The sequence below is a fragment of the Dryas octopetala genome, chromosome 8 (genome assembly GCF_963921425.1).
Source record: "Dryas octopetala chromosome 8, drDryOcto1.1, whole genome shotgun sequence".
Taxonomy (NCBI): domain Eukaryota; kingdom Viridiplantae; phylum Streptophyta; class Magnoliopsida; order Rosales; family Rosaceae; genus Dryas; species Dryas octopetala.
The window spans coordinates 10,127,865-10,267,424 of NC_141373.1; the positions used below are offsets into that span (position 1 = coordinate 10,127,865).

Here is a 139,560-nt window from a genome sequence, read left to right on the forward strand (position 1 = left end):
TGGCAATGGGTGGAGAGGCCCAAGACTTATAAGTGCATATGTTAAGCTTTAGTTTTCCGATGTAGGACATTGCTCCACATTACTCTCAACATAAACTTGGTGTTGCATGTGCAACAACTGTTGAGTTGTGTTTACACTAAATAGCTATTGGTTTAGTGGTATTTCTCTCCACAATATTGATTGAAGAGGCCCCAATTTCAAATATCTCTTCTCATAAATAAAAAAAAAAAAAAATTTAGTGAAAGAATCGAAGCTCAAAAGTGATTGTTTGGACGTGAGAGGTATAAAATGCATCAATGAATCTTTCTTCTAATGTTTCAAATCAGTTCAAATAACTTGTTAAATTCATAGGTTTTATTTACAAATGGCCCAAAAACATTTTAAAAACTTTAATTTTGTTTTCAAACCATGGGTCAAAGAATTTCCCCAAATTTCAATATCAAACTCTAAAAAAACTTTGAAGTTTGAACCCCAATTACCTCCATTATATGAACATGAAAACTAAAATTGAAATATATATATATATATATATCTTTTTTTTTTTTTTAGGAAAATGGCCATCTGCCTATTAAGCATTATTACTCATCCAAACAGTTACATCATGATGTAAAGCCGGTAGTGGCCAAATCGAACTCTCCTTGAGCCAAACAAAACATGTTCATGACACTCTAAACCATAACATGCTAGCTTATGAGCCACGTTATTAGATACCCGATGTGGAAAACAAAGAGAATGAGAGAAAATGGCACATTAAGGTTTGAATCTCAACCACCTAAGCGCCATAGAAACACTTTCCCTCACGGAGAACCTCTCTCACCGCCTCGGAAGAGTTGCTTTCAACCTGTAAGTGCAAAAAATGGCAAAGCGATGATTGCATGAAGTTCAGTAGCTGTAGCTTCGATGCAACACAGAAAAAGCAGCTGCAGCCATGAACTCCCCACTAGCATTGCGAACTACAGCCCCAGGACCACGCATTCTTCGATTCGAGCTACATGCCCCGTCCACACTAAGTTTATAGAAACCCGCATCAGGTGGCCGCAATTGAAAATAGATTAAGAATCTCAAAAAAATGTTCTTTTAAAACCCCAAAGTCAGTTTTAAACAGAAACAAACAAATCAAAATTGGGTTTGTCAATGGATAATATGGGGAACACAAATGGATGAAAATAATCTCATTTGACGTTTGGACCACAAGTGCTAACATAATGAAACTATGATGATAAGGTCTAATTCAAGGTAGGTGATCAAATTCAATGGTAGAAAGAGAGAGACAAAAAACTAACACAAAGATATACGTGATTCAAGCAATCTTAAGCCAAGAAGATGGTGTATCAAGTACCCCAAAACTATAGGGTTGAAGAAAATATTGGACATTTTATTAGCTTATAGATTTATTCTAGAGAAGAGAACAAGAGCAACAAAATAAATGTTTTACTTTTCCATCATAATTGGGCACTTGTGGAATCATCAACAGGATGATAGTATCTGTTGAAAAACCACATGGAATCTGCTTTTACTGCATATCCATCTTGATTCCGGTGCCAACTATAGTAAGCATGGGTTCGGTTCTTGATGTCGAAAGTAGCATGACCAAAACTGGCCTCTCTATAAGCTGAGTAAGCTGGCTGTGGCTCTGTCATACTGCAACACAAAGGCAAAAATTCAAAGCTTTAAGTATGCAATGCTAACAAATTGGAAGGCATTGAATCAGAAAACACCAAATCTATCATGCACACGGATATACTTACTTGGTTGCTAAGCCTTCAAGATTTCCTCCATCACCAATGGTAATGTACACCGGCGCAGATTGATCTTTCACAGGAATGCAAATACCATTTACGATGTTGTATGCAACATTGGATACTCGTTCCTATGGTATATACAAATCACTTATCAAATAACATCAGGAAAAGGAAAAAAAACATCTGTTGAAATTCTAAATATTTGTTGTGAACATAGAAACTAGTTTATTAGAGACAATGTCCACTTATATGCAGGTAGCACCACACCAAATAATTGGGAAACAGATAAATTTAGAACATATATATCGAGCACTCACAGATCGTTCGTAGGCATGGACATGACCAGCATATACCACGTCGACTTTGTACTTCACAAACCATGGCTCATACATCACTCTCATGGTTTCTCCTTCCATATAGTGATAGTTGTAGCTATTATACCATGGGGAATGCATTAAAACAATCAACCATGGTGTCTCACTCCTGTTAACTTTTGGGAACTCCTCCTCGAGCCATTTGTATTGAGGAGTGTATTTACCTTAAGAAAAGGAAATTATATGTTAAATGAAATAGTTTGAACACTCAATTTAACATAGACATTGTACATATGATCTCTCTACCAAGTTGGAAATTGATTGGACATTACATGGACATAAAAAAATATATGATGATTTGCACAGATGAATAAACTTTGATTTACAGTACGCTTATGTCAAATGTCATGAAAACAAGAGCTAACTCTTTCAACTTGATGGGCATTCCAACCGTCAAACCACCCAAGAAAAACAGTATAAAAGGGAGCCAAAGGAGCTCATATAACAAATGCAAGGAGTATCCAATTATGCCTTTTGCCTATTTATTTCACGATGACCAATTTAATAAATTTACAAATGCCATATTTATGCATTAGACATTCAGCAAAGAACATTTTTGAAACTGCTAGAATTTTCATATATTCAGCATATGTGCACAACCCTTGTGCGATATGTTAACATAGTAAGCAAAAAACACGTATATCCTTACCATATGCTGAATAAGAAGACAAGACTATGATGTATGCTGAAGCTCTCTTGATTGAGTACCAAAAGGGGGCAGTACTCCCTGATGCTTTATATGGGACAGGATATCGGTGAGTGTATGGCTTAAAAGGTTTGGTCTCACCCTGCAACAAAAGTACCATTCTTCTTTTAGAAAATACTTCATCCAATGACCCTTTGGACTTGAAAACGCATATACAAAATGAGCGGAAAATTCCGGGTTAAATTTTATAGTATGGATGAGTTAAACTGTAGATAAACTATCAACATTGGCACCATGGTTGAGGATGATGCTAAACTCCATGATTGTTAGCCATTATACAGAATGACATACTTGTATCGCTTTCCCACAATACAGGCCTTGCTTGTTCTCTTTGGATTAATTCTTATAGGTGGCGTTCAGAATAAACTTGTTACCTACCAGATGTAGTGTTGTCTTACAAGAAAACATACCAAAGGACAATTTCATCATTTGTAGGATCTAGTTAATACTCGAAAACGATAACAAGGTAATGCAATACAAGTTTCTAGCCATGAATTACGTTGTTTGTTGATTAAAAGTTCAAACCTTGAGAAATTGCATCAACAATGCACATAACAAATACCAAGGGAGCTAACATTCACCTCAGGAAACAGTTATTAGCAAGCTATATATAGAGGAATTTTTTTTTCATAGTCTCGCATGTTATGTTGTCAAACTGTCAACCTCGCCCATGATCATTTAGACTCTTGTTGAATGTGTGGTCTAGATTGATAGTCAGACAATGTAACTTGCCAGATAGTAATAGTAAATAAAACAAATTATAAAAAAAATGATCTATCTAGGATGAGAAATGACAAATGAGAGTATAAGATTACTTTCCAAAGCAAGCTAATGTTTTATGAGATGCTTACAATTTCAGGGGCAAAATCAAGTTCATGATTCCCTGCAGTCCATATCCAAGGTTGATAAGCAGTACTTCTCTCGGTGAATCTTCCCCATGTATCCCACCTGACGTTATCATGATTTGGGTAGTTATCTGCATAAGAGAGGTCCCCAACGAACAATACTGTTTTTCCTTTCTGTGGGTTTAATTCGTAGTGAGTAAGTGTCTTGTTTGAATCATAGCTCTGACCCAGATCCCCTGCAAATAATACCAATGGCAAATGATATTTAGATTTAAACAAATATACTACAATTGAACAATTTACATTGCACAAACACAGACAATTGCTTCTTATTCATTATGCAGTTCGCAAGTTAAAGCCAAAGGCAAACTGTTTCAAGTGATAGACTTGAACACTAAAGGGACAAGTTTCTTTAATTTTGAACTAAAAGTTAGCCATCATTTGTATGGCTAGATGTTACAATTGCTACAATTGTATCTTTGTAGATGAAGTGGAAGAGGCTCAAGGCAGCAGACCTTGTACCCAAATCAACAGCATGAAAATATGAATACATTTGAATCGCAATGCCAAAGTTAACCAAGTCTAACTAGCTACAACACTTTCCAATGTATCCTGTTTTGGTATGAAATACATACCTATGAGACCAAATGTGTAAGGGACGTCTGGCCCAACTTCAGGAGGAGTTACAAACCAGAACTTCCGCTCAGTGTGGCCAATTCCAACCACATAGAAATATTTGGTATTAAACTGCACAAGAATATGAATGATTAGATCATAATATAACTTCAAAAACCTGGTATCTGTCATACAGATTCCATAACCTTTCCATTTTAAGATAAAAAAAAAAAATGAGGAAAAACACAAAAGCATATCAAATTTACCTCCAAATTTCTGATGGTGCAGTGGTGAATGTAACCAGAAGTGTAATTGTAGAATTTATAAGTGTTAAATTTGCCCTCGGCCTTCTTTTTCTTGCTGTTTGCGCTCCAGTAAAGCACTTTACTTGAACCTGGTTCATCCACAGTGACCCATGACACAATAACTGCCTTTCCCAGAAGGTCTCCTTGTGTTATATGAACCTTAAATCAAGAACACACACATATCATACAATTGAACAAAAAAAAAAAAAAAATTAGTAAATTACACCCATTAACCAATTCCATCAAGAAGAAAATCGAAACCATGAAGTAAGCCGAAAATTTTCAAAAACAAAATTACATAGACATATAAAGGTTCAATTATATAAGAGTCTTGTAGGGTTCACAATAAAAAGGAATGTATAAATTAGTGAAATAGAGATACATTAACAAAGCTGTTTCCAGTGGAGGTCATATAACTGAGCTACCATTGACTAAAAGCATCTTAATTCTACTGAGCGAGAGAGAGAGAGAGAGAGAGAGATCATACTTGTTGAGGTGCATTATAGCCATGAGGGACTTGAAAGACATCACTGTCAAGAGGCATATCCACAGTTTTCTCAACCTTCCTCACAAAAGAGCTTGTTTTACCTCCATTACACACCACTGCCAAGTTCAAAACCAAACCCACTGCTACAACAATAGCTACCATTGAAGAAGTAGAAGCAGAACCCAGAACACCCATCTGGAAATTATGCAGAGCACCCTCAAATCCCACCAATCCACAAACACCCTTTTGAGCTCAGACCCTCATCTCCATTCAATATACATTAAGTAATTGATTGAAAATTTCAAATAAGGAAATGTATGATTGGACAGAAAATGTGGGGAATATTCAGAGCTGTATACGAATATAAAGACTATAAATGTCAAGTAGTTAAGAGTTGAATACTAAAAAGGATTGGCTGGCATGAAGTTTCCTTAATAGTTGCTATCACTATCAGGCTATCCCTTTCTGTTCATTGAGTTGTGAAATGGGCAAAAGAATGGTGGCAAATTGTTGACTTCAGAATCACGAGAAAGTTGAGTATGGAAAGTGCATTGTTTGCAGAAGATAAGAGAGAGAGAGAGAGAGAGAGAGAGAGGAAAAACAAAGGAGGAAGGAACTGAGGAAGTGCATTGTTTGACTTGTTCTTTATGAACTATGATTATGAAGCACGGCAATCAATGAGCCAGCCAAGTTGGTTTTCCTTCTGTAAATCATTAATATAATGTTGAAACCTTGAAGGTATCATTTGGTGAACCAAATATAATAATATTAAAACTTTGAGAAAGTCATAGGTCTTTATAAAAATAAAAATAAAAATAAAAATGTCACAGGTTCAAGTGTTCAACAATCAACAATACAAAATCACAAATAAATGTAATATTCCAATTAGGTCCGGGTTGGTTCGCAAAATGTGTTGCCATACGGCCCATACGGCCATACCCATGCTCATTTTAAGATAACAAAATGAATAATTCTTATTACTGTATTTTAAAACGTTGGGAATTTTTAATCATGAATACTATTCTCATATTTGGTTTGTGCGACAATATAAATCAATTTTTTTCTAATAATAACCTCATTTATTATGTTTAAAGTAATATTTTTAATTTATAATTTAAATAATGTGGTAATAAGCATCCATAATAAATACTTTTTCCAAGGGATGGAAATAGCAAACCCAATGGGACCAAGAGTTTCAAATTCTCCCTTTCCCTTTCATAGTATTAACACATTCTCATGAGTGTGCATACCAAATATGAAAATGAAATCTCATACATATCTATAAGCCTCAAATCTAGAGCCAACTGAGTTCATTATTAGTTTAGTGATATTTTTTTTCAATCTTAAAAGAGTATTAGGGGGTGTTCTTAATTCAGATTTTAATGAATTTTAAAAGTCTAACAAAATCTAAGTGTTCTCAATTAAGATTTTAATGGATTTCATAAAATTGAGGTGTCCCCAACTCAGATTTTAATGAATTTTTTAGAAAATTCAAGTATCCTAAAAAATAGATGGATTTCATTAAGTGGTGGATTTTAATGGATTTGGATGAAGTATAATAAATTTTTTACACATAAAAAATTCTATAAGAATTATATCTATTTTTCTTGAATTTTGATAGATTCTATGAATTTTAAAATCCATTAAAATTTGAATTTGGGACATCCTAAATTTGAAAATCTCTTACTTAAAATAATGTATAATATTGACATGTATTCTAACGAATCATTTGCTGAAGAAATTTGATAAGAGCTATTTTGGTGGCTCTTTCACACTATGCCTAGGAGCATCTCCAAAGCTCCATGTTAGTTCACTGGTGAAGTACTATTTGAGTTTGGCAAAAAATAGTTAGGCGTAAAAAAAAGTTGACATTTTCCATTGGAGATACTTTATTCATCGGAGATATAAAGTTTTAGCATCACTTTATTCAACAATATCTTTTCCTTTATAGTTAATTATAAAAAAGTCCACTTTTAAAATTCTTTGTTAAAAAAAACTCACTTAAAAAGTTAAATGATAAATAAGTTCATGTTATGTTTTTTTTCATGATTTTTTTTAAACTAAATAAATTGTCACAATAACAATGATTGCTACTATCAAACAATAATAATTAATAGTGTATTTTTATAATTTAAATAATTACTGTTCTGTAACAATAATTGCTACTGTCAAACAGTAGAAATTAATAATGTGTTTTTACAATTTAAATAATTACTGTCCTATAATAATTATTATTATTACTGTTGTAGTGTATTTTGACAAATTAAATAATTGATGTCTCACAATTACAATGATTTGTCACCCAAACAATAACAATTAATAATTAATTCACACTGCCCAATCAACTTCTTTTTTACATAATCTCTCTATCTTCCTCTGCGAAAACATTACCCAATTAAGCAATTCCAAAAGTAAATTTTCTGATAAAGTGATGCATAAACACCAAAAGAGAGAAAATGAGGTGTGTGTCTGTGTGATAGAGAGAGAAAGAGGAATAGAATTGATATTATTGATTAGTACCTTTTTTTTTTTTTTGTCAAAATATTATTGATTAGTACCTCACCATTTGCTTTGTAATTAATAAATATTATTATTAGATCTGGATTTTTTAATAAATAACTGTTTCTTTTATACTTGTAATTTAATTACAAAAGCATGTGCCAAAGCATGTGCCTCATGTATGCTATCCTCACACAGTCACACTTGAGATCAGATATATGAGATAGAAAACTACTTTATTCTCAAACTTTGATGCTATTCTTTATTCATCGTTGGTTGAGTCACATCAGTTGACCTTTAAAGCGAATTACTTTATCGCGTGATATTAGTTTGCAATGACTTTTTTTTTGGTAAATAGTTTGCTATGAGTCTATGACTAACTTTAAGATTTAATTTAAACTTTCTTTTTTGTCTGAGATTTAATTTAGGTGACCAAATTCAATCGTGGAAAGAAATACAATACAAAGAATTTACTTAATTCAACCTTTTTAAAGTCCGCTTGTAATTTTTTTTTTACAATGTTAGAGAAGTCTTGAGTTTAAATTTTTCTCCCTCATATTAAAAAAAAAAGGTGTTGATTTTTTTATATCTAAACTCTAATTTGTTATTGTTTGTTGGTTGGCCAAAAAAAAAAACTCTAATTTGTTATAATTTGTTCCAATTTAATATCTAAACGTTTTGTTCTTTTTTTGCTGTCAATTTCGACAGGGTAGGTAAAAGTGTGGCGCATGCTCTAGCAAAGCATGCACTCTCTTCTTTGGTTTTCAATTGTTGGCTTCACTCTGATCATGGGCCATTTTGGCTATCAAAACTTTTGTATGCAGACTTATAAAGGGTGTCTTCAACTCAGATTTTAAAGGAGTTTAATAAATTTTAAAATTCATAGAATCCATCAAAATATAAAAAAATTAGGTAGAATTCTCATGGAATTTGTTATGTGTAAAAAATGCATTCAAATCCATCCAAATCTATCCAAATCCATTAAAATCTTTCATTTAATAAAATTCATGACTTTTTGAGGACATTTGGATTTCATTGGAATCCATTAAAATCTAAGTTAAGGACACCTAAATTTCATTGGAATCCATTAAAATCTAGTTGGTAATTCATGAATAAATGTCAAGTGCTTTTTCAAAAAAAAAATAAAAAATTGTTTTGTACATCGTGCATGACCACATTCTCATAGGTAATTAAGCTTATTCATAGGACAATGCACATGACCAGAGTTATGTTAATTTAACAACAAAATTAAGATTTAGTACTTGCTAGATACAAAAAACATTAGTTTTTTTTTTAGCCATTACAAAAACATAATTTAGATACTCAATTGGAGCTTAGACAAAAAAAGATACTCAATTGGGCAAATTAGAGTTTGTATAAATAGAAGTCAAAGTTCAAGTATCAAGTAGGTAATTCAAGAATTTTTCATTATGGGGGAAAAATGAAGAAGCTATTAAATATTTGTTTTGAGAAAAAAAGGTAACTCTTAAATATTAATTCACAAAACTTTCAAGTCGAAGAAGAAAACCCATTATTACAAGTTGTTGAAGCATTGTGTCAAACACATTGCTCCAATTTTTGAAGGAACAAAACCAATTCAAAGGGGCAAGCATCTAAAAGTTCAAGAGAAGAAACTAAAATTCTTGGGTCAATCGACTCCTTTTTCCCTAGAGTAGATCCGCTAATTCTAAAAATAAGAGCAACCAAATGTTTTTTTTTTTTTCATTCCTTACTCATGATTGATCACTTGTCGAATCATCAACAGGATGATAGTGTCTGTTGAAAAACCACATAGAATCTGCTTTCATTGCAACTCCATCATCATTACGATGCCAACTATAGTAAGCATGGGTTCTGTTCTTGATGTCAAAAATGGCATGACCAAAACTAGCCTCTCTAAAAGCTGAGTAATCTGGCTGTGGATCCATCATACTGCACCAAAAAAATGAAGTTAAGTATTAAACTCAAAAGTCAATACTAATTGACAACGAGTGAAGAGGCACATGGTCTTGTCACGCAAGCCTTTACATTCACGACGTGGGATATACTCTCAAATGTTAAACTATACCAAAGTGATATACTTACTTAGTTGCTAAGCCTTCAATGTTTCCTCCATCACCAATGGTAATGTATACAGGTGCAGATAGATCTTTCACAGGACTGCACTTACCATTTACAAGGTTATATGCAACATTGGATACACGTTCCTGTGATACAGACAAACCACTTATCAAAAAGGAAGATATATACTGCTTTGTTTTGATATAGATGACTGCATTTCTGCAGAATGCTTTTCAAAATCGAAGTGTTCGATAAATGGGATCAATCTGTTGAATTTCAAATTGTATGCAGATAGCAGCACACCAAAAATTAAAAATTAAAAATTGGGGAACTAGTAAATTTAGAATATGTTGAGAACTTACAGATCGTTCGTAGGCATGGACATGACCAGCAAATACCACGTCGACTTTGTGCTGCACAAACCAGGGCTCGAACATCACTCTCATGCTTTCACCTTCCATATAGTGATAGTTGTAGCTATTGTACCATGGGGAATGCAATAAAACAATCAGCCATGGTGTCTCAGTCCTGTTAACTTTTGGTAGCTCCTGCTGGAGCCATACATACTGAGGAGTGTATTTACCTTGAGAAAAAGGAAAAGAGAAGTTAAATGCAACTGCTGAAGCACTCAATTTACCAAAGACATGTTGTGCAGATGATCTCACTACCAAGTTAGAACGGATTTGCAGGTTACATGGACATAAAAATTTTGTACATTGTAATTTTAGAGTAAAAGTCTTGTTTAAAAAACAGTGATTATAAAAATCTCACCAGGATATCATTGCAAATTCAGTCATATGATGTCATTTGCAGAGATGAATGAACTTTGATTTACAGTACACTAATGTCAAATGCCATGAAAACAAGAGCTAACTATTTCAACTTGATGGGGCATTCCAACACTCAAACCATCCAAGAAAAACAGTATCATAAGCAAAACATGCAGTATCTTAAAAAATGCAAGGAGTATCCAGTTATGTGATAGCCCATTTATTTCACAATGACAATTTTAATGACTTTACAGATGCCATATTTATGCATGAGAGATTCAGAAAAGAATTTTTTTTAAACTGCTAGTTTTTTCTTATCTTCTGTAGCATATGTGCACATGCCGTGTGAGACAGTCATGTTAATATAGTAAGCAAACAATATACATATCCGTACCATAGGCTGAATATGAAGACAAGACTATGATGTGCGCCGAAGCTCTCTTAACTGAGTACCAAAAGGGGGAAGTACTCCCTGATGCTTTATGTGGGACATTATACCGGTGACGGAAAGGTTTAAAAGGTTTGGTTTCACCCTGCAACAAGAGCACCAATCTTCTTTTAGAAAAAATGCTTCATCCAATTACTTTTTGGGACTTGGAAAATGCATATACAAATAATAAGCAGCAAATTCTGGGCTAAATTTCATAACATGGAAGAGTATAACTGTAAATAAGGTAGTAACATTGGCAGTTTGGCACCATGGTTTAGGAACATTCTATATTGCTATATTCCAAGTTTATTAGTGGTATTTGTTTAGCTTTCTGTTACACCCAAAACCCAAATTACGGTGTAAACACTTTCCCATGATACTTATACCCTTCTGGTTCTCTTCGGTTTCCAAAGAATAGAATCATACAGAATGATGATACACATAACAAATACCAATAGAAGTAGAATTCAGCTCAAGAGAGAACAGTTATTAACAAATGATCTTATCTAGCACAAGAAATGTCACTGTATAAGATTACTTCCCAGAGCAACATAATGTTTTATGAGAGGCTTACAATTTCTGGGGCATAATCAATCTCATGATTCCCTGCAGTCCATATCCAAGGTTGATAAGCAGCACTTCTCTCAATGAATCTTCCCCATGTATCCCACTTTCTATTATCATGATTTGGGTGGTCATCTGCATAAGAGAGGTCCCCAACAAACAACACTGTTTGCCCTTTCAGTGGGTTTAATTGGTAATGAGTGAGTGTCTTATTTGAATCAAAGGTCTGACCCAAATCCCCTGCAAATGACATACCAATTGTAAGTGATACTTAGATTTAAACAAATACATTACAGTGGAACAATTGCATCAGAGCCTCATTGCAACATATCTTGTAACCAAATCAAGGAGAAAAACTTGCATGACGGGCATATATGCCCTATGTCTCTCTCATCACGTGTTAGGACACTTGGAATAGGGCATATATGCCCATCCCACCAAAACTTTTCTCAAAACCAACAGCATGAAAATATGAAATTATATTTGAATCGCAGTGACACATGTTAAACCAAGTCTAATTAGCCACATCACTTTCCAATTTTGGTACACAATACTTACCCATGAGACCAAATGTGTAAGGGGCGTCTGGCCCAACTTCAGGAGGAGTTACAAACCAGAACTGCCTCTTAGTATGGTCAATTCCAACCTCATAGTAATATTTGGTATTGTACTGCCCAAGAACACATGATTATATCAGAATATAATTTACAAACACTTAAAGACTGAAAATTCCGAAAAGCCATACAGGTTCAACAAAATGAAACAAAACACAAAACCATATTCAAAATTTTTACCTTCAAATTTCTGAGGGTGCAGTGATGAATGTACCCAGAAGTGTAATCGTGGTATTTATAGGTTTTAGCTCTGCCATGAGCCGTCTTTTTCTCGCTATTTTCGCTCCAGTAAATCACTGCACTGGAACCTGGTTCATCCTGAGTGACCCATGACACCATCACTGCCTTTCCCAGTTGGTCTCCTTGTGTTATATGAACCTTAAATCAAGACCACACACATATCATACAACTAAACAAAATTAAAAATTGGAAATTGCACAAGAAAAGCAAAATTACAAAGCAAGCCATAAACTTTAAAAAGCATGATCACATAAAAACATAAAGGTAAATAAAGGGTCTTGTATGGTTGCCTAATAAAAAAGAATGCACAAATTAATTTAAAAAGTTCATATCATATAGCATTATAGAGAGAGATTATACTTGTTGAGGTGCATTATAGCCAGGAGGGACTTGAAAGACATCACTTTCATGGGGCATATCCACAGTATTCACAGCTTTCCTCACAAAAATGCTTGTTTTGCCTCCATTACACACCAATGCCAAGTTCAAAACCAAACCCAACACTACAACAATGGCTACCCTTGAAGAAGTAGAGACAGAAGCTAAACCCAACACACCCATCTTGGTCATGTATTATTCAGAGCAACCTCAAACCCTACTAATTAACCCACACACATCCCATTGAGCTCAGCACTCTCGTCTCTTTTATATAGGAAATTCTACATGAACCACACGGGGAATATTCAGAGCTCTATGGGAATATACAGTTTTGTATGCTCTATGGGAATCCGTAACAGTTATCTTTCAGGAGTTGTACTTGAGTTGTGTTTCTTGGGGACATAGTGTTGGTCTAACATTAATTGGAGTCCTGCATGAACTGTATTTTAGTAATGTTAAAAATAAAAAATAAAAATCTGCCGCAAGGCTTTATTAAACTTTAGCACTAATGGATCAAAGCTTCAAATTCATATGGTTGAAGGGCTGTCATATGCAAATAAAAAATAGTTGAAAAAGAGAAAAAAAATAGGGTACTGATCCGCTAAAACACGACAAGTCACATATTATTAAAACCAACTATGAAATGGATTCGTGGCACTCTTTGAGTGTGAATTCAATTACATAAATTATTGAATTTATATTATTAAAACAAACAAAAACAAAATTAGTAGAGAATCCAAATTCATCAAGTATATGATCATTTGATCACAAAATAGGATGTTGATAATTAGAATTATAGAGAACGATTGCTTCTTAGGCGTGTTTTTTTGTGTGCATGGACAAAAATAACAATTATGATGACGTTACTAATTTGGTTTTCACTGCTCATTTTAATTTTTAGGTATGATGATATTGAGAGTTTTTAACTTTTTTTTTTCTTGGCCCATTTAGCCAAATAAAAAAAAGTCACTCTACCCCCAATAGCCAATTGGTTGAACCAAAAGCCTTATATTTATTTAAGGGGAAATGTCACTCCTTGGTCCTCTTAAGGGTTGCTTTTTTTTTTTTAGTAATGATGAATGTAAAGCGTCTCTGGACTCATGAATGTGACATTTGGAGATTGGACCAGAGCATTTACCCATGGAATTGACTACCCCAAATGGCTGAACTAGAGAGCCACTAGCCTCTGCATAATTTAAACTAGAGTCTTTTTCGTGTAAATTTTGGATGTTTATTGTTTAGAAAAAGAAAGTTCATGATGCTTTAAAGTTAAAAACAAATCAATCACAGTGCTATTTCATATCTAACTCAAGTGAGTTTGGATACATTCACACCCAAAAATTAGTTTTGATATTTAGCAATTTAATCTAAACTATAATGAAATAGAAATTCAATTCTAACTCTAAGGTTGGGATGAAGGGTATACCCTAAGTCCGATTCTTCCTTTGATTCTCTTTTTGTTTCTTGAAAAAAAGAAAAAAAAACTTTCATACTTTATTCACTAAGGAAAACTAAACATTGTCAAAAGAAAATCCATAAGCGACCATATAATTCTACCACAACAAAAAATCCCCACTTCCAAAAAACAAAACCCTTACTCCGGCAGCTCCTAAAGACCACCTTTATCCGAGTGACCAAGCAAGATCATCTAGCCCTAACACTAGCTCATCATCTACATTCGACAAGGCGGCCGCCTCTAGAGAGCCTGTCTCCGCCACCACTGGGTAAAGGCCAGCACCATGAGCAAACTGGGACACCAACCTGAATGCCAAGCAGTTCAGTAGCCAATATGGAAAGACTTCCCGGGACTTGTTTAGCCAGTGCACCCAATATAACCTGAATGCCAGTTATAACTCACATATTATAGCACCCACAACTCGAAGACTTGTAGACACAAATATTAGATGGGATAGTTGTTGAAATCCTTAATTGTAAAACCCTACATTAACATCTCATCCAAACAATAAAATTTCAAATACATAGATTTATTAAGATAATCAAGTATGTAATTCAACTTTAAGCCTACAACCATGAAGAACATGAAGTATGAAGTACATAAACGAACCTAGGGTTTTTGTAAGAAAATATTGAATCTTATTAAGATATATACATCTAGTCCGAAGTGTTCTCCTAAGGGACAAATTTTGAGCAACTGTGAGGGACAATGGATAATCACCGTTGGATTGAATGTGTAGTCTCTTAAATAGATAACTCATTACCTTATTGTATTTGATCCAACCGCTAAATGCAATAAGTGCTCACAATTGTTCAAAATTTGACCTCAGGAAAACAAGACTGTACATCTAGGTATTTATTCTAGAAAACAAGAGAAACCAAAGATTTTTTTTTTTTTTTCCTTTATCTCTCCATGATCATGATTGAGCACTTGTGGAATCATCAACAGGATGATAGTGTCTGTTGAAAAACCACATAGAATCGGCTTCCACTGCAACTCCATTATCGTTACGGTGCCAACAATAGTAAGCATGGGTTCTATTCTTGATGTCAAAAATGGCATGACCAAAACTGGCCTCTCTAAAAGCTGAGTAAGCTGGCTGTGGCTCTGTCATACTGCACCACAAAAAAATCAAATGACAACAGCTGAAAAAACTCAAGATCTTATAAATTGTGATGCAAGACTTTACATTTTTTGAAGTGGAATATACTCTTAACAAAAGAGGAAAAACCAAAGATTACATATGCAATGCAAACTAATGCTAAAGTAGTATACTTACTCAGTTGCTAGGCCTTCAATATTTCCTCCATCACCAATGGTAATGTACACAGGTGCAGATTGATCTTTCGCAGCAGTGCACTTACCATTTACAAGGTTATATGCAACATTGGATACACGTTCCTGTGATACATACAAATCACTTATCAAAAAGGTAGATAAATACAGTTTTGTTCTATACAGATATCAGCATTTCTGCAAAATGCTTTTCCATCAAAAGGGTTACTGTATTGTATCAAAAATTAAGATGTTAGAGACTTAGGCCTCGTTTGGTGCATAGGATATGATTGGATAGGATAAATAGCTAAATTCATGTGTATTCAAGGAAGAAGTTTCTAACTTGAAGAATTAAGATGAACTAATCATAAAGGGAGACTTATCCCTTCCAATCCCCCCAAAAATGGTGGGATTAAATAATCCATGTTCTTCCCATTTTCTTCTCGGTCATCTTCTTCCTTCAAGTTAGAAGATACCCTCCACGTTCTTCCTTGAATACACATGAATTTAGCTATTTATCATATTCAATCATATTCTATGCACCAAACGAGGCCTTAGAAGAAAATAGAGAGAGGCCTTAGAGGAAAATAGAGACTAATTTGTTAGTGGTAATGTCTAGTTCTATGGATATAGAAGTTGACCAAATAATTGGGAAACTAGTGAATTTAGACTATATCGAGCACAGTGGCCAAAAAAATAAAAGACTATCGAGCACTTACAGATCGTTCATAGGCATGGACATGACCGGCAAATACCACATCGACTTTGTGCTGCACAAACCAGGGTTCGAACATCACTCTCATGCTTTCTCCTTCCATATAGTGATAGTTGTAGCTATTGTACCATGGGGAATGCACTAAAACAATCAGCCATGGTGTTTCAGTCCTATTAACTTTTGGCAGCTCCTGCTCAAGCCATCTGTACTGAGGAGTGTATTTACCTTGAGAAAAAGGAAACGAGATGTTAAATGCAATTGTTGGAGCACTCAATTTACCAAAGACATGTTGTACGGAGGATAATTTTCACCACCAAATTGGAATGGACATAAGAAATTTATACTCAGTGTGCATGATGAATTGGGACTAAAACTTTCTTGTTTAAAATACACTCATTATAAAAAACCTCACTAGGTCATTGCAAATTTGAGCAATCAGTATTAATGTTTTAAAAAATAATTTATATGATGTCATTTGCAGAGAGGAATGAACTTTCATTTACTGTACACTAATGTCAAATGCCATGAAACAAGAGCTATGTTAACTTGACGGGGCATTCCAACACTCAAACCACCCAAGAAAAACAGTATAATAAGCAAAACTGGTCCTAATTTAAAAAATGCAAGAAGTATCCAGTTATGCCATGGTCGGTTGAATTCAAAATGGCAATTTCGATGAATGTACAGATGCCATATTTATGCATTAGAGGTTCAGAAAGATTGTTTTTTTTTTTTCAACTGCTAGATTTTTCATATCTTTTGTGACAGTCATGTTAATGTAGTAAGCAAACAATATACACATACCAAAAGCTGAATATGAAGACAAGACTATGATGTGCGCTGAAGCTCTCTTGATTGAGTACCAAAAGGGGGCAGTACTCCCTGATGCTTTATATGGGACATTATACCGGTGACGGAAAGGCTTAAAAGGTTTGGTTTCACCCTGCAACAAGAGTACCGCACTTATATTAGAAAAGTACTTCATCCAATGACCTTTTGGGACTTGGAAAATGCATATACAAAATAAGCAGAAAATTCTGGGATAAATTTCATAACATCAAAGAGTAGAACTAATGAAGTAACAACAATGGCACTATGATTGAGGACTATATATGCTACATTTATATATTCCAAGTTTTTTAGCTATCATACAGAGTGGTATTTGTTTAGCTTTCCCATGATTCATACCCTTCAAATAACAAATACCAATAGAAGTAGAATTCAGCTCAAGAGACAACAGTTATTAACAAATGGTCTTATCTAGCCAAGACATGCCAGATTGTATAGGATTACTTCCCAGAGCAACATAATGTTTTATGAGAGGCTTACAATTTCTGGGGCATAATCAATCTCATGATTCCCTGCAGTCCATATCCAAGGTTGATAAGCAGCACTTCTCTCAATGAATCTTCCCCATGTATCCCACTTTCTATTATCATGATTTGGGTGGTCATCTGCATAAGAGAGGTCCCCAACAAACAACACTGTTTGCCCTTTCAGTGGGTTTAATTGGTAATGAGTGAGTGTCTTATTTGAATCAAAGGTCTGACCCAGATCCCCTGCAAAGGATATACCCAATGATAAGTGATATTTAGATTTAAACAAATATACTACTATTGTCCTTTTGGAACAATTTACATTGCACCAACACAGACAATTGCATCCGGGCCTCATTGCAAATAACCTTGTAATCAAATCAATTAGGAGAAAAACTTGCATGGGACGGACGCATACACCCTCTTGTCAATGTGCTAAGACAAGTGAAATAGGGCGTATACGCCTGTCCTAGCAAAGTTTTTCTCCAAACCAACAGCATGAAAACATGAAATTACATTTGAATCACAATGCCAAAAGTAAACCAATTCTAAGTAAATGTATCCTGTTTTGGTACAAAATACTTACCCATGAGACCAAATGTGTAAGGAGCATCTGGCCCAACTTCAGGAGGAGTGACAAACCAGAACTGTCTCTTAGAGTGAGCAAGTCCAACCTCATAGTAATATTTGGTATTGTACTGACCAAGAATACACATGATTAGATTAGAATATAATTTACAAATGGCCAAAGTAAATTGAAACACAATTTTATTCCTTTGAGGATAGTTTTTTAAAGGTTGCAATTTGAGGACACATACTTAATTCCTTGTGACATGCACGATTTTAGAGTATTTTAGATAGTAACAATGAATCTAAACCACCCAAAAGTCTAACTTCATCTATGCACTTCACTTGCTATTTTCGTTGAAGAAAATTGACAAAATTAAGAATGTATTCTTGAATTGCAACCATTAAGAAATTAAAAGAACAAAATTGGCACAAGTGAAACTACATATACAAAAGTGAAACTTGGCCCAAACTACATGGACCGAAAATATAATTTGGCCATTTAAGCAAATACCTAGACTGCATTCATTATTTAAATCAGAAAATTGCTAAAAACCAAAACAAATTCAACAAAATGAGGCAAAACACGAAAGCGTATTCAGATTTTTACATTCAAATTTCTGATGGTGCAGTGGTGAATGTAACCCGAAGAGTAATCGTGGAATTTATAGGTTTTAGCTTTGCCATGAGACTTCTTTTTCTTGGAATTTTCACTCCAGTAATGCACTGTGCTGGAACCTGGTTCATCGGGAGTGACCCATGACACAATCACTGCCTTTCCCAGTTGGTCTCCTTGTGTAATATGAACCTTAAATAAAAAAAATAAAAACCCACATATCATACAATTAAACAAAATTAAAAATTGATTATTACACCTATTAATCTAATCCATGATCAAGAAGAAAAGCACAATTATGAAGCCATAAATTTTCAAAAACAAGACTACATAAATAAGAATGCATAAATTAATGAAAAATGTATATCATAACAAGAATAAAGAATAAATTAAAGAAGAATAAATCTAGTCCTACAACATTTATCAACCACATACTTGTTGAGGTGCATTATAACCAGGAGGGAGTTGAAAGACATCACTTTCATGGGGCATATCATCACTATTCACAACTCTCCTCACGAAAGTGCTTGTTTTACCTCCATTACACACCAATGCTAGGTTCAAAACCAAACCCAATACTACAGCAATAGCTGAAGCTAAACTCAGCACACCCATTTTGGCCATGTATTATCTAGATCACACTCAAACCCTGCTAAACCCACACACATCCCATTGAGCTCACTACACTCATTTCTTTTTTATATGCATGAAAAAAAGAAATTAATTAACACAAAGAAAATCTACATGAAATGCGGGGAATATTCAGAGCTCTATAGGAATATACATGTTTAATTGGTAAAAGATTAGATTTTCATGGATTTTCTGTAACAGTTAGCTTTCGGAGAATTCTAATTCAGTTGTGAGAAAATTGCGTTGGTATAAAGTTAAGAGTTTCGAGTCAAACTTCGGTTATGTGCCGAATGATGTGTTGTAATGCTAGGTGTACCTTTCGACCAAAAAAAAAATTGTAGGTGTATCACAATTTTTTTTTTTTTTTTAGTACATGGGAGGGTAAGGTTCGAACCCAGGTGTACAGGGGAAGTTATTGTCCTCGACCAACTAGGCCAATCCCATTTCACAGGTGTACCACATTTTGATATTACCTTTGTAATAGAATTGGAACATCTCACCAATACAAGTAGATATTATCTCTACTAGAAAAGTAGTATACAAAGTGATACTTAAGATATGATACATCTAATATTATTGATTTAGTGATGCTAAAAGAATCATTAAATTTTAGCACTAATGGATCAACCTTCAAATTCATATGCTCGAATGCATGTGGAGCTACCATATGAAAATATAAAGCAGTTTAAAGACCATGGAATTAGCTGCATCTCATTATATATATATGAGTCCATTAATTATAAGGTATTAACAAAGCAAAATATTAATCAAAACCACTTAATCTATTTTTATTAACTTGCGGACACTATCTACCAGTCCCCCAATATATAACATGCGGACACCTTCCAAAAAAAATACATAACAACCAAACCAGCTACACAAACAGCCCAAAACTGATCTTCTTCTTTTTTTTGCCAAATCGATCTCTTTCTTCAACTTTACCAAATCGACAATTGTTCATCTTCACTCACAAGCATCGTTCTGCAATTGCAAGCCTGCAACTCCAAAAAAACTGCAGTTTCAGTTTACTTTGCAGTTTCAGAAACTGCAGTTTCACTTGCAGTTTCAGAAAATGCAGTTTCACTTGCAGTTTCAGAAAATGCAGTTTCACTTACACTACAACTGCAAGCTTACAACTCAAATAAACTGCAGTTTCAGTTCATTTGCAGTTTCTGAAACTGCAGTTGCAACTCAAATAAACTACAGTTTCAGTTCATTTGCAGTTTCTGAAACTGCAGTTGCAACTCAAATAAACTGCAGTTTCTGAAACTGCAACTCCAATAAACTGCAGTTTCAACTCTAATAAATTGCAGTTTCTGCAGTTTCTGCTCACTTACAGTTCCAGAAAACTGCAGTTTCAGTTTCAGTTCACAAACTGCAGTTTCTGCAGTTTCAGTTCACAAACTGCAGAAAGTTCACTGTAAAACAGCAGTTTTTTATGCAGTTCCAGAAACTGCAGAAAACTGCAGTTTCAGAAACTGAACTAAACAAAAAAATCAAGAACCTAAACATAAATCGGCGAAAGGGGTCGTGCAACTCGCTGATCAGGAAGTCTGAGCTCTCGATCTTGCGACGTCGTCCAGATCGAGCTCTCTTCTCTCTCTCTTCGCGACTTCTCAGACTTCTCTTTCTCTCGGATTGGAAAACCAGCTAGCTTATAACCACAGCCGTATGGAAAACCAGCTACCTTAAACTTTGCGCTCAATCATCTTCGTCGGAGATCAATGAAGAAGATGGATGAGTTTGGGTGTGGCTGTGGCTGTGGTTGAGTTTGGATGTGAGTGTGGGTGTGTGAATGCAAGTCTGTGTGAGCTATAGTCTGAATAGAGTGTACATGCGGGTACAATAATGATACCAACTCAAAGTGACCTGATTGTTAATAAAATTAACCTAATTGTTATATATTAACAATAATGGTATTAGAAGTTAAAAACCATAGCAAAGATGTAGTAATGAGTAATTATTTCTATATATATTGGCAATTGGCAATTAACATGATCTAATATTTAATGACTTGATAAAGCTATTTCAGTAAACATTTTTGGCCATTTTTTTTTTTTCACACAAAGTTAACCTACGTACGTTTTCTTGTCATCAATTTTCTGCATAAATGGTCTTTCCTCTCTTTTGTAATATTTTTGGCCGCATAGTTCCTTTTCTCTCATTTGATTTGGGGTTCTTAATTTCTTTTGAATCATTTCCAAGATTGACCCACATTTTTTAGCGATGCTCATAGCAACACTCCTTTAGCACTCATCGAGGCTGCGTGCACCCCTTAGTGGTTTTGCCCAACTCAGGCTCCCCAACACTGATAAGAACTTGATTTTCTCAAACATCTCACTATTTTTTAACTTAATAAATTAGTATATTATAAAAAATAAAAACTATTAATAAGAGAATATAGATTTCAAATAAACCCAATAAGGCTATAATACATATATAACTTTTATCTTTTTTGGATGAAGGGTTAGTTCCTTATTTATCCACTTTTATAGATTATCTTGTTAACCAAAACATGATGCTAATAAAATATGTATCACGTTGTTATGAATTTCACATATTATCATCATGCTAAGTGTTTGTGGATAAATCCACATGGATTCAATGGCCAATCACAGACCAACACGTGGCACACTAGGTCCCATTTTTACTCTGACTTTTCAATGGTCAACTTGATCAGACCCAGCCATCTATGTCATCATCTCAGCTTAGCAATGCCAACGACATGTACATATGAGATCGGCTCTTACCTTCGGGTTACCCGTGTCCGATCCGAACTAACATTGGGATCCACCAGAAATTCGAGAGATCATCTTTTTCGGATACCATCAGTTCGGCTCGGATTTGGAGATCATCTTTCTCCAGTCACATCTCAACCATTAAACATTCTATTAGAACCTGGAACATCACTTCCAAAATCTTCAACTCGGATCGGCTCGGCCAGACGAGATCATGATTGTACAGCTCGGATCGGCTCGGCCAGAAAAGATGACGATTGTACAACTCACCTTGGCTCGGCTCGGCTCGATTCGGGCCAAATCATCATTTTGTTGATCAAACTAGACAAGATGATCATTGTACATGAGACACTTACAAAGTCATATATTCAGCTCGGCTCGGATGTTCTAATACACCGCCTCAAAGATCATACGTGACATCTTGACCAGTCAACGGTTGACATGGTCAGCCACCCCAATCGTCTTATCACTTTGGCTTGGTCAATCAATCATGATTGGACTTGCTCTAACAATCTTATCATCACCGAATCATCTCGACCATTGGTTCGGCTCGGCCCGGCTCAATGACCAGTCATGATTGGACTCGCTTTGACAATCTTGTCACCACTGGATCATCTCGACCATTGGTTCGGCTCGGCCCGGCCCGGCCCAATGACCGGTCATGATTGGACTTGCTCTGACAATCTTGTCACCACTGGATCATCTCGACCATTGGTTCGGCTCGGCCCGGCCCAATGACCGGTCATGATCAGACTTGCTTTAACAATCTTGTCATCACCGAATCATCTCGACCATTGGTTCGGCTCGGCCCAGCTCAATGACCAGTCATGATTGGACTCGCTTTGACAGTCTTGTCACCACTGGATCATCTCAACCATTGGTTCGGCTCGGCCCGGCCCGGCCCAGTGACCGATCATGATCAGACTTGCTTTGACAATCTTGTCATCACCGAATCATCTCGACCATTTGGTTCGGCTCGGCCTAGGAACTGCCTCCTGTCGATCCGAACCAATCAACACTTGCTCTACACTTGGAGAAATCCATCATGAAGTGGACACCAGGTTCGGCTCGGCCTTTGGTGATCATCCTCTCAAATTCTAGTCACAGCCAACTACGACTTGAAGAGATCACTACTAACCGATCACACATGGGTTTCTTGTCTACACATGAGAACATGTGTTCGGATCGACTCGGCTTCCCACCGCCATTCTAAAGAAGATCACGTTGGGACGAACCGCCATACTCAAGTGCACCTGACAGGACTCTCTGACAGATGAGACTTCCTAGCTCACAGTCATGATTATTGGGGCATCCCAGTTTATCTTCCATCCTTGCATTCAATGCAGCATTGAATGTAAAGATGGTGAGTAGCTGTGCATGCCACTATTTATGACCAAACGTGTGGCCTCTTCTCAACCATTCACCCTCATGCAGGTAACTTACCCATCACCATTTTCTTTGCCTATATAAGCTGCCTTATGTGCACAAAAAGGGGGATCTAATACACAACTTCACTCACCAAAAAGCCTATCAGAATATCTCATACTTGCTGAGAATAAACCTAGGAGATCTTACCTTGTTCTCCCTCATTCTCCCAAGTTCATCACATGTTCTTCCTTGTTCTTACACAAACACCTCCAAATACACATCATTGACTTCATCATCGGAGCGTATTTGGCTGGTACCACACCGGTCCATCTCCTTTGATTTTGTGTTCGTGCAGGAAGATCTCGGTTCAACCTCCACTTCATCATCCAGCAGGGCTTCAGATCAGCCAGATCATCCATTCTAAGTTGTTGCATCTTTCTTACGGAAATTTGCATCAACACTAAGAATATATAAACACGTATTTTGTGATACTTAAAAAACTAAACAGTTATTTTGATATTTGGAAGAGAATTTTGCGCAAATACCACTTAAATTATTGGACAGTTGCGATTTGCCACCCAATAGAAAAAATTTTACAATGTCACACCCAAATTATTCCAAGAGTTTTGGGGTAGTTTTTTTTTGTTTTTTCTGTCCCCACTTGTATTGTTATGGGCCTTTGTTTATTTTCTATGGCTTATTCGCGTCAATGCCCCCTGGAAGTAACTTCGATTTTCAATTTGCCCCCTGAAACTTCATTCCTCCCATTTTGCCCCTCAAACTTTACAAAATACCATATTCCGTTAAGTCTGTCTATGAATCCGTCAAAAAAGCATACGTGGCGCTTATGTGGAAGGGGCAAAAAATTGCCACGTCAACTTATTTGACGAAGCTTGTAACGGACATGACGAAATATGATATTTTGTAAAGTTCGGGGGGTAAAGTGGGAGGAATGAAGTTTCAAGGGGCAAATTGAAAATCGAAGTTACTTTTAGGGGGCATTGGCGTGAATAAGCCATTTTCTATTGCTTGTTTGTGTTTTGTACTTTAATCCTTTTGTTTGGGTTGGGTTACTCTAGAGTCTAGGCCAGTAGGCCACACTTATTTTATGCATCTTCAAGGCTTTTTTTTTTTTTTTTTTTCAAATATTATGAATACAGTATCTCATAGATTTGAGGTTTTATTAGCACTCTCAACATGTCATCATGCACTACTCCTTTATTTTTAAGTTACCCCTTAATTAAACTTTATCATTTCAAAGGTTTGAAAGGCAAAATGTTTTATTATCCTCTACTAGTTTTTTCTAAACCGTTCATAAGATTTAATGGTTAAGATTGTGCCACTCAACCCTTCCCTTCAATCGCATTCCTTCCCTAGCCATGCTATATGTGTCATGGCTGCATATCCGTACGTCACCCACCATGGTTGCCGTAGTCCATCGAAGAAAAATTACCTAATGTATCTGGAGCACCTCCATTGAAGTCAAATGAAGCCCACCTCAAAGTCTCTTCAGTGCAAGAGATTAAAAATGAAAAGCAATATAAAAAATTAAAAATTAAAAAAGAAGTTTGTCATAATTTGACAATGGTGATTTCGCCCCTCAATGTCACAAATAATATGGGCCTAAACACAACTCCATTCGATTTTATTATCTGTTGACACCACGACAAAGTGAGGTGCCACCATGATGTTAAATATCACACATCAACAATATACAGTTGGATTGTACAGTGTATAAGTTTTGAGAAATTCTCCCCCTACAAAATGATTTTAAAGGTGAGGCAGGTCCATGAGACTTTAACATGGGATTAGAACCCATGGTGTGTAACCCGTTTGCTGGGTTGTGCTGTTGTGTGACAATTGGTTTAGCCAGGCGTTGAAGGGGGTGTAACATATTCTACATCACCAGAGTTGGACAATGTATAAGTCTAGCTTGGTCTAACAACTTTTAGGATACTAAGATTATGCAAGCCACAGTGATGGAAGGGTAGGGGGAGGGGTTTTTTTTTTTTTTTTAGTTGGTGACACGTTCAATCTTAACCATCAAATCTTTTCAACCGTCTAAATTAAAAATTTTGTATAATCTAGTGCCAAAGAAACTAATAGAAGATCCAATTCCGGAACAAAATTATATAAGAAAACAACAATTATAAGGGTTTTAGCAAATAATGGTTTAAAAACAAAAAAACAATTGAAGGATAAATTGAGATATTATATTGAAAAAATCAAATTACAAGAATAAAATTTGAAAGAGGAGACATTATGAAAGTGGCAATATAGCCTCCCTTTAAATTTAGGGTGTTTTTTTTGGCCATGTACACTCATTCTAGTGTGCATATTATGTGTCACATAGATACAAAAAAAAGTTTCATTTTTCAATCAAATAATTAGTTTGGACTACACTTCATCCTTTAATTTTTTAACCGACATCTCTACAAGCCAACAAAATTGATTTTGTTGTTGAGTGTGCTATTTGCACACCCCTAAATTTTTTTTTGCACACCATTTTTCTCTTTTTTTCTCCTACGCACCTCACACACTCATCTCAAATTCAAAACCTCTCAAAACACACCTAATCCATTACCAAAATACCCTTATTTCATTACACACCCACACACCCCATCTTTCTCCTTCCATTTCTCTCTTTCTCTGTCAACACACACCCGCGCAGCACCACCACCGCGTGCACCACCACCACCATGCGCAGCACCACCCTCCCTGCATGCGCACCATTCTTCTCTCATTCTCTCTCTCCTCATCTCTCTCTCCTCCCTGCTGCACCACCCTCCCCGCGCCCACCACCATGCCAAGCTCGCACAGCCAAGAAGCCCCAACACCCGACCACGCCGCTGACGCAAATGAGCTCGCACCCGACAGTTAAGCCCTAACACACGACCACGCCGCAGTGCCAGCCAAAAGGATGAGCTTCGCAGGCCGTTCGGCAGTCATCCGTCGAAACCGGCGAGTTCGTTCGGCAGCCATCCGTCAAAAATTTGAGTTTCCTTCGGCAGCCACCCACCGAACATTCGCTGCAACTCGATCTCCTCAGTCCGGTGGCGTTCGCTAGCGAACCAGGTGACGAGACACCCACCAAACACTTTCTCTCTCTTCCCTCTTCCTCTCCACACCTGTCAACCACCCAGAAAACCAGCCACGGCGCCGAAACCAAAAGCACCACGCCGACATTGATTCCGTTTTCGGCGGAGTTGGGAGACCGAACCACCCTCCTCTTTCTTAAGATCGAGGCTGGTGTGTGTGGGTTTTTTTGGTCGGGGTGAGGGAGGGAAATGGGCTGGTTTTTTTTTTTTGATGGGGGTGTGCAAAGAGAGAAAATGGAATTGGACTTTGGGTGAGAGAATGAGAGAAAAGTCTTTTCTCTTTGATTTTTTTTATTTCTTTTAGAAAGAGTGTAAAAAAAAATTTAGAGTTGTGCAAATAGTAGCCCTCTAAATTTATGACATATTGTTTTGTTCTAAAAGTTCAAAATGATTGCCATTTCAACTTAGCAATCTCAGCTATTTGGATTCCCTATGTCCTATCACCTATGATAGCAAATTACTAATACGATGACAAAATCAATATCCCAATTCCAAGAGAATCATTATCAGAACCTACCTAACCTTTCCTTCAAAACTAAATCCAAATGTAGCATACATACCAACTAGAAATTTTTCTGCTTTATTAAATAAATGTCTTCCGTAAATGTATTGATCACATTATTAAATTGGTAGCTTCCACGCCAAAAACCTGTTAGTTTGCAAGCGTCAGCGATATACGATTGTTTGCCATACTTGATAGCCTACCCCAACTCAAATGAAACAAAGCAACTTAACTGTTTATGACCTCATAACTCATAAAGTACACTGAAAATGTGAAAATATGATATGTGTTACCTTACAAATCGAATCAATTACCATTCTAATTTTCATTAATTGTTTAAACACGTATGTAGAAATGATTGTGAGTAGTTGATATAAGTCACACTCTATGAATGATTATCAATTATATTGAGTTATGCTATTTGCATATTTTTCTTCTACACACCTCCTATTTTCTCTTAAAATTTTAAATTTCTCTTTAACACACCCTTCCAATTACCCTAATACCCCTATTTTATACATTTCACAAAATTTATCACCACAACACACCCTTTCACCCACCACACCCCCATCAACTCAGACAAAAAAAAAAAAAAAAACACAGCTGCTCCCCCTCCCTCACCCTCACCCGACCACCTCCCTCCCTCCCTCCCTCCCTCCCTCCCTCCCTCCTTCCCGCAGCACTGACCACCTCCATTTCTCTCTCCTCCTCGTAGCACCAACCACCTCCCTTTCTCTCTCTTCTTCGGCAGCACCACCCTCCCTCTCTCTCCTCCCCTCCGAACACCATTAAAAAAAAAATTGCAATTCGGCAGGTTCGGCGGACCAGTGCCGAACTGGGCTGTTTTGTTCGGCACTCATCTGCCGAACAATCCTGTTATATTCGGCGGAGTGCCGAACGAAACAGCCCAGTTTGGCACTGGTCCGCCGAACCTGCCGAACTGCATTTTTTTTTTAATGGTGGATGTTCGGTGGTTGTCTGCCATGGCTGGTTGTCTGCGAGCGGAGGTGTAGCAGCATGTGGGAGGACAGCGGGCTCATGGAGGTGCGCGCAGGCGGAGCTGGGTGCTGCGCGCAGCATGCAGTTGCGAAGACAAGGTGCGCGCAGGCGGTTGCGAAGACGAGGTGCGCACAGGCTAGTAGATTGGGTTGGCAGTTGCTGGTGGTCTCTACTCGCAGGGAGGTGGCCAGCGATGGCAGGCGTGGCCAAGGTTGGCGGCGGAGTGACCCCATCAATGACGGTGAAGAAGAAAAAAGAAGAAAAAAAGAAAAAGAAAAAATGGAGATAAGGATGGGGATGGGAATGGGGTGTGTACGGAGGGGAGATGGGAATTGGGTGTGTGGGTGAGGGGAGGGCCAAAGTGGTCTTTTTTTTTGAGTTTTTTTTTTTTAAAAAAAGTGTACAAAAAAAAAAAGTGTGCAAATAGCAGCCCTTATTATATTTCACCTTGAATCCCACATTAACACAAGACAGCCTATCTGTTTATGATTCTATAATTGAGAAACTGCAATAAGATATAATATAACTTAGGTAAACATAATAATTATAAAAAAAAAACAATCTATATGGAATTCTAAATTCTAATGTTCACCGACTGTTTACACGTGTAAATGATTATGAGTCGTTGATTCGTTGATATACACACGAGTCAGTTATAAGCGTATGTCAGTTTCTTGTGGGCCCCACACATATTAAGCACGCGTGAATAATTGTCGAAAATAAAACTCTTTTCGTTACAGAAATCTCCGCAATCTTATTATTTTCTTGTTATTTTCACCGACTAGACGACAAACAAAGCACGGCCCGGCCCAATCCTCAGTCATAATCCAGAACCAACAAGCAACAGCATCAACAAACCAACTACCATTCAACTCCAAACACTCCACACCTGCCACGTGCCTTCTCCCCATTGGTCCTCTCATTACCCACTCCTGTAAGCAAAGCCGCCCAAACTATCCCCTACCTCCCACCCTTAAAACTCGCGTCCTCCAACCCAATCCCAACCGTCTATAATACCCATCGACTGTGGGACCGATATATCAACATTACAGATATCTTCATTATCTAAACCCGACCGCAGGGGATTATACACTTCCGAGGTCCTCGGCGACTTTAAAAGTTGAAGCTCTGCAACCTCAGAGAGCTACCAATCGGTCTCTGCGAAAATGGATCATCGCATTCTTCTTCTCTCTCTTCTCTTCTCGTCCTCTCTCCTGTTCCTATCGCGCGCGGAATCGGACGGCGGAGATCCGTTGATCAGGCAAGTGGTGGACGGCGGCGATGAAGGCCACGTCGACCATCATCATCCGCTCGGCGCTGAGCACCACTTCTCGCTCTTCAAGCGCCAGTTCGGGAAGTCGTACGCGAGCCAGGAGGAGCACGACTACCGGTTCGCGGTCTTCAAGGCGAACATGCGCCGAGCCGAGCGCCACCAGCGGCTCGACCCGTCGGCTCAGCACGGCGTGACCCGGTTCTCCGATTTGACCCCGGCCGAGTTCAAGAGGAGCTTTTTGGGACTCAGAGGGTTGAAGCTGCCGAAAGACGCGAACACGGCGCCGATTCTGCCAACCGAGAATCTGCCTGAGGATTTTGATTGGAGGGACAGTGGAGCTGTCACGGAAGTCAAAAATCAGGTCTTTTATTTGTTTATTTTGTAATTATTGCATATTTTTTAGGTTATTTATTTTGATCGGATTTATTTATTTATTGGGTTGTTTGGTTTTTGGGAAATCAGGGTTCTTGCGGGTCGTGCTGGAGTTTCAGTACCACAGGAGCTTTGGAAGGTGCACACTTCCTTGCGACTGGGGAGCTTGTGAGCCTCAGCGAGCAGCAGCTTGTGGATTGTGATCACGAGGTTTGACTTTTGACTTTTATATTTTTGGGAAAAAAAAAAATTATTCTGGGTTTTTGCTATATGAAGAAAATTTGCATTTGTCTAATTGTCTGTATTGGGGATTTTTGATGGCTGATTGTTTGTTTTTATTTAGAAAATAAATAATAACTCCTTTTTACCCTTTTATTTGGTTAAAGGAATTAGTATGTATTATTGAGTAAAATAATTCTTACAATTGCTTTGTTCAAATTATCCATGATTGTGGTCTCCATGTGAGACCCACATGCACCTTCCTCTTTCTTGTCGTATGTTGACTCTGTAAAACCTTTAATTTTTGCTAGCATATAGAGAGAGTGCGTGTTTACATGGTCCCAAGTCTTATCAAGTTGCAGGGAATATTTGGCCTGTACATTAACTTTGTCCTCTGCTGTATGTTATATATGCTCTGGTTATTGGTGGATTATTGTTGTGTGTTCAAGGGTGATACGCTAGTGAAAATTTAACTGTGGTTCTTGGTTGTAAATGACAAATAAAATTGAATGTTGTTTTAATACTAAAGATTAAGAGATGTAGCAATAAGTTCCATTTGGATGTTAAAAAGTTTAATGGGTATATATTTGCTTGTTGTGTTGAGGTACAGTATTTAATGCATGGATGGATTAAATCGGGAGCTATGACCTTCCCAAGATTTCTTAAATCCCAGTAGGTTTATACATGTTATGAAGTTGGCCCCCTCAAAAGCTTATTATGTTAGTTTTAAACTTGTTTATAATATCCCACTTAACTATTATGATAAGCGGATTCCCGCTTTGGTGTCCACACAATAGTACTTTTAATAGAGTTGTTGGCCTTTAAAACTCTAAAAAGCTATCTCTAATGGATTTTATTCTATGTATTGCATTGTTTGTTTTTAACTTTTGCATACTATTCTATATGTATAGCTCTTGTGTTCCCATTGGAATTGGTTGGAATTGAACTCTTGCTTGTAGAATGCATTGGTTGAGTTTTGTAGATATGACTCTTAGAAAAGGGCAGTTCCTTCACATGCTGTTTCTTACTCATTCTTTCTGAATTTTTGCAGTGTGATCCAGAGGAGCCAGCTTCATGTGATTCTGGATGCAATGGTGGGCTCATGAATAGTGCCTTTGAGTACACACTCAAAGCTGGTGGACTTATGAAGGAAGCAGATTATCCATACACTGGCACTGATCGTGCAGCCTGCAAATTCGACAAGACCAAAATTGCAGCAAAGGTTTCCAATTTCAGTGTTGTCTCCCTTGATGAAGATCAAATTGCCGCAAATCTTGTGAAAAATGGCCCTCTGGCAGGTAAAGTACTTTTTACTTTGTAAAAAAGCATGATATGATAATGGAATAAGTTCCAATTGTGGATAATGACTAAAAACTATTACATTGTTCGAATGCAGTGGCTATTAATGCAGTGTTCATGCAAACATATGTGGGTGGAGTGTCATGCCCCTACATCTGCTCAAAGAGATTGGATCATGGGGTGCTATTGGTGGGTTATGGATCGGCTGGCTATGCTCCGGTCAGAATGAAGGACAAGCCATATTGGATCATAAAGAACTCATGGGGAGAGAACTGGGGAGAGAAGGGATTCTACAAGATATGCAGGGGCCGAAATATCTGTGGGGTGGACTCCATGGTCTCAACTGTTGCTGCAGCTTCAGTTAAGACCACCTCACAGTAGGGATCAACCCTAATTTATAATTTCTGTTGTGTGCATGTATATACAAGGTGTATGGCATTTATTGGGCAACTCCATTGTCCATTGTCAACTCTTAAAAACTCTCGAAACACAGAATACTCATGTATTTATTCTCTGGGGTTTGCCCGAACAGCTTAAATGTCACTTTTATGTGGTTTTAATAGTCTTATCTTAAAGCATTTGAGATATGTTTATTTAGTTTACTCAATCCAATTTGTCCCTATAGAATAGCTAAAGGTAATTAAATTAAGGTAAAGGATCCATTCCAGGTTTGATTTTTAGTAGTGTACCTTAAATTGGCTAGTCAAATGTGAACGTAATGAGGCCAGAATTTTTTGCATGGTGGCATGGTTCTTATGGTTTGATCATAATGCTGTTGGGGATGGGGGGCAACAAGGGTCTACTACAGCACGTGTGGAGGCTGCGATGGATTATAATTTATGTGGAATGTAGAGATAATAAAGCTGGAGTTTGTAATGTTGTGTTGATGGGTCTACTAGGTTGGCTGATACGAAGAATGGAATTGGTGCGGTGGTGTGTAACCATCTGGGGATTTTATGGCCGCGTTGGTGTGTCCGAACTCCCGTATGAGGCTCAATTGGAGGTAAAGAGTCTATGACATTGTAGCAACATATCCATTGAAAAGAATTACTACTTTAGAAACGACACAAGTAGCTGCTCTTAAGCAAAAGCGTTTTTAAAGCATTTAAAAAAAAAAAAAACAAGACACAAGTCCTCTCTCTAGTTTACTTATTCTACAATGGATACTTGGAAGAGAACTCGACAGCCACATATGAATACCCTTGGGGTCAGCCCAAATGGTGAGAAAATGTAGAATAATTGGGATAATAAATTAGGATATGATAGGTTCATGCTTTAATTCCTTCTAATGTAAGTATGTAACCAATATATAGTAATTTATGTACGGTATTATTTCAAGATCCCCTCACTACACACCTTTTCATCTTTTTTATTTTTATAATTTCTCATTTCACACCCTAATATTTTCTACAAAATCTACCCATTCTGTCGACCAGCTGCCAAACTCACCATCCTCGTTAGGGGTGCAACTCGGGCAGGGTTGGGCAGGTTGAAAGGTCAGCCCAAGCTCAACCCATGCATTATTTTTTGGATTCAGGTTTAAGCAGCTTTATTCCTTGTCACCAGCACCTCCTCCTCTTTCTCTCTCTTCCTTCTCCCTCTTTTTTTTTTCTCTTCCTTCCCTCTTTCCTTTTCTCTCTCTTCGCACCTTCCTTGCTTGACAGAAGGGGGTTGCCGACCTCCAGATCAGAAGTGAGTAACCTCTGACAGGATGGGTGCGAAGATAGAGGGGGAATGCAAGAGAGAGAGAGAGAGGCACTCGCCATTCGCCAACTGCTCGACATGGAGGGAGGGTTGGGATTGGATGGTGACTTTCTTTTCCTTTTGTTGTCCTCTTAGGTCTTTTTGTATTAGTGTAAATTTGTTATTTCACAAATTGATTAAATGGGGCGTGTAGTGAGAGAGAATATGAGGACCATGAGGCTCAGTCAACACAAATTGATTACATGGGTATTGACAAAGAGAGTTTTTCATAATATAAATAGATATAAATAGAAAGATGAAAAAATATTTTGATTATTACACAAGGCCACACAACCGCCACTACATACTAATATGCTGGCCTAAAAACTGCTTATTCCTTCCCATAATAAATAAACAAACATGCTGAAGGAGTGATGCTCAATTTGAAAACCAAACGATAATATTCCCCCTACAAGGTGCATCAGAATTGACCTTGTTGTACTGTCTAAATGAAAGAATCAACTTGAGTTCATACCTATTCACACTCAACTCAATGTGACTTAAACACTGCCCCCCTATGACTCAACTTAGGGCATCACTCTTCTTCATCATCAAGCAATGTGAATGAGTACGGATAGAACTTGTAACCATCTCCCTCATAAAACTTGTTTTGGAATTCCACCCAGTGAAGTCGCAGAGCATGAAGGAAAGCACTGAGAGTTTCCATCAGTAGTAAGACACCGACAGTGGCGCAAATGAAGACGATGATGCCCACTATGAGTATAACCACATTGTTGAACCTGTGAGAGGTACAAAAAACAATTTGTTTCATTTTTTTCATTTGTAGATACCCACTGAATCTGACAATTCAAATCCTCGGTCTTTTTTTTTTTTTTTTTTTTTTTTCTGAAAGGAAACGAACTTCATTAAATTCAAATCCTCAGTGATAACTTCTTAGGTGTAGGTCATAATCCAGATGAGCAACATGAACCAAATGCATTTGATGCCCATTGGCCTATTCATCTACATCCCAAGAGTCAACAAAGAATTTGAATTCCAGGCCAACTCTAATTGACTATTTTCTATTTGTTGAAGAGAAACAGAAATTTATTAACAGAACTTTATTGGCTATTAAGCAAAAGCAGCATAAGAAAATGAGTCAACATACCCCCAAGCCAATATCAGAACCTTGTCATAGAACACACTGGACAACTCTGAATGAGCAAGACTGAACAAAGTTCATAAAAAGACAGATGCACAATATTAGCATTAATTGTATAGATGGATATAAAAACAAAAAACAAAAAATTTATAGATACAATCAATTAACAATGTTCTATTCTGTTTTACCCAAATGCTCTATATAGAAACCAAGTCAGATTGACCAATTAATATAATGAGATATCTTGCCAGCGTCAAGTCATTAACTAAGAGGGAAAAGAATGTCCCAGTTAACAGCCATAGCCATAGGCATTGAAAAGGCTTCCATTGTGTTCACTTTCTTAAAAACAATGGCATGCATGAATTCAATGATTTGGCAGTACGTTAAAATTGGATTGTGCAAACATAGATGCAAATTTTTTCATTTTCATTTACCACCAATGCATTTTTTTTTTTTTTCACACCAAAATCAATCAGTATAAGCACACATAATATACACATGCAGGAATGAGCTATAACATGTGCAGTCACATACAACTACATATCTATACACATGCATGCATGTGGGAAGATCGCTGAACTGATTGGCCTTGACATCAAAAAGTTTACCAAAAGAACGAAGATTGATATAGTTCAAGTTCCCAGACTACCTTAGGGCCCATAGACGAAGGTATGAAGCTGTATTTGAGACCGCACCAAGTACAAATTCTATTGTGTGTATGAGTTGATGTACGAAAACTTCACTAAACTCAAACTCCTCATGATCATGGGCATCATGGTTTGAATTCACATGCAAGCTCTCCTCTGTGCTCTCAAGTCGAGTGTAGGATTCGCCTCGGTGCCTCTGAAACAACAAAACCATCAGAAGCAGTAGAATAATATAAACAAGGAAGAACCAGTAATGATCAAAATGACTGGGGGGCTTAGTGAAAGGATGTTTACAAACATACCTCTTCGTGTTGTTTCTTCAAAAGAAAAGGCTTCGGAAGCAGCATCCATGGTACAGCAACAAGAGCCAATAATAATAGCACGATCTGGTAGAAGAACAAATGAAATATGAAGTATACTCACACGTTTCTTACAAGACAAAAACATATTAAAATAAGAAAAAGACTGATATAGGGGATACCTGAACCGTTTTCTGACCACTGAAAAGCTGATTTTCACCAAGATCATCAGTAGGACTTAGGAACATGTATATCATCACATGGTATAGATCAACTTTTGAACCAGTCCACCACTTCATAACAATGAGAACGGACAGGTAGCCAAATAGACTGTTTAAAAATATCAGCTGGGGTAGAAACTGGAACCTAGATCAATGCAGCATATGAATGAATACAAGCTAACAAACAGGGTGAAAACCAAGTTATAGAAGCAACTGATGATACAACTACAGATGGAAGTATTCACAGTAAATAAGTGAATTATTCACATTTTACAAAGTGAATATATTTGTTGCCTTGGTGGACAAAATGAAGGCTCCTTTACAAAAAAAAAAAAAAAACACACAAGGAATAGCACAACTTACCAAACGTTCACACTATTTCGAAAGAACTTGGCATTGAAATAACTTAATATAATTCCAAGGTTCATTTGGACCACCCCAAGAAGAATTGACATTTTCATCTTCAATGAGTTTAGGAATGGAAGCTCACTGCGGGATCCATGCCATACAGGATCCAGACCAAATGGGTAAGTGGGACGAACCTTAATCAAGCCAATTGTAGTAGCCTCGCTGCAAACAAAGAATTTCAATTGACTATTACAAACAATTCAAAATGAGGATACAGCAGAGAAATGTATACATATCCAAAGTTTTAGTGCATACCTGCACTCAAGATCGCGGCATGCATATGCTGAGCGACCAAACAGTTCAAAGGGGACAGAGAAGAACTCATTATAGATCAAACCTGTGTAGATTGAGAAAATTGCCATCATCAAAATAACATAACGACCACCAAAGGCCATCTCCATGATATCTCCAAGCTTCTGTAAAACCAGAATTACATTTAATTAGATTCTAACATGAAGACAAAAATGAAAAAAATCTTGCTTCCTACAAATAACCAACATGTGATAGGAAAAATGCTAAGAACCTACATACAACTGGAATTAAATTCCTCATGTCTTCTGGATGTCAAGTAACAAAGTGAAAAGTGGAAGGTAATCTCAGCAAATGAAATCATAGGTAATTACACAGAGGAAACATACTCACAAAGAAGAAAAACCACAGAAATTGCAGGGTTGAGGGAAATGACACTTCCTGAAAATACATATCAATCCCTAATCCCTGACAATTTAATTTATTTATAAGTGCTTATGCAGACAAATTAAACTTCATAATCCATTAATGAATATTTTTTCGGAATTACAGGTCCCTAGTCAACCCTCAAATATGGAATTTTTTACTACTCAGAAAGTACAACTATGATTTTTCCCGAAACTGTGCCAACCACCACATAAATTTCCGCATCAGCTTCAGACCCCAAAAAAAAGCATCAATCACTCTTGAAGACTTGAACAATATCTGAGATGGAGGAACCCAAGTCCTCACAACCACAACCCATAGCATCTGACTGGGTCCTCATAAACGGAGACATACGCCAGTGACTTTATACGCCAACGGAGTGCTCTGGTGGTGGGAGAGAGGTCAATGGAGTTTGATCCTAGAGGAGGTCCTCTGCCTTGCAGTGGAAGGTCCAAAGATCAGGATCAGAACACTAATGGAAGACGGAGATGAATCTGCTGCGTGGGGAGCAGAGTTATAAAAGATAACAAATGGATAACCACTCATTTCAAGTTTTGACCAGTCTTTTGGTCCACCCCGCATTTAGTCAGATGCACAAACAAATCTCTTTTTCAGAATTGTGATTGGATGGGTCATGGCACATCTACCTCAGCTTGAACACATAGGTGCCCATCAGCTACTGAACCGTCTTATATTTGGTCATTTGTTTTAGATTTACCTTCGGTGGGAGAATCTGCTAGCAAGCAGGAAATGGGATTGATGAGCATCACCGAGCACAGCACTGGAAGTGCTTGGAGCCCTCCATAAAATAACAGCACTGGAAGTGTTCCGGCAGAAATACCCAACAAGGCTTCGATCTGGCCATAACTAGTCCCCTACACGTTCCTAATGTAATGCAACGGGCTCTCAAATTTGGCAGTGCAAGCCTGATCCAAGTGGACCTGAAACTGGCCACCACCCTCAATCTTGAAGTTCGTCACGCGCTTGGGAATCAGGCCCATCGGGGTCCAACAAGCCTCAACGCTGAGGTTTCCAATCTCAAGCAGTGCTGGAGAGACTTCAATTACTTCTCCAGGCTGACGAGCGCTTTACCAATCTCAACCAATGTGGGAGATGTGACTCCAGCAAGTTTTTTCATTTTTTATTTTTATTGATCAGAATGGCAGTGTTGTAATTTCTAGGAACTTAATGTTTTTAGTCATTTTTTGTCTGTTAAATTTTCAATAGGGACTGCTAATTTTAATTCATCCAGTTGTTCACTTTTTTGAACGATAAAAAGTAAAGACCTATTATTAAATGCCTCTTCTGAAAAGCATGTGCATTAGCCAATATCAGATGTTCAAATGTTGACAAGCCAAAGCTTTTTTAACCAAGAATACTGCCTTAATCTTCCCATCACTACAGGTACAAGACACATTTTATCAGTCCTACAACTTAACAATCATAAGACCCTGAACAGGATGGGGGGAGATGGGAGAGGGGAAAAGAGAGGCGGAGAGAGAGAGAGAGAGAGGCAATGTGATATCTTCCTACATTTTTTTCATTATTACTTTTTTTTTTTTTTTGGTTCAAGTTTTTTAACCCCATTCATTACACTTATTTCGCACAAGCTATATCCAACAGGTTTAGACTCAGTAACAATCAGAAAAGCATTGAAGAGCATTAAAAGATAGAATACAGTGACACAGTACTGCCAGCAATATTATCAATATCAATTATGTAACAGAAACATAAAACAGCAGAAAATTGCTAAACATTCCACCTAACCTAAGAGGCTAAAAATGCAAAATTATGCACATAAGAGAAATTCCAATACTAGTAACATACTTGGGACAATAAGCAACATGCAGTCAGTGCCATAATGACTATATTATTATTGAGCATTTAACATATCAACGTATTAAGTGATTACACTACACATTAATATTACCTGACTAGAAAGTTTCTTCTCCCTGACTATGAAATATAATGTGGCAAGTAACAAACAGATTCCATGTCCCCAATCACCAAACATGACAGCAAAAAGAAATGGAAATGTCACGATAGTATATACAGCAGGATTTGCTTCTTGATACTTAGCCACCCTGCAAGTACATTGAACCAAAACATTTTAAGATCATCTACATTTCTATCAGAAAAGGTAAAATAGCATCATAATTTGTGATTTCAAATTCTAAGATTCACATGAAAGCAATATAGTGGTTGCTTTCAAATTACAGTCACTAATGGCTCATTGATTTCAAAAATGGTCCTTCATTAATGCCATTAGATGGAACATTAAAAATTTAAGCAGGAGAAGATTGAGGGACATAATAATCTTTTGATTTTTACCCTATATTACCTGGTAAAAGTGCAAAACAAGTTATTATCTTTCTCACATGATAGAGTTAAATAAGTAATAGAGATGACAGAGTAAAACAATGACAATACAAATCAACTACTTAAAGTGGATACACTTTCAGTATAGCCCACACCTCACTAGGGAAATTCCAAAAATGACAATGGTTAATGAAATATTGAATTAAATATCAGCCATATAGTCTATCATGCATAAGTCCTGGATATAAAGAATAAAGTGGCTGTATCAAGAAGAGGACCACTAATTGTTTGATATGGTTTATTTATATATACTACACACAGTGGCAGATCCAGGAATTTTTCCTCATGGATGTGATATGAAGAAGCTCTCAAATAAACTTCAGCCCCCATGCGTACTGCACTGCCGCTTGCCCCTTAGGAAACTTTCTTGCCTCTTTGTGGCATTTTACCAAAAAAATTGCCCCCAAATCTTAAGGAATAAAACCAAGAATTAAAGGAGCAAACACTAAAATCAATGGGAACAAAATTATCTTTGCAGGGTCAACTGACCCTCTTCTCCCCTTAATAGAACTTCCACTTACTACAACAGCACTTATGAGAAAAGGCAGAGGGCCACAGTTCCATGTAAAACGTGCGTGCATATTCTTTTAATTATTGTATCTTTTCCAATTATTAATAAAGGAGCACAGAGGAGCATGATACTGGAGTGGAACTCACCCATATGCATCAACAATTTCTTGAAAAGAAGAAGTGAATTTGTTTGTGCGGAAATAGGTGGGTGGCGCCTCCTTTGTATGCAAAACCTGGAAAATAGCTCCAACTTGTGAGTTGGAGTCAAACGCTGCCCGCTGCAATGCATCCTGGATCTGCAAAGTGAACAAAGAAACTCAATAACATATTTGACTCCTATGTATAGTTCAAACCTTTTAAATCAAACTGGGCCCCAAAAGGAACTCATTGCAATCTAAAGAAAATTTTGAATGTAAAGGATACCTGTTTTGATGCAAAAATAGGACTCCACCCCTCAGCCACAAGACATTTTTTTGTTACATCAAGGCTAAGCATGTTAAGAGTGTGGTATATGGATTTTTCCTTCCTCACCTTCACAAGTACAAAGAAATATTGTCAAATAACTCGACATTTTGCAATATTCGCAAACACCATATATTTGAGTTAATCTTAGTCATATATCTTCATACAGATAATGAATACACTTCATTGAGTAAAATAATTACAAACCCACCAAAAGGTTCCACTGGTCATAATGTTCCCCAATAGTCTGTAACAAACTTCCGCGGTGCAAAAGTCCAACATCTACAGTAGTCTTTAGCTCTGAAAGTTTTCCTGATACCTAAATTTGAAATATATGATCATATCAAATGAAAGTTACAAGGAAAATTCTAAGACATGACATGTAGTATGAATGGACACAAATGCCGATTTCTACCACAAAGCCAAAGTGCCAAATGAGGCAACAACGCAAAATAATGGGAGGATAATTAAACATTACAACTGCTGATATTCAACCCTCAATCAACCAATCTAAATATTAAAAGAAACTGAATGTTCAGCTGCTTGCACTTGAAAGAAAACACTTAATATCAGAGCCATATATGCATTTTGAAGAACAATGGCAACCGGAAACAGTAAACTTAATATTTTTTGGTAAGATGTAAAACAAGCTAATGATACCAAAAATGTCTCATCGACTATAAATTTTTAGCGGGGGTGCAATCAAAGGAAGACTACCAACTTCTTCTCTTGGCATGTTTGTTTCCTAGGATTCTAGGACTATTTTCCTGCCAGATAATCACAAAACAAGTTCTCTTATCATTCAAAAAGGATGTCATCTGGCCAAAAAACAAAAAACAGGCCTTCTCAGAAACTCCTGTTTCTAGTTCAAGAGTATACATATTGCCAAATCCAATACTCTAAACAATCAATCTAAAAGTAATGAACTTGACACCTATATTAACTATCTTCCTATTTCAATACTTTACTAAAAGTAACAAGAAACTATTGGTAAAACAAGCCAAGACAAAGCCAGATAGACAACCAAGTCAAATATTTATCAGTTCTTGTTCTAGATTACAAGCTCAATCATTTTTGTGTAGTTTTTGAAATAAAAAAGAAAGAAGACAGAAATGGATGTTTTAATGCAATACTTTCTGGAATATATATATATATACATTTCCCTTCTTTTGGTGTCAAAATACATTCTGGAATATACGTGGCCCTGCTCAACTGCAAAAGGCTAACTTGAATTTCTATTTAAGCATGACATCACAGAAACTAACAAACTAACTATATTAAGGATTTAATAATTAGTTTAAAGTATAAATGATATTACATTAGCAGTACTTCATGCTGGGGAAAAAGAAAAAAAAAAAGCACATGGAAAACAAGAAAAACACTATGAACCAAAGAAGCTGCAGCATGACCAAGGTTTTTCTGATTTTTTTTTTGTCCTTTTATGGAAAGGGAATGGGGATAAATGTAAGAGAAGAAAAAGAACAACTATCTTCCCATGAAAAATAATCCAAGCAGAATCATAGTACATACCTCAGTAATCGCTTGAGCTTGTCTAACTAGGTCCTCAGTAAAAGGGTAACGGTTGGCTCCAAAAGCATCACATATTTTGAGAATTTTGTTCTTTGCTCTTTCTCCAGAGTAGAATACCACAAAAACATTTTTCTCAATCTGCAGATCATCATTCATTCAGAGACAAAGTATGCAGTAACAAAGAAAAATCAAATGGTCAAACAGTGCCATAATATGATAAATTAAACACCTTTCCAGTATTAATAAATAAGGGATTTCATCTAAATAATGATTTTTATTAAGATGCCAATGACACAAGTATATATTTACTTTTAGGTATAGGAAAGGATAAATTAATTAGAACTAAAGAAATAAGAACCCTAGGTATCCTGGCCCCAATTTATCCATTTTTGGAAGAAAACTACACATCTGAACAATCATGACTACTAACAGTGTGTCCTATATTGGCCCTCAGCTGCTCAAATCACTTTACAATAAATATGATAGATTTTTGTTAAGATTTGGCCAAATGATGTATATCTTAAGACATCATCAATATTAGGCAGTTTACACGTCCATATCATGTCAATAGTAAGTATTTAGAGTAGCCATAATTCTGAATCTTTTTAATTTCTCATTTCCATTCTTTAGCTAGAACATCCTCTAGCCTAGAGCCGTGAAGTCTGCAACTGTAACTGAAGTTATCCCCTAATTCTGAACCAAAACAGAGGTTATCTAAAACAACATAGCTTGGTGTTTTTTCTTCTACTATCTCAATGAGCGGAAACCAGTATAATTTGAAACTATAAAAGTCAAATAAAAAACAGGAAACAGATACGAAAGTATAGCAATCAAGAATTGGTCTCAATCAATTCAAGGAGAAAATCATGTGTGCATTGCGTATAATATATGTGGATGAATTTGCATATATATCTACATAACTCTTTGGACTGTTAAGTTGGAAAGAAATATAAGAATTTTTTTTATGACAGGGTGAAAGAGATGGAGCTTCTTTGGGACATAACTAGACACCTAGCCTTGCCATGGACTTCTTTGTTCAAACATTTTAGGGAAGTTCCCTTTAGTGTAATTCATTGTGATTGGGTGGGAATTTTGAGTTGATTGTGCAGTAACTTCTGTTAAACCTTCTTCCTTTCTGTTTTCTAAATACATACACGTATTATAGAAAGAGTACAAGGTACCACAAGAACAATAAAAGTTTTGTATCATCTTTCCAAGAACATAATAGTGCAGGAATAGATGTGTCAATACCTTCTCTCCTGAAACAGGATCGGTGACAGGATCCTGAACCACAGCCTGCCTTAGAAAAACATTACCCCTAGTAGCTCGAAATAGAATCCTCTCAAATGCCAAAGACTTTTCCCTAGGAACAAGACCAGTGAGAAACCCCAACTTAACTTGCTTTGATGGATCACTTGATGATTCCTTCACAACAGCCAAACAAAAAGAACTGAACTCAGCAAAAGTGGAAGACTGTGATTAATCCTACTACAATAAAACAAAAATTAAAATATGTACTTGCTCCAGTAATAAAGGCGTGTCCAGGGATTCATCACCAATATGGCGGGATTCACTCTGCTGCAACACGGCACTGCTTTGAGCTGTGTGAAAAAACTCACCAGCCTGAAAGGAAGATAACTTTTCAGTTGCATGAGAGCTTAATGAAATAAGATAAACATCCAATTAGAGGCACAAGATCAAATGGAAGCAGACTCTATAATTCTACTTCGGCAGATCAAATAGATAATTGCTTATTTATTAATGATCAAAAGAAAACCTCTTATATGAATCCAAGATTGAGAACTCTCTGGGTCAATTCGTTTAGTTTATACATCACATAAGGGAAGTAAACATTATTTTTTTACCTATTTTTCTAATTCATCTCATCTAACTATATCACCTGCATTATTACATGTATTATCTGACGATCCGTCAATCAGTGGTGCTTGCATGGGCCTCGCTATGCAAACCTTATAATTATTATAAGTTGCTCAAAAAAGTGTTGATTAATATTTCTTAGTAACTTGAAATATATATTAATTTGGTTTTGTTTGGGCTCAGGGTTATACTGTCCTATTCTTGGTTACTTTTGTTGGTCTGTTAACCTTACAAATGACATGTGGATCACTACAGGCCAGAAAATCAAACACTAGAACATAAGGGGCTTTGTTGTGTAAAATTGTTTATAGCTTGGATTTCATCTTTCAGGAGTTCTTTTGACAGACTGGAATACGAGGAGTGGGGGCAGCAAAATCCCTAGGGACTGCTACATTCTATTTTCCCTAACCTCCATAAAATCTTCTTCTCTTCAATCCATATCTTACTCCTCTATTACTTGACTTTCATTTATATTACACCTCTTCTCCATCTCACTCATTCACTCTTTCTTAGACAGTTTTCTCCTTGTGGCTGTGCAGAGGGGTGATGAATTCCTAACCAAATCATTTGGCTCAACATCTCTAATCTGTGAAACTGCTCTTAATTTTTTATAACCTTTGCTCTATTTGTCTTTACTTCTTCCCCCCCCTCCCCCCCTCCTTTCCCTTTTAGCAACATAATTGTAATTATTATGAGATTATGGTGGATTCTCATTACATTCTGTGTGCTGTCATCTACCCCTGATTTTACCTTCTTTTCTAGAACCCTTTTTTTTCCTTTCTTTCCCCCATTAGCAACCTAGATTTTAATGTTTACAAATTTATGTCAGATTCTCATTATTTTCTGTATTCTGTTGTTTCACTTATCTAAGGTTGTTTGGAAGGTCACTCCTGCTATTAAAATTGAGTTTCCATTTTCAAGTCCTTGCTTTTTAACATATTCTTTTTATTTATTTGGGAAAAATCGAACACATTTCTCTATCCAATTCCTGTTCACTAGACAGACCTTGTTAATTAAGAGAATATTTCGGCAGTTAATGATTTAATTAGAGTAAGGGTGCTAGTTTAATAGATGCTACATGTGCAAGGGGTCAAGCAAAAATGTAGGCCATCTCTTTTTGAAATGCTCTCTGGCTTGGGAACTTTGGAGTTTTCTCCTGTCTTTGTATGGGGGTGTATTGGTTGCTTCCTGATACAGTTTGCAGCCTGCTTTCGAGGTGGCATAGCAGGTTTGTGAGAAGGTCAAATACAGCTCTTAGGCAGTTGCATTTTGTTTCTTATTTGATCCTTATGGTTGTAGATAAAAATTAGAGCATTTTGATGGTAAAAAACTTTCTACAGTGGAGATCTCAATTTGTGTTGAACGGATGAAATTAACTCCCCCGACCTCTTTTGATCTTCACGCACAGTTACTGTTTTCTTGCATTTTCAGTATTTCACAAACAGCTTTTCTACATGGTCAGCACCCTCTTGGCACCTTTTTAATGGAACTTCTATACTTATCAAAATAATTTATCCCAACAAGTTATAATCCTCAAGAAACCAAGGAGTTGAATTATCATACAAGAGACTTTTCATAGCTTGAACTGCATATTCATTTCTCTGTGTAGAAAGAAATCCTCATCATACTATTCTTTATCCTTTCCCTTATAACAAATTTTGCCTTTCCATGGGAAAAATTAACACTACTTATGAACTTATAGCATATCATCAGAAGGTAGGGTATGATCAGATATCCTAATAACGCATAATTGCATAGTAATAGAGTTGCAATGATTTTTTTGGGCCAAACAAACAAACAGGGGTGTTACCTTTTGCAGAACAAGCTTATATTCTAAGAGTTCACTGTATGATCGCTGCAACTTTTCGCCATTCGCATTTATTTCAATCAGCTCTGCCTCGAGTTCACCAAGTTTTACCTAGCATACACACAAAAGTAGTGTTAAACATGCAATATTAAGCATATTTAGCTAGGGACCAACATCTTATTATACCTCTAGGTCATCCACATTGACGTCAACTTGTCTTATAGACTTTGTAGGAGGCAATCCAGCCTTTAACATTTGCTCCTTGAAGAACCGTAATTTGCGTGCCATCTCTCCACATCTTTTGATCTTCATATGAAAATGAATTAATGAATTTACAAACCAAACTCATTTGGAAACCTAATTTCTAGGTGGTTAAACAATTAGGAAGAGAATGGATTACAAATTTCAGAATTCTTGCAAACAGGATATCAAGAACATATTGCAAGACTCATCTTAGTTTGGCAACAACCTAGAACAGTTCACAAGCAAAACTAGCTAAGTTACCAAGAAATGTTAAAGCAAAGAAAGAAACAGACAATATGCCATTTACAGGTATATAAGAGAAAAGGATTACCAACAACAATACCAATTCAATTAGAACGAGCATAGTGGAAAGAGATTTATAAGTTTATATGCATGTACACATGCAAGTGTCTCTCGATTTTCACGCACCAGGGGGGTGAAGGAACAGTAATGAAAGCACTTGAACTCCATGTTTCAAGTAATGAAATCAACTTTTCTAGATCTATAGGTTACTTGCAGGACTAAAACTACCAACAACTGACTGAGCCAAGTACTTCCCTTTGTTAATACATTGTCCAATTCTGTCAGTTAAAGTCTGGTCTTTCCCTAACTCAATATTGTAGAAAATATTTGTGGATATTTCAACCATAAACTTCTAAAGAATGCAATGGATCATAATGTAATTTCTCAATTCTCCCGCAAAGAAGACACAATAGAAAGTTCAATCTCTTGAATATCTAACATCCTACAGAAGGAAGTAACGGTAATACAATTTACACACGTCATTAGGACCGACCAAATATTTATTTTCGTTGACAATCAAAAGATTGCTTTTTTCTATTTAATATTAAAATTAATCATAAAGTACACGTCTAAAAATGTGTCGAACATTTGAAATGCTCTAAGACAATGTGAACTATTGGAAAAAGAAATTAGAAGTTTAGACTTTTCCCCTTTTTCCTGTAAAGACTTACAACTCAATTTTAATGAGAAGTATCATATCCAAGACATAAATAAAATGGTGAAGGCATCCACAACGTGAAAATAAATAGTAAGATAAGGAACATAAACACACCTGAGTAGCATAAGTCCTCTGAAACGGGCTTTTCTCTGAATTGAGCTGGAAGAAATGAGACATCAAAATATTAGTTGCCAGAAAAAGAAAAAAAAACTATAAACTAAAAAAATAAATCCTGAGAACAATGTTATTAGATTGACCAACAACAAAGCTAGCAGAGTACTTCATGATATGTGCAACACCTAGGACGTCAAATCGATGAATTTTAAAGTTAGTTCTTCAAAATTTTGTATTTATTAACCAAGCAAGAAAGTATTCAAGCCTCTATTGATTGTAAAATAGGTGAAACCATTATACAACCCTCATTAATTTTTTTATCCATTTACCCCTAAATCTTCTCATCATCTTCTTCTTCCTCCTCCTAAACCAGGGCTTTCTAAGCTACACCTTCAACTCAGTTCTTTAGACTTAACTAGATCTTTGTACATTCCGGCATATAAATTGGGGAACAACTTGTTTCTTCTTCCATACATATACTTTGCCTGTAGCTGAGATGAAAGAGATCTAAATTATTCTCAACTCACCACCACAATCAGAGTCATCTTACACCAACACAATCCATACCTCTTACTGATCAAAGCCCTTAATAGAGAGCACCTCATTCACCACCCACCCATACAATACACTACCACTCCTTGGTGAGCAGAACAATGCCACAAGCCCACCGCTTTTGGTTTGTTGTGTTTATTGTTCAATCATGACAGTCCCTAGTTTGTTATTGCTCTAGTAATTGTCCGGATTGTTCATATCTCTTGCTTGTTAGCTTTATGTCTTCTGTTAGCATGCAATTAGCAGCTTTGCAACTATCTTTTAGTGAACAAAATATCCATTTTATGGGGAAAAAAGAAAATTGCCAAGAGACCCACAATCTCAGATTGCCATGATTGTACATTCGGTGCTCATAAAGCTGAATACTTTAATAATCAATTTTATATTTTCTGAGCGCTATAATATAACTAGCGGTGAATTAATCGATTAAACTCTTCAATTTACACAAATCCAAATTGGGTCCCCTAAAAGCTGAAGAATCAAACACCATTCACTGATCAAAGCTAGAACAATTGAATAGCGTATATAAAAACGCAGACGAAACCCTAAAGCTACCACAAATCAAATCCAATTGCGAACTTTCGTCGCAGACAGTGTCAAGCTAGGGTTTTTTCTCTCCGCACCCAAACCAATCCAGAAGAAGAAGAACAACAAAAAAGCATAATTGAAACAGAAAAATGAGAATCAGAGAAACGAGTGTGTGTGTGTGTGTGTGTGTGTGAGGACATACGTCTTTAAACTGAAGGAGACCGAGGTCGCCGAGATAAGAGACGGTGAGGTGAGCAGACTCGATGGGGATGATGATCTGGACCAGCTGCATAGGCTCCGACCGGAACAGATCCATCGGCGGACAGCATCCTCCCATTCTCTCTCTCTCTCTCTCTCTCTCTCTCTCTCTCTCTGAGTCTGTCTATGTCTTTGTGTGACACACAGTGAAAAACACTCACACAGCAAACAGATGAAAGGACCAATCAATCAGTGATTCACTGTGTTTGGTTTGCAGTGACCGCCACAAGCTTCCACGTCCCCCACTCTCTCTCTCTCAATTTTATGTTGTAGGAAATTTCTTCAACTTTGGATTTTCCTTTTTTGCTTTTTTTTTTTTTTTTTATCGGCTTTGTAACTCATTAACAATTTAACACACATAGTTTTTGTAAGTATTCGTGATTATTATGTTTTTCTCTTGGAGTTTGTGATTATTATTATTATTTTATTTTTAATTTTAAGTTTGTATTTTAGTGCGTAAATGAACCAATTAATTCTGACAGTCCATCCAATTGGGGCAGAGGTACGGTGTGGGATCACGCCACGCAATCCTGATTCAAACCTGTTATAATATTACCAAATAGCACCCCAAGCTTCAATATTATACCAAAGCATGTTTGTTAGGCATAATATCACATGGGGCTCAAGTAAAATTCCCTAATCTCAAATTCAAATTCAGTCTCTTAACTTTTATTGATAAGCTGCCGAGCCCAACCAAAAAATAAGGATAATTTAATTCAAGACAAATCAAACTATCTACAAGACTACGATCCTGGATAGCGGGTCCAAATTCAAGACAAGACCTAAATTTACAAGAATGGGAAATGGTAAGAAGTATTAGTGAGACTCATCTTTATTAAAAATGATACACTAAATAAAACATAGAAATAGTCTAATTGACACTATTCTTACACATTGACACTATTCTTACGACACTATTCTTACACGGATATGACATCAGAAAATATAACACAAAATAGAAAGAAGATGTATTCGGACATTGAGATTTGAGACAAACCCTCCGCTCCATTTTGTGATGCGACATCAACATCCTTTCTACAAGGAAATTCTTCTGACCTTAGAAGATATATAGCTCAAATAGAGTTTAGAATATTATATTTGGTTAGCTCTTCACGGGATTACACCCCTGCGTGGAAGATATTATGGCAAAGTATATTTTGAACTTTTCAAGAAATAATGGTTGGATGGTTGTATTGGAAACTTAATACAAACTGAAAAGTTATGAGTTTGTTCTACTACTTACAATTTTATGACATACCAACTTACCGAAAAACCACTAAAAAATAACTAACCAAAAAAAAAAATAATAATTTACACGCTCTGTAGTCACCTGCAAAAACAACTCTGTAGAAAACAAAACCCATGTAGCAGTAGAGTACCATGTTGAGTTGCCTTGAGGTCTCACTTAGTTGTGCCAATTAAAAAACCAATGTCAAAGTGTCAACCAATTCATTCATTCATTCCTTATTGTGGCCTTCCTCCCATCTCATCATACTCTTTTAACACTGTCTCCATGAATTGCCACAAATCCCTCGCTTGCAAGTGTAGTCATTGCATTCCTCAGCTGAAATACCCATAAAAGCATAATCATCAATGTGATCATTCTGTGTATGTGAGAGAGAGAGAGAGAGAGAGAGAGAGAGAGAGAGAGAGAGAGAGGGAGAGCAATATACTTACATCATTGAGGTGGATTTCAGTGCCAGAGCTCTGATTCTTCAGCTCCTCCAGCAACTACATGACACATTAATTAAGAACATTATGATGTTAGTTGTAGGCAGATTTAAATTTATTGCTTGTACATCTTGTAAATAAGCACACACCTCTAGCAAGCGCATTGACGGTCCCCCGAGTTGCATCTTGTCCATAATTATGTTGCGAGCTGCTGATACTAGACTATCCCTTCTCATTCTTTCACTTGCCGAAATTCCAGTAGTAATAAGATCCATGTCGATCGTTCCTTGAATACAAAAGTCAAACATTACATCAAACTGTGTTTGTCTTCATGGAAAGTAGAATCAAGAAAAAGCAAGTACATGTGCTGCGTAAAGCTATACCAGTGGAGTGATCCGTTGCTGATTGTTGCATTGCAACTTCCAAAAGCCGAAATGCCTCCACTACATCATGCTTTTCAACCTGCATATCAGGGCGTAAGTTTATTGATTTTACTCGTGATGAATCTATTGCAAGCTGTTAAGGCACAAGACAATCTTTGCTAACCCATTCTGAGAAACGAATCCGAGCCAGAGCTTCACTAAGACGTATCAAACTCTCAATCTGCCTAGGTGTTGCTGTTATCACCTGTTAAGATTATCAGATAAATGATAATGATATATAGACACCCCAATAAAAAATATATATAGAACCCACAAATTGACTGATTTTAGAATTAAGAAATTTGCTAAGAATCTTTAAGGTCAAAAGCAAATAAAAATAGCCACATTCAATGTATTTTGCAAATAAAGCGAATAATCATTTTGTGCAAAAAAAAAAAAAGAAAGAGGAAAAGAAGAAAAGAAGAAAAGAAAAGAAATTGCAAATGAAATTGGAAAAAGAATCATCACTTGATGGGAAAAACGATATATCAAGTGACAATATTGTTGCAAAGATTTAAGGTGGCAACATTCTTTATCAATTCTATTAAACAAGTATACATGAAGATAAAACCGTTTACCTTTTTGCTACTGCCTGGAAAATTTCCTCTCCTCCTCAATTCAACATAACCTCGAGTCAACTCTTCGGCAGCTTCATCAGATAATTGTGGGTGAATATGCTTTCGGGCATATCCCACATATGCAGTCAATGTAGGAAGGTCTAAGACATCCTGCTCTATGCTCTGCAAGTGGAGACAAGGAATTTTAAGATGAATGAGAGAGAGAGAGAGAGAGAGAGAGAGAATGAGAGATTCTGAGAGAGAGATCCCATATTCAGCAGACCTCAGGATCCTGGAAGTGCAAGGAAACAATATGCCTTGCAAGACGCCTGTCTGTCTGCTCATCAGCCTTGTCGAGGAGTAAGTAGATCAGGTCGAACCTGAGAAAAATTTAACAACCAGAGAGCAGCTCAAATCATTGGTAAAGCCTGTATTTGATGTTGTCAATGACATCATACTTTTCAGGTGCTGTTGGCTTTCAACAACCACATTTCAACAAAAATGAACCTTCACAGACCATGTGACATTCTTTACACCAATAACTCATCAAATCCATCGTAATTTTAGTTTAGGACCTTTTAAAGTTTTAAAAGTATTTGAAACCTGGTGGCAAGGCATAAATATCTTCTTACCTGGATAATAAGGTAGGAGGAAGGTGTATGTTGTCAATTACAGACAAGCGAGGGTTATAGCGTGAACCACTTGGATTTGCACAAGCCAAGACTGAAGTCCTAGCATTAAGGGAAGCAATGATTCCTGCCTTTGCTATTGAAACAGTTTGCTGTTCCATCACCTGGGAGAATAAGCATAATTAGAAACAAAGCCATCCATGGATAATGAGTTGCACATCAAGGAGTACTATAATGTAGTTTCTGAGCATGTACAAAGTAGTATACATAATGCCACTAAGCTATTCTAGTGGAGTCTCTTATAAGCCAAAAAAAACAATAAGAAAATAGAATTTAATAAGCATGTGAAATAAATACACATTTTTCCCATAAATTTGATAACAAGTAACAATATAACCAACCTCATGTAACATGCTCCTTGCACTTTCAGACATTTTGTCAAATTCATCAATGCAACAGATGCCTCTATCACTCAAAACTAAGGCTCCACTCTCTAAGACCTGAAAAGTCAAAGTATTTCCACTCAACTTCATATACTTCTATGAAATACCCGAACAGGAAAAAAAAAAACAAAAATAAAGTCATACAGTTTCCCCTGTTTCAGGATCTTTCGCAACATAAGCAGTCAAGCCAACAGCAGAACTCCCTCTTCCACTAGTGTATATGCCACGGGGGGATAGCTTGTGTATGTACTGGAGCAACTGGGACTTACTGGTTCCAGGATCGCCAACAAGAAGAATATTAATATCACCACGGAACCTAGCACCAGATGGCAACTTCAAAGCATTCCCACCAAAAAGCTGCATTTGGAGCAATTAACATTAGCATCAATTCAACAAATGACAAAAGACTAACTAAGTCGATTAAATGAGTCAATAAAGTAATCAAGGAATGCGTAATTGAAACATTTAAAGCACCTGGCAAAGGAGGCCTTTTTTGACATCATCTAACTCCCAGATGTTTGGTGCCAAAGACCTGGTTAATCGATCATATATATCAGGTTGTTTTGCCAGCTCTTTCAATTGCTCCACCTGCCATTCAAGCAATGATAAGATCAATGCAGATAGTAGAAATAAAGCCTGAAGCAAGTAAAGAAGATAGTATAAATTGATATACCTTTTTTTCATCAAAAAGAATCTCTTCTGAGTTTCCATCTAAGGAATTCTCAACTACCATTTGTTCCTCTGCCAGCATTCTTGACTTGTCAGATTTTTTTATATGCAGACAATCAATGTAAGTCTGTAATCAAAAGAAAAAAGATCATTAAATCCAGACCACCTCGCTGACAAAGAGCTTGAACTTTAACAGAGAAAAAGATGGAAACATGCCTTGAATAATGATTTTACAGTTCTCTGCGTTGGTCCAACTCTAACGGTCATAGCCCTGTATATCCCAGTAACCTATTGGAAAGGATCTCATTAAACTGATAAACAGGAAAGATCTGTATCTTTCTTAGGGTCGCACAAGCATTACCATATGGTCTTACCTCAATTCTGTCACCTGGTTTTCCAGCATCAACCAGTTTATCATGCATCAGCAAGCTCACTGTATGTGGTGTCCCTCCTTCGGGGATCTCATCAGGCGTCTCCTGGAGTCTCACAATCTGTTTATCGGTAAACCTGATTCAGAAAGTAGGACCTATTAAAAATAATTTCATTGCAAAACTCTATTTCAAAACTGTAAATGTCACTTTGTCAACTCATTTATTAGCTGAATCAGCTTATTTGATAGAAGTTTTGTTCCTCAATATCTTTCCTTTCAGTTGTTTTTACAGAATATAGTCATATTTCCTAAACCTTCTGTAATTTCACCTTTTTCAATCTCTGGGGATCTTCTTTCTGTTTTCAATTTTGCCTAAACCATTGATGCATTTGAGACAATAAGATTTTTAGTTTTATAGATTATGAAGTCCTGTATAGATCTGGACTTTCAGATGTTATCATGAAAGATTGACACTAAATTTGATAAAAATTGTAAGTGACACTAATTTTTTTCTAAGCAGGAGCAAAGTTCAAACCTTGTTACTCATAATTGTGGCTGAAGTGGGCCTATATTCAAATCAAAAGCCTTTATCCTAAACGTCTGTTGGGTAAGATCAAGTTACTTATTAAACACCTCTAGAAAAGATAGGATATAATCTACTTTCTCTTTATGTGCTAACAATACTTCTAGCAAGCAACAATAAAAGCAAAGACCAAGTGAAGAAAGCATGTAGAATCATTCCTCCTCTGAGTAAAAAACTCAAATTTATGAAACACCTACTACAAATTAAAGATGTCAGTAAAAAAAAAAAAAAAAAGTTCTTTGAAAAAAAAAAAAAAGGATATAAATGCAACATTTCATATCCATATGGTGACCATATAACAACCAGAACATCATAAAAAGTTCACTCATATATTCAGGCTATGAATTACCTGCATCGGTTGTGAACAAGTTGCATAGAATTCCTGGCTTGACACTCTTCCTTCAGGCATCTTGTAGGTTCAGTTATTCGCCCTGATAGCATTCAGCATTCAACACTCAACGAACAATATAGAAATTTGTCTAAAACTAAACTAAACCAATAAACATAAGAACCCAACAAGGTTACCTTTCTCTACTGGAAGAGGGTCGGAGTAGTAACCACACACAAGACATCTAAATATTGCTTCCCTTATTTCAGGTATTATCGAACTAGACCGAATAATCATTCCCTTCAGTGAAACCATCCTCTCAATGTCTAACAAAAGATACACTCAAATCAGTCCATATCTTCATATATACATCTCATTGATCAACAACAAACACAGAAAAAAAAAAAAAAAAACACCCAAAAGGAAAGGAAGGAAAATGGGATTGAAATATAATTAGGTGTAGAAAACTAACCACATGGGTTGAGATTTCTCATTGATGTTGATGTTTTGAGATTGAAAATCCGAGTCTGAATGTGCTTTTCGAATAAGGGGTTTATGACAGGCAGCATTTCCATCAAAACAATGTCGAAAATAGCAAGAACCTCAAGTGGGTACCTGACCATCTTGGCATACAAATCCGAATCGTAATCAAAGACATTGCGTGCATCAACATCAAGTGAATCTCCTTCGACTTCAATAACTCTCTTGATGGCCTCAATGTACTTCCCTTCAGTATAATACTCACTCTCCGTATTCCTATCCGATTCTTCCCGAAAATTCTTCAAGAACCTAACAATGGCCACCTTAACATCGTTCACACTAATATTCGTGCCCCACACAAATGTGGGGCGGTCCTCGTCCATGTCGTACGCGTCTCCGCCTTCGGAAGAAGCCGGGACATCGGAGGTCGAAGACGGGGTAGGGGCAGCTCCATTGCGGCCGTTCGAACGGCCACGATTGCTCGATGGAGTCGGAGTTGTTTCCGAGGTGGCGAACCGGGAGTGGTGGGCCGGCGGGGTTGCAAATGCGGTCGGTGTAGCTGATCGCTGCCGCCTGCTGCGGCGAGCAGCGTCCGCCGGGGACGAGAACGTGTTGCCGATTGGGCTCGAAAATGAGTCATCGGGAGAAGAAGGTCCTGCAAAATTTAGATTTTCATTAATACATACATACAAATTGAAATCAAGGGTTTCTGGGTAGAGAGAGAGAAAGGGGCTTACCGTTGTTGAAGTTGGCTGGAGAAGAATCGGAAGCCATGGCTGGAGAGAGGTGGAGAGGTTGTGGGGTTTGGAGAGTTTGGGCGGCACAAAGTGTTTGCCCTCTTTGCTGGGTTGAGTTTTGGCGGGAGGAGGTTGTGATTTTCCCGCCAGAAGTTTTGTTGGCTAACTTGGCTTGGATGGTCTTTTCTTGTTTTTGGGCTCGGGGTATGGGCTTGGATGGGTTTGGAGCCCATGAACTGTTGGATCAAGAACAGATGACTGGGAACTTTGAATGGGCCTTTATTATGGCATCTAACTAATCACCTTACGTCTTGAACCAGGCCCAACTACAACAAAAGAAAACACTCAAACATGAAGATATAGGAAAATCAGTAGTGCTAGACATCCCCCATTTATATACCATAATTTCATAGCACCTTATGTGGCAACTTACATGGCATTCATGCATTGGACACTAAAAAATAAAAACAAAAATCCAAAAAGAAAAAGAAAAAGAAAAACTTTGTCCAGTAAAATAATGACACGTAAGATAGTATAAAAATATGGTATAAAAATATGGTAAATATAGCATTATTCATAGAAAAATAGTACCTTCTGAAAAGTTGTTTTCGAATATGTGCAAATGTGAAAATATTTCCGAAACTAGCACTTTAGGCCTACAAAAAGTTTTTTTTTTTTGGCCAAGAGGCCTATAAAAAGTTTAAATTACCTCACATCGTATATAATGTGGCAAAAAATGTGTCTATAAATGTTGATAATGGGATGATTGTCGATAGTATTGATTGACAAGCATACCAACAATACGTTTATTGCAACAATATGGTCAAGAAATTATCTATTACAGCAATGTGGTCGATAAATGGTTTACAATTGTTGATAGTGATCGATGAGTATACCAACAATTTATTTGTTACAGCAAGGGTCGAATTTCGCCCAATATAATTCCATGCAATTCGATTTTCTTATTTTTACACTAAGACCAACATGATCCATTTCTTACAAACCATCTCTTTCACTAACTCAAGTCGCAAAAAGGCTCATGTTGAAAAATAGAAATTGAGATTGACCCACATGAGATGTGTTGCAAATTCAAATGTTTGAGCAAGAGAGAGAGAACACAAATAGGTTTAGGACTTGAGAATCATGAAAAAAAAAAAAAAAAAAAAGGGATGTCTTATGAGATTTTGATTTAAGAAACATGCAAAAGTGAAAGGAGGAATAGACATTAATATAGTTGAATATTATTTCGTATTCATTAGTCCCAAAGGAAAGCAAAACCTCAACGAAATGAGACGATGACAAAAAGAAGATGATTAGAGAGAAAATAGAGACTAGGGGCCGAGAACGAGAGAAAAAAGTTCAAGTAAGGGCATTGCTTATCAAAATGTACTATTTTCCTCTAAAAACAAATAAAAAAATGTACTGTATATTTTTGTAAATTTTGCAGAAAAAAAACAAGATAATTATAATAACATCCAATGTATATTGTTAAAACTGGAGGAGTTAGTTCGGATGTGTAGCTGTAAATCTAGGCACCTGAGTCTGAATTTTCAGTTCGACGTAGCCTTGAAGCCAGGCAAAAATAGAGGTAAAATATCTTGTGAATCTCCTAGGTCTGGCGTGGATTGTCTGCTTTTGACTGGCCCAAAGAATTAGTCTAATGTACGAAATCTAGCCCATGACATTCTCGGTTACTAAAAAAAAAAAAAAATCTTTAACCACACCCACATTATATAAAAAGTAAAAATAAAAACTACGGCCACATGTTTATTGGAAAAAAAAAACTTACATGTTGGTTTACAGGTGTATACATTATTTCTTTCATAATAAAATATTACATAACTAATATGAAAAGAGATATTTTGATTGTGTTACGTATAAGTTTTTCTATGAATATTGTGTGTAGTTAGATGTTGTTAGCACTTAACTTTTGTCAAGTAAAATCAAAGTAATAGTGACTCATATTCATATGCAATAAAGTTTTCAACATAAAACTGTCGGCCGGGTTACCATTTCTAATCTTTCTCATGCCGATGGGGCCATATGTTATTTGTTGTTGCACATGCATTTTGTCAAGCCATTAATTGCTAGAGCTTTTTGTCCCGGACTCATTGTTCTCACTGACTTCACAGTGTAACTCTATGAGTTGGCATTGTCGCCTAGCAAATACTTCACTAGTTGATGCCTGCATTGGGCCAATACACTTCGGCAGCTAACAATGTACAATGAACAATGCATGATCGATGCAAACTTCACTTTGACTGTCACAATATTTGGTGTATATATATCTGGAATCTTCGATTGAGGTTATACCTTATTAATTTTAGCCATAGTATTGTTTGTGGGATTTATTATACATTGTATTTTAATGATGGAGACTATTTATTTTCTAAGTCTATTTTCAAAAATGATTCTTATAAAAAATTAGATAAAATAAAAAACTTTGTAATCATTTGATTAAATAGTCTTTATCAAAATTACTATGTTTATTTATTTATTCGATTAAAATTATGTATTTTAATAATTTATAATTTATTTAACTTTTTACACTGATAATCTTTGATTAAAGATTTAGAAAATAAATGACTCTAATTATTGAAATACAAATATACAACACAAAATGGGTCTCACAAATTATATTTTATTATGGCGAAAACGAGGTATACCCAAGGTGTTCGATTTTTGGGGGTTTCGAAATTTTAACACAAAACTAACAAAATTTCGCCGAAAATTTCGAAATTTCGGCAAAACTTTCAGCTCGAGGAGGCGGAAACCATAGGAGAGGGGAGGAAGAGGCGAGTTGCCCTCGTCGCCAGCCATCGCCGGAGGCAGCAGATCAAAGAGAGATCAGAGGGTGATTGGGCTGGGAAGAGAGAGAAGAAAGAGAAAAGATCTTAGAGAGAGAAGAGATGAGAGAGAGGAAGAAGGAAAGAGGAAGAGGGAGGAAATAGAGGAGATGCGCAGGGTCTGGTGTGTCTCATGTTTGCAGTGGCGTCTAGGACTAGGAAAGAGGAGATGAGAAGAAAGAGGAAGTTACGGGAAGAAAGAAAAGAGAAAGGAAGGAAAGAAAAGAAAAAAAAAAAAAAAGGAAAAAAAAAGTTTATTGTTAATTGGGATTTGGGGCCTTTGGGCAATTGGAAAGAAAAAAAAAAGTTTGAGATTTCGTTTAGTTGTTTTTAAACCCTAAACCCTAATACATTTATATATAAAAATAATTAAAAATACTTTAAAGGGCCTAAACCCTAATATCTTAGTGTGTAGATTATAAAGAATAAAGAGTATTAGAGTATATATAGTATATATAATTTAGTGTATAATTTATAAAATATGAATATATTAATTTCATTTATTCATTGTACTAATTTTATTTAACAGTATTTGCCTCCAGCGCGCATTATATTCATCACATATTATATGAAACCTATCAAATAATTTAGTTTCTTTAATATTTTTTTTATCAATGTAGTAGATAATATATTAAATAAACATATGATAAAGTTTCATTCAAAATTTCCGTATTTTGATAGCAATTTCTGTCGTTTTCGTACAATTTTTGTCAAAATTTTAAAATCTTCAAAATTTTTGCCGAAATTTTCATTAAAATTTCTATCAAAATTTGTTCGAAACCTGGAATTTTATTCCTTGCTGTACCTCATTTGAAAGGCCGTCTGTACCTATATATAATGTCTAGTGCCAATTAAGTATCTACTTACATATATATATATGACTCGTGCCTCAATTGGATGTAGAGAGGCACTGCTCTCTGATATATAGGACTCTTCTATTTATGGACCACAAGATTGGAATTAATATTGGGATTGAGTTAAGAAGCTTGTGCACCTTAATTAATTAGTATTCGATAAAGCCCATTGGAGTTGAAGTAGCTAGCTGCCTAGCTCTAGCTAGCCAGTAGCTTACTGCTGTACATGGCCAACTGTCTAGCTAGGGTGCAGTTCAATGTATATACATATGTGTATATATAGGCCATGTTTGAAGTTTGAACTCATGAGTGGTACTTGGTACAGTAGTGGGTTGTACATATAAAGTAGGCTTGTAGGTTAAAAGAGGCAGGCAGGCTGCAGGCTGCAGGCAATAAGATCAGTCTCCTTCAACTAGCTGAAGCCACGCACGCACTAGTACTTGTTAATTGGCAGTTAGGTGGGAGACCTTTCTGCTGCAATATGCCACTTACTGTTTATAGCTAGTGCAAACATCTGACACCCCCGAATTGACCCCAACAAATATCATTATAGCTAGCTAGATATTAATTAATTAAATTAACAGATTAAAAACAGCTTCAATTAGAAGAAATTAATTAATTATATATAAAGCAAGAACTCCTGCAAGGTGATCATATATATAATCAAAGAAAATATCTAGAGTAAGGATGGGTTACTCAGTACTAGTGATGAACAAATAATATTGAGTGATTTAGAGTTGACTACTTGGCCTAACATATACTTGTTATATTTGATAAAAAATATATATTTACATACTCTTATACCATAAATAAATTTGAGCAATTAATCCATGCAAAATTAATTGACAATATGGTATGTAGAGATGTCCAATGCTTTATAAATTACTATGAAAAACATAATTTTTTAATATGAAACAATATTCTATATTCTCATAATTAAGGATCACCAATACATCCGCACTACACTATCGGCATCGTAGAAAATTCGGAAATTGAATTGCTAAAAGCATTATATATGGAAATTCTTGTATGGTAAGAAACTAAGGATGAATCGATATTTCTGGTCTAGCTGCTAAGAGAATATAAAGATATATATATATAGATTGAAATGATTATTTGCTCACCATATAGTGGGAATTCTAATTGATAGATAAGGCCATGTCAATTAAACCAAATATGAAACCAAGCCTTTTCATGAAGATATATCGACCGATCGAATCAGCTGGATGAAGCTAGGTTAGTCATGATAATTAAAGTAATGCGAGTTTTCCGGGTGCAAGGACGAATATATATATTTGTTAAAGCAGCAGCTGGCCAGCTGCAGAGACTGAGTACGAACTGGATCGAGTACTCACAGTGATCGATGTATCTTCATCAGTAGATCATATATCTATCTATCCACAGTAGTACCTAGCTAGCTCCTTGAGAAAATTTGTAACTGTTGTAGCTGTGGCCTGTGGGCTGTGGGAGGTTATAGCTGTAATAAAGCTAGCATTCTTGTCCTCAGCTATGGCCTTAGCTAGTGTTGGGTTCGGTGCATTCCTCCTTAATTAGTAAAGGTGATTAATTAACACATGGGGTTGATCACTTGGCAATGAATCAAGGTCCACTTTCTACCTTCAGGGAGCGTATTTAATTGGTTTGTACAATTAAATCTCCCAAATGTTGAGTGTCCTCACATGTGAGGAGGCATCATACTCTAATTTCTTTTTAAAAAAAGAAATGATGAAAAATTCAAATATCATTTCAATTGAGAATCACTTAAAGGATTGAGATCGAGCAAGAGATTGACATCCTAATGGATACAAGGACTTGAGTTTAAATTAACTCGATCTTAAGATACTATTTGTAAACGTCGGTAGAATTTGCCAAGCACGCATGTACGCATATAGTGTGCTCTTGTCAACACTCCTTTGTCATATTGGCTTAATTAATTGTTATTTCTTCTAGGTGATCGAGGGGATTTATTCCCAACACATGATCGTCTCTTTTTTTCTAATAAATTAGAAAGATAGAGCAAAATTACGGGTTCTTTAATGTTAAAAAAAAAAAAAGAGTATGAAATAAGTTTGTAAATTCAAATAGTTTACATTCGAACCTCATGAAAACCTATGAAGAAATGGGTTGTGGAGATTTTCCCGTTCTCGGAAAAAAAAAAAAAATAAAGTTGGTGAACATAGGTAATTAAATTTGTTAATTGGGTATTATTTTTTACCCTCTTATATCAAAATAATTATTTTTCTACAATTTTTCTGCACTTGATGATGAAGGGTCAAATGTTAAATGAATTTATTTCATTTTTTGTTTCCTATCATTATATATAGTCAGGTTAAAAGTTAAGTACTATAAACAAACCGAGGATCGGGATCCATAATTAAGTCTCATGATAGAGCTACCCAATTTGTTTCACAAGTGTACAAATACACACTTCCAAAAACAATCATGCTTACTTTGTTATAACTTATCATCAATGTTATCTCGAAAGAACTTCACCTCTCTCTCTCTCTCTCTCTCTCTCTCTCTCTCTCTCTCTCTCTGTGTACTCATATATTGCTTTTATTATTTTGGTGCTGTTTACTTCAAAACTAGAATTGAAGGCGGCGTTAAGTTAAAATGGCCTGTAATTATACTTAATATAAACTCTCTGATGCTAAATTCTGAACAACAAGAATTCTGCTAGCTACTTAATTGTTACTTTATAGCACTAACTACCTAGTTAATATATATAATTAGAGCTAGGCGTCAGAAAAAGCACCCTAGATAGATACCGTACAATTAAGTAGCTAGCTAAAAGAACAACTCAATCTCTCAAACCCCAAAACTCAAACAACACCCCCACCTCTCTCAGATATCACCCAGCTGCAACTTACAGCAGCTAATTAAGAAGAACCTCTAATTTCTGCAAAAATTGAAGAACAAGTATAGAGTCCAGGATGAATGAGATGAAAATGAAGAAGCTAGCAAGCTAGTTTGTAAAGGGTAGCTAGCTAGTTTGAAAGATGGTGAGGGAAGCAGGAAGAGGAGGGTTGATGACAGGGCCAAGGTGCCAAGACTGTGGGAACCAAGCCAAGAAGGAGTGTATGTACATGAGATGCAGAAATTGCTGCAACAGCAAAGGGTTTCACTGCCAAACCCATGTCAAGAGTACTTGGATCCCTGTGTACAAGAGAAGAAGGCGCCACCAGATCATGACCATGACCAGTCAATATCATCACCCTACCATCACAATCCCAACACAGTTCATCATCAATCCCTTTATTTCATCAGGTACAGTACTGTACTGTTGTTAATTATAAGTTTCCACACAATTACCAAAACATCATACATGTTCGATCAGTGTATGTGCACTTAGATAGAGAGAGAGAGAGAGGATTGAAACTTTTTCAGACACAGCAAAAGATCATTAAGTATTTGCTGTTGGATGTGATCTATCCATACTAACCCTAACACACATCCTAGTACTGTAGCTAAGATTGTAAATCTGGACATAATGAGGACTCTAGCTAACAATATAACAAATATATATTATTATTGTACAGGGTTTAATCTGCGAATCTGAATTATTGATTAAGTTAATGTGTGGTTCAGATTTCATAAATCTGACCATAGAACATTACCCATTATATAGATATATAATTGCTTGTGACTGTATTATATGATAAATTCATTTTGTCATAGTAATCAACTTATGTACATATTTAGGGTTAGAAGAGGTAAATTTTCCAGCAGAAGTGAATTCCACGGCTACATTTCGCGGCGTTCGGGTTCGTTCCGGGGAAGATCATATGGTGGATGAGCACGCCTACCAGACAAGTGTGATCATAGGAGGGCATGTATTCAAGGGCATTCTCTATGATCAAGGCCCTGATGATCAAAGCTCATCTTCTCATCATCAACATCATCTAATGAAGCAAACTAATCACAATTCTATTAACGCTGATGCTGATGCTGCTGCCATAGCCAATAGTGGTACTGTGAAAACTACTACTGCTTCCACTTCAACTGCTGCACCAGTAGTACCACCACACCCTCCTAATTCGTCAGACCCCTTTAATGCTTTCAGGCCTGGTACGCAATTTTTCATTTAATTAATCCTTTATGAAATCATAAAGGAATTCTCAACAAATAGCTTTCCATATATATATATTCATCACCATTTTCTGTATAATTAATAAATATATTCAACCAAATATTGGAATGTAATTAAATTAATGAAAGAGAGTACTACACTCATGTTCATCATCATCAATTATATCCCTTTCTCTTTACTGAGTTGTATATATGTAACACTATGGTTTCTGTTCTTGTACGTTTAAAGCACACATGATCAAAGTATAGCGACAAAGATGTATATAAAAATATAAAAGAAAACAAGATCAAGAGGATGCATTAATTTACTTCTGCTTTGTTCAAATTCCAATGTCTAGATTATGTGCATGATAATATATTCTCTGTGTGAAATGTTGAATGTATGTACAGGTGGGTTTTGCCATTTGTCTTGTTGTGTGGTTAATTCTCATGTTCAAGATTAATTAGTTTTAGTTATGAGTTAATTATAGTTGTTTATGAACTTCGAAACCACTTTTTTCCAACATTTCCGTTTCTTTGCCTGCTTGAAGTAATGTCTGGACAAATTACAAAGACTGCAAGCTTGTTTCTTTATCGTAGTCCCAAGTACTATGCATGTGCCTATATATATCTAAATATATAATTTTCTAATTAAACATATATGTAAAAGAAAATACACACACACAGACACAATCATAGAGAGGGAGCATGCATGACACATATAATATTGAGCAATTGCGGCTCATCAAAGGCTGCTTTAATTTGAATACAAACATTCAGAAAAAGTGATGAGACACGTTTTGCCCTTGTTATATTTGCACATTACCACAATGATAATATTGGTCTATTGTATTTTTTGTGCATATTACTGCATTAGTACTATGCTTTTTGTATATGTTTTCATTTCTCTATAAAGTGGTAGTAGCATACATAATCAATGATTTAAAGCCGCCTTTATATGTATAAGAATTCTACTTTAACATGGAATGTGATATCCAGAGCATTTGTGTTCGAACGCACTCTCATATTCTGTATTGACTCCGCATATATATACATGCATTCTACAACAAAAAAATGCCTATTTATATACAAGGTAATGTGTTTTTATTACATATGTCATGTTATGGAAAATTTATTGGGTGTAACCGATATACTGCCACGTGGTGTAACCAATCTAAAATGTAAGGGTATTGTTGGACGGCATGTTTATATTAGTAGAGTATAGTATTAATAACATCCACCCATATTAAAATACATAATTGATTATATCACTTAGCAGTGTATCGTTTATACATAATAATTTTTCCATGTATGTTATTTAGTCAAATAAGATTAATCCAATAGTTTATTTATGGCTAAATTAACAGTTTAACAACACAAGTATAAAAAAATATTTTTTAAATATTGTATGTATATTTTTTCATTGAGCTTGGAGGCCAGGGGAATCATCACCCTATAGACCTAGAACAATAAAGCTAGCCCCATAAGGTGGTTATTTTATTATTAACACAGACAAATAAAAGATTAGTGTTGGGCATCTTATTGTGAATATATTGAAGCTTTAATAAGAAAGCACTAAACAAACCCCATGCCTAATCTTTTCTGCTAAAAAGACATCCACAGACACTAACTATAGGAAAAGAAGGATACCTCAATCACACTACCACTGGAATATATCCCTAGTACTTGAAAAGATATAATAAAAAGTCATTTTAATTATTCAAGTGGCCGGTTCTATTCATAGTGTAGGAATCCATATATATACAGTGGATTCTGGTATATAAGGAGTTTCTAGATGACTTACCAATTGTAGTCGATCATATGAAATTGAAAAGTTAGACAAAAGGCTTCAATAGGAAGACATGTTAGCATTTAATACTATTTCTAGCTTTTGAGTAATTAATTAAAGTGGGATGATGTTTTTTTTTTTTTCTAGGTTTAAAAAGAAAAAGTGGGATGATGATTTTTTTGAAGGTTAATTAACAAACCTTGTGGATCCAGAAGCATAAGATATATACATTGAAATGCATCATGAACCATGCAGGCACACCAAATTAAGCCACTGCTAAAAGAAGATTATTATAATTCCTAAAATCCCATATAGAGTAGTCTTTACTCTTTTAACTTTTATATAGAGTAGTCATGACTGCCAACCAACAGATGGCAAGAAATTAAAGGAGGAAAAAATGAATGCATACCACATCCAATTGGGTTTTCTGGTTGATTTACAATATATTCAAATTTTTGTCATCAAACTTTTAGGTTATAATTTTGAAAAATAATTAATTGGTAATAAAATCCAACCCCCCCCCCCCCCCCCATAGCTCTATGTAGCTTTTCATGTTTGCTGCATATATATAGATATATATTTTTTCAATCATATAGGATCAACTGTCACTATCACGTACTGCTGTGTGACCAAAATCAGCACATCATGCCTCTGATTAATTATTAAATTAATTTAGCCATGCCATGCATGATTTGCATATAGATGTAAAAAGACTTCATTTTTTTTCATGTAATTAATTATTTTGTCTTGCTTATATAATTGATTTGTCATTCAAACACTAATCTTATTATAGAAAGAATATATGCTTTAATTTGTGCTTCAATTAGACAATGTTTGACCTTGTAATTAAACAATTACAATAAGTAATTCCTTGCTAAATTAATTAAGTTGACAAACATCAATCAATTAATATATATATATATATAACCATAAGCAGTCCCTTAATTTGCTACAAATACAACTGACTGACACTTACATGCATGGCAGTCCCTTATATAAACACAAGATACAAATGGTCTTCTTCTTATCTTCACACAATAAGTTATATATTAAACTCCTGATGTCCCTTAAAATGTTCATAAACACTATGAAATTAACTAATTAGGACAATGCATGCAACCCAATCTTTTTACCAACTTTTTCTCTCCAACCTATATGGCAAACTACAATGATGTGTGGTGAAGTTTTGTTGTTTTGTTAATTTCTTAAATGTGATGATGCGGTGTGACCTTATCAGATGCCATGTAGGTTGAGAAAAAAAAAGTTTAAAACATTACCATTATCCAATTAGGTTCAACTTTGATTCTGGGATTTTAGTTAATACTTGTAGTTAAGTTGCATGAATATATATATATATATATAATGTTAAAATTTTATAAAACTTTGTATTTGTATGGGAAGAGCTTGAAGAGATAATCAATGGATTTCAAATGATGAATCATTTGATCAAACTAATGTCTTGCACTTAATGTCTTAATGGTCTTGTAACTGATGTCAGCTCATTAACCCAAATCCATTCTTTCAAGTTTGGAATCTGCTAATTCTTTCAACCAAAATGTCCTCCTCATGACTCTGCAAGCCAAATTTCATATCTAAGATTACTTTAGTGTATGAGTTGGGATCATAATTAGCTAGCAAACTGCCTATTTGATCTCCGTGTTATGAAAAATTATTGTATATGACAGTTACATCATTTGACTTGTTACATGGTGTTACCATAGAATAATTTCTCCGTATTATGAGAAAATAGTTATAGCTCCAGCTCCGACAATAATACTGATTGAAAAATAGAAAAATAAATTAAAACCAATCCAAACAATTTGATCTTCAAACACATTGGTCTAGCTAGAAAAACGTAAAGTAGCATGAACTTCGCCTGAACATGTATCATACAATGCAATTCTGTTTTTGGTAATTTCACTTGATTAGTAATTGAGCAAATGAGCAATGATATGACATGACCTGGACCATGGGATTGTATTAACTATTAAGTGGGATAGGATACTAACTATTTGCTGGTATTGCCATATACATGCATGTTTGCCCTAGCACATTACCATGGATCTGTGTATGGTGAATCACAAATTAACAGTACTTTTTGTTTCCATTAATTTGTGATAACTGACCTCTAGAGCCTACCTCCTCAAGCCCAGTGATGAAAATCCTCCTTGCTACTCATTCTTCTGACCCTTTTGTGTCTATCAAGTTGTTCATCAGAGCATGTCATGAGCATGAAAACAGTGATACGGCTAATGTAGTAGTGCTGAATAAGCTGAATTTAAAAATACAGCAGTAGTGGTTTTGATAGTTGTAGAGTGATGCAAACCTTTGGCAGTGATATTTGGATATGAAATATTGATGTTGTAAGTAGAGAATAATGTCTTAAAGGACACAGTACATACCCCAAATTTCCAAAACCAGAGCTAATAGCACACAAGTAGCAGTGATGCATCAATCTAATCAAAGAAACTTCAAACTCCAAAAAGAAAATTTTCAACAGCACTACAAATTCCACCATCAAGGTAACAATCGCCTCAAGATCTTTTAACCATAAAGCAAATAGTATTACTCCAGTCCACTATTGAATTCATTACTACAAGGGAAGATCAAATTCAAGGCCCAAAAGCAAGCATGACAAATGTCAAGTCACCAACTATCAAAATGATCAAATGAACAGCAGCAAATGCACAATAAACCAAATTCAGAAATGGTCAATTGGGTTTCACTTTAACCCTCCAAATTTTCATTTTGCATCCCCAATTAACCCTTCCACCCTCTCAAATGGGAAAAAACACTTCCCCCAGCCAAACCAATATGATAAAAGACAAAACGAAAGAGCACATAGAATTGTACCATACATATAGTCATCAACAACTTCAATTAGATCTTTATAGACAATGAAAGATAATTGGTCAGAGGCTCAGAGGCTCAGAGTAAGCAACCACTACATATACAATATAGGCAACCAGGTCATCAACTACATCAATAAGATCTTTATAGACAATGAAAGATAATTGGTCAGAGACTCAGAATTAAGCAACCCACAAACCAAACCCCAAATTCCCCAATTAACATCAAACTACTACTTCACCCAACCACACAGCAATTTTACATCTAAACCCAATTGTGAAAGATACCCAAATCTTCAAAGATCCAATCTTTCCTGGAAATTCACAGCAAAAGCCCTCTAGTATATGTGCTTCAAGCCCAGGCCATGCTTCCCACGAACGCAGCCAGGCCTCACAAGCAAGTAAGGCGATCGCTTGGAAGTGTGCATCTTCGGAAACGTCCTCTTCCCCAATTTCCTCAGCCTCTGCCTTCCAAACTTGTCGCTCACAGACCACGGCACGAGCTCGTCATCTAAACCATACACATCATCACCCTCACCCTCATCGTTATCCTCATCATCATCATCATCATCATCATCATCATCATCATCATCATCATCGCCATGCCCAATACCGTAATCAAGAAGGGGTTTGAGACCTACATCACGAAAACGAACAAGAAGGTGATGATGGGTTTCGATTGGATCAGTCAAAGACGAAGCAGGCCCATCAAACCCATAAGACACATTTCCTTCTTGATCATCTTCTTGTTCTTGTTCCTCTTGTTCTTGATCAGAGTCGAAGTGGTGGTGCTTCTCTGAGTCGGCATCAGAGGCATCGATGAATTCCCAGTGTGACAGACCCAGACCCAGAACTCCTTCTTCTTCTTCTTCTTGTTCTGCTTCTATTTCCAAGAATTCAAACTCTTCTGCGTCCATGGAATTTGGCTTCGACATATTTCCCAATTCTCTTCTGTTTTTTTCTGTTTTTTCTTGAAAATGAAATTATTGGGGGTTCAGTTTTATAACAGGCTCTGCGTTTGGGAATCTGAGATGCAGTGTTGAGGAAGGATGATGCGTCCGCGCCTGCAAGTAAACTCGCCCCATTGGTGCACGTGAATCTACCAATGGGTTTCTTCCACGTGTCACATGTCAGTTTTTGAAGGATTTTTGGCCTGGATTACCAAACATGTGATTATTTATTTAAGTTTTTTTTATTTTTTATCATAAATAGTCCTTCAATTTTAAGTTTTTAACCAAAATATCAATTTAATTTTTAAAGTATATTTTCACTTAATGTAGTCCTTCATATTTATCACCACACGTCAATGTTGTCATTTCATGCAATTCTATTTGAATTGACGTAAAAAATAATCACGTGAGCTGTACGAAACCTTTTTTCAAAGATAAAAGGGTATGTTAAGATTCGGGTTAGAGATATTTTTTTTCTTTTATCTTTTTAAATTTTTTTAATATTTAGTAAGGATAAACTTAGAATTAAAAAATGACAATAAATTTGTTGGGTCTTTTTAGGTTGTTATGCGACTTGTGAAGACCATTTTGCCCCTTAAAAAAAAGGTCATGTGCAGTGCACATGACAAATTTTGACAAAAATTCAAATAAAATATAATGAAAGAACAACATTGATATACAGTAGTAAAGATAGAGGACTATATTGAATGAAAATGCACTTTTAAGACCAAATTGATATTTGGTGAATGTTGAGGGACCATTTGTGATTAAAAATAACATATTTATTTTTTTTTTGTTTTGTGAATGTTGAGGGACCATTTATCTATCAAGCCCACTTGCTAAGCTCATATTGATGAACCTAAAATTGTTCAAAAAAAAAAAAAAAAAAAGAAGAAAAAAGTTAAATTGGGCATATACTATTTTTGTATTAGGAATAATATATACCATCTAATTTTGTTAAACCTTTCATGACCATATGTCATTATATGATTCATAAGATACTGGGAAAAAGAAAAATGTGCTTATTGGTTGAATTTTCATTAAAAAAAAAAAAAGATTCTTAGGCACTGCAACCTGGTATTCTGACCATTATGTATGTAATAGATCATTACCTGGCATGGTATTCACATCTAAACTTCCATACTCTCAAAATTGCTCTTATCTTAATTTTGAGAACTGAGAGGTTTGTGCCTGCTAGAGTGCTAGCAATGCCTTGTGGCCCCAAACTCCAAGGCCATTTTCAAATTGTGAGCATGCACTACTACGGGTTGCCCTCAAGTACTTGGACAATTTGCTCTGCTCTTGATTGAATGCCGTTCAGATACTCCGTAAGAACGCGCTGCTGGTAGGAACCACCCTCCTGGTAAAGAGAAAGCAACCAAAAAGAAAAAACATCAGCATCAGGGAAATAGAAGGAATTCAAACGACGATCAACGGGGTTCCAAACACCAAGGTTGTTTCTCACTGTTCGTATCAGAGTCCGCTCAACCCTTTTCTTAACAACAGCATAGAGTTCCTGTGGTGAAATTTCCCCTTTGCCAATTGTCAATCCATTGATCAACAGCTTGTTCCATTCTTCCTCAGGAGCTGCAACAAATGCAATGTCTATCAGCGAGGCAGATCCACAAGACATGAATCAAAACAAAATGAGTTTAATTAACTGTTGAAAAATTTAATGCAGAGGTCAACCAACCTCCCCAAGCACATTTTTAGCTATTGTAGAACCTATAAAATGCATCTTACAGGAGACACAACATAAAGTAGCCAATCTTAACAAAATGATCAGTATATGATCAAATTGCAAAGGGAAAGTCATGCACATATCTATTTTGTAATTAACACATGACTCTTCCTAAAAGATTCAAATCAAGCAATCCCAATCAACAGCTCCATGAATCATATAAGCAAAAGCTAACAACCAATGTATGAATAATTGACAACAAAAGTCCAGCACAAATACTAAAACAACTTCGACCTAAAAAATAAAATACTAAGATAACAACTCTTACAGCATAAGTACCCTCAAAGGTGTAAGATGCTTAGGGAAACCAAAATTTGAGTGCCCTCAATGGCCCTAAAACACTCTTTCCAGCCTTTAATTTAAGCGAAGCTAAGGAAAATTGTTAACTTCTTCAATCAAAAGTTCGACTAAGAGTCATTACCTTTAATTTTTTTTTAAGAAAAAAAAAAAAGCTGTTTTAGATTTTTGCAGAAGCATTTTCGCATTTTGAGATCAACTTGCAAAATGCCTTTCATCATTTTTCCCATTTTATGTGCATCATGGCATAACCATAATTACCATGGGAAATCCACTAGGGGTGGCATGAAGGGGTTGATGTGATTCAAACTTAGGATCAAACTTTTCAGAGTAAGCTCCTGGTCATTGAACAAATCTCTTGGGGTTACAAGATGCCTTTATCTAAGGCACCTAAACAGAAACCCGATTTGTTTCTCTTCCACACGATCCAACCAATCATTTCTTTCAAGTTTCAACTTTACAACCCTACATCCAGGATATTCCATCAACATACTAAACAGCAATCACAAAAAAATTGCACAACCCCACCAAACAGGAAATACTCCTAAAAACAGCAGCTAGATAAACTAGAATCTCCAAGGGAGCACCATTGATATGCTCAAATTCATAAAGATGAAAAAAATGACTGGCACAGAAAACATATGTGGTATACCCTGAAGCTTAAAAGTTAAAACAAATTCTCTTTCTCAAGAACCAGTAAGCTTATGCAATGCAAGATAATTTAGTAGTGATATTTTATTTTATGAATAATTTAGTAGTGATATTTTATTTTATGAATTTGATGGCAGACACCTTTTATTATGGTTTCAAGAAACTCCTCGGCCTTCAGAATTTCATCCCCTGCAAATAAAACTCAGTTATTAGAAAACCTAACTTCCAAGTCAAAACAAGCACTATAATATAACAATGAAATTTATTTAAGAGAAAAAAAGATTTGGTTTGATCTTAGAGTTCAGAAAGAAAAAAATATAAAAATGAATTTTGACATCAAATCCTTTTTTGGATAAAAGAATACTAGTCCAAGTATATATTCTTATAATACAAGATGTCTCACGACCGCATCCACATAGTCAGCTAGTGTCTGCTTCGGACTTAACCCAAGTCTCACGATTTTTGTAAAAGAAAAAATGTTTGAAAATTAGAGATACTAAACCCACATATATGGCTCTTCAACTTAATCAGGCGATGTAGAACTAGTATATAGCAATTGTGGTCACCTTAACTAATCTTGACTATTCCTGTCAAGGGCTATTGGCTCTTACAATCAACCCCATTCGGCCAGACATCTTTGTCTGGGGGCCAGCCCAGATGCTTTCAACTGGTCTAAGCTCTGATATTATTTTGTCACGACTAAAAGATACATATGTCCGTCAGCACAACACCTCAAAGGAACTAGTTATGAATGAGGCTCCCTGTAATTGTTTAAATAGTTTAGATTGAACCAGTACACAAGATATGTGAGAGGCAACACATGCTCACCCACCCCCACTAAAAGAACTGGGATATCACAATCTCCTCCACTCATCCTTGCCATCCTTGTCAGGACCCATAATCAAATCCATGATATCCTCATCATGGTTCAAACTTGTTATGTTGTAGTGCCTTCAAGCCCTCATGGTAATAATGGGATAGCTTTGATGCCATTTGTCACAACCTAGAGATGCACCTATTGTATCAGCGCCGTACCCCAAAAGGAGTAGTCCCTAATCAGGCTCATGCAATCGTTTAAACAGCATAGATCGAACCAGTACACAATCAATGTAGGACTCAGCATATGCTCATACAACACGCACTAAATGAGGGAGTATATCACATGGTGAATAGAGGACCCTGGTTCTTTGAAATGTCACCAACAATAGCATCAGTTGAATACATTAGTTTTCCAAGCACACACAATCACACCGAGATTTGTTACGAGGTTCGGCAAAATTCCTGCCTACGTCCCCGGGAGAGATCTCCGTTCTTCACTATGAGAATAATAAGTATTAAGATTACAATTGGACTAAATCACATAACCCAATTCCCAAATCCCTTGTACACCCTTTCACAAAGTGTTTCCCAAAACCCTAGATCTCTCACCCAAGATTAATTACCTAATCTTGATCTCACCAATTCTAGATTGTGTGCCTCCCAAGAATCCTAAGGACTTGCTCACTCTAATCTGATTCTCTCTCATTTTTCTAAGCCCCTAAGGTCCTATTTATAACCATAGGCCTTATATTACAATCCTAGATAAAGTAGGAAGAAAGTTAACTTTGAGTAGGAAATAAGTTTCCTTTATACACAAGGAAAACCTCAAAACTTGCCCAAAATGAAGTCCAAAACGCACCAGGAATTAATAACCTTCCAACACCTATTTGGACTCCTAACTTCATCCTAGAATACCATAGAAATCCCCCATGAACCAGGAAATCTTCAAATGCGAGCCAAATTAACAACAATCTCCACCTTGGCGAGCATATCATGCAAATTACCTTGCACCAAATACCATTGGCCTTGACCTTGTACCAACTACACATAACCCGAATCAAGAAACTATGGTCCACCCTTGATTCGCATGGCCAATACCTATGTGCAGCTGCATCGTGTAACCAATTACCGGTTAGCACCGAAGAGGGGCCTCGATTCACCCCCTCCTCCAGTAGGATCTCCTTTCTCACCATCGTTTGAACCTTGGAAACATGTCACAACCGTCTCTGCTGTACCCGCAAACGAGACCTTCCTCAAGCGCTTGATTTCTTGTGCATTTCGTTTCCAACCAACCATCGAGGTTTGAGTTCCTATCAAACGATATAAACCACCACACTTCTCTCCCTTCATTAGGACCATGCTTCCATGAGTAATTTTCATGACTCCACTTGCTATCAAAACCAGGTAGCCCTTGGAATCCAACCTACTCAAGGATATCAAATTCCTTTGTAGCTTTGGGACATAAGCGACTCCACCCAAAGTATGTTCCACCCCATTGAACATCTTGATCTTCACCGTTCCAACCCCCATGACGTCAACTTTGGACCCGTCAGGCAAAGAGAAAGATCCTCCCTTTGATTCTTGAAACTTTTCAAAATATTCTTTCCTAGAGCATATATGGTGAGTAGAACCCGAATCCAATATCCAATCACCATGAGAAGAAGTGTTACCTATAGAGACTGTGAGAAGTTCTCCAGATTCATTATAGTCTGCTACCGCTGTAGAGCCATGACCATCCTTCTTATTCCAAGTCGGACAGTCCTTCTTTATGTGTCCCCACTCTTTGCACTTGTAGCACTGCCAGCCCTTACCACTACCCTTTGATCTAGCCTTGCTATTATCACTAGAACCCTTGGTAGTTTGCCTTCCTCTTTGACCATGAGCAACAAACAAGGAATCTTTATCCTCAACTTTCTTTCTCCTTTCACTAGACAAGAGAGTTGACTCGACCTCCTCCATCTTCAGTGTATCCTTACCATACAAGAAGATATCCACTATGTTGTCATATGTATCAGGAAGTGAGGTTAGAAGTAAGAGGGCTCGATCTTCTTCCTCAATCTTTACCCCAACTCTTTCGAGTTGATTTAGCAGTCCTTTGAACACGTTCATATGATCCATGAGATTTGCACCCGCTTCCATTTTCAGCTTATATATGTCCCGCTTCAGATTCAACTTTGTGGCCATAGACTTCTGAGCTAAATAAAGCTTTTCTAGTTTCTTCCACAATTCCGGGGCAGAATCTTCATCTATATTGTTGATAATATTATCAGCAATATAAAGCCGAATTGTGCTCACACACCTGCACTCCAAGTCTTCCCAGTCATCATCTGTCATCTTTGCCGGTTTTCCTACTTCCTTTCCCTTCAAGGCGCGTGCCAAGCCTTGCGAAACTAGGACATCCTTCACTCTCTTTTGCCATAGAGTAAAGTTACCTCTTCCATCAAATTGCTCCACCTTAAAGGATGAAACACCACTACTTCCCGCTGCCATGACAAACTACCCTCGATCGATAAACACGGAACCACGATCGATGAACACGAAACCTGGCTCTGATACCACCGGTGTTGATGTAGTTTGAGAATTAAATCCTAATTCCCACCGTCACGGCGTACAAGCAATAATTCGATGAAAGATAAATAACAAACACAGCCAAGAAAACAGAAAATAATAAACCAACAAGCACACACAATCACACCGAGATTTGTTACGAGGTTCGGCAAAATTCCTGCCTACGTCCCCGGGAGAGATCTCCGTTCTTCACTATGAGAATAATAAGTATTAAGATTACAATTGGACTAAATCACATAACCCAATCCCCAAATCCCTTGTACACCCTTTCACAAAGTGTTTCCCAAAACCCTAGATCTCTCACCCAAGATTAATTACCTAATCTTGATCTCACCAATTCTAGATTGTGTGCCTCCCAAGAATCCTAAGGACTTGCTCACTCTAATCTGATTCTCTCACGTTTTTCTAAGCCCCTAAGGTCCTATTTATAACCATAGGTCTTATATTACAATCCTAGATAAAGTAGGAAGAAAGTTAACTTTGAGTAGGAAATAAGTTTCCTTTATACACAAGGAAAACCTCAAAACTTGCCCAAAATGAAGTCCAAAACGCACCAGGAATTAATAACCTTCCAACACCTATTTGGACTCCTAACTTCATCCTAGAATACCATGGAAATCCCCCATGAACCAGGAAATCTTCAAATGCGAGCCAAATTAACAACAATCTCCACCTTGGCGAGCATATCATGCAAATTACCTTGCACCAAATACCATTGGCCTTGACCTTGTACCAACTACACATAACCCGAATCAAGAAACTATGGTCCACCCTTGATTCGCACGGCCAATACCTATGTGCAGCTGCATCGTGTAACCAATTACAGGTTAGCACCGAAGAGGGGCCTCGATTCACCCCCTCCTCCAGTAGGATCTCTTTTCTCACCATCGTTTGAACCTTGGAAACATGTCACAACCGTCTCTGCTGTACCCGCAAACGAGACCTTCCTCAAGCGCTTGATTTCTTGTGCATTTCGTTTCCAACCAACCATCGAGGTTTGAGTTCCTATCAAACGATATAAACCACCACACTTCTCTCCCTTCATTAGGACCATGCTTCCATGAGTAATTTTCATGACTCCACCTGCTATCAAAACCAGGTAGCCCTTGGAATCCAACCTACTCAAGGATATCAAATTCCTTTGTAGCTTTGGGACATAAGCGATTCCACCCAAAGTATGCTTCACCCCATTGAACATCTTGATCTTCACCGTTCTAACCCCTATGACGTCAACTTTGGACCCGTCAGGCAAAGAGAAAGATCCTCCCTTTGATTCTTGAAACTTTTCAAAATATTCTTTCCTAGAGCATATATGGTGAGTAGAACCCGAATCCAATATCCAATCACCATGAGAAGAAGTGTTACCTATAGAGACTGTGAGAAGTTCTCCAGATTCATTATAGTCTGCTACCGCTGTAGAGCCATGACCATCCTTCTTATTCCAAGTCGGACAGTCCTTCTTTATGTGTCCCCACTCTTTGCACTTGTAGCACTGCCAGCCCTTACCACTACCCTTTGATCTAGCCTTGCTATCACTAGAACCCTTGGTAGTTTGCCTTCCTCTTTGACCATGAGCAACAAACAAGGAATCTTTATCCTCAACTTTCTTTCTCCTTTCACTAGACAAGAGAGTTGACTCGACCTCCTCCATCTTCAGTGTATCCTTACCATACAAGAAGATATCCACTATGTTGTCATATGTATCAGGAAGTGAGGTTAGAAGTAAGAGGGCTCGATCTTCTTCCTCAATCTTTACCCCAACTCTTTCGAGTTGATTTAGCAGTCCTTTGAACACGTTCATATGATCCATGAGATTTGCACCCGCTTCCATCTTCAGCTTATATATGTCCCGCTTCAGATTCAACTTTGTGGCCATAGACTTCTGAGCTAAATAAAGCTTTTCTAGTTTCTTCCACAATTCCGGGGCAGAATCTTCATCTATATTGTTGATAATATTATCAGCAATATAAAGCCGAATTGTGCTCACACACCTGCACTCCAAGTCTTCCCAGTCATCATCTGTCATCTTTGCCGGTTTTCCTTCTTCCTTTCCCTTCAAAGTGCGTGCCACGCCTTGCGAAACTAGGACATCCTTCACTCTCTTTTGCCATAGAGTAAAGTTACCTCTTCCATCAAATTGCTCCACCTTAAAAGATGAAACACCACTACTTCCCGCTACCATGACAAACTACCCTCGATCGATAAACACGGAACCACGATCGATGAACACGAAACCTGGCTCTGATACCACTTGTTGATGTAGTTTGAGAATTAAATCCTAATTCCCACCGTCACGGCGTACAAGCAATAATTCGATGAAAGATAAATAACAAACACAGCCAAGAAAACAGAAAATAATAAACCAACAAGCACACACAATCACACCGAGATTTGTTACGAGGTTCGGCAAAATTCCTGCCTACGTCCCCGGGAGAGATCTCCGTTCTTTACTATGAGAATAATAAGTATTAAGATTACAATTGGACTAAATCACATAACCCAATCCCCAAATCCCTTGTACACCCTTTCACAAAGTGTTTCCCAAAACCCTAGATCTCTCACCCAAGATTAATTACCTAATCTTGATCTCACCAATTCTAGATTGTGTGCCTCCCAAGAATCCTAAGGACTTGCTCACTCTAATCTGATTCTCTCACGTTTTTCTAAGCCCCTAAGGTCCTATTTATAACCATAGGTCTTATATTACAATCCTAGATAAAGTAGGAAGAAAGTTAACTTTGAGTAGGAAATAAGTTTCCTTTATACACAAGGAAAACCTCAAAACTTGCCCAAAATGAAGTCCAAAACGCACCAGGAATTAATAACCTTCCAACACCTATTTGGACTCCTAACTTCATCCTAGAATACCATGGAAATCCCCCATGAACCAGGAAATCTTCAAATGCGAGCCAAATTAACAACAAATCAATGTAGGACTCAGCATATGCTCATACAACACGCACTAAATGAGGGAGTATATCACATGGTGAATAGAGGACCCTGGTTCTTTGAAATGTCACCAACAATAGCATCAGTTGAATACATTAGTTTTCCAACATGGGTATAACTAAGCTTATCTCCACGCCCTTCTCTGAGGTTCCACTCCCTCTCTTCTCCCCTTTGTGTGTTTGAACTTTGAAATATATACACATAAAACAATCATTGTTACTAAAACTATCATAGCCTTTCATCCAGTCAAAATATCCCCCTAGGTGCTTATAACCCATTATATCATATTATTTGTTTTTAGTCAAACTCAAAGAAAAAAAAAATCATGTGTAAACACGTAGTGGGCACTGCAATTACCTTTCTTTGCATAACTACGTTTGGATAGAACTCTGGAGGCATAGAGTTGCAAAACCTTTTGTAACATAGCCTCAAAACCTGGCTTATCCCCATCTCCTTTTGCCTGAAAATAACTAATAAATACATTATTAATTGCATCATATATCAAGATCTCGAGGACTCAAAAATAATAGCATCTAAGAAATCTTGCAAATAGGTTTAACTTAAATTCAGAAGTCTTGTATTGATGTTTACAAATTAGCATGCCTAAACCATCAAATAGAAGAGATTGTTCATGACAACAATAATACAGGAATGGAACTACAAATATTTGTGTATATTATCATAATTTCATGTTCTAGTAGTATTACTTTGAACTTAAAGCACTATCGAGCTTTGTGCACATATCGTAACACAGACTCTAGTAGCATCACTTTGAACATAAAAGGGAAGAAGAAATAGAAAGAGATACTGAAGATCAGTTCTTATACAACAAAAGAGATGCAAGAAAAACTCACAATGCAAATTTTTACAGGCTCCAATGGCAAGGGCAATGTTGAAAACATATTAGTACATGAATTTTACTAGTACAAGTATCTTATGGTTTCAAGAAAAGAATGTTCAGGTAGGTAGCAATACAAGTATACAAACTTACTTGTCTTAGTTGCGCATTAACTTCTGCGAGAAAACCTTCATCTAGTTGCCCTTCTTGCTCCCTTCGAAATATTTCCTAATGATAAAAAAGGAGAAAGATTGAATAAACAATATAATGCAACAATTCTCAATTTTTCATTATCAATTTGTTATGGGTGGAGAGGCTCTGAATTTAATGTATTAAAATAAGGCTTAGAATACATGGGATTTTTTATATTCGCAGCGAGCCCCCTCACGTGTGGTCGGGTTGAGCCAAATATATGGATAACTATATTGGGTGATGTGGAGCACACAGGGCCAACTTGGGCCTGGCACATGGATGAATTGTCAGTTTCAATACCATGTTAAAGTTGGACCATATTACCCAAAAGTCCAAAACAAATTGGCTACAGGTGAAGAGTGCTAGGGTTTTATATATTGAAATGCAAGGCTTAGAAATCAAATGTGAGATTTTATATTCTCAGATTAATGAAACTTGATTCACAAACTAAATCAATGGCTCACCAAAACCAATTTAAGAAAAGCACAAGATGAATTTAAAGAAGCAGAAATGCTTAACGCCAAAGACTACTTTATTTCTCTCAACTACATGATATTAGATTCCATCTTTTTGCATAGACAGAAGTGTTAACATCTATAAAAGCATTGTCAAACCAAACCCGTAATGCAGGAGAAAGACCTATAATTAAAGGCCAGGAAAAAAAAAAAGGTTTTAATTATTTGTGAGAGGGTGGCTGAAGCCAAAAATGAAAGGAGAGGTTGATAAAGAACTTTACTCCAAGGGGAGTGCACAAAAGTATGTAATTAAAATTCTCTTCGAACCCAATTGCATACATTCAACAATGCAGTAAACTCAAACAAGAAAGAAAAATAAAAAGGGCTCACTTTCTCCATTAACTGAAGAGCCTCAGGATCTGTAGGAGGCCATCGAATTTCTTCTACTTCATCAACTACAGGTTTCAGAATTCCCTTGAGGACATCAGTAGATGAATCTATCTTTTGCTGCAGGAAAAAGAAGAAAAAAGAAAGAAAACAAATAAAAACTTATATTGTATATGAAACACTCAGAAATATCATTTAACAATCCACGGGAGAGAGAGAGAGAGAGAGAGAGAGAGAGAGAGAGAGGTACATTGGTCTTATGAACAAGGCGGTCCACTATGCTCATTACAGACATAGCCAATTCCTCATAATCTTTCTGAAAGAATGCAAAAGATTAAGCCTTCTTACACAAAGCTTGAACTGGAAATAGGCTAACACATAATTAGAATTAACCAAGTTGAAAACCATGCTTTATCATCCTCTGATTTGCAGGTATCAGTTCTTGCTGCAAGCCGTATCCAAAAGCTCTCGTTAAAAGCCAAGACATTTTCAACAACAAGCTTCTGAAGCTGCTCAAAAAGCATAACCAGCAATGAGAATTCCATTGATAATTTACATGCAGAAATCAATGAAGGTGCATTTGAGCCTCAAGTAAAAACCATTGATTATCAACCTATATAACCCAAAACCCTCCCTTACTCCATGCACTCCATAAGATTGACCAGTTTTATGTCATGATGCATAAAACTGGAAACTCTGTGCAAAGAATTTCAAAGGATATTTCAAAATATTTTAGTATTCATGGGGTTAACTTTTTGGTAGGCACTTCCAAAAACAACTAAAAGAATTGCCCTTGTGACCATATCTCATGAATCTTCAAAAATTCAAACTACAAAAAGTGCTCTTACAACTGCTAGGATGCTATTTGTCTTTAAAATAACACTATTAATTAGTCTTTCAAAATTTCAATAAAGCAATATTCTAACAACTTATATATTTTCCTTAAGATAACAATGCTAATTTATAGTCTCACTACCACAAAAATAGGAGAATGGCGAGTAAAGAAATCCATATTTAGTTTAATAATTAGCTAAAAAATAAATATTAGATTGAAGCAAAGTGAAAAGTACATATGTACTTACTTCAAATGGATTTGCATCCCTCAGTTTGTCTATCAGCCTATCCACTTCTACAGTCTTTTTGAATGCTTCCTCAGCATCTTGATTGACTGCACAGATCAAAGTTCTCCTGTATTATTAGATTGAAACAAGCAATTTTACTATTGACAGCTCCATCAACCAGATTCAAGAATAGTGGAACCATAAAAACGAAACAGAACATTTCAGCTTAAGGATGCACCAAAAAAAAAAAAAAAATAACAATGACTATAGCAATTGACTTTCCAACAGCAAACCAGCAATGTACGACATAACATTTAAAAAATATATATATACCCAAACAACTAGAAAGTAGAGTCATTTCTAACTAACCAAATGACAATTCTTGTTTTCCTTTTTTAAGAAAAGAACCAATTATTTTTTCTGGTTGATACAAAAGAACCAATTTTTATGACTATAGTAATCAACTATTAACTAACCGAATGATAATTCTAGGATTTTTTTTTTCTTAAAAAAAGAAGAAGACTTCGGACCAACATTGACCAACAGTAGAAGAGTAGGAAGGTGAGAAATTATCTGTAAGCTCCTTCCTTGAAGACTGCCATTACCACCTAGCTAGTGAGCCCCTCAACCAATGTCACTATTTTGTTTAGTGAATTCATTCTTAAGATCTTTTTCCCATCAATTGTTGTCTTCCTTATATTTGCCATATAGCTAATGTCTTGTCCCAAATGCGGCACATTGAGAAAATAAAATATCCCTTGGATAGTATATGAGATCTTAGGCACCATTCTCTTACAAGTCGGTTTTACATTCGTATCAAAACATGTTTCCTATAGACTAAATTAAGAAAATAGTGGTAAGTGATGGGTAAGTGAAAGTTGTTAGAATATAAAACAATTGTTGACCCACATCCTAAAAGCTTAAACTTTTGAGATTTAGTGGTTGCCTAACATGGTATTAGAATGTGGGTTTGTAGGATGTCCAGTGTTTAAAACCTCCAATCTATATTAACCACTTCTTAGTTAGTGTGCAAGGTGTTCGGTGAGGCTGCACCTATACGTTTCAGCTACCTCAAAGAGAGGAAAGGGCTACCATTAGGCTATCGAGCCAGAATTGACAAAGTTGGCCGAGGACATCAAGCACCAAAGTGTGATGGGTTGTTATCTTCCAAATGTCCCACATTGAAAATATAGAATATTTTAGGATAGTATATGAGTTATTGGCCACCCAAGCCAGTTTTGCAAGGATAAATTCTACCGATGGCCACCATGACACATAATTTGTCAAGTCAAATATTATTTTGAGTAATAATATGATCAAATATGTATGGAATGATGAAAAAATAACAAATACCTCCTCTTCCAACCCATCAAATTAGTAGAACCGAGCGGCTTGGGCTTCCACCTTCCGGAAAACATAACATCCCATTTCTTGAGCAATGAAATTCTTAACCCAAAGCAATAACATACCTATTCAAAATACCAGGAAAGAAAGAAAAAACCCACAAACTGTCATCAATTTAATTGAAAATCTATCCAAAAAAACACCAACTATAAATCAAAAGCCTTCAACATTTTGCTCCCGTTTGTTTTCTGCTCTACATTTTCTCAAAGCTTCATTTGCATGCATACATACATACATACATGTCCAGTTGATGATTATGAACCCCAAAAAAAAAAACCAAAGAACAATTGGTAAAAGAAGTACCTGGTGGCGGCGAGAAGGTGAAGAGGAGCACGGAGGAGGTTGTACGGACAGAGGCGTGGTGGGCATGAATAAGAAGGAGGAGGAGGCCATTGGAGGGAAGAAGGTTGTACGGACAGTGGCGGGAGAGAGAGGCCGCTTATGACCGTTCAAGTTTTCTACAAGATTTTTCTAATTTTCGTAAATTTTATTTATTTTTGGTACATATTATTCTAATTTTCCTTCTTTTATCGCCTGGAGGGGGATGGATAACGTCTGGTGGATGAGAGAGGCTTTGGGCCTAGACCACAAAAGAATTCTTATGGGCCCTCAAAAAGTCCAGTTTTGCAATAGGGCCATATAAAACCATGAACTTCCTTGAATCGTTTCCATCTATGTCCAAAAAGTATCCAGGGTTGCCATATACACACCCTTATTTGTCTCACCTCACACTTTTTTCTCACTACACACTTATCTTACTTTAATTTTTAAATAATTTTTCTCTACACACTCTCACATTTATGAAAATATTCGCACTTTTTTTTTTAAAAAAAAAGAGAATTTTTAAATAAAAAAAATGAAACCCCATCCCACAAGCCTTATCCCAGCAAGGGTTGGCCTCCACCCATCATGCCGCCGTCCACATCACCGGAGGCGGCTGGACCCACACCGCCGACACATCTCCTGCCATTATCTCTATTTCCCTCTTCTCTTTCTCTATTCCCTTCCTCTCTCCCTCTCTCCCTCTCTCTCTCTTTGCAGTTCGCACCACCCCTATCAGACATAAAAGGAGGCTAATGACCTTGCCTGTCTCCAGATTGGTGGTCACTTACTTCCGATCTAGAGAGGCCTCATTTTCCATTGGGCAGAGGGAGTGCGAAGAGAAATTAAGGAGTAAGGAGGAAGGAAAGAGAGAGAAAGAGAAAGAGAAAGAGAAGAGGGAAAAAGAAAGAGAAAGAGAAAGGGAAAGGGAAAGAGAAAGAGGGAAAGAGAGAGACGGAGGAGGAGAAGCGTCGGTCGTCGACGGTGTGGGGTCTGGCCGCCGGTGATGAGATCAGTGGTCGGGTGGCAGAGGCTTGGTTTCAAGCTTTTCTTCATTTTTTTTAGGGAAAAATTTTCAAACAGGACACCTACTTTTGGATCAATCTTAGTTTAGGACACCACTTTGGGTTTGTCTTAGTGTAGGACACATATTTACAATTTGTATTTTTGTGGAACAAACCGTCACCTCCGTCAAGAATTCCGTTAAAAATAGACATGTGCCACGCACATGACCTATTTTCAAGGGACAAAATGGACAATTCACCATAATATATTAAAATAATTAAAAATAAAACTAAAACAAAAAAGAAAGAAGAACAAGATGGCAGCGCACCCCTTCTCCACCCAGCCCCAACTCACCTCCGGTGGCCATACTTGGCGGCAGTGACCCCACCATCCCCCCTCTCTATCTCACTCTCTCTCTCCCTCCATTTCTCTATTCCTCTCTTTGTCTCTTTTTCTCTGCAGATCGCACCCTCCTTTTTCTCTCTCTATTTCTCTGCACATCGCCCCAACCACCTCTAGCGGTGGCCTTACCCACCGGCGACGACTCACCCTCCCCCCTCTCTCTCTTTCTCTCTTCATCTCTCCCTGTATTTCTCTCTTCCTCTCTTCCTCTCTCTGTCTCTTTTTCTCTCTCTATTTCTCTGTCTCTCTCAAGGTTTTCTAAGAGATTGATGAAATTTCAATGTATATAAATTTATTTATGAAATTTCCAAGAATTATAATTAGATCTGAACCTCAATTTGCTTTCCACGCATCCCAAATGGAGCAATCTTTATCTCTTCGAAATCTACAGAAACTATCAAGATTGATTCCTCTTAATCATACTCAGCACCCCTTGTCTGATACGGAAATGCCATATTCTAGCCAAAAGAAAAACATTGAAGTCTTCAGGCATTGACATTTGACGCTCTCTAGGTAAGTAAAAAATATTCACAAATTAAAAGAAAATTTTGAGACTTTGAGTCTACATCTTTGAGCAAACATGGATAGGAATGATAGAGAGAGGATTAGATAAAGAGAATAGCAAGTGGACTTTGCTCTTTTCTTTCTTTAGACTTGCAGTAAGGGTGAAGGTGTGAAGGATGCGCAATTGCGCATCGAGTAGCAGAGGGATAGAGAGAGAGACAGAGGGATAAAGAGAGAGAATTAAAGAGAGAGGAAGAGAGAAATAGAGGGAGAGATGGGGAGAGAGAGAGAGAGAGAGAAGAGAGGGTGGGTCGTCGCCGGCAGTAAAGCCACCGCCGGAGGTGGTTGGGGCTGAGTGAAAACGGGGGGGGGGGGGGTGAGATCTGCATCTCCCTCTTCAATCCTTTTTTTTTTCTGTGTTTTTTGTGTTTATAGTTTTAAACTTTTTTAATATATTTTTAGTTTTAATCTTGTTTATTTTTAATTATTTTAATATATTATGGTGAATTGTCCATTTTGTCCCTTGAAAATAGGTCATGTGCGTGGCACATGTCTATTTTTAACGGAATTCTTGACGGAGGTGACGGTTTGTCCCACAAAAATACAAATTGTAAATATGTGTCCTACACTAAGACAAACCCAAAGTGGTGTCCTAAACTAAGATTGACCCCAAATAGGTGTCCTGTTTGAAAATTTTTCCCTTTTTTTTATGTCCTTCTTGGTCATTTCACATTAGGTGACTTTTGTAATTTCACAAATTAATTGGAAGGGTGTGTAATGAGAGGAAAAATGATATGCATATAACAGTCCTTTAAATATAATATGAGAAGCTGTGTGGTTAGCCCAAGTTGTGAAGGTGGCTAGGTTTAAAGTTCGATTCCTTCGAACGTAACAAGAAAATATAATCTGACGGCAATTTTTTTAAAAACTGTAAGCCATAGCACATTTATTGGTAAGACGCTAAGACGCTCATTTTTTTTATAATAAAAACAAAACACAAAAAACTTTAAGTATGACACTCTTAACTTTTTAAATAAAAAAATAGTGTGTTTAGTTGGTTAAAATTCTATCTTTTGTAAAGGCTCTTTTTTTTAACAAAAATGGTTATGTAAGTTACAATTCTACAGTTGTTGGGTAGTCAATTGGAAAGGCCGTTAAATTGCCCACTCTACACCCAAGTTCAATCACCTTTCCTCCCAAATAAAAAAAAAAAGAAGTTACAAGTCCCTTTCTAAATAGGGATCTACTTTTTAATAAAGAAATGGACAATATTGTTGGGACAGCTAATAATTCTGTAATTTCATATTTTAGGGTATTATTTAAATATCAACATTGCAAAAATCAGCCAAATCAAATATTGTTTAGCCAGTGTAAAATTGTCAACATCATTTCAATTTTATTTGACGAATTGTATTTGTTTACACAATTTAGATAACCAAGTAATTATCAAGTTAGCTTATTTTTTACAAGGACGACCTTTGAAAAGAGACCTAAAAAGTGAACAATTCTGATCATTGAATTCCTCGTTCTATGATGAGCGGATGATTATTTATATATGAAAAATGATAAGGAGACCATCTCTTTATTCCATCTAGTGTATCATCTTTCTAATAGAAGTGGGCCCCTAGCACTACCATTTATATATATAAAAGCTTCAGGTGTGAGATCCCACATTTAGGCTTATTTGTGGGATCTCTTATGGGGCCCACTTCACATTTTATTTTGATAATCAGAACCGTTTACATTTTTTGGTCTCCATTAAAGGATCGTGCTTACAAAAAATTAGGTTAATCGGAAACTATTTGACCGTTGATTAAATGATCACCATTTCAAATGTTTATTGAAAATATTTTGTTTGTCTATTTATTTCATCAAAATTTGATAGCTTAATAGTTTCTGATTTGCTTTATTTTTTGTAAGAATGATATGTGAATATAGATTTAAAAGATAGACGGTTCGAATCGTTGAAATACTAAACAGGTAAATGATTTTTAAAAAATTAGACAAATTGAAAACCATTAAGTTATCTAATTTTGATTAAATAATAGACAAATAAAATATTTTCGACAAACACTTGAAATGATGACCATTTAATCAAACAGGTAAATAATTTTCAATTTAGCTAATTTTTTGGAATGATCATTCAATGAAGACTTAAATATATACGATTCTGATCATCAAAATATAATATAGAGTGAGCTCCACAATTGATCAATTAAATAAGTGTTATTTAAAAAATCCTTCGGTCCTATATATATATATATATATATATATCTTAGTTAAACATTCACCAAGTATTATACAGAGCACACTACTGGAAATTATACCTTTTTTTTTACTAAAAAATTATGTGTTGTATACTTGTATGGATGACAAACAGACAGAGAGTAGCGTAGTGAAGATGGTGACAAATGACAATACACACACTACTCATCTCCTTGATTATGTTCCAAAATACCATCCCATGTGATGTGAGAGGGATTGGGACTTTACAACCAGAATAATAATTAATCATTAATCATTAAGATTTAAGACTCTGTCTCTTATCTCCTAGCTTACACCTTTTTGATGCCCACACAACTTGCAAGCATATCTTTGTTGATAAAGAGGATACAAGTTGCAAATCTTTTTGGTTCTTTTGTTAATGATCCAGTCAAGATGGTCCATATCCCAAGCATGAAAAAGTGTCCTTTTGTCCTCTAGTACTTTCTTTAATATGAATGAGCAGTCTTCTACGAAATTCTTGCTTTCCCATTATGCTATAATGTATGATGCAAAGGGCTACCAACTATGTTTTGTATCCTTCATTGTTTATAAAGAGCTTCTATTCGAAGTCATATATAATATATCCATAATTTAATGGTGAAAATTCATACGTATACCAAAACCCTCAAAACATCGAGGAGTCAAAGTGAATGCATCACATATAATGTCCGTATATAACAAAAGTCATTTTTCATATCCCTCAATTCCTAAAATTTTGGTTGAGACTTAACAACTAATTAGGATGAAGTCAGTTGTCCTTTGATGTGCAGAACGCAAGGCAAAGATGATGACCATAATTGTAGATGTACATGTCAATTGTCATCTTTACTACTCCACCTAAACGAAGAATTTCTAATTATTTTAATTTGTCTCCAACTTGTATGGCATAAGATAATAAGATACACATCACATTATTACATTAGAAAAATGAATATAAAACTTAATGTAAGGATGTGTATGCCTATATAAAACGGGATGGTGTACCTCTTTTTTTTTTTTGGTGAAAAGGATGGTGTACTGGTCGAACAATGTGAACAGTTTTTCTCTTGTACACATACGACATACTGGTTATGGTCATAACTCATAGCATAACTTAAGCATGACCCTGACATGCATGGTTATTTCACTTGATAAACAGTCATAGCTTTGAATCCATTACCGAACAGCGACTTTGAATTGCACACTTTATCATAATTGGCTATCTAATAAGGTGTTTACATGTTTACATGAAAAAGAGTTTGATTTCCGTGTTCCTTTGGAGAAAATTTTAAGCGAAGATGTTCACGTTATGTATGTATGATATTATTAAATGATAAAATAATTCAGTTAAAAGATGATATATTTCTTAATAAAAAAATTAACATCAAATTTGAAGAAATATCATCTTTTAACTAAGTCCTTATGCCTATTGTTATGTATGTATGATATTATTAAATGATAAAATAATTCAGTTAAAAGATGATATATTTCTTAATAAAAAAATTAACATCAAATTTGAAGAAATATCATCTTTTAACTAAGTCCTTATGCCTATTGTTACATAGTAAAAACAATCTCATGTAAGTTTTTTCATCTTTTGTATGACCCAAGTGAATAAAAATTGATATCTTTGTGAAATTCCCTTTTGCGCTTTTTTCCTTGGTGTAATTATTGGGAAGATTGCTGCTGGTGTGGGTACTGATATTGACATAATGCGGCTGATACAAGCTTTTATGAAATGAAAATGATTGAATGCTACTTGGCAAATTGTGTATATCCAATATAATATAATATTGCTTATGTACTATGCTTTCTTTCCCTATGAGCATATATAAACGTAAACAAGAGAAAAAAAAAAAAAAAACATGTAACATACAAATACATATTTAGGATTTACCTTAAGAAGGTTAAGATTGTCCTCGCAACATTTACAATGAAGTTCAACCAGCAATCCAACATGACAAAAGATGCTTGTGAGTTGCAACTTACAATAAACTACATGGAGATAGGTGGAGCTTACACTCTTCCTAATTGGCATTAGGTGATATTCGGTGCCTATAAATTTGGACTACTGCAATGAAAGCAAAAGTTTTTAAACTGTTAAAAGACTAAAAATTTACTAGCAAAAAAGAAAGTCAAAATTGCATGTTAAAATCATCTGGGATCTGAGACATCTGATCATAGTAGTACCATGCAGCAATAAAGGTTGCTCATATCATATCAATGGCCTGATTAAATGCATATCAATAAATAAAAATAAAAATGGGATAGCTTAGACAAAAAAAAAGATAATTGATAGGTAAATGCTAAGAACACAGTGGAGATTTTATTGTGGATTTTATGGGTGTACAACTCCATCCTGAATATAAAAAGGCAAATAAATACAGATAGAAAAATATGTCATATATAGTAAGGAAAATATGGGTTAACAATGTATATCCGGGCAGCTGGGTTCGTTTTCAATATAACCATTACACATATTGTGTGACATATAATCACATTTAATAATGGAATCTATTCTCTAATAGTGACAAAGTACAATAGTTAAAAAATAATGAAACTACCATACAGTAATTGGTTGACAGAAATTTCCTATCTAACTAGCTGGTGGGTAACCGGTGAAAGCAAACCTCTAATTGATATTACTGTATGATCTGGTCTCCCATGAGCTAACAACCTAACACTGCTCCATCAACATCACCTCTTTCTTTTATTATATATATTATTCCTTGCAGAGAAGACTGGGATCAACCCCTCTGCCTCTCTCTCATTCTCCTTATATGGTATTCTAATTGTAGAGAAGGTTAGGATCAATGTTTGTCATGCCTCCATCTCCAACTCCAAATATTCTCAGAATGATATGATATTGATCAAAAAAAACTTTGGGATAGAATATTAGCCTGCAGGAATTAAAAGCCTGGTTGCTGCCTCCTCTTTACTGAAAGCAAGAGAGAAATTAATATATATATATATATATATATATATATATACTACTAGACTGGAGAGAGAGAGAGAGACAGAGAGTCCAGACCTTTCTCAAAGACAGACACACAGTAAAAGCACCCTCCCAGAAAAGCTGTCCTCTCTCTCTCTCTCTGGTCCCTAAATCTTAATGTGCAAAAGCCCATACTAGTTTTGTCTTCATATCCCGATCTCCAGCTCCCATAACTTTGCACCCATCAAGTCTTCCAGGACTTAAAAGAAAGCACAGAGCTGCCTGCAGAGTGCAACCAGCTTGCTGAGAGAGAATGAAGATCCGGTGTGACTTTTGTGACAAAGAAGAGGCCTCTGTTTTCTGCTCTGCTGATGAAGCTGCTCTTTGTGATGACTGTGATCGCCGTGTGCACCATGCAAACAAGCTTGCCAGCAAACACAAGCGCTTCTTTCTTCTCCAACCAGCCCTCAAAGACTCCCCTCTATGTGATATCTGTCAGGTACTGCATGCTCAGTCCTCTGTTTTGCTTGATTTCAATTACTTTCTGCAATCTCCCATCTTGGTAATTTGTTCCATAACAACAAGAATGAAAGAACAAAGTCGTTGTTGTTTGTTATAAAATGAAATCTTGGAGGACAAAAAGTGGTATATTTAATAATACCTATTTCCGCAAATCTTCTTTTATCATATATCTAACATGTTATATTGTATGATTTTCAATCTGAAGTCTGAACCACACATAAACATGATTTCCCTTGGCCACCGTTACAGTATCATGTTATGTTATGCGTTAGACTATCTGACAAAGAAAAAAAAATCCTAAAAGACTAGCTTATAGAGGTATATCATATATGGGACACATCCTTATATATTTGATAATAGAATATTACCCAAAATGTTAGAATTTGATAAGGGAATATTACACATTTCAGTAATATTATCTTATTAAATATCTAATATGTTATGTTATCAAATTATTAATTTATATCATATAGTCAATCAAACATGATTTCACTTGATCAATAATACATAAAACAATAAAATAACATAATATGTCGGACTGTCTTATAAAAGAAAATTTCCTAATAGACTAGCTGAGGTACATGGGACACTCCATTAGTTCCTTGAATCCTAATTTTTGGTGGGTTTTGCAGGAAAGGCGTGGATTCCTCTTCTGCCAAGAAGACAGAGCAATTCTTTGCAAAGAATGTGACCTTTCAATTCACATATCCAATGAACACACCCAGAAACACAACAGGTTTCTTCTCACAGGTGTTAAGCTTTCTGCTGCTTCTACTTTACATCCAACCTCTTCATCATGCTCCACCTTCTCTGAAGTGACCATTAACACTGACACAAGACCCTCCAAGGCATCATCAAAGAGACCTATTATCTCAAATTGCACTCCTTCAAAGGAACAAACTTTGTCATCCTCATCATACAAAGCACAAGAGAAGTGTATCGGTGACAATGACAATGTTTCAGTTTCAACAAGCAGCATTTCAGAGTACTTGATGGAGACTCTGCCTGGGTGGTGTGTAGAGGACCTTCTCGATGCTTCATTTGCTTCCAATGGTTTCTTTGAGGTTGGCAGTACACCAAATTACATGTAGAGAGATCAGAAAGGACAGTTTAGTGTTGCATATTTGGCATTTTTCAAGACCAATTTTGCTGATGTTACTTCTGGGATTTGATGCATACTTCTAGTTATTTGCTGCCTAAAGTGAAGAAGAGATCTTGAAAGCAATGCAAGTTCTTTGAAGCAATGATGAAGGTCTCTCTCAAGAAATCCAGACACTTCAATTAGAAGTTTACTTCTTTTTCTAAATTTGTATACCAAACTTATGCAAGTCCTTGTTTTTTATTTTTGTTTTTTTTGCTAGGATGCAAGTCCTTGTTTGCTTTTTGCTAGGATGCAAGTCCTTGTTTTAGAGGTGTTCTTTCTTTTTTGTTATGGGTGTATGAATATATATATATATATATATATATAAATGATCACTCGCTCACCATAAAGCGGGGAATTCCCCACTCACCTAACCACCCAGTAACGAATTTCAATGATCGGAACCGTCCATAATTTAGGCATCATTCAAAGATCACATTTGTAAAAAATCAGCCAAATCAAAAACTGTTTGGCCAGTGTATTACTGTCAACATCATTTCAACTTTATCTGACGAACTGTATTTGTCTGCAAAGTTTGGAGGACCAAATAATTATCGATTTGGCTTATTTTTTACAGGGACGACCCTTAAGGATGAACCTAAAAAATAGACGATCCCGATCATTGAATTCTCCGCTCTATGGTAAGTGGGTGGTTAGGTGAGCGGAGAATATATATATATATATATATATACAGACTCATTCTATTGAGGTATACCTTAACTTATTTATGTTGAAGTATACCCTATTGGGGCCCACACGAGTTGTTTTGTGTTGATCCGAACCATTCATTTTTTACATCTTCATTTATAGATCATCATCGCAAAAAATTAACCAAATCAGAAATCATTTATCTATCTAACTTTGATCAAATAAATGGACAAACCAAATATTTTCGATAAAACCATCCATTTGTTTTATCAAGTCAGATAAGCAAATGATTTCCGATTTGGCTAATTTTTTGCAAAGATGATCTATCAATGAAGATGTAAAAAATAAATGGTTCGAATCGATACAAAACGACTCGTGTGGGCCCCAATAAGGTCATATCTCAACATAAATAAGTTGATGTATACCTCAATATAAAGAGCCTGTATATATATATATATATATATATATTCTTACTTTAACAAGTTTATGCAAGTCCTTGTGAAATACAATATAATCCATAATTATTATAGGATGAGTGAGTCCTCAAATAATAATATAATAAATTACTCCTAAGGGTAAAAATGTAAGGTTCTTAATTAAAAACGAACCTAAAAAATTAGAGTTTAGTACTTCTAACATTTTTTATTTAGAAAAAAACCTTATGACTTTTTTTTTCAAAATAAAGTCCTTATTTTTCTATATAAAGTTCTTTGTTTATTGCCTTGTCAAAGAAATATGTCATTATTTTTTTATTTTTTGAAGGTATAGCCGTATAGGGTATGGGTTCACCTCATATTTTCCTAAAGTATAAAATGAGGTTTGTGAAGGCTGCATGTTAAGTTTTAAGTTAAAACCTAATATAAAGTCGACAAAACATAGCTTGAGAAAAAATAAAAATGCACTGCTGAACACTCAAAAATAACTGTAAGAACTCTGCATCTGGTATGTGTAAAAAAATTGAAACTAATGAACCAATATTATATAATATGTAATTGTTACTATATTATTGAATTTTAGTTAGAATTTTAAAAGTCATAAAGCTTAGTCAATAAATTATTAAATTAAAAGATCTAAATAAAAGTTTCTTAAAAAATTAAGCAAAGGACATTTTATATGCTGCGCACTGAGATATGAGCGATAAAGTTAGTTTTTCAACTTTTTTGGTTTTACCTTTTTAAAAATATATGGGATAATAGTTAATTTTATTTAAAAGTCAAACAACATTCATGTCACTTTTACTCTTAACCATTGAAAGTTATTTAATCTAAGGGTTATAAACTTTGTCAAAAGTTGCGTATATAAAGTGCAACCATATATCCTGACCCATATATAAATTTGTAATTGGCCTACAGTTTTGATGCAATATTTCAGCCTTCATTTGGAACTTAGATGACACCAATTATTGCTACAAAGAAAAAAAAAATGAGTGAGAAAGTAGATAAAATTCCTTATATTTTTTTCGGTAAGACATAAATTTTCTTCAAACAGCATTCAGAATTGTCACATTTGGACAAAATTCATTCCTCAACTGTGGCGGAAAAAGTTCATCTGCAGCTGATTCAAATCTTCTTTTGGTAAGTTTTAACTTCCACATAAAATAGGTACCACTCCATACTCCATAGATGCTATTGCTTTCACTAAGTCCAGGAACAAAGAAAATATACAGAGAAGTAATGAATTCACATTGCACAAGCGGAAGAAGAATGTTGCTTAAGCATACATTGTTTCTATACACGGCACAGAAACATTATATAGCACCAATCACAACATTTTGCTGCATACTGAAAAAAACAAAGCAACATCCTGCATCTCAAACTCCCAAATGTGCCAATTTCTTTTTCCCATCTTTGTACTTTCTTATTTGTACAGCCCCCAGGGGAGAGATCAAGACAAAATATCGATATACCTTTTAGACAGTTACATACAGGCAAACTAATTAAAGAATCGCACCCGCTATTTCACAGAAAATGGAAAAACCAGTGAATGATGATAAATCCCTGCAAAATAAAAGGTAAAAGAGAAAATGAAAACACCCATGTTAAAATATGACTGATTGATTACCCATCCAAAACTACAAATGTTATTGTGTCACCCTCTTAAAGGACTCACAGCCAATATGATATGATGGTTTTTCATGAAACAAAAAGAAAAGGAAAATTGCATAACCTTCATTGGAGGGCATAAATAGTGTCACGAGGTAAATGCAAAAAGCCTATCTGCAATCTTTGTGCGACAAATTGGGCACTCAGAACAAGCAAGTGAACAAGATTTACACACTGCGAAAGGTACACCATAGTTACTACTAGAAATGATAAGTACAAAGGGTTGAAAACTAACTCACAGGGAACTTGAAAATGACTTACAACAAAAATGCCGACAAGGCAGAAGAATTGCTGCAGTAGGTGATTCAAAACATACTTTGCACAGATGGGAATTGGCATCTCCATTTCCCAGGTGTTTGAGTTCTTTATCCTTCATCTCTTGCATTCGGGCCTGTGAACATAAAAGTACGCTCTATATCATAAAATACAATCAAACCCTTTAATTATAACATTTGTAGGATTACAGAAAAATACTCCTCCAGAGTTTCAAGCACACAACATCAAGATGATTTATTTATTTTTCTTCACTAGTATAACACTGCTTAATCACTGCTTAATCTATACAACATATAGCACACACCCAGGCACTGCCAGAATTCATGGCAAATCACTTCTTAATCCATACAACATATGGTGAGAAAAAAACCATTTTGATTGAGCTAAACTTTTTAAGTGGGCACAATTTCCATGCAAGGATGTTTCTGGTCCAACCTAATGACTGAAGAATAAGTTACCACCCTTATAAATTTATGTAGAAATTGCCCTTTATTTTTCATATCCTCAAAGCCATTGAAACATGTCTGAATGATTTTCCTCCTCTGGTATAAACAAACTAAACAAACCTTGAAACAGAATTGTCCAATCCAAATTATAAAATGAAAGCCGAACAGGCCTAGCACACTAAAGTTAAAAGCTAATGCAGATTATTGTGTTACCTTAAGGCGTAGAACAAGAGGTTCTTCCGTAGGAATTCCATCATCAGCTGGTTTCGAAACATCTAACACTTGTCTCTCTTTGGAAACAGTATTACTCCCATTCACGTTTGTTTTTAAACCATTATTATTTTCCGTCGCATCATTGTGCCTTTCTTCTGTGTTTGTCTCAGGGCTAGCCCCACCCTCTTTCTTTAATTTTGCAACCAGTACCCACATGTTTGCTAAATCATTTTCCAGAGCCTCCTCCCTTTTCTTTGCATCTTCAACCTTTTTCCTATATTCCTCTTCTACAAATTCCTTTTCAGCCAGGGCAGCCTCAAGAACTGCCTCTCGCTGTTTCCTGGCCTGGAGTTCCATCTTTAAATCATCTGGATCAAGATTCCATGACTCAAAGTCATCAGACAGACCACCAGATATTTCATTGGCACGACCAGAGAGCCTCCCTTTCCTCCCAGGTCCTCGCCCGTCACTGTACTTGCGGTTAACGCCATTAACAGGTTGCATAACAGAACTTCTAGAATTGGCTAGCTGCTCCCGAGCAGCCAACAACTCTTTTTCTTGTTTTGCACTCTGCAATGAAAGCTTTGTCACTTCACCAGCCAAATTCTTCAACTCAACAGCAGCAGCAGATGCCAGTTCCTTTGCATAAGAAGCTTCTTCCGCAAGTTTCTGATTCTGCACACGTAACCCACTGTTCTCCTCTGAAAACTGGACATGCTCCAGCTTAAGTTTTTCATTCTCAATCTCCTACGAGAAGAAACAAAAGCATCAATCAGTTAGAAGTATAGCATGAAAACTGAAGCAACTTCATGCATTAGTACAAGAACATCTTCAAGCACAATACCAGGGAAAGTATGACTATACAAAATTAGGGATTTTACCATTCTGACAAAAGAAATTTCCACTGTTAAATAATGATTAATGACAGCAACTATTTTTTAGTATTTTTGGTTGGAGGACAGAGCAACTATTACTTCTACATGAAAGCCCACATGAACCAAGAATAATAAACTAAAACAAAAGGAGTGCAACTCAATAGTATGGCAAAATACTCATAGACTAAGGCAACATCTAGAAACTACTAATCCATTAAGCTCTACAGATTGACAAGCTAGAAAGTTCCAATAATCACCTGAAACTGAATTTTCTTTTTCAACTCATCAAGATATTCTTCAGGTACACAGTTCTCAGAAGACAATGATGATTTTTCACCAGATACCAAAGTCATACGCCGTTCTAACTGATTCACTTTTTCTTGCAATTCCATGTTCTCTGCACACTGAAAATAACCAAAGGTATAAATATATATTATATACAATATAAAAAGAGGAAATAAAAGTCTACACAGAAATAAGGAATAAAGCTTCAAATGAAAGAAAAAATTAAAGAATATAATTAAAAGGACATATATGTTCACCTAAGGGACTTAATTTGAGGGATAAGTGAGGGCTAATGTATCTAAGGGCTAGATTTACTTCAATATTTATTAATTTCAACCGTTGTGTTAAATCCAAGGGCTGAATGTACTGTCCCTCAAATTAAGTCCCTTAGGTGAGCACTTCTGACTAAAAGGAGACTAGCATTCTAACCTTATTTTGCAGTTGCTCCTGGAGAATACGATTGTCTGCCGATTTGATCTGCATGAAATTTATACTCAAGCGAATGAAATTCTAATACCATTATAATGTACAAGGAAAAATGTTATAACACAAAATCCAATAGAATAATAAAAGCAGTGAGCAAAATTAAGAAATGAACAGTGCCCATTTAGTGTCCAAACACTGATAACTGCCAAGTACCCGGAAAAGAAAAAAAAAAACATTGATATAGTAATACACGCACTCACTTCCAACTCAAATGCCTTCTCATTGCACTGGGTCATCAGTCTCTTAACTGTCTGTTGCAGAAAATTTGAGCAATGGAAACAAAATTTTAGCTATCTGTGAACAACACTAGAACAAAAAATGGAGAACTACTTATGAATAATGAAGATGATGAGAATGAAAAACTACCTGCTGCATCTCAACCAAAGATGCATTAGCAATTGAAGCCTCGCCACTTTCATTAATGCGTTGTTCTAACACCCTCATTTGTCTTCTCTTTTCATGGATATCACGTTCCAAGTTCTCAATCTGTAAGCACGCATAATAATCAGGTTCTGTTAAAGAAAAATAAGCATACTTCTGCAACTGTTCAAATGAAGCTGCCAACTATAAAAATATTTAGGATGTTGAATGCTAAATTGTTACACACAGAAAAGGATTGCATTTCCAATTACATTAACATATCAATAAGAATGTAAAAAGGGTCCAACTCATCTGCTATCAAACAGCGTGTGGCTACTGCATGGAAATCATGAATCAGACAGGGTTGTAATCCTGGTAGTACCCATCCAACAAAACTGACTAAAGTCTAATGAACATGACCCAGTTGACAGCCAAACACCATGATAACATGGATCAGAAATTGACAAGAAGTACATGAACAAATTCAAAACTTCCCAATATAAGTTAATATTATATCAAATAGGCTCTCTCTCTCTCTCTCTCTCTCTCTCTCTCTCTCTCTCTCTCTCTCTCTCTCTCTCTCTCTCTCTCTCTCTCTCTCTCTCTTTCTCTCACAGAAATGCAAGCCACTGGCTACCTTTTTTTTTCCCCTTTTACCAAGTTTTATCAACATTCTGAAGACAATAATTAGCAATTCTAAAAATAATGATGCAGAAACAGGATTTAAGGAGCAAATGGACTTTATACTTGAGCTTTCGAGCTTTCAGGGTCATTTACAGACTGCTCCACCAATCGCTTCAAGGTGCTGGTGCCGAGTGCAATCTCTCCAGCAAGCATCTTAACTTGCTCAACAAGCAGGTCTATATGATCTGACATTGTCATCCCTCCCTAAAGTACATTACAATAAGCCATCATTCTTACATCATAATAACAAATTATCAATATTTAAACAAAATATAAATATTTCTGCCAACCAACGAATCCATACAAATATATATATATATAGTTATATATATGACCACTCACCCAAAGGCAATTACTAATTACCAAAAGTTTGTTAATAAAGCATAATAGTATGTTAATAGGTGACATTCCTTTTTGTCTGAGTTATTGGGTGGCATTCAAGACAAATAGTATATACACAAAACTTCATGCCCCATCCTGCATAAGGGCCCCTTCTGACTTCCTGATTTGATAATTTTGTTGATAAACATAACATATGAGAGTTCCTGATCTGACAATTGAATGAGGAAGTTGCAAACAAAATAGATATATAAGGAAGAACTAACAAAAATCTGGATAATATAGAAGAAATCTTCTCATTAAATCCAATGTATAATTGTAACCTCCTACAAGTACATGCTTGCATGTCTACAATCTGCATCATGTATAATCCCATATATGTGAGTTTTGATGCACACACGTGTTGGAAAGAAATAAGCAAGTTTCACTTCACTCTTCCTCATGCCTCTCAGAAAATTTCTGCGAAATTAGTTTAGTCAGAGAACTAAACTTCTTCCTTGTATTGATTTCAAAAGCCTATATACCTTAGCTTAGAAGAACTTAATGTATTTGAGATAAATCAACAAAAGTATTGAAGCTTTATATGCTGAATTGGCAACAGCACAAAGGTAAACAAAAAATGGCAGAACTTACTGTTGGCAGTCTGGAACCACTGATAAGTTCACCCGCTTGAGTTGATTCTGTAATTGCACAGCTAGCTGGTGAGAGCTCTTCATTCCACCTGCTGGAAGATCTTTTGTGTCTAAAATCGTAAGCCACATCTGATGTAACAACAGAGGCAGAAGACGGCGACTCCTGGTGCTCACTTTCTGGAAGCACAGATCCCTCTCGCACTACTTCCATTTTCTGACAGAGAAGCAACAAAAGGTAAGCATTTTACCATGGTTTTCACACCAGAAAACAAGAAGTATGAACAAGTGTTGATGACAATAAACCTTTTAAGAGATAAATAGACTAGAAAGATCTAGTCACAGAGAGAAAAAAAAAAAAAAAGGCAACATTAACATTAAATGATAAGTGTTAGGAAACGACATCCTTTTCTTCTTTGCTAATACTAAGTAACCAAACAGTGACATGAACAGACATCCTTGTCTAGTTGTCTGTGTTGCTTACAAAACATAAATAACTTCTCAAACCTTCCCCATGAGGTTTCTCCTTGTAACTAATTTGTCTCATTTGGAATAAGTATTATCAACATTAGAAGCACAAACAACTAAGTTAAAGAAAAGGAAAAAAAAAGCAACAGCACAGAGCATGCTTTCATCTACAACTTGATTCAGTAAGGAACTCACATCATCCTCACCAACAGAATAACTTCGTTGGTGGCTGGGAATATCACCCAAACATCCAGGAATTGTATTTTTTGAAGAAACAAGAATGAGCTTCGTCAGCCTCTGGATTCTACTCATAAGAGCAGCCTTCGCTTCCTCTTCTTCCTCCAGTCTTGATTGCATTTTAACTTGACCTTCTTCCAACTATTTGGCAAACAGCAAAGATAATATGTAAATCTTGGTCATAAACTCATACGAAGCCACTGCCAACACCAAACAAAACTGATAACATTTGAAAAGCAAAACCTTCTGCTTTAAGCTGATAATCTCCTCATGACTGATGCCAACAAGCATCCCATTCCTTAGCTGATCAAGTTCTTGTTTAAGGACCGAAATTTCTCTTTGATACTTCTTGATCAAAGATTTTTCATCGATAATCTAGGAGAGATAATTTCACCCCAAAAAAAAAAAGAAGAGAAAGAAAAAAGAGCAGAATAGTGAGCTTTAAGTGTTTAATGTTGAGTATTGCCTTTAAACTTTATTCATACAATGACATTGTAGCACACCTTATTACGTGATGCATAGATTTCTACTCGCTTTGCCCTGCTAGCAAACTTCAATGTATTATGAGTTTCCTCCATGCTACTTGATGCAGGAGTAACCGTGCAGATAAGCTGGGAAATAATAGTTTAAATTGCATAGATTTTCAGCACAATTGATACAAAAGCACATCACATGGTAAAGGTTTTAAAATAAACAATAAATGAACATAAAACCCTGAGAAAAAGTAAATCTTATACATTAAATGATTTACCACAAGAAAGCAATATAGGATAATGATTGTAGCATCTCAAACTCACCGAAACATGTCCATGCCCACTTAACGAAGATTGTAGAAGGCGGGTAAGCTTAGAATCTCGAAATGGAACATGGGATGCCTTTCCCTCGCTCAGTTTTCCTATTACCTTCATTGCAACCATACAATCAAGTTCAGAACTAAAAGCTTATCTTGTTTTCTTTATGCTAGAAACCTCAAAATGATTTATAAAAATAGAGTAATCATGTTTGTTTTCCAAAACTAAATAGAGTGACCATTAAACAATAAAGAAATGCAAAGTTCCTCTCAATTGAAAGTCAAAAGTGCATCAGCATCGTGCTGCAGAAAAAATTGTCACCAAATTCATTCTCTTGTTTTTTAATGGCTAGAATGGTGTGCATGAAAGCTTTGCTTAGCCTTTCTTTTGGGAGCAAGTACACAAATTATCAGTTAATAATCTAAAAAGAAAAGTACCAAAAAAAAATCCTATACATTTGGTTATATAATTAAATTGTAAGGTACATACAGTTCCAAGAGTTAGAAGGCTCTTGTTTATGTAAGATCCTTCCTTCCTTCTTAGTCCAGTTGTTTCCGTTTTTGAGCTCTCAGATCCAGCTAGATCAATCAAATTCTAAAGAAGAGTAACAAACAAAGGATAAGAATACATTAATGTATACAAGTGAACAATCTAATATTTGGGAATGATAATTTATTTGAACCATACAAGCTGAGAGAAGATCACTCCATCATATTCATCACCGTGGTCACTGCTTTCAATCATCTGCAAATGCATCAGGGAGTTAAAGATTGATAATAAGGAATGTGACAAAATTTATAGCAGTCAAGATGTCATGTAAAGAAATAAATAAATAGAAAATTACTCAGACACAATGAATAACTTTATAAAGGAAAAGTAGGCAAATCCTAAATACAATTACTGTCCAACTAATTATAAAATGATCTGTAAACCATGTCTTGCGCTATGAAATATTATTTGAAATAATTCATTATCAAAAATGAATTTCAAAACAAAATTATTTATGTGTTCCATAAGGAATAGCAATGGTGCATGCAACTAGCAAAGTATAACTGCTTTTTTTTTACAGGGACTTACATGCTACAGTGTCAATCAATGCATACTTAGTGTGTTTGTTCTATCAACATTGATAAATGATAGAACACCAAAATACAATCTCAAAAATAAAGATTAAAATCATTAAAGAAATGGCAACTTATTACAATCAAGGCAGTAGAATACAATGATGCTTTATGAAGAATGTTTACCAGTGTAAATATGGTGTGACTTCGACTACTCAACAGGTTAAAATTGTTTGATCCAACATGACGATGCTCTGTAATTACCAGGCACCAGTTAAAAACTCAGTAAACAAGAATTTGACCAATCAGTCATTTTCCTGATAAAATTGGAGAAAAAGAAAAGATAAATCTAGCAAAACCATCCCTATAAAATACCTTCTCCAGCAGCAATAAAAGAAAGTGCATGCCCAGGAGACAAAACAACTTCTTCCTTTATACCCTCAACATAAGTACCCTGAAAATATAAGCATAATGGCACAGACAAATGATAAGTCCAACAAAAATTAAATGTACTTACAAAAGTAAATTTTTTTAAGACAAAGTGCAAAAGTACAAAAACTTAAAAAGGAAGGAAAATCTTCAAAATGGTGGACCACATCTCTCCTAACACCAGACTGAATCTATATTACACATACAAGTCAAGAATCAACAGGGAGAAAACAACAACTAAAGCCACAGGAGCAAAAAAAAACTTATTTGTATGCAAGCTGAAGATAAAAAGAGAGGAAGAAAAATTGACAAAGTGAGAAAGAAGAGAAGGCTCGAGAAATAAAACAGAATCGATACAGTTACAAACTTACAATAAATGCCAATTAAAGATAAGTAACAAACCTGGGAATCTTCTCTAACACGTAAATTTTGACCTGTTGGATCAAGCAAGTCATTTATCACCTGATATCAGATGCACAAATAGCACCATAAATCAATCATCCAAAACAAATAAGAATAATAAACTTAAACAGACTTTCACTTAGAGAACAACAGTTTCCATGTTAAGGATAAAAACAAAAACTAAAAAGGATATAAAGAAACATCTGTCTAAAGTAGAAATTTGGATCAGGAAATATAAAAATAAATAGATAATAGATGGTTGATAGAAATCCCAGATTCTAAATTAAATTATTAGAGAATTATTTTCATAACAAAGTATATGGATAATATATTAGACCAGAAAAGCAAAAAGCCACATATAATCTTAAGCCTTAAAATGTGACTGCCAGTCCATATTGTTCTACTGACCTCATTGTAAATCTCAAGATATGAAACACGGAGTAAAAACTCCCTTCCTGGGGTCTGAAATGAGAATGCAGATATCAGTTAGTCATCACAACAGGAAACTCAATATTTTGTTAGAATCAACAAAACCAAAAAGTAAAGCTTCCAAGAGTATACAAGGCAAAGCAATTAAGCACTCATATAAACTATTGGCAAGGCAAGAAACAAATACGAAAAAACTAGTTCACAGAAACCAATATATAGAACTCTGGTCTGTTAGGTAAGAACTATATTAAACCTATAACTTCATACTGAAAGACAGAAGGGGATGCAACTTATGAATTTATGAAGTAAATTACTTGATAACTTGCTGAAAGAAATATATTTCAATCATGATTATTAAGGTTTAAGTAGATTCTACATCAATGTGGTTCAGGTTCCCTAGAAGATGGTAAAAAACTAGTGTGGGGATGGGGATAAGTGCCTGTACAAAAAAAAAAAAAAAAACAACATCCCAGCAAAAATGTTAAATAGAGAGCGCGCGAGAGAGAGAGAGAGAGAGAGAGAGAGAGAGAGAGAGAGAGAGAGAGAGTGGACAAGAACAGCTCACACTTAACTGTCAGACTTTAGAACTACAAAACTCATAAGAGCACTTACATCTTGAATCATACTGAATACATCCTTTATGGCCAATGGTATAATACCTGGAGAGTTTTGATCTCCCTGTGTAGATAAGAAATGAGTCAAGGCAACAGTATTGAAAATGTGTGCATAGTACATAGTCCATGACATATACCATAACAGTGAGAAATTTGTTTGCACCAATGTAAGGGTACAGAATCAAGAATATCAAGTATGGTATAAAACTTTATAACAGAAGTAAGGTTAAAAAAACAAACATATGGTGAAAATTATGGAAGATGAAGAATTTATAATGACCGCCTGAAGGCAGAATCTATAATGGGAATTTTAGTAATAGCAGTGTTCCAAAGTAAATGAACAAATCATAAACATAACTATATGTTAGAGCATAAAAATTTGTTCAACTATATTTCCTGCTAATCAAGAGTCAAATCTAAGACTAACCCCAATACACCTTAAACATTTAATCCCTTATAGCCTCCTTCTAGACATTGATAGTAATTTAGAAGGGGATTTTTTTACTTGCTCAAAGAAATAGATTAAAAATGGTTCTATTAATAATTTGATGATCAATGGGATTGTGCCTTGGGGTGAGTCTCTTTATAATTATAAGAATGCACAAGATTCTGAATCATCTCCTTATACATTGTGTCATAGCTTGGTGTAGGATGGTAGATTTGTTAAGAAGACTAATAAAGCTGTTTCAAGTGTGGCTCCTTTAAGCATCATGTGGTTCTTGTGGCTTGAGAGACATCTAGAGCTATTGAGGGAGTCGAACACTGATGGATTTGAGGGCTCGGAGTGTGTTGAGATGGCTTTTTGAGTGGTATTATTGGACTTGTGTTGTCTCTTTCTACTATTTGGTCAAAATTACAATTCTCTTGAAGTTATAGCTTTTTGTTTTAGTTTTCTGGGTATACATCCTGTATGCTACATTTCTTTAGTCCTTTAATAAGGTTCTTTTTTACTTATCAATATGTCTGTGTGTGTTGAATCTAAAGGGAAAGAGGGGGAAAAGGATATGGTGCAGGACTTTTCACTCGAGTTAAACAAGGATGGTTTTGTAAAGGGTTGATAAAGATTGGAAAGCATGGATGACGGCATCAAAACCCCAAGGATTTATTTGTTATTATGTTAATTTGGACTCAACATGACCACTCTTGGGTTTCCTCACTAACAATCTGCAAACAAATACAATATCAAGGTATTTTAAGTTGCAGAGCAAGCCTATTACGATGTGCTTCTTATTCATCATGAACAATAACTAGAATCAATCCTAGGCAGGTGCTATTAAAGTTTTGTTAAGAAGTTGGATTACTGCAAATCCAAGCAAAATGAGTACAAGACCATCAAAGATTTTTGACTCCCCAACATCCTTGTCATGCAAAGAAAAGAGAATAGAACATTGATGCCAACAACAAGCACTTGCATTATCGTGTAAGAAGTTCTGTAAAGTAGTTTCCCATTAATCATTTAGTCATTTATCTTGCAGGGCCATCAAAGGAAAGTTTAAATCTAAAAGCCTAATGTAGAACCAATAGACGGAGTCGACATTGTTTACTTTAACCCATTTGGCAGAAGTTACAAGCAGAGTTTTACTCACTAACATCAGGAAACATGGTTTTTTAATATTCTTGAATTGTCAGTAGCAAAAACCCAAGAAAAGACAATGGCACTTACATGCATAGTGTGTGTCTTTCCACTACTTGTCACACCATAAGCAAAAACAGTACCTGCATTGTTCATAACCAAGCCATAAGAAATGGAAAATTAACAAAGAGAATTGAATGCAATTACTCAATTTAGTTTTTCAACTAACACTAATATATTTTCCACTAATCCAAACGTTTAAGATTGTGCAATAATGAATTCTCCCTTCAGAGTCTGTTAATTTAAAAGAGCAGTATACCATACCATTGACACCTTCCATGGCAGCTTTGACTACAGGTTTAGCTGCGACCTCATACACCTCTTGTGAATTCGTATGGGGTCCAAATACTTTATCTGCCAAAACAAAACCATCCTTAAAATCTCAAATCCAACAGTTTTCAAATTTCTTTTGCATTTCCCAAAGTCAAAATTAGCTTCACATCCAAATTTTCAAATTCAAAATTATAAATAATAATAATTAGAACAAATACCAAATGCATAGGCTGAAGCTGGATTGTACTCATTCCTCACAATCTTATCACCGTCTGCGTACCAAGTGATCTCGTCCCCTCTCTGAAACTCCCTCTCGCTGCAACCAAAAAGCCCCAAAAACCAAACCATTCAATCACATTACCTCAATACAAAAACCCTAGAGTCGAACCCTTTCAATTTCCTGCAATCTCAAAAAGCCCATAGATCTGATCCAGCACGCTCAGATCTACCATCATTACCTCAGAGGCCGAAACCGAATCGTCACCGATATGCTATCCCCATTCCTCGGAGCCTCGACCTGCTCGGCCAAAAGCTCCTCCGACGACGGGAACCCCACCGGGGAGCGAGCACTGTAACCCCCTGGAGCGGAGTACATTGAATCGGAGCGGCCGTGACTCGGCGTCATGGATCGGGACCCGACTCCACCTCCCGAGTTGTAAAACGACGTCGCCGAGGTAGAACACGAACGCGGAATGAGCCTTCCGTTGATTAAGGAAGAGGAGGATGACGTGGACGAGTAGGGACTGGAAGGCTTGCGGTACGAGAAAGGCGAGCTGCTCCTTGCTCGAGACGACGAGGCCATCCAGCTGAGTCAACCCGGACGAGTACGAGGACTCGCTGACTCGGACAGAATGCAAAATGCAATAAACAAAAACAAACGAGTAGAAGAAGAAGAAGAAGAAGGAGAAGGAGAAGTGAAAAAAGAGGAAGGGCGAAGAGAGAATATGTCAGAGCGGTCACATGGCTTGCGAAGCAAAAGCGAAGAACATTGTCTTCCTCCTTTTTTAAATTATTAAAAGCTTCAAGCTATTATTCTTCACTGTGTGTGAAACTGTGCGTGTGTGTGAGAGAGAGAGAGAGTGTGTTTCGTCTTCTTTAAGGCAAAGTGAGAGTTGCAGAGAGAGAGAGAGAGAGAGAGGGACTAATAACCGGTGAGTGGTGAGAGTGGGAACGACGGTAGAGAGTGGAATAAAAAATAGAAATTTTTAAAAATGAAATTTTTTAAATTTTACTGCTGTAGATGACGTGGCGGGGTAGTTTAAATTTTGGTGGAAGCTAAGCACCCGCGCGCATTATTGCATAAACAAAACACGGGCACTTTGAAAAATAAACCGCTGCGCGAATGAGCGGGAATTAACAGCGGCCGCCGCGATTACGACAATTAATAAAATGCCAATGTCGTTGGTTTATTTATTTATTTTTTTTCGGAATGCCGTTGTTAATTAATTTGTGATTTTTTTCTCTTGGAGTAGATAACATTGTTTTTTTAATAAATTATATACAAGTACCAAATCACTAATAAATTTGGTAACAAAGACATTGACATACTAACTTGGTTTATAAGACAATTTATGTGCGGAAAGTGCATCAGTAAGCGTAAATTATGTCGTCGAGTGCTCAGCAGAGGTGCACTTGTATATTTTTTAGCTGTATCTACTCGACAAATATATCTGTATATTAAATTATATATGTATTTTCTGAACTGCAACTGTTTGGCAGGTGCATTTGTATATTGAGATGCATCTGTATTTTTTTAGATGCATCTACACAAATTTTACAAGTGCAACAACTTTCGCATATGCACTTGACGAGCGCTCGACAAAATATTTTGGCCTATAACTCAAGTGATTAAGCCAGTTGTCATTTTGACAAATATTTTTAGTGGTCAAGCCTTAGAATCTAATCCACCCTTTTTTTTTTTTTTTTTGAAATTGATGTACACACCATATAACTAAAAATGGTCATATTCGACTTGTACTAAAAAATCTAGAAACACAAACATCTTAAGGTGCACTGCCTGATTATAATTACAGTAATTAAAATGCTTTATTGTATTTTATCCACCTAAATTTTAAGTTCAATCTTACTTCACCACCTAAAAAATAAATTGTGTCAATTTACCACTTGAATTAAAAATTTGTTGCAATGTACCACCTGTCTAAATGTTTGTTAAAAATAAGGGTGTTTTAGTCTTTTCAAGTCAGTTTTTTATGTTTTCAAAACAGGTAAAGTGTAAAAAAACCATTTTTTCTAACAATAAGAATTTGAAAAAAACCAAAACACTTTTATTTTTAACAAAAGTTTAGACAAAATTAGCCAAATGTGATATATTGCAACAAATTTTTAATTCAGATAGTAAATTGACACTATTTTTTTTTAAGTTACGAAATGAAATTGAGCACAAAATTCAGATAGATAAAATATAAAAAAACCTAATTAAAATTTAGATTTCTTCCATAATGTTGAAGTTCACGGCTGCCATTGGTGAACGTGAGTATGACTAGGAGGAGAGATAGAATCATAGAAGAATGAGAAGTATTCATTTATCACCAACAGATGACATTGTTTATGCTTACCCTCAATTATGAGAATATTTAAATACGTTATTTAAAAATATATGATGAGAATATGAGTGTGGGTAGTTACAAGTTCAGGTTGTTCAACGAACTTGGCCCAGTCTCCAATCTTCTTACTTTATTTTAATTCATCTCCACGACTCCATCCTTGTTTTGACTCAACTTTTGAGTATAGAAATTGTTAGGTTCACTACATTTTTCCTTATAAAGTAATTTGAAATCGTTTATTATTCAAAATTTTACCAACTTCATAGATTTGATATATTTCCAACTCGTCTAATAATATATTTCTCCGTTTTATTAAAAGAGGTCCTAAATCTCCCTCCCTAGATAAAAAAATAATAAAAATCATGGGATGCATGTATACATCATTTTTAAAGGAATATAGTTGCCTAAGGAATTTGGCAAGCTTATCATTATTGTTTGTGTAATAATTTATTAAATTGAATAGTAAATGCAAGTAGTTGTAACTAATGCTTCCCTGTATTGGTCTCTAATCGATCTACCCATGGAACATTTCTATGTGAGGTTGACTAGAAATGGGGTTTATAAGTATTTAAACTTGTGAAGTCATTATCAATGATTCAATGGCTTAAATGCCTAGTATGGGATTTAGGTAGAATGAGAAGTACTATATCAAACTTGTTTTAATATAATTATATACTTGTGCTTATAAAAGGAGAAGAATTGTATGTTTGTGTTTGACACCTTAGCAAAAGACCAATGATTAAAATAGGACTCTTTGTTTTTTTTAATTATTAAGAACTCCTTGTTTTATGCATTAAACTCTTTATGATCATTTTATCCGAAGATTGATGTATGACATGATTAATTATGTTTTGCATTCTTCAACTTTTAGTGGAATTTCTATATGAATATAGTTGTTCAAAATATTGTAGTGTTATAAAGGACATTTGAACAAGGAGATACAAATCATTTGAGCTTTTATGTGTATTTAAAAATTGAAAACCATTTAAAAGTATAAATTTGAATTATATGAATGTAATCCAATAATTGAGTTTAACTTAAGTGTCAAATTAAATTGAGTATACGGGTTGAGTTAGGTTGTACCAATCCGAACGATCCCACTATATCAGGACCCTTTAGACATTACACAAAAGCTATTGCTTTACGTTCAGCTAACACTAAAAAGGTTACTCCTAGTATAAGTGGTAGAATTATTCCAAGTATTTCGGCTGGATCAACTATGTACATTTTTTATTTTCTATTTACTCATGATCTGGCATGGTCGATTCAATTATGATATTTCACTCATGATCTGATTTGATCGACCCAATTATCATATTAAAGGATGTGACATTTTTTCGAAAAACTTCGAATCTAGAGTTTACAGTTTTTTATATCACATAACTTGTTTGGAGTGAAGAAACTTTTTTATTTGAATGTAGATTTTTTTTTCCTTTCGTTGATAAAGGGTGTTTGGATGTAATGGTTATGTTTTTTTTATTTTGCATAACAAGGTTTTTAGTTTAGATTACAATTATTTTTCTCATGGGTCATAATAATGTCAAACCCATCAATATAATGTGAGACGTGAGATGCACCTCTTTTGGGAGAGAAAACAAAATTTAAAAAGAAGTTTATTTATATAGGCATATTTCATATACAATCATACATTACAACAATAAACGACCAACTTAAATAATAACATTTTTAAAACCAGATAAGATTATTAAATTAGCTAGTGGTATCATTTGCAACTTTGCAAGAGACAGGTCCATAAATTCAGGTACATATATGTGATTGAATGGTGCGTGTAAACACGCGCGTGGATTTTGCAATTGACGGTGGGGATTTAAGATATATTCCCATGTGATGGGGCTCGTTTACCTCCCACGCCTTACACGTCGGATTTGGAAGGTGACGTGAAAAAGGCAGCCAAGTCATTTCGAGGTTGTTGTGGGCCGCTTTCGTCTTTTCGTATCAACCCCGTGAGCTTCTTGTTCAAAGGTGTACCTCGTTAAGCAAAGGAGGTGCTGATTAATTGATTATTATATATAAAAAAAATAGAGCTTTTTTGAAAATAAAAAAATAAAAGTTAAGAGGTTGCTGATGCTTGAATGTTTGATGAATGGATGCAATTATGCAATTGCCATGTTGAACTTTTCCCAGCATTAAAAAAAGATAAAAAAATTACCATAATGAATTGTGCTAAGGTTAATTTGATGTTTGGTGATTTTCAAATGTAGATTTATGTATAATTTACAATAAGAGCGATACATATAAATAACTGAAAAACCGATTACACACCCATTTGTAGTTGATCTTAGCATTCCACAATGGATCTCATTATTTAGAATTTCAATAACATTCTTCAGGATTTAGATTTATTGTAATAAGATCCCATAATTTTTTATTTATTTCATCATCACTTATTATTGTTATTGATCATTTAGAGAGAGAGAAAGAGAGAGAGAGTGAGTGAGTTAAGAGATGGCAAAATTTTCTGCCCCTGAAAATTCTAGTGGGGACCCGCCCCTATTAAGCGGGTATGGTATTACCATCCCTGTCCCGCCTAATATACTCGTTTAATAAAAATATTATATTATATAATTATATTTTAATTTATTATCTTAATTTTTGTTGCATGTTTTTAAAATTTAATAGTGTTCTTTTTATGATTTAGTATTATTGTAATATAATATGATTAATTTTAACGTATTTTATCTATTATATTATATATTTATATTGATTTGATATGTTATGTTATTAATAAAAAAATTATATTTTTAAAAAATAAAGGGGCCTGAATACTTGATGGGGACCCGATTACCCAGCAAGGCGAGTATGGTATTGGCAAATCTGCCCCGTTGCCATCCCAGTTGACTGTGAATGTAAGTTTTAAAGTTGTAGGTCTAGACTATCTAATATTTATCAATACCCGTCCTGGTACTATCTCAGTTAACTGTAAGTGTAAGTTTTAAAGTTGTAGGTCTACACTGTCTAGTATTTATCAAACACTATTTTAGCTTCAATTAAGCACAAATATACTGGCACTTGGCAAGAACCTTAAAACCTTCAAATGTATTGGTAGCTAGTAGTATGTGATTTGGTTGATCTTGATGGTGTTTCTTTGTTTGCTTTAACTGATTTGATGGTGTTACAGTTCAAGTAAGAATGCAGTTGGAATTTCATAGTCATGTCTGTATTGCGATCTCAGAGCCATGAATGATGTTGTCCAAGATAAAATGGCAGAGTGATCACTATCACATATTTTCTTATTTCAAAGTACGAAAATGATAGTCTATATGTATTGTGGTATATATTCTCTGTAACGCCTGCAACCCCAAATTCAACGAAGATGATGACGTTCAATTTTAAAGTTTTAATAAATGATTAACTTGCTACATTAATTAATTTATAATCCATGGTTGTGAAAGTGACACATTCAACTGTGTCAATAAAAGGCCCATAATTAATTAAATGGCCTCTTGCTTCCAAAAGTGGTAATCTCAACTATGATTTAATTTCTAGTTTTGCTCTATTGTGGTCAAGTAAGACCATCCTCTTCTGCTACTTGTTGAGTTGTTGGGGTCCATATATCTAGACCTCTCATGTTGCACAATTCATGTGTTGTGTTTTACATCAAAGGTTTTCGTGTATGACATAGCGAAAATCTAAGGGATTTAAGCAAAATTCTAAAAATAAATATTATAGAATCCACCAGAGAGATTGAGAGAAAACCCTCATTTTAAATATTGATAAACTGAATAATAATTCTAAACAACTCTAAAAAGAGAGTATTTATAGTCTTACAAACCTAACTTCAAAAGGAAGCCTAAACAAAAAAGTAATCCTAATTGGAAAAATTGGAAAGTTTAATGTAAAATAGTAAAATGACGTTTACAGCTTGTAAATGACTTTATTGGCCTAAATGACAAAATTGACAAAAACGAACAAAATGAACAATTTCGATCATAACATTATAATGTTGTGTTATAATACAAAATGAACATGCAAAAAGAGAAGACACAACATAAAGGTAGCTAGCATTCCTCTTTAGATATATATAGTCTCTCAATTTAAGTCTCCCACGTAAACACTTATTGTGTTTCATATATCATTCCATTATAGATCATTTGTTTATTTTTGCTTAACTTTCAATTTTAGCTTTGTATTTATTAACTAATAGTAGGAAGTAAAAAATGAGATGAATTAGTAGCACTTTTTAGGAGCGAGTGATATTACATCTACATATTTATTGAAATGAGTAAAAAAAAAAAAGACAAATAATCCAAGTCCTACCAAATATTGGTAAGTCACTCATCCAATATGAAATAATCCAAAATTGTATTTGATCCATAAAAGTCAGATGAATTTATACTCCTAATCCAAATATGTAAAACCATTAAAGAAGACTTCATGGCCATTAATGTATATCCAAAAGGCAAAAGTCCATAATGATGGAGATTAACAACCTTATAAATTCATATATAATTAGATTATAAAAAGAAAAGGTAAGACTTAACTGTGGGTCCTAAGCAACACAATCCAAGAGATGGGTCTGTCTTACTGATCAACCTAAAGGCTAAAGCACAAGAACAAAAAATCTTACAGAAAAACAAATTTGTAAAAGTCCTCCTTCAGTCCTTACACTCCTTCTTTACATTCTTTTGTTTGGTTTTCATTGCAAGCAGCTCTATTATGTGTGCCGAAAGAGTACAAGCAAAGACTACAAAAATGAAATCGAGCTGGTCAATAATTGGCACTCATTTTTCCTTGCAGGGCTTGACTGCCACACGCAATTGTATGCAAGCTTTTTACTTTTTAATGTTGGCCTCTTGGGTGGTCCTAGCTAGTGATGAGTTTGCGAGTCTCTGTGACCTTGACAAGAAAGCTAAAATAGCTGTCACCTCTACTTTGTGACATTTAACTGGCTCACGTGCAATTGGGGCCTTGGCCTTTTTGCCGCTTTGCAATTTGGGTCCTATACTCCTATCCCAATCATATTTTCGATTTATTAATTTTATTTTTTATTTTATAAGAAATGTTATGCTATTAGTGCAGCATAGTCACCAATTCACCAAGGACTGTGCTAAAATAGTGAGGCACATGGAATAGCCAAAATAGGCTGAATAGCCATAGTCAAGCTTAACTATATATTTGTGCAGGCCACCTCAATCTAGCCGTAAGCCTAATGAGCCTCAAACAAAAAAAGTTAAAAAAAAAAAAAGATACATTTATTCTTTTCGAATTGAGGTGGTTAAAGCACAATTTGACATGTGTTCTCTTTTTCAACGCATTAATACTAAAGATTATCAAATGTGTTCACTATGCACGCTTGGTAATACAATAATGCTAGTTGTCTCACATTTTTTTTCTCATATTTGTATTCTACATGATGTGTCATTACTTTACTGGAAGAGTATTTCCTTTTTCTTTTTTAGGTTTTATTTTTTAATTTGTAGTGTCCAATGTATGAATGCCATGTAAGATGGTATGAAATTGTGGTATAAAAATGTGATAAGTGTAGCATTATTGTTGCTAATATCGTACTTCTTAGTAATATAAGAGGTTTAAAGTGAGTTTAAATTCGATTAAATGAAATATTACCACATTATTTGATGAATAATATTTAGTAAAATATTTGACAAGTTTAGTATTATTTTTAATGAGTAAAAATTGAAGAGATAATTAGACTTTGGTTATTTAGAAAAACAGTTTTTAGATGGAGACCGATGATGTTTTAAATTTTATAATAAAATATTTTTAATTCATAATAAAGTCCTTCCCCTATTTGAAGGGTATTTCCCCTTCTACGGTGTAGATTGGGCTTTGTAGATGTTGCATGTTAGGTTTTAACTCCGAGATTTTGGGCTCCGGCCAAAATCTTAGAGTTAAAACCTAACATAAAGCCGTTAAATAAGAAAAATGAAAGGACTTAATTAAAAACCTTAAATCACTACCGATCTTAGTCTAAGAAAAACTCATAAAATAGATTGCACTCTAAGTCTCCCAAAACTAAATAGCTCATTGGAAAAGGAGAAGTAAGCAAATACATGTCAAATTATAATTTGTCAATGTTAATTTATAACCCTTCGGAGTTAGTCCAAATGGTGAGAGTGGCTAGGTTCAGGGATGGAGCTACATGTAGGCCTGAGGTGGCCTCAGCCCTCCCTAATCTACATGTAGCTTTGAAAAAATTTTAAAAATATTTATAGTTTTCTGAATAATTTAGGAAAAAAAATTATATAATACCCCTATCAAATAAATTTAAATTCTTGGCCCCTCAAAAAAAAAAATTTCTAGCTCCGACCTTGGATGGGGTAATAGTTAAAAATAAGTTGAGCTTAGGGTTCAATTTTTTCCGATGTAAATAATTATTGGAAAAACAAAACAAAAAGTTCAAAGTGTATTTACAACATTTAACACATTCAGATCTAATAATAAAAAATTATATCATTGTACGGAAAAGATGAACGCTATCAACATTTGAAGATGAAAAGCGTTTCAATATCATATGCAATATTTGCATGGTAGAATTTTCCCGCTTTACGAAGAACCGAAGGCCCATTTCTGCTAACGCAGGTACAAGAGTCCTGGACATTCACAACATTGGGTATTGGGCCATATATCTACAAACCCATAGTTCCCCAAAGAGAAAATCGAATAGACCATGCTGTTGTAGTGTCGTCGTTGCCTGCTGGTTTAAAATCCACGTCCCTACTGTTTTCTCCTTATCCTGGTAGCACAGAGCAAGACACTGGTACAGAAATAGCAGAGTATGCTTGTCTCTCTTTACCATCCTGCAACCTCCTTCCTCTTTCCCTGGTCCTCAGCTCCCAAACATGGTCCTCTCTCTCTCTCTCTCATTTTTCATCTGGTTTTTTTTAGCACATTAACAAGTAGTCATTAATTCAGTTCTGCATCAAGTTCAAGCTGTTAAGTGTTTGATATATATGGTTTTGATCCTTCAGGGTTGTTTAGTCCTGGGATACAATTTTCAGGAACTGGGTTGTGTAATACTGTGAACAAACGAACAAGACCTAGAGGTCCAAGACTAATGGCTTTTGGAATCAATAAAGATGAACCTGAAGTGGGTCTTTTACTTGGGGAGCCGCTTTATCTTGGAATGGACTTTGGTACCTCCGGAGCGAGGTTTGCCCTCATCGACAAGCAAGGGACAATTCATGCTGAGGGAAAGAGAGAATACCCTCTTTTTATGGTATGCTAATTTTGTGTCAAAACTCCAGATTTTGTTTCTTGGGTTCTTTGTTTTCAGTCTGTTGCTTCTAGAGACTAGACTGAAGTAAGAGCTATACTTATGATTGATGAGATGGAATTCCTGAGACCATTTTAGAAATCATTTATTCTGATGAAATCAAACTTTTATGTTAATAGGGAGTATGTGCGTGCATATGACTATATGAGAGATGCTGATAACATAGATGATAAATTATTTGAAACCCTGACATGTGATCATCTCAATAATATTTATTGGCTGAACCTGCTAATGATACACTTTTTCGACTTTTAGCAATTGAATATGTCAATTTTGATAATTGGAATGGATCCTTCTAGAATTAATTGAAGTCAACTTAACAATAACAGTATCTCAGGGAGGTTATCAAATAAACATTTCTTCTGAAGAAAAAATTAGTACAAGGTTTGCGCTTGACTGAGAGTTGAATGGTACTGTAATGGGGTTGTTGTAGTTTCTTAATATTTGAGAGAATTTCTACTGTAGATATTGGATTTGGAAATTTGCGGAAGATGACTGAAGTAAATTATTAAAATTTTCAGTCAGAAACTGCTTGTACAAGGGTAAAATTACATGGAACCAAATACTTTGGTTTTCGAATATAATTGGAGAACTCACAGATCCAAATTGACCTTAACAAGAATGAATTTATTTTTTGAATAAATGCACCATATTTTCTAGCCCAAGTAATTGAGATCTTCTTTCTATTGTCTAGAAAGAGCGAAGAAAAAATGGATTGGGCGCGTTCATGGAAAGCGGCACTCTTCTCACTTCTTGAAGACATTCCATTTCATCTGCGTAAACTTATTGCTTCCATTTCCATTGATGGGACTTCTGCAACTACTCTCATTGTAGACAGGTGGATACCTTAGAGATTTGAAGCTTATTCTTGTTCTTGTATAATCTAATTTTACGCATCAAGATCACATTTGAAGGAGGCATTTGAATTTAAATATGCAGCAGCACAGGGGAACCGTTATGGAGACCTTTCCTCTATAATGAGAGTTGCCCCGATGCTTTACCAACAGTTAAGTCTTTTGCTCCTCCAAACCATACAGTGTGTTCCGGTTCCTCTACTCTGTGCAAGCTTGTCTCATGGTGGGAGAATGATGATTCAGATAAAAAATCTGCACTTTTGTTGCATCAAGCAGATTGGCTTTTGTGGCTTCTTCATGGAAAGCTTGGAGTGTCTGATTATAATAATGCTCTGAAGGTAGTTTTCAGTAATTTTTTTTAAGGTTTCTTTTTGCATCTTTTGGTTGTAAATTATTAAATTTATATTCTTAAATACTATAATTCCATTTATATGTCTTAGGTTGGTTATGATCCTGAGCTTGAGTCCTACCCACCTTGGCTCCTCTCTCAGCCATATTCACAACTTTTACCTTCTGTCAGAGCTCCTGGAACTTCAATTGGTCATTTGAAAGAGGACATAAGATCAGATTTTGGTATATTTTCCTTTCAAGTTGCCCAGTAGTGGACACTGCGTAAACACTTTGTTTCATGCATTTAAGCAATGGATCATTGACCAAATCAGCCTAAATGTTAAGGTTCAGTAGGAACTGACAGTATAAGAAAAGGATTCTACTAGAAGATTTCATGTGCAATTCTAGTGGACATTTTGATCAAATAATTTTTCACTTTTTTAATCTCTCTATTGAATGCCTCCCAGGAGATGGTTTTACTTTTCAATACCAGAAAGAATAAGTATCATATCACCTGAGCTAGTGTGTTCCTGATGCTGCTACTGGCCTTCAGTCCAATATTAACTAATACAATGCTGGGTAGTTGTATTTATGCATCAGATAGGGAATATATACCTAGTTCTTTTTTATGCATGTCTTAGAATCTTTCTGTTGTACCTTTAACTTGACAGATTATAAAATATGTCCTTGCAGGTTTCCCAAATGATTGTGTTGTATGCACAGGAACCACTGATAGTATAGCAGCCTTTCTAGCAGCTCATGCAACACAACCTGGGAAAGCTGTGAGAGTTCCATGTGTTCCTCCGTATTCACCTCAAAATGTTGTATTGTCTTAAATATCCTACGGTTCAAGTTATGACCATGAATGTCTAATGGTTAGGTCATCAAATCAGATGGCCCTTTGTTTTTTTTCTCACCCTTCTTTACACCTTTTTTTATTTCTGCACTTCGGAATCCTATGCAAACCTGATCTTGTTGCATACATTGAATTTCATAGTCCTGTTTTTGTACATATGTTACATTTATTTCCTAAGCTTTTGTTGCTTCCCTTGCACTAATCCCAATATTGATCATTATTTTATAAGATGTCTATAATGTTTGTATATAGGTCACTTCTTTGGGTTCAACACTTGCCATAAAACTGCTGAGCACTACTAGGATTGAGGATGCACGGTTTGGGGTGTATAGTCATCGTCTCGATGATAAGTGGCTTGTTGGAGGTGCTTCAAATACCGGTGGAGCTGTTCTTAGAAAATTTTTTACCGATGAGCAACTGGAGAAATTGAGCGAACAGATCAATCCCATGGAAGCCTCTCCTCTAGACTACTACCCTCTGCAAACAGTTGGTGAGAGATTTCCAGTGGCAGATCCGAATATGGCTCCCAGGTAGTTGGTATTTCCTGTACTTCTTGAAGGATTTAGAAAAGGATATCATGAGAATGATAGATGCTTAAGAGTAATATCCAATTTATCCTGGTCTTTTGCATATATGCATGGTTCTTCATGTGTGGAAGCATGGTAAACTTTTGCGTAATAAACGTAGTACATGATAACATGCCTTCTCTAGAAACATGGTGACTGCACCATGTTCATGATTTAAAGTACAAATAATCAGTTGCAATTAGGACGGGCTTAACCATATTCATAGGATAATGTATTCACAGCTTGGTCATCTAACACTTAAGAGATGGACAATTTTATGGGAATTTTAATATCCTATGCTTCAAAAACTTTTTTGTACGAGAAAGTCTTGTACTTTAAATCCTGCTTTTTAGCATAATCTGCTGCCTGAAGAAAGCAATATTGCTGAAAACAGATGTCTAATTTGTTCTTGTGCAGGTTACATCCACGCCCAGAAAGTGACATTGAGTTTTTGCACGGGATTCTTGAATCCATCGCACGCATAGAGGTAGGGAGATTGCCTTCTCTTTAGTCAAGCTTGACCATCACCATGGAAATAGAAGACATATAATAAAAAATCAGAGCCTGATAACATTGAAACACTTGTGAAATAAACAGGCAAAGGCTTACAGCTTACTGAAGGATCTAGGAGCAACCCAAGTTGATGAAGTGTTCACAGCTGGAGGTGGTGCCAAGAATGAGAAGTGGACAAAGATAAGAGAGAGGGTACTTGGTAAGCCTGTGAGTCGTGCAATTCAAACAGAGGCTGCTTATGGAGCTGCTTTATTGGCCATGAGGGGAAATGATGAGAAATGAATGTACTAATGTATAGTCATTCATTCGAGACCAATATTTCAATGTAAACCGAAAACTTGGGCACTTTTAATATACAAGTCCGAGTCAGAGCTTATTTGGACTAGATTTTGTTAAACTGAGAGAACAGAATGAGTTCTGAGATGAATGAAAGTGCTACACCTGACTTTTACACCCTTTTGCTATCAGACTTGAGAAGTGGAAGCATAATATCTGTTTAGAATTTTTTTTTTTGGATATCAATAAATAAAGTTCTTATTTATATAATTTTTAACTTCATACCTTGAATTTCTAAAAAATTTCATTTAAAAGGCATGCACAGATTCTCCAAGTGAAAGGGTCAGCCTCATTCCATTTGGACTAATCCTCCTTTATTTTCGTTCCCTCGTCCTTCTTGCAACCGTAACTGAATTGCTATCGCTTTCTTATTACATACAACAAATCACTCCCTCTCCCTGCCCACCACGTGTCATCCTCCAACTGTACAGTGTACGTACGGTCTCCTACATTGATTCATGACATGCAGCTTTCCTAGATGTTTTGCCTGAGCCCCCAAAAAAGCAGAAAAGCAAAGAAGGAAGAGGAAGAGAGAGAGATGGCAAAAATCTCAACCTTGTTTCCATTTCTGGTTTTCGGGTATTGGATTGATCTTCATGTGATTTCTTGGAATTTTGCAGTTGATTCAACTTTTGAGGTGGGTTTTTGCTCCTAATTCTTTTATGATGTATTGGGTGCGTTTATCTGATTGATTTTCTATTCATACAGAACAAGTAAGAAAAAAAGAGAATATGGGATCAATGTTAGAAATTGGAGTTCGAATCAGGAAATTTGTGGTCATATCAATGAGAACATGTTACAGATCAATTTGCTATCATCCATTTCTTGTGGGAATTCTGCTTTTCTTGATACTTCTGTACAGATCATTTCCTTTTGCGTTTTCTCTTTTGGTGATAGCATCCCCTGTGTTTGTCTGCTCTGCTGCTCTTCTTGGAACCCTTTTGATTTTGGGCCAACCCAACAGACCTGTAGTTGATAAGGAACTGAAGATTAGCCATGATATTGCTTCTCTAAGAAGTGGGGTTTCAGAAGATGGCACTGTTGTGTTTGAGAGAGATGGGTGCTTTTTCATAGAGAGTTTCTCAACAAAGACAAGGGATGTTGTAGACATTTCAGAAGCGAGTTCCCGAGGCCTCAGTGAGGCTGAGGATAATGATGGTTCAGTTGCTTATGTGCCACTTGTTGATGATAATTTGCAACACAATCAGAGTGAGGAGAGAGTGATTGAGGATGTGGTGAGAGAATTGGTGGACAGTAAGAAGTTGGAAAGCCAGAGAAGCATGCACAAGGAGAAATTGGGGATTGAAGGCATGCCAAGGAATGTGGAAGCTATAGGGAAGCAGTTTTCTTTGGATCAAAAAGGAGATCACTTGGAGTCTGCTCCGGGTGGCGGTGGTGGTGATAATGGTGCTGATGATGATGAGGCTTCAGATTGTGGGTCAGATCGGTTGGAGGGCTCATCATCAGATGCTTCAATGGCTGACATCCTTCCCATCCTTGATGAGCTACACCCGCTCTTAGACTTAGATGCTCCACAGCCTGCTCATATGTCCCATGATGAGTCTGATGCAGCTGTATCTGATAGTGCTGAGTCGGATGAGGATGTTGAAAACCATGTTGGAGAAGTAGAAGAGGGTGGGGTTGATGATAATGACAGTGATGAAGAAGAAGCACAGGGTGGCAAGGAGGATGAACGCAAATCTGCAATCAAGTGGACAGACGATGACCAAAAGAATCTCATGGATTTGGGGAAATTGGAGCTTGAAAGGAACCAATGCTTGGAGAATCTTATTGCAAGGAGAAGAGCATGGAAAAGCTTCAGTTTAACGGCTGACAAGAATCTAATAGATTTTGATAGTTCTGATAATCCCTTTAATGTTACATCACTTTCGGTAACAACACACAACCCATTTGATGTTCCAGATGATTCCTATGATAATATGGGGTTACCACCCGTTCCTGGTTCTGCTCCGACAATTTTGGTGCCAAGAAGAAACCCCTTTGATCTTCCTTATGAGTCAAATGAAGAAAAATCTGATCTCAAGGGAGACCATTTTGAGCAAGAGTTTATGGCATTTCCCCCCAAGGATGCATTCTTCTGTAGGCATGAAAGCTTCAGTTTGGGACGATCGGGCTTAGGGGATGCCAAGCAAGAGAGTCAAGATTTTAATTTGGGACCTGTTTTTGTACCAGAGAGGTTGGCTTCAGAAGGAACAAACTACTCCTCATTGCAAAAACAATCAAGCAACGTTAGTGATTCAAAGTTGAGTTCTATTCCTGAGACTGAATCAGTGAGTTCTGCAGCAGACCTGGATGAAAGGAAGTTCAGTGAGCAAGAGTTTACTAAAGGAGAAGTGAGTGGAAGTCAATCCTCTGAAGATGTAGATTCTCTGGAAATGGAACGGGGTGGAAAAATGGATGTTCAACATGTTGAGCTAGGAATAAAATTGGGCGAATTGGAAAATCTGGAACCAAGCTTGTCTGGTACAGGAGGGTTAGCTACTCCTGTGGAACACAGTACTAATGAAATTCATTTGAAAGCAGAACCATTTGATGAGGACAACAGCAGTAGGTTAAGCTTGTCATCATTGTCAGAAGTGAATGAAAAAATTTCAGATGTGAGGAAAGGTGGATCAACAAGTTTGGAGCCAAGAGGTGATCTCGTCTTGGGGTTTGTACCTCCAGTTGAAGAGTCACAAGTCCAATTTATGAGTGGGATGGTGGATGACAATCAACATAAGGAGCCAGTCTATGACCTAAGCCCCACATCATCTGAAAAGGTCCTTTCCTTCAACTCCATTTCTTCTGATATGCAAACAGCGATATCTGAAATGGTTACGCCTCCAGCATCAGCTGAAATGCATGTTCCGTTCGCAGACCAGGATTCTGACTTGCACGGTGAGAGGATAGAGAATGGTACTTCAGGTTATGAAGAGATACGTGGTGCCACCTCAAAAGTACATGCAGCAGATGAAATTGGTAAAGGCTCTAATTCAGAGGGAGATGTTGATCTCCGTAAGAATTTGGATGTGAAGGCAGCTTCTTCAGATTCTAGTTATCAATATGTTCCATCCAAAGAAAAGCATGCATCAGAACTGGAGAAAGGCTCAGAAAAATCCATGGGTGAACCACATTTTGATGATCACAATGGACCCCTTGTAAGTTATGCACTCATTGTCTGTTATACTATCCAAACTTCTTTCCTCATTAAAGATGTATAGGTTTGTACTTCTTTTGATTGCATGGCTTTGTTATCTACTTCTTGAATTGTCTACACCACTGCATTGCTGTTGTTAGTGTAAATTACTTTGTCACTTACAGTGATTTGGTATAATTAAATTGGGTGCCCCTTCTTTCTTCTGAGTCCCCTCGACATGCTAAATTTCTTCTCAGACATCAAACTGTCCTATTCGATCTTTTTCTGCTATTGAAGTGAAAGTTCTATAGAAAAGTTCTCTATAAACCACATAAACTTCCTTGAGTGCAATGTCAAGCTATGCAGAATGATGTCTAATTAATTTACTTGACGTGGCCTATGCAAATGCTCAGATATCTAACCAAATCTTCCAGAGTTTGTATGGTTGGCTTACCAAACATAAGAGGTCCTGGATGTATGCATGTCTAACTACAGGAGATCATTTAAGTAATTTAATGGGCTTAGATTTTATTGGAATCTTGTGTTTCAACCATGCTTGCTTCTGCTGCATCCGGCCACATTTGTAGTGCATGCATTTGTTTGAATATCTACACATCCGCATAAGTCATAACATACATGATGCTTTGATTTTCTCCATATGATCCGTCCTCAATCTTATATCAGTCGAACCGACTCTGCTGGTTAGGTTAAATGGTTTAGTTTGTGATCGAGTATCTATGGTACTTATTTTTAAATAATTATATAAAAATATATAAGAGCCTAATAATGGCTTCTTTGACATTTCAGGAACCAGCTATCATCCAGTCTAAAGAGGATTCAAGCATTAGTAAGGACATGAATGTACTGGAAGTTCGTGAAGTTCAGGGCCTCAGTTTGACAGATATATCTTCCGTGACTCCTAAATCCACCTCAAGCACGGAGATTGGATCAGACAGTGTTCAAGAAACGATCACCACTCATGCTACTTTGAAGCAAGTCTCGGTTGGTAATGTTGGTGAGCTGCCAAAACCATCAAATTCAAATGATGGATCGACAGAAGTAGGAACTAATGCAGTGGGTTCGAGTGAGAAGATTGCATCGGACAATATAGGCACTGGTGTTCAAGAAACCATCACTGCTACTCATACTGATTTGAAGCAAGTCTCAGAAGGCAATGTTGGTGAGATGTCAAAGCCACCAAGTTCAAAGGATGAGTCAGAAAAAGTTGGAACTAATTCAGTGAGTTCTACCATGGAGACTGCACCAAGCAAATCTAGTGTTCAAGAAACTATCCCTACTCATACTACTTTCAAGCAAGTCTCAGAAGGTAATGTTGGTGAGATGTCAAAACCATCAAGTTCGAAGGATGAGTCAGTAAAAGTAGGCACTAATGCAGTGGTTTCTCCCAAGGAGATTGCACTAAGCGGATCCAGTGCTAAAGAAACTCTCTCTCCCAGCTCTCCTGGCCTCCTCACACTGCTTTCTTCGGAAGGTAAAGTTGGTGAGATCCCAAAGCCATCAAATTCAAAGGATGAGTTAGTAAAACTAGGAACTAATGCAGTGGGTTCTACCAAGGAAGAAAACCAAATTTAGCTGCCTCCAATATCATTTTGCGAACAGATTTCACATTGCAAAACATACAAAAGCACCATATAATCCAAGAGTTGTTTTGTTTTGTTTTTTTTTTTGTTTTTCTGTCAATAGATGCATATGATTTAGATGCGAATAATATTACAATATCGTTTAGATATAGATGAATCAGATGTGTTAACTTATCCATAAAGGTTTCAATGAGATCGTATGGCTTTCATGAGATCAAGGAGCCATAGCCATAGCCATATAGGGGCTATGGCTATGCAGACAGCCATTGGAGTTTGAGTTTCTATCCTTGCCATTGAGCTGTTAGCCCTTAAAGGGTCTTCAATAATAACGAGGAAGTTTGTTGGGGTGGTGAACTATTCTTGTGGAAAATGTGAGAATTATTTTGGCTGGGATGCAATTAATTGGGGGATGTGAATTTTAGGCTAAGAGAATATAATGAAGCAGTTCATATATATAAGAAAGAAAAATTATATTAAGTTCTTTCACCTTACAAACAAAACAAAGATTTTTAGTCCATTTGAATAAGCCTATAAGGTACTATATAAATATGATACAAATACAAATGAATTTTTAATTTAAATAATTAAAATGTGACAAATTCACATTTTAATTATTTAAATTGAAATGAGTCAACACGATTATTAAATAAATCAGCATTGCATAAAATATATAGATAAACAAAATTTAAATAGCCGTGCCAGCACGATCGACATCTCTTAAAAAAAGTAATTTCTCTGGCTCTACTCTTTGACTAGAGATGCAACGTAATATTTAGAAGGGCCAGATTTTCTACGGACACCCAAAAATGAGCTGAAGTAAAAATTGTAGAATGAATGCACGAATTTTATTTTTCCTGTAAATTTTGATTGAGATCTAAAAAATAAATGGGTCTAGCAGGTGAGGATGGGCTGGCCTCACTTATAAGGATTGGGGTAAGTAGTAGTTCGAGGATGATCATCATTAACCATCAAAGGGTAGTTTATCGTCACTTGCATGGTGTGGAAGGGTACAGCCGTTGGATGAGGATAAATTGATAATTTTGAATAACAAAATCAGCCGTTGGATTATACCTTTTGATTTCTGACAAGAAAATGAGTGTAATTCCTCAAGTAGTAGGAAACATTCGGGGCCTTCCTTGCTTTTCGCTCAGACTCAGAGCTCTAAGTCGGCGACAGACAGAGACTTGTTACAGTCACAGTCACAGTCACAGTCACCACCAAATCCATGCATTTAATACGTAAATAATCATGACTCAAGATATTTCTCTTGCTTTAAAACCCATTCCTTTCTTATTCACTGTCACTGTGGGCTCCACACCCTTCACGTTGTAAACTGTTGGTTTTTCCAAATTTTATGGATTGGTAAAAAATTAGAAATTATTAATGGTACAGTTTATTATAATTTCTTTTTCTTTTATCTGCTGAAGTTAATTTAAATGGTTGCTGAGTGGGTTTTATGGCCACAAGTTCATGGCATGACCCTAATGTTGCGTAAATCTAAAATGGGCACCTCTCACATGAGGTGGGACCCACAATGTGAGAGGTGGGTTCCATGGTTGTGGGTCCCACTTCATGTGAGAGGTAGGTTCTATGATTGTGGGTCCCACTTCATGTGAGAGGTGCCCACTGGGGCATGCCCCATTGAAGACCCTCTCCCCTAATGTTATATCCATTCAAGGTCAAGTTAAAACTCAAAAGAGAAGCATTAAAGAAAATTTCTTTGCATATATAAAGAAACTCATTAACAGTTGGTAATTAAAGTCTAGTGTTGTTAATTACATAATATGCATTCAATAAATATTGACGGACTTACAAAGTTATAATCAAGTAAAGTCTGATGTCCTTTTTTTTTGGCCGGGAAAGTCTGATGTCTAAAATAAAAAACAAAAACAAAAGTCTACATTTATGTCCTTTAAAAAATGTTCAAGTATTAAATAGATAACTAGCTAACTATTAACATAGAGTTGAAGAAATATGGTTGCTGACTCTAATCAATCTATCGTATTCTTGTTATCAGTCCATAGATCGTAATAGGCTTGCTAGCTTTATGTTGAAGGAATGCAGTATATATTTTTAGTTAAAAAATGACTCTGCGTGACTTATGGAGTGTACTCAATCTTAATTCTCTTAAGTTTTTTTTGTTTTTTTTTTTTTCAATTCAATTTGTCTATTTTGTAACCAATTTTAATTCTTAATAAAAATCAATTTTTTCTTCTTACCAAAAAAAATATTAATTTAATAAAATTTCTCTTCATAGTATTGAAATTATCTCACTTAGAGCACGTTTATTTACATAAAATGTGAATGGAATGAATGAGAATCATTCTTATTTCACTCTAATATTGTGTTTATTTATATTGAGAATTCAAAAAATAAATTGAACCCACTCCGAAGAAATCACTCTCCATTCTTGTTTCTTAAGGGGACATGATATTGATTCCCATTTCATCAAAATACTCTCAATTTTTTTAATAATTCCAAAATACTTATTAAAAAAATAAAATTTATTTTCAACAACACTCAAACATTTTAGTAATTAAAAAGTTTTTATTCTGATTCATATATATATGATAATTAATAAACACAATAGTGAGAACCAACTTATTGTCTTATTCTCATTATAAATAGTTAGTAAACAACTTAATGAGAATCACTCCCCACTCTAATTCATTCTCTCACCCATTCATTCCTTCCCACTTTGATTCATTTTCTCTCATTTCATGTTAGTAAATCTGACCTTAAGTAAAAAAAATTAATTTAGATATTATGAAATTTGAAATCAAGTGTAATGAGTAAATGTCATACCTTTAATATTGCGACATGTGAGTAATTATGTGCACTGGTTAAATTTTTGCTACATATGGAATTCTCACCTGAAAAATAAGGTTGGATTGGGCTTCTTTAATTTTACAGTTATGCATTGCCACAGTCAATTAATGAGCTAGTATATAAATTTTTTAAGAATCATGAGTATGTATTAGGTAAGAATCGTGGCCAAAATTTTTGCACTATAGAGGCTTAATTTCGCAGGTAGGTTTAAGAAGTCATGACATAATTATATTTATGGACATATAAAAAAATTTATATAAATATTCCAAATAATTAAAAAAAATCTATGATATTCAAATGAATTGGTTTAATAAGATAAAAAGAAAAGTTAATTGGTTTAAATTTAGGCAATCAAAATATCATATAAGATTTTCACAAAACGTATCCCATCCCACTCCAGAATTTTCTCCAGCAATGTACTTATGATTTTATTTCTTGAACAACTAAAAGATTTGGACCCAAGCAACTAAAATATTTTGTTATCAACTTGAGATATAATACCATAAAGAATCCACTAAATTATGATAGTACAATTAATATAGCAGTTTATTATTTAGAATATGTGTATTATAATTTGGGTGAATTCACAATGTCACATCACTATATCATATAATATTATCATCTTATACAAATTTATGGTATAAAAAACTGAATCTAAAGTTTCATTTTAATACCACACACACCATTAATACTTGATCTTATTAGACGTCCTTCTTGATTTAACATTCATTGAGTTCAAAATTATTATCTAATTTTAGTGTGATGGGATTTATGAAACACATTAATTGGGAAAAGATGTGCCGGAGTTTGCAAAACACATATTAATTTGGTAAATGAAGTCATATTTTTTTTTTTGGGTCGGGATCTAAAAAAGGAAATTAAAAATAAAGCCGAGGTAATTAAGAAAATGCCATATAAGTTTTTTTCTTCTTAATGCATTAGTGTTACCTATCACAATGAAAGAGCATTTTCTCCCAGACCAACAAAGAAAATGAAAAAAAAAAAAACTAATTTTATTTTTTCCCTATAATATTTTGTGTTAATATTGTATTCATAATCAAAAAATATCTTTAAGACATATGATACGCATGTAAAATATAAACAGAAAATCTGAAGTATTAAATTCCACCCATTTTTTATTTATTATTGTTTCTAATTATATGCTCTAAACTTAAACGGGTTCAAAGAAACTTAAAAACTCTCATTTTCTCATTGGGGTTCTTAGGAGCTTCTTGTGCATCCGCTACCTCTATTTTTCTTCTTCTACAAAAGCTTGGATTTTTGCTTCAAAGTCTAGCTTACATCCGTCTCATAATATGGCTTAGAGCATATCCAACAAAATTCAGTACCCAGCTGTGTGTTACTGCGGGTGAGAGTAGCAAAAACCCCACATCACCAACAAACCAAAACCCCTTCAGACAGACAAGCCTACCTCGCCCTAACCCTTTTCTTTCTCGATCTGTTTCTCTTTCGAGGTTTCAAGTCCTTCTTCCATGGCTGTTGCAGCAAGAAAAAGTCTAAAGGGTTTGAACCCAAACGCAGCCGAGTTCTTACCCTTCAGCAAAATAATCACCTACTACGCACCCTCACCACCGCCTCCGGTGAACCCTAACCCGCAACTCTTCTACTTCCCCTCCAATCTTGATCATCTTCATCACTTTTCACAACCACCACCCATTTGCTCTTTCTCAAACCCATTCCCCATCCAACCCTCTCAGCCCCACAGCTACGTACAACCCGACCCGCCTTCGCAGAATACCCACGAACCTAACCCACATGCGGTGGCGCCGCCGAGGGTCTTCTCCAATCGGTTTGGCCACGGACGACGTCGTTGTGGAAGGCGTGGTGGTGGTGGTGGTGGAAACTACAGAAGGGACACGTGGCGGCAGAAGAGGAGGGAATGGAGGCCAATGGTCGGCAAAGCTTCTTTTACTACTACTACTACTACTTCAAGTAGTGCTAGTACTAATAGTAACACTCATGATGTGGTGAGAAATTTGAGCAAGAACGATGATGATGATGATGATAGTATACTCAAATCTTTGAAATTTTGGGACACGAAGATGATCAAGAGGTTCTCGGATGTGTGGCCTGTGGTACGTGATGGGAACAATACCACTGTGATGATCAGGAACATACCCAACAAGTACACGTATGTACATTAATTCAATCTTCAACTCAACTCCTGCATTCTTTAATTATTTATTTATATATTATGGTTTTGTTCTTCATGATCATCATCATCTGGGGTTTTCATTAATTTTTGCATGGGTGGTTTCTTTTCCATTTGGGTATGGGATTTTGATTGAGGGTTACATGCATTTTGATTGTTGATATGGGTTTCTAAAGATTAATTACTTTGGTCCAGTTTATATATGTTCTTAATTTTCTCTTTTATTGCTAGCTAGCTTCTCCGATTAATTAATGTTTCTTTTTTGTGTTTCTGGGTTGTATAAATCAAAGTCGTGCTTTGTTGATGGAGTTCCTTGACAACCATTGCCTGGCGGAGAATCGCAAATCTAGTGCAGAAGGAGATGATCCCATGACGTCATCGGCCTTTGATTTCCTCTATCTGCCTATAGATTTTCAGTATGTACTTAATTACAACTTCACATTCCCGATGAATGTCTGCTGCCTTTTGGGTTTTCGACTTTTCAATCAATCAATGAATGAATTAATCAATGAATTTAAATCATTGTTAATTAATATTGTACACTCTTAATTATGGTATGTATGCAGAACTGGGTTTAATAAGGGCTATGCGTTTGTCAACTTCACGAGCCCAGAGGCGGTCTGGAAGTTTTATCTGGCGGCTCACTGTCACACCTGGGACCTCTTTCAGTCCACCAAGATATGCGAGATAGCCTATGCAAAAATCCAGGTTTATATATACACCCATATATGGCCACATTATATAGACATTAATGCAATCGGGAATTTGGGTTTTTAATTAGTTAACTGAATTTGGGTTTTGGAGTGTGTAATTAATTAAGTAATTAATAATGGGTAATTAATTGATAAATGAAATTATTACTATTTCTATTTCTAGGGAAAGGAAGAATTGGTGAAGCACTTCGAGGACATGGGGTTTCCTTGTGACTCGGAGGAGGTGTTGCCGGTGTGCTTCAGCCCCGCCCGCGACGGTTCGAAGGTGGAAGAGCAGAGGACAGTTGGGAGATGTGTCGGCGGTGCTACCGGCAATGTGGTCCGCATTGAGATTGCATGAGGATTGTGATCATCGTTACATATTTACTGCTTACTTAGTTGTAAATGTAGTAGACCCTAATGCTTATCTTCATGTTGGTGGTCTAGTCTCATAACTTAGGTTTAGGTATTGAGTGTATGTAATAGGTTGTGATGTAGACTGCACACGTGTAAAAAGCGTGCACGCACGTGTGAAGTGGGAATGAAGATCAGGCCCAAGCAATAAGGGGGGTGGAGCTTGGCACCTGGACCCTTGGGATCATCATATGCACGGTTATGATGTCCAGGTGGTGGGTTCCACCCTCTAGATGGATGGCCCTGATTTTCTATCTGTTTTTCTAGCCAATGTGTTGACACTCGAGACTATTTGGATGAATGGCTCTGATATCAATCTCTCTTATGTTTTTTTTTTTGGTCGAACAATCTCTCTTATGTTTGTTTCTATTTCAGGTGTTGTTGTAGCCTTGTAGGCTTTTAATAAATTGTTCTCACCATTGGGTCCAAGTAAACAAAGGTACTCCAAGTCCATAATTGGTGAATGCTGAGCAACTGACCATTTTTGCTTCTTTTGCCTTTACTCACTACTCTGAGTAAGAGTAAGACACTATTTTTTAGTGTCTCTGTGTCTGTTAATTAATTCCGGCATTCAGTGAATATATTATATGTATGTATATATATAAAAAATAGAAGGTAGCAGCAGCAGACTACTTTACTTTTCTACCCTTTTTCCCAGTCAACCTGTCGTATGAGATTTGGGGCCTGCCCTAGTGCCCTCATTGTGTGCTGAGTTGGTGTTATAATATGTCTCTCTGATTCTTTCTTCTTTCGACATATATCCAACAAGTAGCAGTGTAGCACAAAAGCTTTCTGTTTATTTTTCCTTTTTCTTTATTTTTATTTTTATGTTTCTGTTTTTGGGATCCAAAACTCAAAAGTCGTTGAACCTATTTGTCTTCTTCAGAATTGTAAACCTAGCCACCATCTACTACGTACCCGCATTTTGTCTCTTCTTCAAACCCGGCCAGGATATGATTTTCTATATTTGAAAGATCTCCTCAAACTTTGGACTTTTGGAGTTTCTCGTATTAATCAATGGCTATAAAGCCTATAATCAAGAAAATAAATTGTATTATTCCATCTCTAATTGTACTATTTTTCGGCTAATAAATCTTTCAACTTAATTGGCCTCAAAATTTTCTCATTGTCCATCATGATCATAATCATTAGCAGAAATAAAATCTGATATTTATTAAGATCATTACTTGTTTCGTTTTCTTCAGTATTGTTATCTTTGATATTTTCATTACTACGTATTTCATGATTGCAACTTCTTCTAATTTGGTTAGATTGGTTTTTTTTAATAATTAATTGACGTTCATTAGTTTTGAACTTATGATCTATTCCGATAAAAAGAGACCATGTACTCTCTACTAGATCAAATAATCATAGGTATAGTCATTACTTAGTAGTGTAATGACTGCAAGCTGTAAACCTAGCTAGCTACCATCTCCTACCACCCAGCAAACATAAGATTCATAATTTTTTCCTACATGTGATTCAATATATTTTCAATCTCACTCATTTTGTGAAATTGCCGATAAAATTTTATCACATGCGAGTATGCGACTTGCGTGATGGGTTATCGAATTCAACTCATTTCCGATTTTACGTAGCCACGTAGGAAGTGATAAATATTACTTGGAAAAATAAATTAACAAATCACGTGACATACTTCAATTTGACGGAATGATCAAGTGAGATTAAAAACTTACGAAACCACAAGTGTATAAATAAAAAATTTTAAATCACGAAGTGTAAATGTGTAATATATATTGAAACTTGACCCAAACCACAAGTAGCATTTGTGAACCCACAAAAAATGTAAATAACCTCAAAACTTAATTAATTCTAACTATATAAATTTCTGTATTATTACTAACTACATAACCTCTAAACTTAATTCTTCGTCTAAGATACAAAGTAATTGATTGAATAAAGTATTAGTTTAATAAAATTTAATTGAAGAATGACCATGAATAGTGAGTAGAGTTAATTTAGATGAAGAGAGAATCATATATTATGCCTCATAAAAATATAGAGTATCGATCAATGCTAGCTCTTAATTTAAGAGAAGCTCAGAAAGGACCAGCAGTATCCAGCCGTGTCTTACTGCGGGTGAGAGTTGCAGAAACCCCACATCACCCACAAGATAAAACCTCCTTCAGAGTTCAGTCAGACAAGGTTTTGAGTCCTTGTTTCCATGGCTGCAAGACAAGGTCTAAAGGGTTTGAACCCAAAAGCAGCCGAGTACTTCCCCCGCAACCAAATAATCACATACCACGCACCCCCACTGCTTCCTCTGGTGAACCCTCACCTGCAACCTCTCTACTTCCCCAATCTCCAAACACTCTCTCAACCCATTTGCAGATACTCCAACCCAAACCCAGACCCATTCCCCATCCCACCCGAACACAAAACCCAACGACCCAGAAACCCAAATGCGAATCGGTTTGGCCACAGACGACGTCGTGCTGGAAACAACAGAGGGGACAGGTGGCAGCAGCAGAGAAGGCCATGGCGGCCAATGCTTGGCAAACCAGCTTCTTGTACTAATAATGGTGTGGTAAGGAATTTGAACAAGTATGAGAGAAATGAAAATCATGATGATCATCATCATAATGTCAAATCTTGTAATTTTTGGGGGAAGAAGATGATGAAGAGGTACTCGGATGTGTTGCCTGTGGTACGTGATGGGAACAGTACCACTGTGATGATCAGGAACATACCCAAAAAGTACAAGTATGTAATTAAATTAAATCAATCTTTTTTTTACTTCATATATGGTTTTGTAAATCTGTTGTTGATGATCATCATTTGGGTTTTACTTCATTTTTGTATACCAATCTTCTGATCAACTTTTTTGTATCTGGGTATTGTGGTTTTAATTGGGAGCTAGCTCAAGAAAGTTTTTTTTTTGGGTCATCTAATTACATGCATGTTGATGATGAAGTGGGTTTCTAAAAGTTAATTAATTTGGTCCAAATTTATTAATTGATTGATTTTTTTGGTTGTGAAAATCGAAGTCGTGATTTGTTGGTGGCGTTTCTTGACAACCACTGCCTTGCGGAGAACCGTAGATCTGGTGCAGCAGGAGATGGAGATGGAGATGTCGATGACACGACGTTGTCATCGTCCTTTGATTTCCTCTATCTGCCTATTGATTTTCAGTATGTACTGACTATACTAGCTAGCCTACTTCATTTCAATCGATGCATGTCTGCCTTTTTAATTAGGTTTGCAGTTAATTAATTAATGAATGACTTAAGACCAATCACTGTTAAATTAGTATTGTTCTAAACTTTGTGAGATGGATATATTAATTAGCTGTGGTATATATATATATATATATATATAAATTAATGCAGGACTGGGTTTAATAAGGGGTATGCTTTTGTTAACTTCGCGAACCCAAAGGCAGTGTGGAAATTTTTTCTTGCATGTCACAGCCGGATGTGGAATCTTTTCCATTCTCCTAAGATTCGTGAAATTGCCTACGCTAAAATCCAGGTATATACATTCCCATTCCCATATTAGTGTCACATATATATGTAGTGTACTCCATACAGTAGTGTACATGCGAATTTAAGTTTTAATTAGTTAACTGAATTTGCATAGGAAATTAATTAATTGATGAATTAAATGTAGGGAAAGAAGGAATTGGTGGAGCACTTCGAAAACATGGGGTTTCCGTGCGAGTCGGAGGAGGTGCTACCGGTGTGCTTCAGCCCCGCGCGAGACGGTTCGGGGAAGGTGGTGGAGCAGAGAACAGTTGGTAGATGCATGGGCAGCATGACCATGATCACTAGACCATGCAGTTGAAGTGACAATAAGTATATATAGCTTCTATGGATGGATGGATGGATTTGCTTATTTACATATTAACATGCATGTAAATCTGGTTTGTCTCGTAGGGTTAGCTACTTGATTGTTTTAAATGTGGTTTCACATAAACATGTTTCTTTGGTTTGGTTTGGGGATAAGATCGAGTGTGCGTACTAGGTAGGTAGGTTCTAGTGTATAGAGTGCACAAAACGTGTGAACTGTGATGAAGATGAGGAGGCCAAGCATGGAGTTGTGGGGTGGAGCTTGGCACCTGGACCTCATCATGGTCATCATGTCCAGGTGGTGAGTTCCACCCTCCAGATCGATGTGGATATCAACGGCTCTGATTTTCTCTTTTCCTAGCTAATGTGCGTGTTGATATTAATGATGAATGAATGGCTCTGATTGATCGAAATATCTATCTAGCTTGTATGTTTGTTTTTAATTCAGATATATGTTATAATTAGTACGTAGTGTAATGGCTGCAGAGTGAGTGAGATGTGTATGCAAATGCAGTGGTAGCTTTACAAACCCCATTCCATAATTTGGTGAATCAGAGCAACCGACCATTTTTGGTTCTTCTGCTTTTACTTTACTCACTACTACTGTGAGTAGGAGATACATTTTTTTTGGGTGTCTGTTAATTCCAGTGAGGGTTGCGAAGTAGGAGCAAATGGACAAATGGTCAACGTTGCCAGCCCTGATTTTGGGGCGAATATTAATATTTCTTTCTTAATTTCTTGTTTCGACATAATTCCAACGGCCAGCCGAAAATCTTTTCTTTCCAATTGAAGCAGCGAAAATAGAAAATAATATTTTGATTCTACATTTCTACGTACATATATGGTTTTAGTTTTCTTATTTTTTGGGTTTCGAAAGTTCTGCCTCTCTGTCTTCTTCAAATTTGTTAACCTACCATCTATGCACTTGTCTTCTTCAAACCCACCCAGGATAGATATGGTTTATACCTTTTTTTGGGCTAATTACAGATTCTCAAATTATGGTCTGATTGACACTTTGCCCCACAGATTAAACTTTTTGATGGTTTACTCTCCAAACTCTAATTTGGTTCCATGATCTGCTAATTGTTTCGACCAAAAAAAAATATCTACTAATTGTCATATCAACCATGCATAAAGCATCATGAGTCATGATTGCACTTGTGGGCCCAGTGGTGGTGGAACTAAGTGCATGACTGGCTATGCTCTATAAGAAAAATTAATTAATATATATTATATAAAAACTCAACTCATTAAAAGGGTAAAGTTAAGAAAAATAAAAGTAAAATTACAAGCCGAATACAATCAATAATCACTTTTCATTAGCCCATTAGCCCAATACGTTCATGATCTTCATGGTTTTTATTTTTTCAAGTTCCTATATAACTATTTTATATGTATTTTTTTTATTAGAAAAAAAATTGTCTAAGAGATTTAACTCACCCAAATTTTAAATCCGGTTCTGCCACTGTGTGGGCCCTACCATATCTCTCTCGTCAGATAGTTATTAGTTGTTTTAAATGACAATGTAAGCCCTTGGCTTTCATTTGGTTTAGGGTTTTCATTTGATGAAAGACTATAATATATATATATCGATCTTCTTGTTCTTTGTTTTCAATTGAGATGTTTGTAATTCAAGTAGTGCATGTGATGGCTGCAGAGTGGGTTATGTTGTTGTTATGCATGTAGGGGCAGTGAATAAATTTTTTCACGTTATAATTATATGTAATTTTTTCCTCACAACAAATTAATATGTAGATCCTATAATATAAAAATTAACTCTACAGACATATTGTGAGATGAAAATCATATATGTAACAAAATTTTGTAGCCGGCCAAAAAATTTGTAGGTCATAGCCTCATAGCTAGGTGTTTTTGAAACTCTCTTAGTTGGTCCATGTAATTTCACGAAAATTTTACTTTATTTCATGTTTTTTTACTTTTGGTAATTAATCGGTTCAATACTATAACAATTAAGTTCAAATGGTTAACCATATTTAAATTGTTGACAAAAAAATTTGACATGCTTTTATATGTGAATGACATTTTGGACATCTTACTCCATCTAGATACCTATATAATCCCGTACCCGTCATTGAACACAATTTGTATGAAAAATTAAGGGGTTTTAGCAACAAATTGATTAGGATTTAAAGGCGGATATGTAATTAAGTAGGCATCTACATGACTACATGAACTAAGATGTTTGAAATGCCACTCACATGTAAAGCAAGTGCTGTCATGTTGGATTTTTCCGTCAACAATTCAAACATGGTTACATGGTTGACGATTGAGACTTAATTGCTATGTGTTAGAAGTATAAGACTCAAATTAAAAAAATAAAAAGAATATGACCAAAGTGAAACTTTCGTGAAAGTACATAGACCAAAATTATGATTTGGGCTTTTTTTTTTTCATGGATAGGGACGTACATTTTTGTAAAATAAAGTGATTTTCCTTCTTTTCTTTCTTATACATTCTTTTTTTAATAGAGAAAACCACTTTCCATGCCAGGAATGGGAGCTCTTTTGTATTGGATGTGGCCAGCTTTTCTTCAAACTTTTCAGATATGCTAGCTAGCTGCAATATAGCGCATGCAGAGTGAGTATTTTTCAGCACTGCAATCCATAATTGGTGAATCCATAACTGAGCCTTTTGGTTCTTTTGCTCTTACTTACCACTCTAAGTAAGGTCGACTTAAGAGTGATCGAGTATGTGAGACATTTTCATAGTGTCTGTCAATTGCAGCGATGGTCGTGGGTATATATATGTAGCAGAATATGTCAACTGCAGCCTTTGCCGGGTCAACGTACGATTTTGGGTTGGGTGTAATTGATACCATGTTTGGCCAACTGAATACCAGCCAAAAAACGAAGAGCATGCATATATGCATGGCATATTGGCATTTAATATTTTGATTCTCTGAATGATTTTCTTTGTTATTATTATTTTTTTTTGGGTTTCAAAGGTTGAGCTATTCTTCAATTTCAAACCTACCTTTTAAGGAACAAATAGTGAATGATTTATCATTCGAGAAGAATTCTAATGTGTCTATCTTTGTTATTTAGTGACAAATTATGTGATGAGAGAGACATATGTATAATTAATAGGGTGTATAATACTCTTATAGAAGTTTTTCTCTTTATATCATAATGTACAGAGAAAAACTTCAATAGAATGATCCTATTTATTTTATATGTTTATCTCTCTCATAACATGACTTATCACATAATAAAAGAGACATATACATTGTATATACCTATAAGACGGTTTTGTAAATGTTTTTCTCTCGAACTACCATCTATTTGAAAAATTGGAATATCTCGAAGTACTTTCTCAAGCATTTGAATTTTGACAATATTGAGTTAATGAATAGATCCGGACCATTGATTACAAATCTGGTCTGCTGGTGTCCTTTAGACGCGTCTAAGGATGTGGCAGGCTGGGCCCCATCTTATCGGCCTCTACTTGATTTTTTGCTCTCACTTTTTCTCCCGCATGGGTGGGCCCCACCACCCATTACCTTAAGCTCAAATAGCCCTCACCTGAACTCATGCATTGCCCTTACATATCACTCTCAAATAGGTTCATTCTCAATTTTTTAGCTTACTACAAAAGTGTGTAAACCCATTAAATACTCTCACTCTCACCCCTATTGATAACCTAATAAAGGTGAAACCTATTTGTGATGAATCTCACGTCTATTAAAACACACTGTGGGATTAAAATCTGGCTTCTCTAACATTATTGTTTTTATTTTTGTTATTTTAGAGATGTAAAGCCTTCTATTTATATGGGCATGCATAAGCTACTAATAGCTAGCTAGAGCCTAGAGGTGTTCGAAGACCCTGTAGCTCTGCTTATTGGGGGGTGCGGAAACGTCACACTGCAATATTATTGATCGATTTTTTTTTTTGGTCGAATAATTGATCGATTTTTTGTTTTGTGCAATATCAGATAGGTCATGGGTAGGTTGGCTACTCAGTCAGTCCTCAGTCTTCAGTCTTCACCAAATTCACCATTCACGTTGAGCCGGCGCTGTTAGATGTCTGTCACAAGTCAATGTTGTCTAGTAATCATCACATTTTTCTTCTAAGGCACTTTGCATCATATACTGTCAACTGTGAAAAATGTTTAAATAAATAGTTAAATACATGTAAATTTATTTCCCCATCAGGCATAAAAAACCATTAAAAAACGTCAAATTTTTTTATATTTTATTTTTAATGAATAGCCACATTTTTGTAAAAGAAAGTGAATTTTTTTTTTTTTTTTAGAGAGCAGTAGAGCACCACTGTCCCTGCGAAAGAACATATAGCAGCTCTTTTGTATTGGATAACCAACCTTTCCTTCAATTAACTAATCCTTGTATAACCTAAATACTCTTTGTCTAGGAGTACAAAAATCTCCACAAATAAAATGTCTAAAGTAACTTATAAAATATACTAACCTTTCATGATTAAGAGCACCAATGTGATATTGGCCAAAAATATTTGACGGTACGTTTAGTCGGTTTTTATAAAGAGTTTAAAGTTTCATATTGTTGCCTATATTTAATTGACTGTAATTGAGGGACTTTATAGTGCCTGATATGTCCTTGTTGGTCGTGGATCATTGGCCAATTTGCCTATAACGCAAGATCTTTTTATTTTTTATTTTTGATTTTATTTTTAAAAGTTAGTTTATGAGTTAGGTTTTTGACATGAAAGTGTCGCAACCTTGTTCGTGTTATAGGCCTATAAAAACAACTCAAGCCCAATGGACCAAGACCAGCATAGCACTATTTTTTTGGTCATGGGTTGGTCTGTTTATATTAAGGAAATGGCCTGGTCCTTATATTTTTGGCCTTGGGCCACCTTATGATTGGACCATAATATTATTGAAATCAAGTACTAGTTACCATATATTGAATAATTTTTTTTAATTTTTTTATATAGAGATGCACTTACAACGTTTGAACACTATCCCTCAAGGCATAGTTGTGACAAAAATAATTTAAATAATTTCTCGAAGCTGTATCTAATAAGAAGCTGGCCAAATAACACTTTTGGTCTCTGTACTTTCGTAAAATTTCCACTTTAATCAAGTTCTTTTAATTTTAGCAATTTTAATCATGTACTTTCAATATGATAGCAATTAAGTCTAAATCGTTAGTCTCGTATAAATTGATGATAAAAATTTTAACGAGCATTGCACGTGAGTTACATTTCAGACAACTTATTCCACCTGAATACCTAAATAAGCCTATATTCGTCCTTATACGCAATCAATAAAGAAAAATAAGAAGTTTCAATGTTATACTGAATATGTTATATGACGAATAGAGCTCAAATAAGCATCTAGGTGGACCAAAATATTCGAAATAACAGTCATGTGCGAAGCACATGCTTCCACGTCGAATTTTTCGTTAACAATTTAAACGATATTAACTATTTGAACTTAATTGCTATAATCTAGAAAGTACAGGACCAAAATCGCCAAAAATAAAACTACAGGACAAAAGTGGAAATTTCGTAAATACTGATATTTTGGGTAGAGGGTGATGTCAGCCCAAGAGGGGGAACCTAATATTTTTTTGGGGTTTTTGATTGTGTAATTTTGTATATGCCCGTTAGTCAATTTTATGTTATTGGTGAGTGTTAAATTTTTAATTTTTTTTTCTGACATCATCCTATAGGCTCTAGCAAAGTCATATTTTGACACTTCTAAAGTCATATTCAAGAGTTTCTCAAGTCGTGCTTTAGGGCATTTCAAGTTATTCCATTGGGCATCTCAAGTCGTTCATTGAGAATTTCAGATCGTAGCTTGAGACATTTTATATGTTTATACCCTTAATGCATTTCAAATTGTACCTAGTGATATCTCAAGTCATGTTTTGACACTTCCAAAGTCAAACCCTAGAGTTCCTCATATCGATCCTTGAGAATTTCAGTTCGTACCTCGAGATATTTTAAATTTTTATACCCTTGATGCATTCTAAATTGTACCTAGTGACATTCTAAGTCATATTTCGATACTTCTAAAGTCATTATCTAGAGTTGTTCAAGTTGTGCCTTAGGGCATCTCAAATCGTTCCTAAGGGCATCTCAAGTCGTTCTTTGAGAATTTCAGTTCATAGGTCGAGGCATTTTAAATGTTTACACCCTTTTCATTTCAATTTATACCTAGTGACATTACAAGTTATGTTTTGACACTTCTCAAGTCATACCCTAGAGTTTATCAAATCATTCCTTAGGGTATCCCAAGTCATTACTTGAGAATTTTAAATATTTAGACCTTTGATGCATTTCAAATTGAACATATCCTTTGATGCATTTCAAATTGAACATATCCTTTGATGCATTTCAAATTGAATATAGTGAAATCTCAAGTCATGTTTTAACACTTCTAAAGTCAGTTCGTACCTCGAGATATTTTAAATTTTTATACCCTTGATGCATTCTAAATTGTACCTAGTGACATTCCAAGTCATATTTCGATACTTCTAAAGTCATTCTCTAGAGTTGTTCAAGTTGTGCCTTAGGGCATCTCAAATCGTTCCTAAGGGCATCTCAAGTCGTTCTTTGAGAATTTCAGTTCATAGGTCGAGGCATTTTAAATGTTTACACCCTTTTCATTTCAAATTATACCTAGTGACATCACAAGTTATGTTTTGACACTTCTCAAGTCATACCCTAGAGTTTATCAAATCATTCCTTAGGGTATCCCAAGTCGTTACTTGAGAATTTTAAATATTTAGACCTTTGATGCATTTCAAATTGAACATAGTGAAATCTCAAGTCATGTTTTGACACTTCTAAAGTCATACCCCAAGAGTTCTCAAGTTGTGCCTTTGGGCATCTTAAGTCATTCCTTAGGACATTTCAAGTCGTTTCTTAAGACATCTCAAGTTGTTCCTTAGAGCATCCTAAGTCGTTCTTTGAGAATTTCAAATGTTTATACATTTGATGCATTTTAAATTGTACGTAGTGACATATCAAGTCATGTTTTGACACTTCTAAGGTCATAACCATGAGTTTCGCAAGTCGTGCTTTATGACATCTTAAGTCGTTCCTTAGGGCATTTCAAGTCGTTCCTTGAAAATTTCAGTTCGTAGCTCGAAATATTTCAAATGTTTATACTCTTGATGCATTTCAAATTATACTTAGCGACGTCCCAAGTCATGTTATGACACTTCTAAAGTCATACCTCAAGAGTTCTCAAGTTGTGCCTTTGGACATTTCAAGTCGTTTATTAAGAATTTCAGTTCGTAGCTCGAGACATTTTAAATGTTTATACCCTTGATGTATTTCAAATTGGATCTAATGACATCCCAAGTTATGTTTTGACACTTCTAAAGTCATACCCTAGAGTTTTTCAAGTCGTGCCTTAGGACATCTTAAGTCGTTTCTTAGGACATCCCAAGTCGTTCTTTAAGAATTTCAGTTCGTAGCTCGAGACATTTTAAATGTTCATACCCTTGATGCATTTTAAATTATACCTAGTAACATCCCAAATCATGTTTTAATATTTCAAAAGCCATATCCTAGAGTTTTTCAAGTCGTGCCTTAGGGCATCCCAAGTCGTTCCTTAAGGCATCCCAAGTCGTTCCTTGAGAATTTAAAATGTTTATACCCTTGATGCATTTCAAATTGTTTCTAGTGACATACTAAGTCATGTTTTTACACTTCTAAATTCATACCATAGAGTTTCTTATGTCGTGACTTAGGGCATCCCAAGTTGTTCATTAAGAATTTCAGTTCGTAGCTCGAGGCATTTTAATGTTTATACCCGTGATGCATTTCAAATTGTACTTAGTGACATCTCAAGTCATGTTTTGACACTTCTAAAGCCATACCCTAGAGTTTTTCAAATCGTGCCTTAAGGTATCCAAAGTCGTTCCTT

General features: G+C 35.9%; 14 protein-coding genes across 16 annotated transcripts; 6 read left to right on the forward strand and 8 right to left on the reverse strand.

Moving 5' to 3' along the window:
- Positions 1–853: 853 nt before the first annotated feature.
- LOC147277060 (purple acid phosphatase-like) lies at positions 854–5,622 on the reverse strand. Of its 2 annotated transcripts, XM_086253034.1 has the most exons (9): positions 5,075–5,622; positions 4,549–4,746; positions 4,303–4,414; positions 3,674–3,903; positions 2,766–2,904; positions 2,060–2,280; positions 1,749–1,870; positions 1,436–1,641; positions 854–1,006 (listed from the first exon to the last, which is right to left on the reverse strand). In XM_086253034.1, the coding sequence occupies exons 1-8, from the start codon at positions 5,267–5,269 to the stop codon at positions 1,443–1,445; spliced, it is 1,416 nt and encodes a 471-aa protein (XP_086109160.1). In that variant the 5' UTR covers positions 5,270–5,622; the 3' UTR covers positions 854–1,006; positions 1,436–1,442. The 2 variants fall into 2 exon arrangements, with proteins under 2 accessions (XP_086109160.1, XP_086109159.1); XM_086253033.1 differs by lacking the exon at positions 854–1,006 and having other exon boundaries at positions 1,330–1,641; positions 5,075–5,619.
- Positions 5,623–9,022: 3,400 nt separating this feature from the next.
- Positions 9,023–12,822, reverse strand: LOC147277061 (purple acid phosphatase 2-like). The gene is made up of 8 exons (XM_086252872.1): positions 12,613–12,822; positions 12,193–12,390; positions 11,957–12,068; positions 11,409–11,638; positions 10,799–10,937; positions 9,997–10,217; positions 9,659–9,780; positions 9,023–9,505 (listed from the first exon to the last, which is right to left on the reverse strand). Exons 1-8 carry the CDS (start codon positions 12,820–12,822, stop codon positions 9,307–9,309), a joined length of 1,431 nt encoding a protein of 476 aa, XP_086108998.1. The 3' UTR covers positions 9,023–9,306.
- Positions 12,823–15,002: 2,180 nt separating this feature from the next.
- On the reverse strand, positions 15,003–19,199 carry LOC147277062 (purple acid phosphatase-like). The gene is made up of 8 exons (XM_086252936.1): positions 19,011–19,199; positions 18,570–18,767; positions 17,979–18,090; positions 17,406–17,635; positions 16,881–17,019; positions 16,081–16,301; positions 15,366–15,487; positions 15,003–15,201 (listed from the first exon to the last, which is right to left on the reverse strand). Exons 1-8 carry the CDS (start codon positions 19,197–19,199, stop codon positions 15,003–15,005), a joined length of 1,410 nt encoding a protein of 469 aa, XP_086109062.1.
- Positions 19,200–29,041: 9,842 nt separating this feature from the next.
- On the forward strand, positions 29,042–31,639 carry LOC147277063 (Papain family cysteine protease). The gene is made up of 4 exons (XM_086253366.1): positions 29,042–29,544; positions 29,646–29,765; positions 30,826–31,072; positions 31,171–31,639. The coding sequence occupies exons 1-4, from the start codon at positions 29,077–29,079 to the stop codon at positions 31,452–31,454; spliced, it is 1,119 nt and encodes a 372-aa protein (XP_086109492.1). The 5' UTR covers positions 29,042–29,076; the 3' UTR covers positions 31,455–31,639.
- Positions 31,640–33,042: 1,403 nt separating this feature from the next.
- VHA-A2 (vacuolar proton ATPase A2) lies at positions 33,043–47,615 on the reverse strand. Its single transcript, XM_086252984.1, has 18 exons — positions 47,335–47,615; positions 46,053–46,097; positions 44,921–45,040; positions 44,738–44,845; positions 42,568–42,672; positions 42,301–42,474; positions 41,050–41,187; positions 39,731–39,838; positions 39,481–39,588; positions 39,205–39,353; positions 38,099–38,252; positions 35,749–35,909; positions 35,449–35,655; positions 35,047–35,230; positions 34,868–34,951; positions 34,568–34,761; positions 33,925–33,984; positions 33,043–33,556 (listed from the first exon to the last, which is right to left on the reverse strand). Exons 1-18 carry the CDS (start codon positions 47,467–47,469, stop codon positions 33,352–33,354), a joined length of 2,439 nt encoding a protein of 812 aa, XP_086109110.1. The 5' UTR covers positions 47,470–47,615; the 3' UTR covers positions 33,043–33,351.
- A 1,192-nt stretch (positions 47,616–48,807) lies between these two features.
- Positions 48,808–54,411, reverse strand: MCM4 (Minichromosome maintenance (MCM2/3/5) family protein). The gene is made up of 18 exons (XM_086252985.1): positions 54,280–54,411; positions 53,535–54,197; positions 53,260–53,388; positions 53,084–53,165; positions 52,156–52,288; positions 51,998–52,069; positions 51,786–51,908; positions 51,587–51,700; positions 51,257–51,469; positions 51,071–51,169; positions 50,673–50,833; positions 50,324–50,420; positions 50,062–50,223; positions 49,608–49,688; positions 49,445–49,523; positions 49,211–49,347; positions 49,068–49,121; positions 48,808–48,954 (listed from the first exon to the last, which is right to left on the reverse strand). The coding sequence occupies exons 1-18, from the start codon at positions 54,314–54,316 to the stop codon at positions 48,880–48,882; spliced, it is 2,511 nt and encodes an 836-aa protein (XP_086109111.1). The 5' UTR covers positions 54,317–54,411; the 3' UTR covers positions 48,808–48,879.
- Positions 54,412–60,978: 6,567 nt separating this feature from the next.
- Positions 60,979–62,067, forward strand: SRS3 (SHI-related sequence3). Its single transcript, XM_086255351.1, is given in 2 exon segments — positions 60,979–61,261; positions 61,688–62,067. Coding segments are annotated over 2 exon segments (663 nt in total).
- A 4,747-nt stretch (positions 62,068–66,814) lies between these two features.
- LOC147277067 (uncharacterized) lies at positions 66,815–67,854 on the reverse strand. Its single transcript, XM_086253419.1, has one exon. It carries the CDS (start codon positions 67,618–67,620, stop codon positions 67,024–67,026), a length of 597 nt encoding a protein of 198 aa, XP_086109545.1. The 5' UTR covers positions 67,621–67,854; the 3' UTR covers positions 66,815–67,023.
- A 687-nt stretch (positions 67,855–68,541) lies between these two features.
- On the reverse strand, positions 68,542–81,482 carry LOC147277068 (uncharacterized). Its single transcript, XM_086253418.1, has 11 exons — positions 81,301–81,482; positions 80,947–81,062; positions 79,615–79,720; positions 78,943–79,041; positions 78,783–78,848; positions 78,536–78,652; positions 77,652–77,726; positions 77,018–77,120; positions 70,466–70,513; positions 69,101–69,222; positions 68,542–68,995 (listed from the first exon to the last, which is right to left on the reverse strand). Exons 1-11 carry the CDS (start codon positions 81,388–81,390, stop codon positions 68,897–68,899), a joined length of 1,041 nt encoding a protein of 346 aa, XP_086109544.1. The 5' UTR covers positions 81,391–81,482; the 3' UTR covers positions 68,542–68,896.
- A 7,239-nt stretch (positions 81,483–88,721) lies between these two features.
- BZS1 (B-box zinc finger family protein) lies at positions 88,722–90,136 on the forward strand. The gene is made up of 2 exons (XM_086254957.1): positions 88,722–88,907; positions 89,563–90,136. Exons 1-2 carry the CDS (start codon positions 88,722–88,724, stop codon positions 90,019–90,021), a joined length of 645 nt encoding a protein of 214 aa, XP_086111083.1. The 3' UTR covers positions 90,022–90,136.
- Positions 90,137–92,381: 2,245 nt separating this feature from the next.
- On the reverse strand, positions 92,382–104,877 carry LOC147277070 (kinesin-like protein KIN-7D, mitochondrial). Its single transcript, XM_086253216.1, has 25 exons — positions 104,210–104,877; positions 103,970–104,067; positions 103,743–103,832; positions 103,509–103,561; positions 101,844–101,909; positions 101,211–101,264; positions 100,803–100,862; positions 100,347–100,425; positions 100,158–100,225; positions 99,598–99,654; positions 99,400–99,504; positions 98,917–99,021; positions 98,623–98,730; positions 98,363–98,494; positions 98,078–98,260; positions 97,419–97,631; positions 96,510–96,650; positions 95,769–95,888; positions 95,603–95,653; positions 95,346–95,393; positions 94,889–95,035; positions 93,757–94,503; positions 93,083–93,212; positions 92,886–92,995; positions 92,382–92,716 (listed from the first exon to the last, which is right to left on the reverse strand). Exons 1-24 carry the CDS (start codon positions 104,551–104,553, stop codon positions 92,910–92,912), a joined length of 3,285 nt encoding a protein of 1,094 aa, XP_086109342.1. The 5' UTR covers positions 104,554–104,877; the 3' UTR covers positions 92,382–92,716; positions 92,886–92,909.
- An 8,108-nt stretch (positions 104,878–112,985) lies between these two features.
- Positions 112,986–117,148, forward strand: XK-1 (xylulose kinase-1). The gene is made up of 9 exons (XM_086253936.1): positions 112,986–113,139; positions 113,266–113,513; positions 114,269–114,408; positions 114,510–114,762; positions 114,865–114,997; positions 115,448–115,536; positions 115,863–116,140; positions 116,594–116,663; positions 116,774–117,148. The coding sequence occupies exons 1-9, from the start codon at positions 113,073–113,075 to the stop codon at positions 116,969–116,971; spliced, it is 1,476 nt and encodes a 491-aa protein (XP_086110062.1). The 5' UTR covers positions 112,986–113,072; the 3' UTR covers positions 116,972–117,148.
- A 419-nt stretch (positions 117,149–117,567) lies between these two features.
- Positions 117,568–121,810, forward strand: LOC147277072 (uncharacterized). Of its 2 annotated transcripts, XM_086254774.1 has the most exons (3): positions 117,568–117,662; positions 117,734–120,183; positions 120,969–121,810. In XM_086254774.1, exons 2-3 carry the CDS (start codon positions 117,757–117,759, stop codon positions 121,752–121,754), a joined length of 3,213 nt encoding a protein of 1,070 aa, XP_086110900.1. In that variant the 5' UTR covers positions 117,568–117,662; positions 117,734–117,756; the 3' UTR covers positions 121,755–121,810. The 2 variants fall into 2 exon arrangements, with proteins under 2 accessions (XP_086110900.1, XP_086110901.1); XM_086254775.1 differs by having other exon boundaries at positions 117,624–120,183.
- An 8,245-nt stretch (positions 121,811–130,055) lies between these two features.
- LOC147277073 (protein terminal ear1 homolog) lies at positions 130,056–131,674 on the forward strand. The gene is made up of 5 exons (XM_086255597.1): positions 130,056–130,418; positions 130,506–130,594; positions 130,879–131,022; positions 131,221–131,362; positions 131,501–131,674. Exons 1-5 carry the CDS (start codon positions 130,056–130,058, stop codon positions 131,672–131,674), a joined length of 912 nt encoding a protein of 303 aa, XP_086111723.1.
- Positions 131,675–139,560: the final 7,886 nt, after the last annotated feature.

Coding starts and splice junctions, on each gene's coding strand:
- LOC147277060 (XM_086253034.1), bottom strand. CDS start 5,269: ATGGGTGTTCTGGGTTCTGCTTCTACTTCTTCAATGGTAGCTATTGTT. Junction 4,415..4,548: donor GCACCATCAGAAATTTGGAG/GTAAATTTGATA, acceptor ATTCTTGTGCAG/TTTAATACCAAATATTTCTA. Junction 2,905..3,673: donor TTGATTTTGCCCCTGAAATT/GTAAGCATCTCA, acceptor CTTTTGTTGCAG/GGTGAGACCAAACCTTTTAA.
- LOC147277061 (XM_086252872.1), bottom strand. CDS start 12,822: ATGACCAAGATGGGTGTGTTGGGTTTAGCTTCTGTCTCTACTTCTTCA. Junction 12,069..12,192: donor GCACCCTCAGAAATTTGAAG/GTAAAAATTTTG, acceptor GTTCTTGGGCAG/TACAATACCAAATATTACTA. Junction 9,506..9,658: donor ATTGAAGGCTTAGCAACTAA/GTAAGTATATCA, acceptor TTTTTGGTGCAG/TATGATGGATCCACAGCCAG.
- LOC147277062 (XM_086252936.1), bottom strand. CDS start 19,199: ATGGCCAAAATGGGTGTGCTGAGTTTAGCTTCAGCTATTGCTGTAGTA. Junction 17,636..17,978: donor TTACACATTTGGTCTCATGG/GTAAGTATTTTG, acceptor TATCCTTTGCAG/GGGATCTGGGTCAGACCTTT. Junction 15,202..15,365: donor ATTGAAGGCCTAGCAACTGA/GTAAGTATACTA, acceptor TTTGTGGTGCAG/TATGACAGAGCCACAGCCAG.
- LOC147277063 (XM_086253366.1), top strand. CDS start 29,077: ATGGATCATCGCATTCTTCTTCTCTCTCTTCTCTTCTCGTCCTCTCTC. Junction 29,545..29,645: donor TCACGGAAGTCAAAAATCAG/GTCTTTTATTTG, acceptor TTGGGAAATCAG/GGTTCTTGCGGGTCGTGCTG. Junction 31,073..31,170: donor GAAAAATGGCCCTCTGGCAG/GTAAAGTACTTT, acceptor GTTCGAATGCAG/TGGCTATTAATGCAGTGTTC.
- VHA-A2 (XM_086252984.1), bottom strand. CDS start 47,469: ATGGGAGGATGCTGTCCGCCGATGGATCTGTTCCGGTCGGAGCCTATG. Junction 46,098..47,334: donor GTCTCCTTCAGTTTAAAGAC/GTATGTCCTCAC, acceptor CATTTCTTCCAG/CTCAATTCAGAGAAAAGCCC. Junction 39,839..41,049: donor AAGCTCAAGCGATTACTGAG/GTATGTACTATG, acceptor TTTCAAATTTAG/GTATCAGGAAAACTTTCAGA.
- MCM4 (XM_086252985.1), bottom strand. CDS start 54,316: ATGGCTTCCGATTCTTCTCCAGCCAACTTCAACAACG. Junction 54,198..54,279: donor TCCAGCCAACTTCAACAACG/GTAAGCCCCTTT, acceptor TAAATTTTGCAG/GACCTTCTTCTCCCGATGAC. Junction 51,470..51,586: donor AAAAAGGCCTCCTTTGCCAG/GTGCTTTAAATG, acceptor CTCCAAATGCAG/CTTTTTGGTGGGAATGCTTT.
- LOC147277067 (XM_086253419.1), bottom strand. CDS start 67,620: ATGTCGAAGCCAAATTCCATGGACGCAGAAGAGTTTGAATTCTTGGAA.
- LOC147277068 (XM_086253418.1), bottom strand. CDS start 81,390: ATGGCCTCCTCCTCCTTCTTATTCATGCCCACCACGCCTCTGTCCGTA. Junction 70,514..77,017: donor ACGTAGTTATGCAAAGAAAG/GTAATTGCAGTG, acceptor TTTTATTTGCAG/GGGATGAAATTCTGAAGGCC. Junction 69,223..70,465: donor TCTTGAAACCATAATAAAAG/GTGTCTGCCATC, acceptor CATTTGTTGCAG/CTCCTGAGGAAGAATGGAAC.
- BZS1 (XM_086254957.1), top strand. CDS start 88,722: ATGAAGATCCGGTGTGACTTTTGTGACAAAGAAGAGGCCTCTGTTTTC. Junction 88,908..89,562: donor CTCTATGTGATATCTGTCAG/GTACTGCATGCT, acceptor TGGGTTTTGCAG/GAAAGGCGTGGATTCCTCTT.
- LOC147277070 (XM_086253216.1), bottom strand. CDS start 104,553: ATGGCCTCGTCGTCTCGAGCAAGGAGCAGCTCGCCTTTCTCGTACCGC. Junction 97,632..98,077: donor ATTCTGTTGGTGAGGATGAT/GTGAGTTCCTTA, acceptor CTTCTCTGTCAG/AAAATGGAAGTAGTGCGAGA. Junction 95,394..95,602: donor AGAAGGCATTTGAGTTGGAA/GTGAGTGCGTGT, acceptor AATTTCATGCAG/ATCAAATCGGCAGACAATCG.
- XK-1 (XM_086253936.1), top strand. CDS start 113,073: ATGCTTGTCTCTCTTTACCATCCTGCAACCTCCTTCCTCTTTCCCTGG. Junction 114,998..115,447: donor GGACATAAGATCAGATTTTG/GTATATTTTCCT, acceptor ATGTCCTTGCAG/GTTTCCCAAATGATTGTGTT. Junction 116,141..116,593: donor GATCCGAATATGGCTCCCAG/GTAGTTGGTATT, acceptor GTTCTTGTGCAG/GTTACATCCACGCCCAGAAA.
- LOC147277072 (XM_086254774.1), top strand. CDS start 117,757: ATGGGATCAATGTTAGAAATTGGAGTTCGAATCAGGAAATTTGTGGTC. Junction 120,184..120,968: donor ATGATCACAATGGACCCCTT/GTAAGTTATGCA, acceptor TTGACATTTCAG/GAACCAGCTATCATCCAGTC.
- LOC147277073 (XM_086255597.1), top strand. CDS start 130,056: ATGGCTGCAAGACAAGGTCTAAAGGGTTTGAACCCAAAAGCAGCCGAG. Junction 130,595..130,878: donor AACATACCCAAAAAGTACAA/GTATGTAATTAA, acceptor TGAAAATCGAAG/TCGTGATTTGTTGGTGGCGT. Junction 131,363..131,500: donor TTGCCTACGCTAAAATCCAG/GTATATACATTC, acceptor AATTAAATGTAG/GGAAAGAAGGAATTGGTGGA.